The sequence below is a fragment of the Mastacembelus armatus genome, chromosome 3 (assembly GCF_900324485.2).
Source record: "Mastacembelus armatus chromosome 3, fMasArm1.2, whole genome shotgun sequence".
Classification (NCBI taxonomy): Eukaryota; Metazoa; Chordata; class Actinopteri; order Synbranchiformes; family Mastacembelidae; genus Mastacembelus; species Mastacembelus armatus.
In genome coordinates this window covers 2,212,856-2,334,751 of record NC_046635.1, presented here as the reverse complement: position 1 = coordinate 2,334,751, position 121,896 = coordinate 2,212,856, and the positions used below count along the sequence as shown (strand labels likewise).

The window sequence follows — 121,896 nt, the reverse complement described above, 5'->3', positions numbered from 1 at the left end:
CTCTGTCATGTACGTTTGACTATTCATACAGAAACTGATGTTAAAGTTTACCAACAGAGAACCCACCCATCATCTGTACCCCCTTAGTCCTAACCAGGGTCCCAGGGATCAGCTGGAGCCTATCCCAGCTCTCTCTGGGTGAAAGGCAGGGGTCCACCCTGGACAGGTCCCCAGTCCATCACAGGGCCACATAGAGACAAACAACCTCACACACTCACACTCACTCCTATGGGCAATTTAGAGTCACCAATCAACCTGACATACATGTTTTTGGACTGTGGGAGGAAACCAGAGGACCTGGAGAAAACCCACGCAAGCACAGGGAGAACATGCAGACTCCACACAGAAAGGCCCCTGATGGGTTTCAAACCAGGAACATTCTTGCTGTGAGGCAACAGTGCTAACCACTATGTCACCGTACTGCCAGTAGAGAACCATGTGATCCATTTGCACCAGTATGAGACGCTAAAGGCACTTGACAAAGTGTCAATATTTAATGAGAATGGGTGAGAGTCAATAATGAGCATCTAGTTCATGACCCTGCAAAAAAGGATGGACCCACAGCAAACGGTGCAGGGACTGGAATCATTTCCAAGACAGAAACAGGACTTTGAGGGGTCAGCCATAATTGTGGTTTAGTAGAGCAGCATCAAAAGTCTGTAAACAATACAACTGGACAGCACGTCCACATATGTGTAACAGCAGGGACTATGTTAGATCTCAGAACAGCACCAAACTACCCATTCACCAAAGACCAGATACAGACAGCCACTTTGTATCTGTATGTGCAACAAAGCCTGTTGCCCCAGATAGAATTTAATTGGGAGCGAATTTTAGCCTGACTGTGGAATTTACAGTGTAGAGTATCTTTACAGCAGAAATTGGTTGTGTGATTAGACTGATTAGAAAGCCAGTTTTTTTTTTTTTTTTTTAGCCTGAAAGAGACATTTTTATTTCTGAGTAAAATGTGAAAGTGGAACATGGAAACTCTCAAACATATGTGGCTTATGTTCCAGACAAGCAATGTTCATTCAGTAGACTGGGTGCCATTGACTTCCACCGCACATTCTGATTGCATTGGCCAGCGCAGTATTTACCACTCCAAAACTCCCAATGGAGCTGTAGCATTATTACACAGCACCACCTGACCTGACGGTGCAAGCAGCAGGTCACTTTCAAGGACTCAAACCACATTTTCATAACAAACCTGCTGGCTACAGAGGATAGCTGATATTTCTCCCTTTTGTCTGGTCTTGATATGATGCTGCTTTGTTTTTTAATTTAGATACACAGGTAATTAGTTTTTCATCTATTTTTTAGTTCAAGCAGGGTCCTTTAATGAGATCTTTATGAGGTAATGAATACTGTGATCAGTCGTAATGGTCACAATGACTGATGAATGTGTTGATATTTGCTTTGCTGGTGTAGAAGCAACAACGGAGAGCAACAATAGTAGGACTACTGCTATAATTACTTTGGAAAACAGACGCTAAAATATGATCATATTTTAGATACAGAAAAAAACATGAAACAAATTGCATTTTTTTTTTTTTTACATCCCTATTTGTGAATATTTGTTGATCAAAAATACGGTAACTTTTGATATGTGTAAACAAAGCAGAGTACACATTAAAGTAGAGTGAGCACATATTAATCCCACAGGAAGACTCTCCTTGATAAGACATGCTTAATCAAGTAATGCGGTTAGAGAGAGGACAGAGCAAATGAAAATTATAAGCCTTTACTCACATAAATCTGAAAGCAAATTTTAATTTGCATTGACTGACCTTTTCAACTCTAAGAGAAGCCACTTCCAAAAAGAGCAGCGACTAGCTTCCTAAATAATCAGAGGCAGCTGACAAAGGAACACAAATGCCTTTAATCTTCACGAAATCCTGCCGTATGGGTTATGTAAATGCTAACTCATGACCCCTGGACATAATGGCATATTTTAGGCACTACAAGTCTGGGGACATCTTATGTAGTCAGTGCTGCAGAGTAGATTCACTCTGCAGGGTTCGAGCTAAATAAGAGCCAGTAAAACACATAGCATATACTTCTACTGTATTTTATTTTATTGTCCATGTTATCACATGTTATATATGTTCTATGCACCTATAAGGGCATTGTGGGAAAAAAAAAGTCAATTATGACCAAGATGTATTCATTTCTAATGCCGGTTCTGCATAACTTATCACATTTATAGCTTTAGTCTCACGGTTATATTTTTGGCTTTGCATGTTAAATACAAGCTTGTACAATATAATCTTTGAGGTCTCTTTTACAGGTTAACAGACTCTTAATACTCAATACTGAGTTTTTTTAAAAAAACATATATATTTACCATTTTAAGAGGGAGGGAGGCCAAATTAATCAAGGATACAAATTACTAATCCATGCACAACTGTTAGATTGAAAGCTCAAACTGCTAAATTGTGTGTACACATCATTAATTCAGGAGAATATGGTCTTAAGACCATATAATTGCATAAAAGGGAGCAAAGATATATGGTAAAAACTAGGATGTGGTTTTGCAGAGTAGGTGGCACTGGAGATTGAATATGGTCAAGCTGCCACACTCCAAAAAACTGCTCCCTATATGGTTTGAGTTAATGTTCTTATGGTGGCTCTGGACGCCACCTGGAAACTAATCTTCAGAGTCTTCCAAACAAGATTTACATGTTATATCTATCTTTACTGTAGATTATACTGTGCAGGTGTTCGCGTTATTTTGTCCACCCACAGTGTATGCATTCCCAGTTCTGGAGCCTAAGATAACTGTGCTGACTTTAAGCCTAAGTTGAATATTCTCACCAGCGAGTGCCCTCCCCTTATCCTCATTTCCCAAGTGCTCGGCTTCAGTCAGGAAAAGAAACACCATACTACTTTTTAAATATAAAGACAGGGCTTACTTTTCCAACATCCATTAAAACCAAAGCAGCTGATTCAGTCTCATCGCTCTCCACCACCTCAGCTGCTGTTTTTTTAATTATATCTCGTCCTCGGGCTACTTCAAACTCACACTGGGACATTGGTGCCTTTAGGCCTCATCAGTTGGATTTAATTTTCTTTTTAGATGTTTGGTTACATTTATAGGCAATATCAAAACTAAATCGTGTTATGAGGAATAAACGGCTCAGGCACTGAAACTAAAAATTCCCAGAATATTGGAAATATCCGAGACAGTTTCCAGCAGCACTGCAGATTACCAGAGATATCATCAAGGTTTGGATTGTGAGCCATTTGTAGACCTGATCCAATTAGTTTAGCAGTTTGGTTTAAAGGGATCTCAATGAAAACACAGTGAGTCATACAGTCACTTCAGTCAGGACTTTGTTCTATTACTGCAGTTTCTCCCTGTAGCTATTGCATACCAACAATCACCGCTCTCGCCTTCTCCCTGTCTTCACTCCTTAAAATATTCTCGGTTCATTTTTTTGTTCTACTTTACACTATTCATTATACATCACTCTCCCATTTCTTTGTTGTCATCCTGCTTTTCTTTTCTCTGGCTCTCACTTTGCTTCCTGCAATTGCTTATCTCCCACCCTAGACGGGACAGTTCTGGGTAAAGTCAGGATAGGAGGGGACTACTTCTGCTCCATAGCACAAGACAAGGCAGAAACCCACACTATGCTCATCTCTTGAGTGCTGATCATGTTGACTGGGCTTGCACTGGGATAAGGCCTGAGTCTTACAAATTGCTCTGCCAAGAAATTGAGGCATTGTTTGCCTCATTTTGAGTCTTGCACAACAGAATTAACTCAACGTCGCACTGACAGTGGACATGATGCTTGCAAACACATATCAAGAGAATTATATTAATTGTTAATTGCATCTCTTACATTTAGAGAATATTGCTGACCTCAGTCATCTAGGAAAGGAAATTCAATGTCACAAACATGGTAACACTGTGCATCCATGCCAGGAAATTGCATATGATTGCAGGCCAGAAATATACTGTCTTCGTCCTTCTGACCGGTGACAACTGCTGGAAACTAATAATCTTGGCAAAAAGCAAGCTCATCGTAGCCTTCTCATCACTGAACTGAACAGACCACGCTACATTCATTAGACCAAGTCGTTTATTGTGAACACTGACTAAATTTCAGCCTTGACTATACATTGGTGCCCAGGCCTAAGGTTAGTAAGCTAATACAGCAAATACGTTGGTGCGCCCATCTCCATCGCAGTTTGTCAGCCACAGCTGTATTTGCACCTTAAAGAAGTCTGAGTCGTCTGTGCGCGTTTACACTCAATCCCTTCAGGCCCTGTGCTGCTGCAGACTGAAAGTTTGCTGACTAAACTCATAGTCCAGCACTTACTGAAGAAAAAGATTTAAAAGCATAAAAGATGCTTTTCGTCGGAGTTATGCAGATAACGGAGTCGAAGTTGTTACCATGCTGGAGTCTGACAAGCTGAATCAGTGAGATTCTCTTAAAATTGTCACTTTACAGCCTATTTATTATTCATTATTGCAGCAGCATTATACTTTATTTAAGCAACAATGCTATCTAGTCATTTAACTGCAAACCTTTACATTTCTCCCCTGTAGTGCACTTGTCCACGTTTAAGCTAATTCACATCCAGATCATTCTAATGTCCTGGAAACCTGGTAATGATTAGATTAGCTGTGTCTTTTAAAACACAGACTGATGCTTTTATGTCATTTTGATTTGATTAATCTGGACGGTTTCCCAGTAAGTGGGTAATGCAACACTTGTAGTATTACTGGTAATAACTGCTTGTTAGGTTTAGATTTGATTCTAAATATTTGACTGATCCTTCCTAATGCTTGAATAGAAATGGCTCCTATATCTTACATATTTTCTTGTCCTCTTCTGAACATGCAGAACACGAAATTCCCGTGTTCTTTAATTGACTATGAATCATCATGTAGCACATAGTTGATCGGACATAGTGGTAACGTGGTCGTAATGTACTGCATAAATCCCTAAGTTGTTATCTTATAGACACATTAAATATAATGATACACTTGGCACCGGGACAGTCAGGTGGGGAGGGTCCTAGATGTAGCTGATAATAATGAAAATTAGTAACGACTGAAGCCACTTTGTTCCCTTTTGTTAGATGCCTAATAACATAATGTTCTATTGTATATCTATGTGCTGCCACATACCCATTTGTATTTCACCTTCAATGATTTCTTTTGCAAGATTTTTATGGGATTCATATTGCATGAAACTGTACTTGGGAACACATGGTCCAGGCTAAAAATAGAACGTGTCTGGAAAAAAGGCAATGGCGGCTTTCTCTACTGCTGCTGTACATTATCATTATTACCACAGGGTGCCAGTTTGACAATACAGCTGATAAATGACAGTAGGATCTCTATGAGTTATCTGTTCATGTTGTGCTCGAAAGAAACTTCACATATGAAATAGGCCATCATAAATGTGTTTTCAATCACAATTTATTTCACATCTATTCTCAAGCAAAATCCAGTTTTGCAATTTTTTACTAAGTCAAAAGACGTAATGAAAGAATGTGGCTGTTTTGTGAGTGGAAATCTGAAAATCTCAGCACCTGTCAGAGAGACAAAGTCAATTTTAACAGCCGACTGATGGATATTTCATGCGTCATTCAACCAGTGATTAGGATTTACAGTCTGCATTATATATTTTAAAGCCTCCTTCTGAGATTAGGTTTAGAGACTTTAGGTTTTCAGTTTCTACTCTAACTAGTGAATATTGAATTGTTACACACTTTAGGTACAAATATGCTCCACAGAGACAAGAAGTAGAAATATTCTTAAATATATTTTTTTTAAATCATAAAGTCCCATCAGAAGTACTCTGTCTCTGGCATGCTCTTATTCCTACCGCACCAGCATGTTTGCTGTAATAAAGGTGCTGCACTGGTATGGCTCACTGAGATGCTTTCATAGTTTTCACTGAGGAATATGATGCAGAAAATTAAGCTATAAAATACTTTGGTTACATATGAAATACTTGATAGTAAAACCCATTTGTTATTCTTTCTGTTTTGTTTTTTTTTGTTAATCCTTTAAAACTGACCAAAACTGTCATTGCCTGGTGAATACTACAGTACTACACAAAATTCAGCTTTAACAATATGCTTTCACAGCTCCCGTCTCTATCCTGACAATATCATAAAGGCCGATTGCCCTTGCTACCTCTTTACAGGCCACCCAGCATGGGTGGCATGAAGGGGGGGGGGGGCACTACCACCCTGAGGACACAACAGCAGCAATTACACTTAACTCTTGGCATTTGAGCGACAAGGAAGCTGATTCAAAAATAACCTGCAACACAGAGTAGTGTTAAATGCTAAAATCTTTGCCTGAGGGGGGTTATCAGGGAGCTAAGCCAACACAACAGGCAACTTGAGCTATTTAGAAGAGAACCTGCTCTCCTTTGTGCATTTGAGAGGGCTAAACAAATACATTCATTTGCTTTCTGAAACACAGCGTGCTAACTAGGAGAGGCAGCATATCAGCATGAAGCACGGTTTTACCCGTGCTGAATCTCTTAGAAGTCGTTTTTAAAAAAGCATCTGTCATTTTAAAATATTACAACAGTGAAAAGTTCCTGTTAATGTAAAAGCTGCTACTTCGGCAGCCTCATTCTCTGGCTCCATTTGTGTTTGTGTTGCTGTCTCTTCTTCATATGCCGATGCTTTCCACCAGTCACCTTCAGTGTGTTTTCCCTTGTGCCTGATTTTCTTTGCAGCTAGTGCTGCTTATCTGCTGTGGCTCACTCTCATGTCCTGAACTAAATTGTGCATGTGCTTAGACTATGTGGTGATTTTTCAAACAAATTATCTGTCAGCCAATCGGAAACGAGCGTTTTCTGTGACCATGTCAATTAAAGTGATATGATACAAGGTAGAGCAGATGAAAGGCTTTTAAACCATGTTTTGGATGATGTGGGTCATTAAAGGATATTATGTAGTTTCATCCGATTACATAACATAAAGCTGTGGCTCCATCATGTTTGCCAGTACTGAACTGGAATGAGCTGAATTTGAGCTTTGAAACACAGATGACCCAGGTGTGTGTGTGTTGTTTTTACATAGACGAGTAAAGTGACCACAAGGAAAAACCTTGTTTGGACATTTGAAGCAATAATCTAGAAATGAACCTCGACAGCATGAGTCAGTGTTGTTGCTAACTAGGAGCATTGCCCCATGGCTGCAGTTTACTCTTCCTCACAGAAATATTACTTGGAAGAAAATGCAAGGTTTTCTCCAGTGACCTCCGTAGTCACTGGATTTCAGCCCAGCAGAGAATCTCAGGGATGTTACAGTTGAGTGAAACAAACAAAGTAATAATGGGGAGTGATGATGTTTGAGGTTAATGTAATAGGCAATTGACAGAGTGACGGTAAATATTTGATATGGTAAATATTTAGTATGTGTTCACTCATGTATCCTGACGTGTTCATGTTGCTTGAAGGTGTATGTTGTTTTGTTTTACACAATGCAATCAATGTGAGTGATTCAGCTGTTCCAACACAAAGTTGCAATATTTTAAAGTTGTGATATGTGTCACTACAAATAAGAAATACATATTTTAACAAAGACAGAAATGGATAGAGTGGGTACAGCTATCATCCTTTTTCACATTAACTGAAAAAAGTCCTGTTTTGCTTCAGGATGTAAAATGTAAAAAAAAAAAAAATAGGACACTTCTATTTTCCAGCCAACATAAGTCACAGCCAAAGTTGTATACCAAGATTATATTTTTTTATTTCAGATGGGAGTCGGTGGTTGACTGTTCTGCAGAGTGTGGTATGTTTTGGCCTCAAGTGTCTGCATGTAGACTAGGGTTGCAAATGATACACCAATTGTGTCCTTCAAATTCAAGCAAAAGGAGGACACATTTCTCAGGCTGTATTCAGAGAAGCCTTTGGAAGGGGACAGCCTTGTCATTTCTGGTCTAGAAACGCAGACTTCAAAGGATGCAGCCCCTGAACTGGGCCACAGTGAATATGTGTACAACAGCATTGACTCAGTGACGCACATGCTGGGGATTCTTCATCATTATTAATTGGGATATGTCACAAACCGCAAAACCCTAACCCATCTGTACACGTTATATTCTATGCCATGATTAGCCGTGTCTTTACATGAACAGGCTTAGTCAATGATAATTGTTTGTAAGGCCATCGGGGGATAGCGCTTCTTCTATTTATGTGGTTATATTATTCATAAATGTGGAAGACAATACAGTCGGAGATCCTATGACTAATTTCTACTGACTGGCCTGAACGCTTGGACAGAGCCTGTTTGGAAAGCCTCTCTGTGGTATACCCTGCAGGAACATTTCAACCTTATGTAACTACCAATAAGTACAAATCATTTATGACAAATAAAATTAATCCATAAAAAATGATATTGCACTTATCTTCTCTCCTTCTCACCGTTTCCTCTTCTCGCTGCCTGCTATTGTCTTTTCTTTGAGATCATCAATTAATTACAATGGAACGTTATTGTTCGTTCTCAACTAAATTACAAGTCACTGCTGTTTCAGCTGGGGCTTGGAAAAAGAATCCCTTAATCTCATCTGGATCAGCCAAGGTAAATAACAGTTAATAAAAAACTGGCTGCTTTATATGCCCTTGTGGAGAGAGATGAGCTCCTACATTTCTTCACCTTATTGCAGTGAATGACACCGAGCTTCAATAGCTTTTGGATTGTCCTCTGGTGTGAACTTCAGTAGCAGCATTTTCCTTTAGGTAGAGCCATTCTTTCCAATTGCTTTTTGGACATGGGTTAAAATGCAAAATGTTATTCGCTCATGGTAGAATGAGTAAAGGCTGATGCAACATGAATGTTATAGGTGAAATGGCAGTTAGAAGTGTCAAATAGACATATACTATATGGGTTGAGAAATAATAAATACGGATGATACAGCACAGCTTTGATTTGATCGACTTCAGTATATGAATCTGATTCAAACCCCAGTCTACATCTTTTTGGTGCATATGACATAAAAAAAGGCTGTAGCTAAAACCAACTTTCATTATTCATTTGTCTGTTGATTAATTTCTTGATGAATGAATTAACTGGGATATAAAATGTCAGAAAAAGGTGGAAAATACCCATCACAATTCCTCAAGCTTAAAGTCAATCAATGAATTAGATTATTAAGCCAAACTTCCTGAGTTTCTTCAGGTTTTTAAGAACATCCTCCCTAAGCTGAATAAACCATTTAAAAACTCACTGCATGAACTGCGTGGTTGACATGGTTCTTACAGGATAATGACACTATTCAGATTGCTTCTTTTATCTAGTGAAGACTAACAGAAAAGGCTTGCACAAGTGAATTTTTTTAAAGGAAATAAAAGTTTATTTACCTTTATGCTATTTGAATTATCAGTGCATCAACTAATAATTCCACGTGAAGCATAAACAGCCGTAATTAGACATGCCATCAGTGAGTAAATATTTGATTTCCTTTATACAATCAGATATAGGAGCTCAAGTGACCTTCAAGACAACTTCCTTTTCTGTATTAATAACAAAAAGGCAGATGTAGTGGGTGGCATTTAACAGCAAGAGGCAGTGAGCGCTGGGTTTAATATCTTCCTGGCAACAGATCCTGTCATCACGTGGATACCGCTCGGCTCTATTAAAATCTGCTGCAGTGATCTTGCTTCCTTCTCCTTGGATTAGCTTGTCCAAGGTCACTGAAAGAAAGTCCACAGAGCAACCTTGTGAAACTAAGCAACACGTGCCCAGAGAGTCCTTTGATTAACACCTGAGTTGACTTTGTTACCTCCAAACTGTGATAAATTAGTCCGTGCACTGGCACTGGACTTTCTGGGAAGTCCCAAGTCCTAACATGTTGTGTTACACCTGCTCAGGTACATAATTAGAATATAATTTTCTTTGATCATTTATCTGTAGGTGTTTCCTTTTCTTCTCACTGTGAATGGCTCATAGGGTGGAATGTAAGAGACAGCATGTGTTTCTAGGTAAAAAAAAATAAAACAGCAGCAAGATGAAACCTATGTACACACAACTCAGAGCTGCTCACTGAAGAAACTTCTAATAATATTTACCATCTCAGCAGCTGTACATCTGAGGGCTGTTGGTGACAGCTATGCAGAGAAGTGGGTATAACTCCCAAACATGTCAGAGACTTTCATATAATGACTGCTACTTAACTTACTACCGACTGACAGTTTAATGAGGTAAAATGATTCACAGGCTGTAAGACATCTCAAACAATGGGAGGCTGTACACTCCTGCACAAATAAATTCAGCTTTTCCATCTTCCCCAAATAATAAATGATACCTAAAGAACAACATCCAGTGTATACTCTAAAACTGAAAGATATCTCTTGTGTTTTGAATTTTGCCTGTGAAACAGACAGACAGAATTTGATCAACGTCACCAAAAGCTACTTCAGACTAATTATCCACACGATGTCAACCGCCTGATGTTTTGTGTTTTTAAGTTTGGAAAAATATTTTACGTTTAAAATCTGTGACAAGTATTTTGGGGGAAGCGTCGTGTGGTCTGCGTGTTGTTCCTTCCACATAGAAATGACGCTCATCAGGTGTGGCTGCTTTTTGGCAGTTTTGTAAAATAATAAGTGTCTGAACATCTGGCGACTCGCAGCGCACCGCCTGGCGCCCACAGCTCTCCAAGCTGATAAGTGCTGTGGAAGAGGTAGGGGGACACTCATTCAGGGCTGAGACTTACCACATCCTCAACAACCCAGGGACCCGTAAAGTTACATTAAACAAACACCGTCCTTTGTGATCTGGAGCGTTAATAAAGAAGTTTATGTTACAGTTTCATGCGCCGCGGCGCGTCCAAGAGCGCAACAGAAGGTCAGCGCACATGGACGAACATTTGAGTCAGTGACAGAAAAACGCGAATCCACCGGGGGACGTTAAAATGTCTAATTCCGCTTCCAATCAGGGAAACTCGCGGAGGTCTTCTGGTGTGGCACGTGGAAGGAGACCACCGGATTTGGAGCTGTCCGAAACCACGTTTAGCGCGCCTGAACCAGAGACACCTGTGGACACGTTTTCTGAAAGCGGAAAAATGCCAGAAGAGGGTAAAACTCCCGCCGAGGTACCCCCTGTTCACCTCCACCCGTACTTATCTCATCCTCGGATGTCAGTACGAATGTCGGTGTACAGCACCGGTCCAGTCCGCCCTGTCCTCACCCGCGCCTACATCCAAGGACGCGTGTATAACTTTCTGGAAAGGCCGTCTGGCTGGAAATGCTTCGTGTATCACTTCACAGTGTGAGTGTTTTTATTTTCATAATCATCCAGATCCATGGGGTTTTAAGGCCATGATTGTAACTCTAGGATCCTAATTAAACGGGGAGTTAATGGCGCATGTAGAGCCTTGGAGTCCCTCACTACAAAGAACTGTTAATCCCGTGAATTTTAGAAAGATGCTGCACAGATATCACAACACAACTCGAGGTCCCTCTAGGAGTATTATAAGGATATTTTAGTCTTGCCATGGCGGATAAAAAAAAACTATATAATTCATCACAGACAAAAACAATTACACAAAAGACGTCCTCACAGGAGCACTAAGAGAATATTACACAGGGATGTATAATGTTATACGGAGACTATCTTCTTCAGCATCACTGAGCATTTAATTTTCCAGTTTGAGTGCAAAAACACGGAGCAGAGCTGTTTGTGCTCTGCATTTGGTGAGTCTTTAAGATCAGAACTATTAAACTGCTAAAGCTCCAAATCATCACTATGTCACATTATGTTTGGGCACCCGAAACTGATCTGACAGGTTTGTCAGGTGGCTTGAAAATGTTCCTGTTACTCCTGATACACTTCTCCATTACACCACAGTTATAATGCCGAATGATACATTTCACTGTTTTCGTTTTCTTGGTAAAGACCCATTTCTGAAAACAAACAGTCCAGTAGATCCACACTGGAGTGTTCAGGCAGAGTTAGGAATGTGGGATATGATCTTCCACCCCCATGTGTGCTGTGAGTCCGCACTTGGTGGCACTGATAGTAGGCAGCTAAACTTGGCACTATGTGTGTGTGTTTGCTGTGGAGGAGGTAGCAGCCCTGTCTGGCTGTCGCCCTGTGACCCTGCTGTTTCGGAGGGGACACAGGGGAAAGCAGCCTGTCGGAGCAGGTTAGAGTCTCAGGGACTCAATGGGAGCACGAGCCAACAAAGTGCAATTCAAACACATTAGAGCCTCACTGAGGGCAGCTGCATTTTGCACAATAGTATAGGAGCTAGTGGCTGCTATGTTTACAGTAAAATCTTTAAGCATCAGCATTTTGAATAGAACTGTATGTTATTTAACTGTACATCAGGTGCCACCCAACACTTTACTCAGTGCATTAAACATCCTGTAATGGCACTGACCACAAGAAAGCCCGAAATGCACATAACAAGAAATACATCACAAAGTTTTTCTTAAAATACAAAATCAAGTTTTCCATAAGCCACAGCACTGGCAGTAAATGTTGCTTTCTTGGTTATGCATACTGGTGATAATTTGGAAATGAAAGAACTGAATTTATTAAGTGTCTTGTCATTTTCTGGCCCATCCTTCTTGGTATTATAATACACCTTTACATCAAACTCCAGCGACACAGTACTTCCCTTCTTACAAGGAAACAACAGCCCACTGGTCAAACACAAGTTGAATCATGATCATTGCAGAAAAATAAGTAGAGGAAAAAATACATTCGTTAAATAGGTCACAAAACATATAATAATCACACAGAACCATAATTATATGACAGCCCTATCATGATCACCCCACTCTGATACTGTTTTCTCCCTTAGCCTACTGTTTGATGAATTGCCTAAGCTTACCGCCTAAAAAGGATATGACGTCAGCAGCTCCCCTGTTGGTAATAAATACAGACTGTAAACAGACTGTTATGCTATTGACTGACAAACAAACACAACTGATGGCAGGAAGCTGTACAGCCAAATAACAAAAACATTTAGAAACCTATGATACACAGTATTTAAAAACATGCACACATACATTTCTTTGCGGTATCAAACTGTGTATTCAGAGCTGCATTTCTGTTCAGTTTCATCTTACTGTAGGTACACTAGGATCAAATTCTATCATGGTGTATTTTAGACAAAATGTAAAATCTTAGGTGCATAATGTCTCCAGGTGTTTGCTATGAGAGCATGTTGCTGGGCTGTTTAAAAACCCAGGAGGTCTTAGGGTCAGGTCAGTACCTTGTTTTGCAAGTGTGAAAGAGAAGCAGTTAAGAACAAGTGTGGTCTTATCATTGACCTAGAACTTGAACGTCAGCGTGACCTGAGCCCTTATCAGACGTACCCTTGTGTGTGTGTGTGTGTGTGTGTGTTTGCAAATGCATATGTATGTCAGTTTGTGTGTGGTGATACAGTATGCTTACAGAGGCTGGGGCCTCTTGTAATGTGATCAAAATAAAGCAATAGTGCATTCTCTGAATAAAAACATGCTATATATAGTATTTATCTTCATGCAGTAAGAGTAAATCCCATACTTGATAGAGAGCATTTATCTATGTTTTATTTCTTATTTTTTGCTGCGTTAGCCCAGTACTTGCTTGGTGTGTCTCTGCAGTGTGCTAGAGTCTTAACAGTAGGTGCAGTATTTTATTCTGGAGCAGGATGGATCCATTCCCCATGCTGCTCTTAACCAGAAGAGTAAAGAGAAAACCCAAATCATAAATTCAAGTGTTTTTCAGAGCAAATATTCTGTCAGGCAGCATTAAGCTGGGGGAAGTACATACATACACAGTTTTTAAATAATTTAACTAACAAGGTAAGAGTTTGTTCACTCTTCTTTGCAATTTGAGCAACATGTTTGACTTGAGCTGTTTGGATTCTATCATTTATAGTAGTAACAGAGCAAAATAAATCTGTGCTTTTTCCTGCTTTTTTTTTTTTTTTGACTCCTAAACTCAGAACTCGAACATTTTTATTTTGACTGTATTATACGTTTTTAGACAGAAGCTGAAAAGCACAAACAAAACCACTCACTGGTTACTACGGTTTATCTCTGGACATTTCACCACACACTAGTAAAAACCTTTCACTGACACTTTGCCAAATTACAGACAAGAGATGAATACCCTTAAAACCTCACTTTGAAAAATGTTATTCTCATCTTATATTACGGAGGATTCTTCTTAACCACTGCCATGTTGCCATTGCTTGTCGCTTGTGCACTTTTTGTCTTGTATCATTCTAAAGCACTTCATAACAGTGATAAAAATAAACGATCGTTGTTCCGAACAGGAGATTTGATGGTAACAGCCGGTGACATGGTCAGCAGCGTCACCACTAACTCTTATCCTGTCCCCTGCTTTGTCTCGACACTCACTGCACAACAGACTGCAAGTGAATATGTCCATCAATAATAGATAGGAGCAATGCTTTGAGCTTTTGTTTAGAGTTCAGTGGTGCCGATGTAGCTGAGCCAATGTATTATTTTGTCTGTTGCTACGCCGAACCCATGGGTGCCAGACAGTGACACTGAGCCTGTATTATCTATAGGCCTGGAGGTAAAGGAAGTGAAATACGATTTTGCAGTTAGTAGAGACGGACTGACGAGTCAGATAGTCTCACATGGATTAAAAGTGAAGCAGAAGTGTATGCTCAGCATACTGATGTTTACTGGAATTTCAAAAGCTCTGAAATAATTTAAGCAGAGCTACACTGACAAATTGCGAGCATTAGCATACCAGAGTGGTTGGTTTGGAAAGTCTGATGTTAATTTGTATTTCTTTTGATCCTCTTTTAACTTGCCTCTCACATTTGACCATATGAGCTGGTTATATGTATTTTTTCAATGCTGTGAGTATCAAAACCAATTTGTATTCACCTCCAATGTACTGTGATGGAGCCAGAAATCTTAGAGATGATATTGCGCATCTCAAAACTATCTGCATTGCTTGATGCCAGCGGAAGTAAACACCATAACATCACTTATTCACACATCTGGCAGACACAGAGTAACATTAGCAGGATGCCAAGATGCTGGAGGCGTGCAGTGAGGCAGGTGCTGCCACTGCGCAATGACTTAAAAAAATTTACTGAAATCATCAGACTCTTAGAAACAACCTTGTAAATGTAAAGTGTGTAGTTTGGCTTTGGTTGCCTGTTGCACTGTGGCACTTTAAGTAAGGTCAAGTCTACCAATGTGACGCCAAACAAGCAGGAAACCCAGATCTCCCAAATGTGATAAGAGACGTGTTTACCTCTATTCTGCAGTAACGTTTTATTTCATGGATGCCTGACCCAGCCCGATGAGTGTCTCACAGATATGGTGGGGGGTGCAGACATTTCACTTTGTTCCCCTGTCTGCACAGTTGTCAAATTCTCATTTGTTCCATCTGCTGTCTACTCTCTAAGACTATGTGACCATAATTTAACTTTTAGCAATGAAAATCTGAAAGAATATGTTCAAAATTAGCCTTTGATATGTTCATGATGCATAAAAATGAGAATAACAATTTGAGAATAACATTGGAAGAAAATGGAAAGAGCATCTCTCAGGATATGTCATGAGGTGGAGTTCTGGACTCTTATTTTGGTTAGTTCCTGTTTCTTTCTGTATTGGTCTCAGGTACCTTTATGTTAATTAGTTATATTACTTTCCCCTGTGTTTGATTAGTTCTGTTTTCTATATATACACCCTCTTTTCCTTTGTTCTCTCTTGGAGCATTGCGTTGAATATGTACTTTACATTTGTTTTGTTTGATGCATGACCCGCCGAGTGGCGGAGCTATTTTGTATTTTGTACCTGAGCCCTGGACGATCCAGGGAAAAAAATAACTTGTGTCCTGCATTTGGGTCCTACCTCTCCTCCTTCACCACCAACACCACCACATCATAACAGGATAATGTAAAAAATAACATTTGAAACACTCTAAAAGGCTTCATGAAGTGAATAAAAAGGGAATTGAGTCATTCTTGTTCTCTTGCTTGGTTAAACAAGGAATTATGTTCACTTCAAGAAAAAGACAATGCTCCAAAAATTATTTTAAATCTAAAATGGGACATGAAAAAAGAAAATTTTGATTATCACTAATAAAATTTAATCTGTTTTTTGAATTTAGCTTAAGAGGAAAATATATATATATATTAAGGCTCTGAGGAATATTCAACTTAACTTGAAGGGGAATTACAGTCAAGGACATCATGTGATAGCCGTGGCGTTCAATATCCAGTTTGTAAATTCAATAAAAAGTTAGTCACTCAGCTCTGAAGCACAATACTGAGTTGAATGTGACATTGCTTTGCCTATATTTTTTCTTAAAGAGGTGTCTGAACTAGAAGTGAAATCATTAATTTATTGAAGCCGTCTAGTGCAAGTGACATTTATGGAATAGATTCTGCATTTTTAAATAATCTTTAGAGATTTATTTAAAACTAGGCTCCAGCAGATCCCCGTGACCCTGATTCAGGAAGAAAATGGTATAGAATGGTATAGAAAATGGATGGATGGATGGATTTATTTAAAACTGAACTATGGTTATTACCGAAAGACAGAAATCATTACTCTTGTCTACAAGTCATATAGATACTAACAGCTCTAACCCAAAAACAACTTTTCTTTTCTTTCATTTATGTAATAACCCAGTTACACTGAATCCATTGCCATTTGGTTTTGGGAAACATTACTGTACAGTTGGGGTACCACAGGAGTCCACTTTGGGCTCACTGGTGTTTAGTCTAAACATTAATGTGTGTCCCTCCTGCTGTTGTGCACTGTTCATAGATGACACAGTCACACACATATGTACAGTTTGTTTACGACACACTGCATTGCAACAATCAAATGCAATGGTTCAGATCCTCTTTTCAAAAACAAGCAATGAAAAGAGTGAACAAAATAAAATTTAACTTGACCCGGTTTAGATTCATTAGAAATAATTTCACAATAGAAGTTTAAAAGTTGTTTACACTTAGCTAACCATAAACTGTGAAACAAGTTTTTAAGTTGGGATAATTTAGTAGAAATATGCAGATGCTATAGGCTACTAGGTTTTTAAGATACTCAGTGGTGTTGCTTCCACAGTCTTGCCTTAATTTGTGAAGAAAAACACAGTGGACGTGGCACATTATAGCTCCAGATAGAAGGAGACTGAATGGCACCATGCAGGTTAATTAGCTTTTTCTGTTTGGGCATCACGTGGCTGAAACAGGCTCCCAGCTGACTTGAGAGTCATAACCACATATGTAAGACTATGTAAGGGTTTGATCAGGATTGATCTCATTTATGATATCATTTTTCATATACTGTATTCTGCTGCTGTTATTTTTCTTTTTGCATATTTTGTCAGACTCAAAAAACCTACATGGACTACAGATGAAGATTAACAGATAAATAAAACACTGAGAATTTCATAAATTCCACTGGATCATAACGTTTTTGTTTTTTGCCCAGTGTCCCTTGCTCTTGTTCATAGACAAACTGGACCACATTTACACAGGTAGCAGACTAAAGTCATTTGACCTCATACTGCAGAAGAAAAAGGTACCAAACTACAGCTGTGTTTTGTGTTATATGTCCACTTGTTCTTTCAGACTGGACTGTGTGCTGTGTTACAGCTCATCTTCTCTGAGTAGGTATCTTCACTGTCTTTTATCTGTGTTGACGTGTCATGTGCATGTTCAAGCCTTCAAGCCCGCGTGTGTATGTGTTAGTTTAAAGGGGGTGGCGGGTATTTGGATTCCTGACCAGCCTAAACTAAACTCAGTCTGTTCCATGTGATGATAAGGGCTCTAATGGTGCAAACACAGACTGGGAACTATAACTCCCTCCATCTTCATTCTTTGGGGTTGTTTTCTGGACAATAGTTGAAAACAGCATCAACTACATATGGTACTACTGTATTACTTTTATGAGTTCTTGTATATCTATATGGACTCATCCCAGGTGCATAGACTATATTGATATCTGTAAATCATACATTGACAGAGTTATCACTGTACCAAGTTTTAAAGTAAATACAGTCATCACAGTTATCTCTAAACAGGAAACAAACTCATTTGCCCCTTTGATTTGTCAGCAAAGTGTGTGTGTGTGTGTGTGTGTGTGTGTTGGGGGGTGTGGTGGTATTTGATGGCAGAAATAAAAGGCTAATCAGTTTGCCCTTAACTCAGCAAAGTTTCATATGAATGATTTCATTATCTACGATACGCCGGTAACAGAAAAACATTTGAAATCAAGTTAAAGCACGCAGTAACACCAACCTCAAATTTGATAGTGGAGGAAATATTGCAATAAAAATAAAAACAGAAACTTTGACTGTTCCCAGCTTGGTGGCTGAAGCATGTGAGCAGGGTTATGAGTCTGAGAAAGGCACATCACCTCGTGCAGTCAGCCTTGCTTTCCCATCCTCCTCCACTGCCATTAAACTTGATCTCTCTCTCTGATTTTTATGATCAGTTGTGATAAAAGACTAAAATTTATTTGCTGTTACAAGGTAGTATATGCAGACGTGTATTCTTGATATACAAGCTGTTCTCACCAACAACTGAAGAAGGTGACACTGGTATTTTTGGGTTAGGGTCCCAGCAGCTAGAGGCCTTCACTCAAAGAAATGAAGTATTTTTTCTCTTAGGTAGGTGGAGGAGTTAACGAAGACTTATTGTTGAAACTCTTTTGACCTTGAGGGGGAATAAGGAGAATATTGAAGAGCAATTTAGGGTTTGTTGATGCTGTGTGTGTACGTGTGTTTGTGCAGACCTGTGTGCTTATTATATGACAAGTTTATCATGTGCTTTGCATTCATGTGGTGAGGTTCAAACGGTTCACAGTATTTCCTCCAGAGGGCTGTCCTTGAATGTTTGCTCAAATTCAGTCAGACATATTTCATGACAAAAATATAAAGTAATGTTATGCTGTCTTGAAGTATTTTTTGAGAGTTTTTCAAAAGTTCAGACTCAAACCAGACACCAGAGTTTTTCCGTTCAAATCAAAGTGTGAAACGTTGACATAAATATAAGTTGGGATGTTGAAAAAGTGGAGTGTGGGGATTCGGGTTTGCATGACTTGACTGATGAAGTTTTACTTTAAAAAAGGACTGTGCTTATTGAATGGCCATCGACATTCAACCTTTGAGCCTTTATGATGACAATGGAGACTCATTTATAATCTGCTTCATTTCCTCCAGGTTTCTCATAGTTCTGGCCTGTCTGATCCTCAGTGTCCTCTCTACCATTGACCAGTACCAGGCCCTGGCTCACACAACACTGTTCTGGGTGGTGAGTTTAAATCTATTGTTTGATTTCAGCAAATGCTTGAAAACTATATGCTCACAGGTGTTAGATTAAAATATATAAAGATTCTAATAATCCTAATTGGACCATCCTAACCTGTCAGAGCTGTGGGTCAGATGGATGAAGATAATACTCTAATCAAAGCTGTAGGGCTGTGATACTGAGCCTGGTTCTGGTCCACAGATCAGAAAGTTGCCTTGTGAAATTAAGTTTTGGATCATTTTAAAATGAATGATGCTTATGGTTTGGTGATGCTGTAATTACCTTTTCTGATTGCACTTGCTTTGTAAAGTGTCATCAGTGTTGAAGAACCCTACATGATTTCTACCACTCTGCTGAATCTTACTACCCAAAATGAAAGTGGTGAGGAAAGTGCTGACACTTTCCACACACAGCATCTGTATTAACAGTCAGGTGACCAATGTAAATAATGCAGGTTTCAAATCATTAAAAAGTGAGATTTATAGATACTATATATTTATTTCACATAAATTATGTATAAACACGAAATACTGAATGTAAACAAAGACATTATTTATGAGTGTACAGTGTGTCTATGTGATAAGTTTCAAAGATTGAGATTTCAAAGCATTTAAAGCTAAAGCACAAAAGCACATTTATTTATACCAGCATTATTTAGATTAAACATACAGCCTGCAGCCTTTTCTCGCTCAGTCGTCTCCTGACCTGCTCTTTCATTTGACTATCACCATCTGTTAAGCACTTCTGTTTGTCTGTTTTTGTTGGCGAGCATCTGCACACAGGCCTGATTCTAATATACTAAGCAGCTCAGCTAAATAAATTGTAACAATAATAATGCTCTTAAAACAGGTTATTGCGCTGTAAACCTCTTTGATGTTATGCGTATCTGGGATAACCTTGTATAAAATAAATATCGGAGAATAAATGAGGCAGGAGAAAGAATTTTTTACCTCAGTTTTTTTGACTGTATATTTGTGAAGGTGTTGCTGCAACAATCGATACAAAGATTTTGTTTAAACAATAAATATCAAACCTCAGTTTCTGCTCTTTTGAAAGTAATTTCATGGATTGATTGCCCTAACCACAGCCTGACAAAAACAATTCAGGGACACGTTATTTGGCACTACATAGGCTTTTTTTTTTTTTTCGATAGACAATTTCAGGGTGCACCACCGGCCCACGAGGGCGACCGCTCCTCCACTACAGTCGATAGTAAATGGGATAAACTTAACCCTGAGACACCAGCTGCTGAGAGCAGGAACTGTTTGGGCCATGGGTGAGTCACTCAAGCTCAGACAAAAGATTAGCCAAAGAAAGGATGAAAAGGACTTGAGGATTTTCTTTGAGGGGGGCTGAAGCTTGCCACATGTGGCAAGTTCACCTTGGCCTGAGGATAATGGGATGAAACTGTCATGGGTTTCATGAGCTGGCACATCAGAATCTCAAATGCTTCTGACTCATTGTGGAATCCATAGAGATTCAGTCTGCTGCAGAGGCTCCTGTGTATAATTTAGACCTGTAATTTAAACTGTGCAAATTTTCTTAATAAACATCACAATATCATGAAATATACATTTTATGGCAAAATGTTTTTCTGCCTTAAGTTCACCCTCTGGCAATATATAATCTTCTTATTCTTCTATTCAACACAGATAATGAATAATTAATATTTGCTATGCTACTAAACCTATCAACATCTCAAACATTCATCTTTCCCATCCTCCATCCCAGAGGGATGTTTTGTACTTTCTAGTTTAGAGATATTTGCTCTGACCCTGCCAATCTTTCATTCTCTCCTCCTCCACCACAGAAGAAGCTTTTGTGTCTTGTTTCTTTCTTCCTTCACACTCAAGGTTAACATAAGCTACTCTCCTTTTCCGGAGATGCAGTGTTTGCGGTGTTTGCAGTGGTGTGTTCGGCCAGATGCTTGGCAGCTTGCCCAACGGATCCACATTCTCAAAATAATTTCTTGGTCTTTAGGGTCCAGAATGACTATGAACTACATTTTATTTTGTTCTGCAAATAAATCCTGGTAACATAGGATGTTTAGTTTGTGATGCGACTAAGTAATAACATAAATTCACTTATCAATAGCAGATTGTTTTATTAGAAAGGGGGAATGAATGAGGGTTTGGGGATAGAGGGTTGACAGGGGAGAGTGAGGTGCGATGAAATCAGGTTTGAGCATGATGGGATGATCACGACTTGATGATGGGTTTCTTTATAAGTAATTTATCATTTTTAACGAGATGCTCATCACAGCTGGCTTAACACAATTGTTTTTTTTTTTTTTTTGGTTACACCATTTGAAGTAGAAGTCCTCAGTGGGTTAGCAGAAATAAAACATTTTACATATTAGTTTACCATATTATTAATCCAATTTTAGTTGAAGAAGATGTGCTATTTCATACTCATTGATGTTTTAATCTTTGGCTCTGATGAGGCAAAACACTTCCAATAATTCCCAGCTGAAACATCTCCTGCTGTACAACACGGAGCACGTCTTTGCTTGAATTTTCCAGTTTGTTCCTCCCATCAGTCACTGCAAAAGGATCATGACACTATTAAAAATCTATGAAAGGCCATTGATTCACTTTCATACAGCTCCATTTTTAAATGTTTGTCAATAATCAAGTGACGGATGGAGGTAATTGCATTCTCATTCACACTAATTCCTTCATTTGCACATGTTGGTGTAATTTTGTTGTGACAGATTTTTTTTAAATCCATTAAATCCACCAAATGAAGGTTGAGAAATTTTACTTACATGAGCTTCATGTTCATTGGACACTTGCTGCTGTGGCTTGTACTGGTTGAAAAATAAAGTTTGGTGATTTAACACTGGAAATAGCTATCCTGGCTCTGTAACAAAACCAACTTCAGTCATGTAACTGAAATCAGTGAAGGTGAACCACAGATTTAGGCTTTTATCCATTCATTCATTATCTATACCCCTCACACTCACTCCTATGGGCAATTCAGAGTCACCAATCAACCTGGCATACATGTTTTTGGACTGTGCGAGGAAACCAGAGTGTTGCTGGGTTTTAAACCAGGAACCTTCTTGTTGTGAGGCAGCAGTGTTAACCACTATTCCACCATGCTGCCCATCTTAGCCTTTATTTTCTCTAAAATCTTCTCCTTTGTTAAAAATATGGATGTATAATAGAAACTGGTTACTAAAACTCAAAAATGGCAACCCCTCACTTGAATGAGAATTTCTATCTTGGTACATGAGCCAAAAAGGTTTTCTCGCTTGTAGGTTTATTTCAGTGTTCATTAGTGTTTCTCTTCCCACATGTAGAGCTCAAAGACTTTACACTGAGATGACCTCATGAAAACAAGAGTCAATTTTCTAGGTTTTGGGAAAGTTGAACAATTAGAAAACAATAGATTGAAAAATCATGATAGAAAGAATAATTTTTTTTAGGTGGAGTTGTCGACTGTCCTGTCCACAGTCTCTTTTTTCATGATTTTTAGGCTTTTAGGCAAATTGGCAGCAAAACTGAGTAGTGGGGCCATATTCAGCTGTCTTAACACACCCATGGTCAAGACATGGCACTGTTTTTTACCCATAATGCAACTCATCTTCCAACAGTTTGGTATTTAGAGGAGTTATACTAAAGCGATTAATGTTGATTCGACACAGAGATGAGGAGCAGGAGAAGTCTGCTAACCCACACAGCCAGATTTTCTGCAGCCCGACCAATGCTGACTCGTGACATTGCTTGAGGCAGTTAATCAGATCTCATGCAACTCCCTCTGGAGCCACAAAAAGCTTTATGCAACTATTTTCACATATGCAGTAGAGCTTTCCCTGATGTGTTAACAGACTTTGATGTAAAAATACAGTGAAGCTTCCCTTTAAAAGTAATGAAGTATAGATAAATATTATTTAACCGGTTGTTGGGGTAAATAGTCACTTTTTTATTTTCAGGTACATTTGGCATTTAAATTAGGGAATTGATTAATGATGTGGTGCAAATTAAAGTGTGACAAACGGTTTCTCTGCTGAAGGAGAATCAATACTGCTTAATGAATTGCTGTGACATGATCAGTTTGTGTGAGAAGCTGCACTTAAAAAAGAACGAACTTGTTACAACAGCTGTTCAACACTTGCATCTATAATTTAATATCTGTTTTAAAACACAGTTTGCTGAGGTCTGAGCAGGTGTTCACTGTGTTGTTGCACTGAATAACCTGCCTCCACATCTGATGTTTGTTTTTCCCCACCTGTCCTTCTTCCTTATTCGTTTGTTCTGTCTCCCTCATTCCTCTGACAGGAGATCGTCCTTGTGGTGTTCTTCGGCGTGGAATATTTTGTACGCCTCTGGTCAGCAGGCTGCCGCAGTAAATATGTTGGCATCTGGGGCCGACTGCGCTTTGCCAGGAAGCCAATATCTATTATAGGTGGAAAAACAACCCCTATACACACACATATGTAAACACACTCACACAAGCAGAACTATCACTCTCCACCCACACACGATATTTAAACAATATCTGAAATATATCCTGAACTTCATCCGAAAATGAGATATCTCAGACAAATTCAGCATGAAATTAAAACTGTCACTGCAATATTATTTTCCTACATTCAGCTTTTTATTCTTGAAATTGGAACCTCCAGGTGTTTATTTAAATATGCAGCAATGGATATTAGTCATAATATAATTTGTAAACCGTTGCTCCTCAGCTGATTTATAGAATAATTCTGCAATGAAACCCAATGATGATTTCTTAATAAATGACTTTCCCTCTAGCTTATAATATCTGCACTTTCTTTGACTTGTAAAAGCTCAGTTATGCCACACGTCTGCATATAGAACATCTGCATGCTTGTGCCACATCTGTGTTTAAAGCTCCTCGTTCTCGATCAATGCAGATCTGATTGTTGTTGTTGCCTCAATAATTGTGCTGTCAGTGGGCTCCAAAGGTCAGGTCTTTGCCACTTCTGCTGTAAGGTAAGAAACAGTGTATGTACAGATGGAATCTACATGGCAAAAAGTATGTGGACACTTTGCGTATGTTTTTCAAGGTTTGGATTAGGTCCCCTTGACTATAGTGCACTTCTACCTTTTTGGCATCGATGTGGGGAGTGTCCATTTATTTCAACATGTCAGTACGCCCCTGAACAAAATCGGGCCCATTTAGAGATGGGTTTCCAACTTTGGTGTGGATAAATTAAATTGGCCTACACAGAGCCTTGACATCAGTGGTGTGGTTTAAAGCTTTCCCAGATGGGGGAACTCTAAGTTAGTAGATTAATGCCCATCGTTTTGGCATGAGATGTTGAAAAGGTACATATGGTTATAATCCTTCGGTGTCCACGTACTTTAGGTCTTACAGTGTGTGTATATATCCACATGCATTTGTTTTGAATACAACGTCAGCATTTAAACACTTTCTGTTATTTTCCAGAGGGATTCGCTTCCTGCAGATCCTGCGTATGCTCCATGTTGACCGTCAGGGAGGAACCTGGCGTCTCCTGGGCTCTGTTGTTTTCATCCACCGTCAGGTATACAATCACAGCTTTAAAAGAACATTACATTTCAGAACCAAGACCATCAGGGCTTCAGATTATTATTAGTAACCTGCAGGGATTCTGTCCAGGGATTTATAGCCTCTCCCTATCATGCAGGCTGTTATTTTTAATTACCATGCAGTACAGAGAGAGATTTTTCACATGAGAATACATCTTGGAGCTAAAAGAATATTCAGAGCTATTGTACAATAGGTCGGGTTTACAGGGTTATAGACTCTTTTTCCAGAGAGAGCTGTGTGTTCCTCCAGGGTGTCATTCAGCTGAGACAGAGAGGTGGCTGTGATTATCCCCAGCGGCCATGGTGGCTGTCTTTGATGTCTGTGTAAAAAGAGAGTGATGAGCAGCATCAAGGATGTTGATCATTCAGTTCCCCTCTACTGTGTTTCCTTGTTCTGGCCTTGGCTGATGACCATCAGCCTCTTGGCTGAGGCTGGTCATCAACAGTCACTGGCCTCAGCTGTAAAGAAAGTGAGTGTTGGTGCAGGGAGATACTGAGATCCTTTCTAAAACTAGTCCTACTGGATAATCATTCACCGTGGAGTGTCTTCCTGCATGAAAAGTTGCCAGGTTCATGTCATTGAATTTAAACCTTAGCTTAGGAAAAAACTTTTTACTTTAGCCTCTGACTTTTATTTCCAAGTTTGGGAATTTCTGACTCTAGTGGTATCTCCCAGTCAGTGTTGGGCAAGTTACTAACAAAATATTATATATTACTAGTTATTGTCATTTTATAGTAATAGCTTGCATTATAAAGTAATGTGTGGCTTCCCTGGGTGAGCCAGAATAAGCAGTATAAAATGGGAGGATTGAGGTTTGCAACATTGTCCAAAACCTGTGCTGTCCACACCTTCAGAGTAGTGGAAAATGACAAGGCAGCACTGAGAAACTATTTGACCTGTACAGTTCCCCTCCACACTAGCTATTCTGTGACGGGTGGTAATATGATGCAGCATCTTACGAACGAATACACAGTGGAGGCTGAGGGGTGAGGTGAGATTGACTATGGGAGTTGGTTGAATTTGCCTGAGAGACTTATGCATCAGAACTATGCTCTTTAAATGTTCCTTCTTCTCCTTATTCCATTTCTCATTCATTTTTTTCTTGCAGCCTGGCTATAGGGTAATCATATGCTTGGGTAAGGTCCTGCACAGCTCCAGCAGCCCTAAGGCTGAAATACTCAGTACAGCAGAGGTTAAATTGCTGTCAAATGGCTGGAAACTGGTGTAGTGCACCACATACATTTCTTCCTGATGATTTTCTGAAACATTACGTCAGCACACGTCTCAAATGTTTTGTTCAGTCCTTCCTCTACATTAATACATGTGTTAACAGCTGGAGTTTTTAAAGTCAGATTCCAGTCTTTATGTGACAACAGCCTTTAGACACACACTCAGGAATATTCTACAGCCTGTTGCACCGTTGCTTCCTGCTGGATTGCTGGCAGATGGTAGTATACGGCTCCTGAAAGTGTCAGGTCACAGCAACAGCGACACATTTACTAAACCTTTGGTAATGACTCGAGGATGATGCACCTGAACGCTTTAAAAGCTGTTATTTCAAGAATGATGCACTTTTAAGTTGTATTGATGTTAGTTGAAGGTGCTAAAGTCTCTCTCTCTCTCTTTCACTGCCAAAGGTTTTATATCTAGAAATAACCACAGTTAAAATCATATAAAAAAATAATGATGTAAAGAGTGAAAATCCATAGGCAGTAAATACTATTTGTCTTGGGCAATGCAAGGGTACATTTGAATTATTTCAGAGTATGGCAGACAGCCCCATCCTGAATTGTTTTTGCAGTAATCTGCTGCTACTCTTCCATGGTGCCCTAAAAAAATCTGTGAGAGACAGTTTTGGGCCGAGATACAAAGAATTTCACTGATCAGGAATTCAGTCCAATTTAGTGCAGTGAGTGCGCTGGTTGTCTGTGTGGTTAAACAGTTTAAAATCACACAGTAGGTGAGTGCAAAGAAGATTCACATAAAGAGCCCTTTCACAAAGCAGTAGTCCAATAACAGTCAGACAGGATAATCGCTAAGCTCAATTAGACCTCCTGAGTAAATCATAGACATCTCTTTGTTGAATCTGCAATAAGACACTTCATTAGTATTGTATACACCAGGAGAAATCACCTGTCTGGGTTTCAAACCAGTTTCTAATGATTTAATGCCCATCTTAATTTAATCTAATCCCCTACAGTCGTTGATTATTGTGGCTGATAGATTCTTAGTTTAGCCTCATACTTTGCACTGACGTTTCCTGTTATGTGCTGGTGCGGGATGCTGGAGTGAAAAAGGAGGTGTAGGACCCAAATGCGGAATTAAACAGAACTTTATTTCCCCTGGGTTCCCCAGGGCAGGAAAAATACAAAAATATAGAACCAAATAAAATGGGAAACTGAAAATCATAGAATGAGACGGGAGACTAGAGAAGACTGAATGAAACGGTAGCATACAAAAATTCTTGCAATCTGCAATAATCAGTAGTTAATGCTTAAGCACAAACAAAGGGAACAGGGAAGTATTTATAGGGAGAAAACAACACATAATTGCCAACAGGTGGAACAAATTAGGTTAACTGGTGTGAAGCTGTCAGGGACCAGTGCAAGTGAAAGAGGAAGTCCTTTCAGAGTAAAAGGTCCCCGGTAGGAAGCCCCAAAAGGTGAACCATGACATTTCCTTCTTAGAGGCCCAAAACATAATGCTATAATATTAAAGATTGTTATTACTTAATTTGCCCTTTTACATCAGTTGTAAGACAAATTTATAAGTAATGAAACTTAATTTTTCAGATAATTTTAGAGGTAGTTTAATATCAAAAGTGCATGTAGTCGTATTTAATTTCTCTATTCTAATTTTCTGTCAGTTTACACATTTTACTCTAGTATTAGCCAATGAAAACTATATTTTAATCATCGAAAGATGAGAGTCATAAGTTATTTTAACAACCACTGCCACATTCGACTGCAGGTGGTTAATGGTAAACTGATACAAAAACTGATAACATTCTTTATCCGAAGCCCCCTCATCTTTCGCAAAGCAGTCGCTGGTCTTTTTGGGGTCAACACAATCAGAGCGATTCGTATGAGAACAAACACGTCTACAGATATTATATAATGTAATGTCATTGCATTCTTTGAAACAAGCCTCTTCTTGTTTAGTGAGTCTAAAATATGTCTCTACTTTGTATGTATGTATTTCAGGAGCTGATCACAACCTTATACATTGGCTTTCTGAGCCTGATCTTCTCCTCGTACTTTGTCTACCTGGCAGAGAAAGACGCGGTGGACAGCAGTGGAGCCACTGAGTTTGGAAACTACGCTGATGCCCTGTGGTGGGGCGTGGTAAGAATATGTGTGTTCGCATGTGTGTCAAAGACTTGATTGTACAAACTTGTACATATGAAAGTGAATGGGAGGAGGAGAATAAAGGTTGGAAGCAGAGAGGGAAGAGCTAACCTGGTTCTGTCCTGGCATCTCTAAAGCTAAATGTTATATCTTGTTTGTTTAATCTGTGCAAAGAAATGTTGTGTGAAACCAACAGTTTTACGAGATTTGACTGTGTCTGACTATTCTGTCATTTGTGGGTGCCAGAGACAGTACCAGAGACAGTCTCAGAGCAAAATTAATGCTGTCTGTGGAGATATCTGGAGGTTGAGTCATGGCAACTGGACTTCTGGTTTTTAGGTTTAAACGTTTCACTACTCAGCCGAGCAGCTTTGTCAGTCTAAGAGAAAGCTGGTATGGAAACAATTTATCCCTCAGGTTGATTTCACTCTACCCCTAGTCCCATAGGCTCATTAAGTGAACTATGTAACTGGGGTAGAGTCATTATCCCCACACTCCTGAGTTGGTTTCACCTCACACCTGGCCTGAATAGGCTCGTTAGGTGAACAATAGAAGTGAGCTCAGGTGAGGGTCGTTAGGATCTAATGGTCGACTCATGTGACTCATTAACAAACTGAAGTGTCTCCTCCGTTTGCGTCTCGGTTATTTCTTAAGTTCTAGTCATTAATTTATGATTATTTACTGTTTCTTGGAATAATTGGGGATGAGAACATATGATATCTATGGTGGCCCTGACATCTCAGTGTAAAGAAACTTAAATCATGTGCAAACAGAGAAAACATAAATTAAGAAAACAGCTTCACCAATTTGACAACAAGCGCAGCATTAAGGAAAAAATGCTGCAAAAAGAGAAAACAGAGCAGGTGATGTTAGAAGGCAGCACATTATTGTATTTCATTGTGTTTTCTCTTTATGCAGTCGGTTGTGCATTTGGTTGTGCGTCTCTTTTTGCAGCATTTGATTTTATAAATGTTGTGTTGTCAAATTAGTGAAGTTGTTTTCTTAATTTGCTTATGTTTTGTCTTTTTCCAAGTGTTTTCCTAAGTTACAGTGCATTGAGCTTGCAGGTCCATGGTAGATATCACATTATAATACTATATCAAACTGACTATATTACTAACAACATACATTTTATTACGTTTCAAGGAAGATTTAATCTCATCTTCAAAATATTTTTCAGTAACTTTCAAAGTTTGCTGAATGTAAGGCTTTGCAGAAAACACCAACTTATTTTAACAGTCTTTTGGCAAGTGAAAGGTCAAATATAGACTGTGTTTTATCTGTACCGCTGTTGTTTCAGTAGGAGTTATGTCAAAACCCTTGGACACATCCAGTGGGCTGCTAATACAAGGATCAAAACAAATAGTGCAGAGAATATGGGATGAGAATTTATTTTCAGACAGTAAGTCACCATCCACTCTGCCTATTGAAAACTTCAGAGACTCTGATATTAAAAAATCTACACAAACACAGCAAAGTAATAACTTGTCTCATATAAATTGTTTACTTTCAAGAGTTACACATTATTTACCATGTGTTTTATCAGGTTCAATCGAGTTCAGTCACACACAGAAGATATTGGATACTGTCATCCCAGAGTGATGAAAAGTTGAGGGTCTGGGAAACTGTATGGTTGAATGGAGTGTAGGCCTCATGCACAAAGAGCAACATCCATCCATCCATCATCTATACCCCCTTATTCCTAACCAGGGTCACAGGGATCTGCTGGAGCCTATCCCAGCTCTCTTTGGGTGAAAGGCAGGGGTCCACCCTGGACAGAGCAACAGTAAAGTCCAAATGAAGTCACAAATCTTTTGACACTGTCATACATTCAATGAAAAAACAGTATTTGAACAGCTTCCACATGACGCTGTGTTAGTTAAAAAGTCATTTTATTGTTTTTAATAGTCATGCTGGCAGGATTGCAGTATTGGTCCATCATTTGGGTCTAGACTGAAATAAGTGTTTGATGTATTGCCATGACATTTTGTGCAAACAATTCCCCAGAGATAAAACCTGCCTAGCCCCTGATTTTTCCTGTAGTGGCACCATGAAACTCTCGTTTTTGGTTTGGAGTGAAATGTCTCAAAAACTATTGTACGGATTACTCTGAATTTCAGCACAGGCGTTAATGTCCCCCCTGAGAATGAATTGTAATAATTTTGGCAGTCCCATCACCAGGTCAAAAGTTTAATTTGCCAAATGCTTTTATGACTAAAAGGTACATATTACACAGTCATATTCCCATCAGTCTCAGTTGTATGTTGTAGTTTAATATTTATTAGCAAATGATAGCAGGCTAACAGGCCAAACAAAGGTGCTGAACATTATATCTGCTAATCCTCAGCATGTTAGCATTTTACTCTGCTGTGCCTCAGTCTGTAGTCTTTTGGTTTCCAAACTCACCAAGCCATTTGGAAGTCTCATGTTAAGTATATTTTTAAAAATTGCTAAAAATATAATGGCCAATTTGTTACTTTCTACAGTTTTTGTTTTTCTCTCTTCCACCAGCATTTCAGCATTAAACAGTTGTTAACAAGTGATGAAATGTCCCTAACAGCAGCCTTAGCTTTTACAGAATGAACCTGAATATAAATAAACTCAAACATACTGATAGCCTACTGGTGAAATTACCATATGCTGGAGCCATTCATCAAATGCTTTGTGCAAATGCTCAGTGATGTCAACATGTAATTGGCACTTTACAGTAAAATGTGTGATTTTACCGGGTGGCTGATAAATGAAGCTTCCTAAAGGTTCAACTTGTGATATTTACAGTGATCTATTAGCAGAAATAGAATATAGTATTCATAAATATTTTGTCATTGGTGTGTAATCACCAGAAAATACTAATTGCTGCATGTTCTTTATCTTAGAATGAGCCTTTTAAATCTACATAGGGAGCAGGTCTCCTTTCATGGAGGCAGCCATGTTGGACTGTGATGTTTCTACAGTAGCCCAGAATGGACAAACCAAACACTGGCTCGAGACAGGGAATCATGTTTTGTTTTTAAAAGTGATGGCCATTGTACCCTCCATCATACCTGGAACGTGATGGGGGTATATGCCATAAAATCTATCACATTTTACACAATGCACCTTTAAATTTATTCCAATGTTTTTCTCCAAAGGTGACAGTGACTACCATTGGCTATGGAGACAAAGTGCCACAAACCTGGATTGGAAAGACCATTGCATCTTGCTTCTCAGTCTTTGCCATTTCCTTCTTTGCCCTGCCTGCAGTAAGTGTAGAAAGAGAACCCTGTTGAAACTGGGCATCTCTGAGGCAGAGGTTACATGTGCTCACAATGCTATGATCAAATCCTCAGCAATATAAATCTTTACCTTAAAAACTATCAATTAATACAAATCAAAATTTGTAATTAGTGTAATCAGAAACCGGAAGGGCAGGGATAGATGGAAAACCTGCAGGGCAGTATCTCTTGAGGACCAGGGTTGGAGACCCCTGTTTTAGTGGATCTATGATTAATGTATAAACTACAAACTCATAACAAATCTGGCTCTGACATGGCTTAGCATCCAGTGCAAAGAGTTGGAATAATATTTTCACAGTGTTGTGCCCTGAGTACCTTAAATTCTGTAGGGGCCTTGACAAGCATAACTATAATTCATCTGAAGACCAAAACCTAAAATCTTTGCTGAATGTCTGTAAGGTTAAATTTTTACTGTTAATACAGAGTTTGTGCTATTGCCTCAACATCTCAGGGCTTGCACAATGCATTTTAGGATCTTTAAAGCTGACGTTGTTAGGGTTATGGGTTTGAGCTCAGAGAAGAGGCTTGACAGGGAGACTGAGTTTCATCGTGTTTATTAAAGTACAATGAATGGTTGTGATAGAGGGTTCAGGTCAAACAGGAAACAATACAAGATTTGAACAAAATTCTCAAAACGCACCAATGTATAATGTATCACAAATACAAAGTCAAACAATAATACCCTGCACAAGCATGCCAGAACACAAGCTCTCAAGGGTCACAAAACTCATTTTACTTAGTTCAACCAGTCAGAAGAGCAAGTTAGCTTGGCAGCCTCTTACTAAGTCGGAGATTTAAGTGTCAGATGTATCACTTAACTTAAATCCCAAAAACAGAAACAGGGGCAAAGTTCAATCCAGTTTCAATGACATAAGTACATGTAGTTCCGGGGCAGAAAGAAAAACAGGATTAGGAGCCGTCAGGTAATAGGACCGGAAAATTAGAAACCAGGTTCAGGCCAGATAATTGGCAGAAACTTAGTTTGGGTCAGACAAGCAAATAGTATTATCATTTAAAGTCCAGTCCAGGCACTCAGGAATCAGCTTAGGCAGTTGGGAATCCATTTAGGCCAACAGGAATCAGGTGAGACCTTCAGGAGTCTAGTCAGGCATTCAAAGATCAGGTTAGGCTATCAGGAGTCTGGTGATGCCTTCAGGAATCAGGTTTTGATCATCAAGAATCAGGTGACCCTCAGACATCAGGTTAGGTGCTCATGAGTCAGGTCAGGCATTCAGTAATCAGACTTGGCCATCAGGAGTCAAGTTTGGCCTTCAGGAAACAGGTTTTGTCAGGCAGGTGGCTGGATGGTGAGTACCTTAAGGTAACGCTACAATCTGGCAATGGGCATGTGGCTGCAGACCTGCTTATATGCAGTGTGTCACAGGTGAAGCAGATCCTAGTGATTACAGGGCAGAGAGCAGACACAGGTGAAACTAATCAAAACTAATTAAATCAAGTTACAGAAAACTAACTGAGCGGTTACAGCAAGTGAAAATCAAAATAAAAGTCCAGAGCAGGAAGTTCAAAAACCAGGATCCTAGCAGACATACTGTATGCAGCAAAAATTAACAATAACAACGGCTTACAGTCAGGTTTTGTGCATGAAAGAATTCATATTAGGAAAGTAACATTTCTGTCTGTTAGTTATTGGATTACTCTGGTCCAGTAGTCATAGTGGAGTGCATACAATTTCTGTAATAGTTAGAGCTAAACTCATTTTCAATTTGCAGTTATATAAAATTTAGAAAAGCAAAAACCCTCTCAGACTTAAGAAATTGTAAATGTAAGGGATTAAGATTTCAAAAATGAATGAATGTTTCAGCATTTGCCAGCACGTCAGTCGTAACTTTGGGTTTATTTCTGTGTTTTTGGATCATCTAATGCTGACCTTGCTGCTGCTGCCTGTAAATGTGTCATTGAAACCGAAGTAATGAGCAGTAACTCTGCTGGACTGTTGTTCACAGGGAATCTTAGGCTCGGGCTTTGCCCTGAAAGTGCAGCAGAAGCAAAGACAGAAACACTTCAACAGACAGATCCCTGCAGCGGCATGTCTCATTCAGGTATTTGACCAAAAAATACTAAAATAGAACCACAGTATAGCCAAGAGATTGAATGGTCTCTGAGTCCCAATCTTATTATTGAGACCAGCCTTTCATGTAACACCTTCTTTCTTTCTTGCATGACAGATGTTGGCGTGAAATCCTTTGCCGTGCAACCAATATATTACTATTTTGTGCCCTCCAGACATCATGGAGATCTTTTGCAGTAGAGAACTTTGATTCTGCCACATTCAAGATGTTCTTAAGAAAGAAGTCCAACACCACTGCGTCTTCTCTGTCCAGCCCTAAGCCCAAGAAATCGGTTAGTAATAGTTTTATATATTCACTGCTGCCATAGATTACTGTAGGTTGTTGTGGTTTAAATTGCATTTCTCTATACTGAGTGTTGTTCTGTGTAACACAAGTTGCATTTGTTTGAGCTGGATGTACTTGTACAAACTGGAAAACTAATGTAGTTCACTTAGCATTTATGATGATAATGTTCAAAAGGCATTATGACTCCATCACTAACTACTCTGAACATACATTCATTATTGTCTCACAGTTTCAGCACTTGATACTTTTCATTTTTATCCTAATGGTGAAAGGTAAAATGTGTGTGGTGGAAGAAAATGTAGACAGAACAAAAAAATCAGACATGAGAACAGAGAACAGCCAAGAGAACAGCCACCAGCAGTTTAACACTGGTATTGATTAGTCAATGTTACTGCTGCCTGGGTAAAATACTAAGCCTATACACTAATGTATGAATATCAAATTAACAGCTATATCAAGTGTATAAATCACACCATATAAAACAGTTATTCTTTTGGCCTGGCAGTGTAACAATCCAGTAATTGCTGCTCTGCTGTGTTTAGACTCTCGATCAACTCACTACTCAGTTTCCATGCCTTCACCATCAACAAAAATAGAAAACTACATCACTGGTGACTCATATATTGTGATACTGGCTCCATTAATATACAAATTCAGCAGCTACAGACAGTCAGATGCTCAATAATGCCTTCATGAAACAAGCTGAGTGACAAGAGAATAAACGTCTGCATTTTGGAAAACTACAACTACTGAATCTTTTAATTTTACCACAGTTGAGAATGTTTTGCTTCACGGGTGACAAATGGCAGCTGAGCACGGATAGTTAAGTACAAAATGAAGTTGTCAATAGAAATTGAACAAGATTTTGCTGCTGTATCACTTGAATGCCAAAGAAATCTATGTCCCTCCACATGAACACTTTACTGAGCTGGGATGTCTGGATTTCTTGGGCAGGTGAAGATGAGGAGGAAGCTGAAAAGCACCGACAAGGACAACGGTCCAGCTTCTCCCGTGATTCCCAGCATCACCTTCGACTCTGTATTTGACAGCGGGAGGGAACATAGTTCAGATGTTTACAGCACTGTGGGCACAGGTACTACACATGAACAAATGTGTAGAGTGAGCTTATCTCTCATGCAGTAGGTTGGGTTCCAGTTAACTTTCAGATGTTTAACAAGTTAATACGGTTCTGAGTTCAGAATAACCACAAAGTTTAGATACACTTTTCCACTCAGTTGAAAGTGTGTCTGAACTTTTGACTAGTAATGTTACCATAGAGGAGAAATGACTAAGGCTACACCAGCTGCAAACCACACAGTCAATCATGGCACAGTAAAAAGACGACGTTTGATGTGAAGTTCAGTTGTAGGGTGGTAGCCACAGGAGGAGGAAAGGACAAAGTCCAAACATTAAAGATGGATGAGCACATTCCAGGAATAAAAAGTCAGGTTGCATTGATGAGTATGAACTCCTGCAGTGCACTGCCGAACTTACAAAAATCCACACAATATACAGTACTGCTGGATCAATAATAGAGAGCTGAGAGTGATGCACAGAGTAAATTCAGATCATGTACTGCCTTCAGTGCAGGGTGTTACTGCGATTGTGAAATGTCCTGGAATTTAGTGATAATAGTCGCCAAAAGGAACATATCCCAGCCTTAAAAATCAAGATTTCGTGTGGTTTTTATCCACGCCAGCAGATACATGTAGCCTCTGAGGATGGAAATGTCATCCAGTCTGTCAGCCTGTCTACCGCCACGGCGTAGACTGAAATATCTCAACAACTACTGGATGGATTGGCATGAAAGTTTATATAGAAATTCAAAAGAAGAATCTAAAGAACATAGGTTGACTGCCTGGCTTTTCATCTAGTGCCACCAGCAGGTCAAAGCTTTCTCTTATCACAGTTAATCTCTCAGCATCTCTTGATGTTTGTATTGAGACTTGAGCAAACAACAAGTCTTGTGTCTAAAGGGAATAAGTGAATGAGCTTTTTCATAAATATCACCCTTTACATAATGACAGAATTATTACAACCTAAAACCTGTTATGACCCGTGTGTGATTTTAATGCCCCTGAAGGTTTTAACGACTCCACAGAAGTTCAGTGCGTGGGATATACCATGACCTGGAGGAATAAGCATCTCCTCAGACATAGAGCATAAATGACTGATAGCCAGTGACCTTCTGACGGTGCCTTTCACTCAGAACAAAAGCAACTGTGTGTTTTTTTTCTCCCCTTTTTCCATCAAACCTACACTGAAAAACAATTTGCCAGAGTAACAAACACGTACTAATTCAATATCATCTTTGAAATGGCCTCATTCCTTTTTTTTCCAGTCATTTCACTTTCCACATTTATTAATTTCCCTCATTGTGTCCCTTAAGGCTTTATACTCATTTAGCATTTTACATGTATTTGTAAACACTACCTTTTTAAAATATTTATATGAATAAAATTAATCATCATCATTACTATTACCAAGGCTCTGTGGTGGGTATTAATGGATTTTCTGTTCAAGGTAGATGAACAAAATGAGACGCTTTCAAAAGGAGAATAATATGGATACTTTTAGTGGGCCCATAACATGTAAACATGTAATTGGATCACACTCTTTGTTGTGCTCTGTTATATAACCCTTTTCTTTTACACCAGCTGGTAACCTGAAAAGCTGCCTGGATGCGTGACTGCACTGCTGCCACCAACATGTAACTGTGCAAATGGTTTTTCTTTGCACTCCGTTCTCTGCAGAATTTAATTTGCCCGGTGCAGATGTAAGCATGTCTGCTCTCTTCGTCTTCAATAAAAATCAGTGTCTTTGATTTGAAGCAAAATCAATTCTACAGGTTGTACTGCAGATCTAACATCTACAACATGTTAATTTTATCTCTGGAGCATTTACAGTAACTAAATTACCACATTGCCATCTGGTGTGTGGTTGTATTGACTGGATGCACAATGAATGCAGTGCTCAGCTGCCTACAGAGTTGTCAGCAGACATTATTACCCTTGATAGATTATCAGTAATGTAAAGTTATTTAAGTCTTAATTTAGGTTTGTAGTTTTGTTGCTGAGACTGCTGAGCTTTAACAGTTAACAGTTTATTAGGCTAAATATGGATACACTCAGGAATAGGTAATCACTTGCTGATTTTCCCTAGTGATGGAAATTGACTAAATACTATTTCTAAATACACTCAGCTGACAAATTATTCGGTACACTTAGTCAAAACTAATGTAGTCTAATAAAACAGTCAGTAAAGCTTCTTTCAGTGAGGGAGCGAGGGGAGGATACAGGATGTAACTGCAACATGGAACAGTATAACACAATAAAAGAAAAAAGGAAAATACACCTGCACCTCTAAAGTGTTTTTTGATATGTGTTATATAAATATTCTCCATTCTCATGTCTTTCTATACCTCCTTGCATGAATTGCTTCTGTCCATTTTTTTAAACATGCATCTACTGTATAACTCTGCTTCCTCTTTCTGACTCAAGTTCTTATTCTCCTGTTTGGGTCTTTGTTTTTTCCTCTCTCGTTGTTTTGTCCGTGCACCCGGTTTAGAAGGATCCCACATTCTGGAAGGATCTGGTGAGCTGCTGTTAGTGTCCATTTCCTGCACACGTCCGTCCTCAGTTCACTTGCTGCTCTCTCTTACTGTCTAACAGCTTCCTGTACAGTTACTTTGCACCATCTCAAGTACAGTAACAGCATGTTATTTTAACAGTAAATGGTCACGCTAGGAGGCTCTATGTTGTTTTATTTATTATGCCAGATCACTTTCCAAGAACCCCAGGTTTGGACTGATCTCAGTGTTATCGTTTGCACCCTGTGGTAAACATCCATCATGTTTGTGTGTCTCCTAATGTGCTCCAGATTGCCAACAGTCTTGGACATCTCTGTCTTCCCTTCAGTTCATCTCACCTTCTCCAGGTAATAATGTATTGAGACAGCTGTTGTTTCTTTTGAATTACTATCAATTCCTTTTGCTTCAGAAGTAAATTCTAGCATCACGTGAGTGAGGTGCAGAGTTAACATCAGTTTGAAATATTGTTGATTTCTAAGGGGTGAGGACTAAAAGGACTAAAGCATGGATGTGTTTGGTTGACTTTTTGTTAAAAGAAGAGCTAAATAGCAATTTTAGTCTTGGGAAACATATTTAGTTTTGTGAAGTATCTGGAAAATCACCTGAACTTAAACACCTGCTTTTTAAATTGTATTTAATGTTGTTTTTATAAACAACAAATCACTGATATATGTGGTGGAGCATCAGATAAACTCACCCTGTGGCTAAAGCAGTTCTTAGCATTCTGTTAGTGAGAAATATCAGTCACTTGTCAGGGCTTGTTATGTAAGAGATCTGCTGGTAGACAGCACCAATTAAGTCCATTCCCTTAAAAGTCCTTTTGAAGCAGATGCACTTCACACAATGGTTTTAGTTTCACAGGTCCACGTCAAGCCTTAGACACAACTCTAGCTACAGTGCAGTTTCAAAACACTGCCTTTACTAATTTAAATATTTCCACAGTCTTACATAACATTTCTCACAAACCCATGACTTTAAGATTATGGTTAAAAAAAAAGAGAGATGTCCTGGTTTTCTGTCACCCAGATTTAAAATTGGCCTTTACATTTTTAAATTCCTTTTCAATTATGTGATTTTATGTTTTGAAAACCCGCCCAAGCCAGATTTAAGATTTAGATTCAAATTACATGTTAATTTTTTTTCTTCCCTCAAAAAGGATGAGATTTGCTTTGCACACACACTCACGCACGCACGCACACACAACACACACACACAACACACACACACACACCTGTTTGTGTCAAAATGAAGCCGTGGTTTACCTTTTCTCAGTACTGGCTGGATAACCATTGCTGTAAAACTTAGGTCTTTTTTCCCATCTGAAAATGACAGCTCTGTCTCGCAGAGTTATGTAAAGATCACACAAGGTCATAACGTTCCCACAATGACGAGGCCTTCCTCAAATCATTGGGGATTCCATGATGCTGCTTGATTTTCTAGCTTTATTGCGAACATTTACGAGGGCTGTGACTTTAGACTTACTAACCTAATGCAACAAATAGGTTCATGTTTTTCACTTTTCCTTTCAGCCATTGTAGGATAAACACCACTGGTATCACAGGAGACCAAAAGAGTACAATTAAATAAGTCTAGGGCTATATGCTTAACTTATTCAGCCACATCACTGAATGTTCTGGATGCACAGATTAATTAACTGTAACTGTGGTCTAATGTGTGTGTTTGCATGTGTGTCTGTGTATGAATTTGCAGTGAAAAAAAGCGCTGGACTTTTGGAAGTAAACTCTCCCGGACCCCTCCAGAGAAACTGCAGCTTTGCAGATGACCTGGAGCTGGAGTCTGAGCGAGAAAATGAACTTGCTCCTGCAACCTCAGTGTCACAGTGAGTTCAACCAATGTTGCCAATGCACTGAGTTGTGAATGTGCTTTAATGAGCATGTTAGAGAACTTCTGCATGTACTTTATGCCATTTGTAATTAACCTTTATAATGTCACAAACCCCGGAGTGCTCCTGTCTGTGCTGTGTAATGCTTCTCCATTAAGGAAGAGCACTGTGCTTGCTGAGGCACTTGCACATTGTGAGGCTGAGACTCGTATGAGGAAATGAGCGTTAAGTAACTGCAGTTTAAAGTAAGTGTACAGTAAGTGAAACAAATGGAGCGACAGTTTTGACCCGCGAGACTTCCTTCCTGGACAGTGGGGTAATGATGCAGAGTGGGAATTGCATGCAGCAGCGTTGCTGGCAAAGATCAGTCTGTGCTCTGCTGACTCCAAAATACGTAAGCAGCTGTTCTCATACAGCAGTGCCACATAAAATTCCATGCCAAATTGAACCATTATAAAACACTATTGCCTGTTTCAACCATGACACAAAGACACGGAATTAAAAGGCTTGAAAAATGCGATTCTTTTTACCACATATGTCAAGACTGAATTACAAATTGTCCAGGGTCCTTGTTATATAATCCGAGATGCACCATGGAATCTGTAGAGGGAAATATCTCACATATTTCTGCAGCTGCCTTGGTTTTTCTGTCATAGCGCAGTACGGTTTGTTTTCAAGTAACACTGCAGATATTGAAGAGCTGGAGCAGTTAGGTAGGTGCAGTGTAAAAGTTTACAGCTTCCTTCAAAACATTTTAATGTTTCTCAAGTTGTATTGTTTTGTTAATAAACTACCTCATAAAAGATGTGAACCATAACCATAACCAAGAGACTATTATCCGATGTGCTGATGGGGCAACAAGGTAGGATAGAATACCTTGATTTATGCCCATCCCTGATCATAAACATAACTTTCTGAATTATCAGTGAATTGCATGAAATATGCTCATTAGTGATGGATCAGTGTAGCTCTAAGTGCTGTAGCTCTAACCCACGCCGTCCCACAGTCTTGTTTTATTGATTGGATTCCTTGTTTACTAACTCCTGAGTCAAATTAGCTTTTGCTGATGCCATTTGTTTAGTGGTACATATACTTTTTTTATTTACACTGTGAATGCTTGAATGATGTATTCAATTTAGAATAAGAACAATGCAATATGTGTTTTGCAGTTAAAACAGTTTAATTGTTGTAAGCTGGATGATTAGCTGCCCATATTTTAAGACAAACATATACAGTGAAAAGATTATTCCAAAGGATTCGTTTACTTTTTCTTGCCACAGTACAGACAGTACAAGCACTTTTAAAAACAGGTGTATTTGCGGTAAACAAATCTCAGTATGATTTAAACACCTTGAGATGAGGCTTCTGTTGCCTGAGAGGTTATAATCTATACGATTACAGTGATGTTGTTTGGAACACGTTATAACGCAGTAAAAGTGTGGCCATGAATAAGCTTTGGCATCCGCCACACATCGAGTAGATGCACATCAGTTTTTTGTGCACAGGCAATTCCAATTCAGTAATAATGACAACTACTGGCTATTACTAAAAGAAATGCCATGAAACAGGATCAAAACTTGGGTTTGTTGCAGAGATTTACATCAGAAGATTGATACCAATTAGCATGAACTCAACTTAATGGCTTCCCGGGATCTTCTTGCTATCATGCGGTTGCCAAACACACCAGGGAGAAATAATTTGGCATGTCTGATGCATAATCGCAGGTTGTTGTTTTTAATGCTTTACTTTTGTACACTCTTAACAAGTTCAATTAATATACAGTTCTGGAAATACTAGTAGATGTTTTCAGCTTTGGGTGCAGCCACTTACACATTTGTTTGAGGTACGAACAAGAAACTTCCACTATTCAAACTTCACTTTCAGTAGAATTCAGCATCTGTCATATAAGAGATTTTGTCGCCACATGCTGTTTCAGATTATATCATCACCATATAATCCTCCTGTGGCAGAAAATGGATTTTTATAATAACTCACAGAGGGTATTAATGACATTTCATGATACAGTGCTAACTTGACAGAACCTAATGAAAGATGCATTTAAATATTATCCTATCGCAGTACCTATGAAAAGTCCATTGTGAGACACACACAGACTTCTCTTGCATACTGATTCACTGTTTGCCCACTGTAGTGAACCCTGATGATTAATAGATAGCTAATATAGCACTGGCTAAATGCACTGCAATCACTCTATTATTCATGATTTCTTTTCTTTTTAGAAAAACACACAGCCCCAAAAATCACCTATTTTTGTGCTTTCTGTAGTGCACCTTGATCACAGTGAAAGACAAGTGATAAGGGAGAGGCTTTTGATGTAGACGGAACAGTAAATGTGAAGCGGTGCCGCATTGAATAATCCCTTAAACTGATAGAGTGTGGGTATTAAGGCCATGCCAACCATCTTTTCAGTTTCTCAGTGACACCTGTTCCATACAGGAAAAATAAAATTGTTACTCTGTTTTCTTACTTTTGTTTGATGTGTCCGTTTTTAAAAAAATAATAATTTCTGTCACATTTCAGTTTCATTGCATTTACTCAGGGGAAATCAATCAAAGTAACATGGATGCTTTTATGCACAGATTGACAGAGTCACACCGGAAAGCCATCCGGGTTATCCAGAGAATGCGTTATTTTGTGGCCAAGAGAAATTTCCAGGTAAGAATAACAGCATAACTGAAAACAATATGGCAAATAACTTCTACTAAAGAAAGATAAATCGTTTTCGGTGCCAGGCTATCCAAATGATCTAAATCTTTCTGTAAATAACCACTACTACTGCTGCTGCAACATAATTGATTTTGAATGCCTTTATAATAAAAGGAGCACTTAATATTGACCAGCCCATCTACTACTTTAAAGTTTTCTCAGTAGTTTTTTTTTTTTCAGCATTGACATTTCAGCAATAAAAGAACCTGAATTGAACTTATTTTAAAGTCAGCGCACAACATGTACAGATATTTGCTGTCTATGTTCTTGCTCCACACTCTCTACAAGTAAATTCAAAGTTCAGCAGCAGCAACTTGGGACTGATAGTTTATTAGAAAGTAATACACTTTGCTCCAGTTTAACTTTGACCTAAAGTGCAGATGGAAAGAGGCAACAGTGTCAGGAGTTATAACGAGAAGGGTCTGGAGTAGTATTACGAGCAGAGTTAGCAACAGAGCACTTCAGCAGCACCATAATAGAATAAAAGAGTGGGCACAGCTTTAATAGCTTAAATTAATTGTCTTGAGGCAAATGGTTTGTTGCAGAAAGGAGTCTATTAAACCTCCTCACAGGGCGTGGTACATTTTAATCAGTCTCTTAACATGAATTGACATATTATTATGTGACTGGGAATCACAGTATGTACAAATTAATATTCGGTGTCCAAAGCCCACCACTTCTGCAATATAGGGAAAGTTCAGACTGGGGAGTAACAAACATTACAGGGTCAACATTACCTTTAAAAATGTAGCGTTTGACTGACAAAAGTTTAAAAACAACTTTATTCTCAAGACTTACCAAACTTTTTTTTTTTTTTTCATTGTAGCAAGCTCGTAAGCCATACGATGTGCGAGACGTGATTGAACAATACTCCCAGGGTCACCTTAACCTCATGGTGCGAATCAAGGAGCTGCAGAGAAGGTAAATTGCTCAATTAAGATCAGCTTCATATGAACCACAAGTAACAAAAGGACACATGAAGGATGATGACGAAAAACCTAATGAAAGGAGTGAATGAATGATCAAGGAGAGAGACAGTGTAAATGACTATTCCTCTGACTTGAGCTTCCCATTATTTCTCTCAGACTGGACCAATCTTTAGGGAAGATAACTTTGTTCCAGACCGGCTCAGGTAATGAGTCACTCTACTGCTCTCTCCAAGTACATTACAGTGATTATGGATCAAATGGTAGCCCTTATAATCCTGTCTTATTATTTACTTGACTGTTGTCTCTTCATCTGTAGAACGAGCCAAAGGGAACAACTCCATTGGAGCCAGGCTCAATCGGATGGAGGACAAGGTAGGGATTTGAACAACTTCAGAGAGAAACTGAAACATTCCCTTGCACTTTAAAGTTTCAGATCATTTCTTTTGTTTGTTAAAAAGCAAAGTCAAAATGTACCATATTTGACTTTTATGCATCATTTCATTAAAATGTAATGAATAACTCTAAAGAGGGTTTTGACAATACAGTGTCAGTGTCATGTATCAAAATAAGCTCACACTGGGAATAGTGTTGGTTAATGCAACAAAAGTTAACAGGCTTTGAGAGCTGTGCATACACATGTCCCTGTTATTGTTGATTCAGATATAAAACTTTAAAGGCCTGTGCCAGTTCTGCAGTGCAAAAAAAAAAACCTTCTTTTTAAGATGTGTCAAAACAAAGAACAACAAAAATGCTGAACTCTCTCTCCATGTGTGTCTTACATTCCTGCTTTAGAGCCTATGCAAATATCAAACAAAATGCCTTATAGTCCATTTTAATACACTTTGTAAAGTCATTTTCATTTCAGCTTGTGACAAAATGTGTTTTTGAAGGTGCAGCTTTGAAGACTTGTCTTTCTTGAAATAACATTTTCTTTGATCAAACCATAATAGACTTTGCACAATATTATAATACGATATAGAGGAATAAAGATCAACAACAGTTTTGTCTCATACACGACGGACATAAATAACATTTGAGCTGTAACAAGTAAAGTGATTAAAGCCGACACGTCATTCTAAATACTTTAATTTATCAAATGTCTTGACCTTTAATAGATAACCCACATAGACCAGACACTGAACCGCATCGCAGAGTCCCTTGCTGTTCTGCTGGACCAGGGGGATATTGGTGGGAGCGAAGGTGGGGGAAGGCCGAGACCAAGGCTTGGACATACCTCTAATGTCCTCCCCAGCCAGGACAGTCTGCCAAGCTATGACCAGCTGTCTTCATCACCTTCGTCCTTCTCCTGCAACAATGCCAGTGCTGCAGTCTACACCAACCATCCCCATAGCATCACCACCAGTCAGGATGAGAGCTCCTGAAACTGGAAAAAGCCCCAATGTTGTTCTCTTTCTAGTATTAATCAAAAAATGTATTGAGACTAATATAACTAGAACCACTAGCCATCAGAGAGAGTGCAGTCTCACTGATGTGATGCTATGGTATCTATCTATCTATCTATCGATCTATCTATCTATCTATCTATCTATCTATCTATCTATCGATCTATCTATCTATCTGTCGGCTTTAGTTTTATAACCTTGACGTGTGAAGTCTTTTATTTCCCTTTTATTTGCATCTTTAAGGATTATACTTGAAATTTATTCACTGTCATGCCAAAGACACAGCCACTTCGACAGCATCATGTACTGTGATTCAGCATCTTGTACACTTCTGAAATAACACATTTATAATGCTACTCATTTTATGGGAAAGACTTTACATTGAAAAACTTTGCTTGATAATTTTAAGTTTAATAAAATGCTGCTTCCACTCTTTTAATTTTATTTCACCTTTTGTATATTTGTAGATATGTTCTTCTGTAGCAATAAAAGATTGTGGTAATTTAAGTGTTACCTTATAAGAGGAATCTCTTACTGCAACAAATTAAATATTTTATGTTCAGTGCTTTTAAATGTGATGTTTCCACATTTAAAATGTATATTTTTACAGTTTTTAATCAAACGGCTGCTTTATTTTGCGATGGAGTTACTCTTTCCCTTTAAAACAGCTGAATTTCTTTATTGCTAAGTGAAAGGAGGCAGCTTCATTGTGTCCTCACTGACTTATGAAAAGGACCAAAAGCATGGCTAGGATAGCATACTCTTTGGACAGGTGACCTTTGGGCAGCAGATGGTGACCTTTTCCCCTGCTGACTATCCATGGGGTGTCCAGGCATTCCTGACCATCTGCCTCTGGTGTCTACAACAATGGACCACACCCTCCTTAAGTGCTCTGGGGGCTGCTGGCCTTTGTGCTGAGCATGAGATGGGTGAAGGGAGAGTTTCATTAAAGGGATCATGTGGAAGTTTTACAAAGCATTTCCCCCTGGTAATTAGTGTTATTTGGGGTATTGAAGAGGAAATCACTGTTCAGAATAGCAGTCACTCAATTAATGGAGGATTCACTTAATCTGCAAACCTCAAATATAACTTTAGATGAAAAATCCCTGTGGTTAAAGAGTTACGTTAAAAACATAATAATGATAATAGAAATTGCATCTAATGCTGCAGTGTATTGAGACGCTCTATTCTGAGGAACGGCACTGAATCTTCTCAGCTATAAATATACATACGTCTTGAATAACTTTTGACAGATTTCACTTTAATACTTCAAACGCTTCCATTTCTGAATCTAAATACACTGCTAGTTGGATATGAATCAAATTAGGGAAATTTGGCTCAGTCCTAATGTGTTTCTCCCCTGCAGCTTTTTTCATTTAACTTTCTCTAATTTGGACAATTTCATTAAAGCCCAGCCAGAAGTCAATTGTGAAGACGAGTACAGTTTCTCTTCCCGAGTAACAGACCAGCATATCTTTTATTTTAGTGAGATTCATACGAACACATTCAGCAGCATAATTGTATTATTAACTGACGCAGTCAATGCTGTGTTGTTGGTGTAGGCTTTATTTCTTGCTGATATACTGAGCAGCATGTAGTATACATCATTAAGGGAATTTAACTAAGGTAGTGGGTGGGGATGTTGGGAACCCATGGGACCTTTGGACACGTGATAGTGTGAGCATTGATTTCTTGCCCTGTAAGCGAGACATAAATCCACTGGAATACAATGTAAGATCATCTGTTCCTAATTCAGAAATAGTACACTTAACATTGGCTGTCCTTGGCACTGAGGCGCTCAGAAATGTGAAATTGATGTTTGCTCTTTCGCTCCTGCTTGTGTGTAAATATCAATATGCAAACATGAGAAGTGAGGATAAACATTAGTAGCACTGTGTTGGACACATGCCAGTGATAATGGCTGCTTTGACTATGAAAAGGGACAAAGTAAAAGGATTAAAGTTGAGGGGAGACCTGGGGGGTCAAGGAGCTTCAAAGGCTGGTTTGCAGGTGAAATAGATGGCACACTCTGCTTTGTGGCCATTGTCCTCTTTTCCAGGCAGATGGCCTGTTGAGGTTCTTTAGAACTGAAACCTCAACACTGTGGGAGTGAATACGCTTCTGTGGGATTAGACCTTACTAAGGGGCTTATTTGACAGTTACAGCTCATATTAACGGCTGTAATATTAGGCCTGACAACACAGTCCTTATGACTGTGATTATGAAGCATCTCGTAATACACCACAGAAAATGCAATTACTCTAAAACCTTTTTTCTTGTTTCGATTCCCATAGTTGCAGCTAAAATTGATTGTTCTATGACTTCAGAGGGACACTTATTAACTTACTCATCTGTGGCTGCTACAGAGTCAGCAAAAAAAACCCAAAACTGAGCTTTTTCATGAGACAGAAGTCATTGAAAAGACAATAATTTGAAAATCTGTTTACCGGAGGGTACAATTATAAATCTCATATCAGTATTTATGTGAGTATTAGTGACTCTCACCATGAGCGCAGCTTTTTGTTATTTTTAATACATGATATTGTATTAAAAAAATAGAACATTGTAATAAAAAAAAAGACTGTGGCAGTGTTAAGGATATGAAGGCAAGGCTGCCACGATGTTTGGCACAGTGGGATTAGAAAACTTCAATTCTCTGTTCAATGCAAGGCGCTAGCTTCAGGCAAACTGTCACAAAAAGTGAGTTATCACACATAAACATGCATCATTTTGTATATTACAAATCAGTGTTTTTGTATCCAGAACTACAGTTTGTGCTGCAGGGCCAATTTTACTTGGAAGCTCTAGACAAGTCCTGCACTATAGACTTGGTTAGAGAACTAATTTAGTTGTGTTTTTGTAACATTTTACTCCAGATATAGAAAATAAGATCTTTTTAATGCCCTGCATGTTGAATAAAGAAGCCAGTTTGATGTTGTTGTTGTTTATTAGCGTCATCTGTGAATTAATTTGGGCTGTTTTCTCATGCAAATGTGCTATATGCCAACAATAACAATCCCCCAACCACAGAAAACGTAATAATCCCTAAGTCAGAATTTGTTTGATTCAACGATAAAAGTTTATTCAAAATTCAATATTTGCAGGCACTTACAAGCTTTTTGATCTGCACTTCAGTTATTTTAGGCAAACATGGCAATAATAGTGCTTTACTATGCAGCAGCAACTCACAGTACATCACTGAAATTCACCAGCAAAGAGCTGACAGAGTAAAATTTAACAAAATTAACACAATATAATTTAGTGAATGATCTTACAAAAAGGCATTTTGACATGTAAACATGTTTGTGCGATCACCAGTAAAGAAAATGAAAACACAAAGTGTCTATAAATAAAATAAATAATTCTAAATAGTAGAGTTTCATGTCAGGCACATATCTGTGCTCTGCATTTGTTATATATAGCAAAACTTAAAATAAAATAAAATAATTAGTAGGCCTTTGTCCAGTTGACTCTTTCTGTAGAAACTGTCCATTTTCAGCAGCAGGTTCATCTTATTGTTTTGCACAGAGCTGTTTCTGTTTGAAAGGGGTTCAGGATGCTCTTGGTTTCTGTCGTCCTCCTTCTCTTTTCGAAGAAGTCTGCCAGAAAAACACAAAGAAAGAAAATGTTTATTCACAAAACTGGATAAACACAAGAACAGGACGAACTCTCTTTGGGTCTTGATCCTCACCTGTTATTCTGGTGTTGTTACTGGGCTTGGCTGGAGGTTTGGAGAGAGTCCTCTTCCTCCGGACGGGCGTCACTTCAGCGGGACACTTGCGTGTGTTGGAGATGCGGGGGCAGTTCTCCTGGTCGGTCCCTGCTCCTTCTTCACAGCCGCTCAGCCTGGCATCAGCCTCGACGTTTGAAGAACAGGCTGCGACCTCCAGCTGCGTGGACTCCTGGTAGAAAGCAGCAGCGCGGTCTGCGGGTATTTCCTCCCACTGAAACCCGCCGGGCAGCGGCGTGTCAGTCTGGAAGTTGAAGTTCCAGCGGCGCATGTCCTGCTCACTCATCTCCTGCAGCTTCAGCTCCAGGTCTCGGCGCAGCTGCTCGTGGTCCACCGGGCCAAACAGACTCCTGCAAACCGACTCTTTGCGCCTGATTGCATCCATGCTCCTGGTAGTTCTGGTGAAGTCCTCTGGTGTGATGTGGTCAGCTGCGGGGAGATTTAAGGGCAGCAGGGATGTTCTGCTTGTGGACAATGAACAGAGGCCGCTGATTGGCTGCAGCTCTCTGAATTGGCCGAGAAGGGGAGGGGGCGGAATGCATTGATTATGTGATGGAGACCTCTGAGGCCATCCGTGAAACTAAGGGGGTGCATTTGAGATATATTGCGTGATACTGTGGTAAACTCTGCCTGTAACAACACACTCAGATTCAGTTCAATACAAATGACGTCCTTGGAAGTAGCTAACTGTACTTTTCATTTCCATGTCTGCAAACTGTTAGTAACAGTAAGTAAAGTAAGAGATGATGTTTAGTTTAAGCACAGCAAGTTAAAATGTCACTGGAAGAACAGTTTTCCTAACAGGTAAGGACTGTAAGAAATGTTTTAATGTTTACATTTAGAAAACTAACTCAGTTTTATTCATCTGTATTAATGTTAATTTCTACTTAATATTGTTATTATTTGGCTTAGACTGAGAAAATTTAGAAAGGTCTCGTTCCACTGAGCCACTGAGCAGCCTTGCATGTGAACCTTAATAGTAGTGACCATTCACTTTAACCACGGAGCTTTTCCTCATCAGTCTGGTGACCTTCAAACCTCCTTCTCTAACCTTCCTGCAGCACTTTCAGGCTTTAACCATGTGACCATTGTTAGCATATTTAGCCACAGTCTTCATAAACTACTGCATATTTACATGTTCTCTAATGAAACAAAGCAAAGCACAGCAAAGCATAGAGCCATTTAAACCAAGATGCTAATTTGAAACTCATTGTGGAATATATTACACACGTGTCTCAATTTAACTAATTTAAATACAACAAGCTGTCACATCAACAGGGTGTTGATTAGCGCTAAAGCTAAAGGGAACATGTATTACTTTTTACATGAATCATGAAATACATGAATATTTTCCATTCTGCTGTTCTGAAACTTGGATTTTCCTTTGGACTTTGGATATTTCTTTAGCTCTCCAGGAATCAATGTGTCAGACAAGTATATCTTTAGGCAGCAGAGAACTGTATTTGGTCCTGATGAGAGCAACATGACACAGCTGACCAACATGCAAACTAATGGAGAGCAGCGATGTCTGGCATTGGCCAAAAGGAGGACCACACCTTTCTACCGCTTCCTGATGATCCAGGTGATTCAGGGCTGTGAAACAAAAACACTTAGCCTCTACAGGTGTGGTTCAGCAGGTGGAGGAGAGAAGGATTCATTTCAGCCATGCAGGAGAGACAAGACACACCCATGGTGAGTATGTGCAATGTAGCTGCTGTAATGTCTCTGTTTAACACTATAGGGAACTTTAAACAGGTCTATGTAAAAGGGTTTCCCCAGATAAGTTAAAAAAATGTATAGTACATGATAAACGTTTTCATATAAAGCAGTGTGGCTACTAAAACACACAGTTTTGCTGCTGCTCTATATTGTATATCAAGGACGGCTGCACAATATAGGAAAATTGCTCTGTGATTTATGTGTTTATTACTGTAAACTGCTTATGATTTCATGTCTGGAGGATGTAATTACACAGTGGAAGAGTTGCACTGAAAATAATGCAGAACTTGTGGGTTTGTCTTCCCCCATAAAGACACAAAAAGCTGCATGTATCTACATTATTTCTTCACGTGTTGCAAAGGGAGACATATTTTATACATTTAGTCTGTACGCATGTAATAAATACTTAAACTGATCACCTTTTTTATATGTTGCATCTTAGCTGTCATGGTTCATGGTAAAGTGCATTTTTTCCAGCATAAAAAAGAACAGGAAGAAATTAGTTTAGCATAGAATACAGGTTCCTGCCCTGCTGTATGTTGTTCATTTTTTGTAGTGATGCAAAGCAAAGCTTGTAGGATTTCACAGTTCTGACAAAGCTTTCAATCCAAGATCAGATATAGTTTTTATGTTTAAGAACGCTTTTTATTAACTGGAAGAATAGTCTCTAAAGGTGGTTGTCAGGGCCCATAGAACTTAGAGCAAGAAGCAAGGTTGTAAGGCTGTGTTTGTTTTTCCTGGACTGTGGGGACAGAGACCTCTTTACACACTCACTTTGTGGGGACTCCGCTTCCTTGTGGGGACCAAACCCTTGTCCCCACAATGTAAATCATTGAAATTTAAGGCAACAAGCTGGTTTAGGGCTTGGAATAGATTTAAAGTCAAGTAGAGGTCAAGTAATGGTTATGGTTTAAGTTAGCTTTGTAAAGTCCCCACATGAAATGTGTGTTGTAGTCTATGAGACACACACACACACACACACACAGGGCGAGGTGTCCTGTAATCTACCTTTGCATGCAAATCATCTTGTTTGCATGCCCAGAATCTTTTTCCTCCCAGACCGAGAGCTGTAGTCAAATAAAGTCTCCCACAAAAGGCGTCTCACTTAGATCAAACAGCAAACCAAACAACCAATTGACTCTCACTTTGTGTGTAAACCATGTGAGCACAACCCCATTAAACACTTTTCTGAATCCAGGTACACAGGGAGACTACTGCTTTTTTGGCTGACATATACACTTGTGTTTCATTTTTGTTTTAATCATTAATAATCATTCACAGGCAGCTCAAGTGCCCATGCAAATAAGACTGGCTGATAGAAGTCATTGTTTATCCAGGCAAATGGATAGTCTTATCAATAATGGATGCATTTCCTTTCTGACCTCATTGTCATTTGTTTCTTTGAAAATAATCATTCAGAGATAAACAGACAGGGCCTGTTTTCATTAGAAGACAATAACTACACACAAACCAAGTCATACTTTCAGAAACACATCTTTTAAACATTGAACCCTTTTTAATAAACAACACACATTGTTGTCATTTCGCATAAAATCAGAATAGTTTTATGTTTAAAGGTTCTGGGCCAGATTTCTTTTCATGCGCTACATATGAATGACTGTGCATCTCTAGTTAAAATAGGCAGGAATCACTTTGCATATGACTCAAGGATGAAAATTCTGCCAACTTTGCATCGAACACAAGCACTTTCCATCTATGAAAAGTGTGGTCAATGAGTTATCATGGATTCAGAAGAAAATTAACACAATATGTGTGTATTCGTTTGTTCTCAGGGGACACAACAGCAGCAGACAAAATGCCTGCGATGTGGGGACGTGCTGGAGTGGTCAGAGGAGAGGTGAGGCAGATAAGACATCAAGTGATAAGCACATTAAAACTGACTCTTCAATATTCATGATAAAGAAATCACCATCAGATCAAATGAAAATAGATATTTTTAAGCGGTGAGATCAGCTGAGTGATTAGCAAAGCAGAAGTGAAAGAGGCACTTCACAAAGCAAATGTTTGTACAGGACTAACAAGCCTTAACTAATTCCAAGTACAGTTTTGTATTTCAATTATTCATGAGAACTGGTCATAGTTTGTTTGCTGTAGAAAAGAATGATTTCTGTAGCAAAGTGCTAGAATCTGCTCGATAGAGTCTGACAAAGCAGTCACACCAAACATTTCTTATCAGGGCTTCAGCAAGGAAAAATGATCCAAATGAGTTATTTAAAGATGTAAATGATATATAGATTTTTGATCCACCTCTGCATCTGAATCCACTTCAATATTACATGCAGATTGATATGGTAGAAAGCTCTTTGCCCATAAGGATGAAAATGAGAGTTAATTATGTCCCATTAAGTTTTGAACATAAGAAAAATGACATGGCTTATCAAGAAGCCAAACAGTAACAGTAGTAGTTTAGCTTCATTTAAATATGTTAATAACCAGTTGAACACTGGAAAATACTGCATTTAAACAACATAATACATAATATACATAATAACATAATACCATCTATTGTGTGTTTCTCCCAGTGTCCTGCCAAACTGTTCCTGTTGCTCAACAGTGGACGAGACGCTGGAGAATGTGGCCAGAGGGCTGACCAGCAGAATGAAGAAGGAAAAGAGTCACTGGGCAGCTGGACGAGTGGGAGACATCGACTTCACTGGCTCAACAAAGACAAGAGGAAAGGTGAAAGTTGATAACAGCAGCGACACCTTTGTAGAATAAGTGTTTTGAGCAGTATACTGACAAATCAATGCGTGTCTTTACATTCAGTTTGTGAGGGTGCGCAGCAACACAGACCCAGTGCTGATTTACAAGATGCTGACAGAAGAGTGGGGCCTTTCTCCTCCACACCTGGTGGTGGCGCTGGTGGGAGGAGATGAGCTGGCTCAGATGAAGCCCTGGCTCAGGGACACTCTGAGGAAAGGACTTGTGAAGGCTGCACAGAGCACAGGTTATAATCAAGTGCACAAAACTGGCCTTTGCTTTTTGAAATCAACATCCAGGGATTGTGTTCTGTGTTGCCCTCTGTTGACTTCTAGCAGAATTACCAAATACACCACCAAGATGAAAGCTGGCCTTTTATATACATGTGTGAAATCCTGAATAAGAGTCATCAGTTGTTTCTTACATTTTTAGGATTGTTTCATGTGATTTAATGACTTGATCAGTAAAATATCTTCCAATTCCAGTGTATTTAAGAGTAGTAACAGAATATTTTACACTCATTTAAAACAAATTAATCAAATTAGCATCATCAATAGATCAGCTACATAGAATCCAGCACAAAACCCTATATATATCTATGTTATACGTACACACAGTATAAACTAATCTCTAGTTTCCTTTGACCAAGTACACCAACAAACTATATATACAGACCGACAGATACAGCTGCTTTTCTGTTCTCTAGGAGCATGGATTTTGACTAACGGTCTTTGCTTTGGCATCACCAAGCACTTGGGCAAGGCGGTGAGAGATCACTCTTTGGCCAGCACCTCCTCTAAAGTTCGTGTAGTGGCCATTGGCATCGCACCCTGGAACATGATCCACAACCGAGAGGCACTCCTCACTGCCAAGGTTTCAGTACATACAGAAACAATACAGAGCTAATAGAAACAGCGGCAACATCTGTGAGCAAATATTTACATTATCATGTGAATGTGTTCATGCTGTCCTCGGCAAACCTGTATTCATGTTTGCAAGGTGGATGAGCCCGTGGTGTACAAGCCAGAGGACTTGCCCCATGGATCTGTGTATTCCCTGGACAGCCATCACTCTCACTTTGTGCTGGTGGAGGAGGATCCCAACAAACCTGGAGCCACCAGTGAAATGAGAGTGAAACTGCTCAAACACATCTCGCTTCAGCGCACTGGTTATGGAGGTAAAGCCCTTAAAGTCACTACTGGGAATCAGTAATGGAATGAGAATCATTTACTTAAGCACTATAACAATACCACAATTTTAAATCACTTCATTAAATGTTTGTCATTTGCATTTACTTCTGCACAATTTACATGTACATAAACAGTACAATGTACTTAAATATTAAAAGTAGGAGTACTCACAATTGGTCCCTTTGATTGTGTTAAATTATAGATGCACTAAATGTTATTTCACTATTATGCTCACAATACAACTAGTGGCTTCATATACTGATACTTTAAAAAAGCCTTAATTTAGATTTTATGACCCTTCCACGTGGTTTGCTGTAAAACCGTACATTTGCAATCAGATATTCAGCCCCCTCACCTCAAAAGACATTATAGAGACGTGGATGAAAGATAATAAATGACAAAAAAATCTAATTAAAAAATGAAAAATCTTTATTGATACATATTTGAATTATTTTGCAAACAGAAGTTGACAACTTTCAAGTGAAAAAACGTAACTCAACACATGTGCATGTGTAGTATTATTCTTTAGCTTTTATAACTTCTAACAAACGTTTTCAGGTAAGTGCTGACAAGCTTCTTACACCTCTCGACTGGAAGCTTTGCCCATTCTTTATGTGCAAAAGCCTCTAGCTCAGTGATGTTTGATGGTTTCTATGCTGCAACTGCCTTCTTTAAATCCCACCAAAGATTTTTATATCAGGTTTAAATCTGGTGACTGAGAAGACACTCCAGGATGTTCCAGGATCTTTGTCTCAACCAGGCTTTGGTTGACTTGGAGGTGTGCTTGGAATCATTGTCTTTCTGAAAAGTCTAGTGATCACCAAGGTTTAATTTGTCAACAGAAGGCATCACCTTCCTCTTTAAAATGGCCTGTTGTTTCTGGGAATCCATGAAGCCAGGTACAGGATCAAGATTGGCTGTTCCTGCCCTTCCTCCTGGGTTGGTAGTCTACTGGTCATAAGCCTAAGCCTTTCCCACACCAGACATACTGCTGGTCCATATGTCCAAACGTTTCCAGTTGGTTTCATCAGCCCATACAACTGTCTCCCAAAACTCTGTAGTCTCATCCAAATTCCTCTTGGACTGTTTCATTTTTATGGAAATCTTCTTATACCCAAGGTCCTTCAGGTGTGATAAAACCATCTCCTCTCTCAGCTTTTCTGAAAGCTCCTTTGTTTCCCCCATGATTGCAACTCACCTTGAATACCTTCATGGGCGGGGTTTATATATGCATCACAGCTGAAGTAAATGAGGGATCATTAGAGAGTTCCATCCATCCATTATCTCTACCTGCTTATTCCTAACCAGGGTCACAGGGATCTGCTATCCCAGCTCTCTTTTCTGACATGGTTATCTTCACAAAATATACTGTTACACATAAATACTACATCGTGCATTTTCTGTGTTGATTTTATGTATCAAACACACATTTGATGAATATTTCTGATTGGGTGAATATTTCTGATTGTCTTAAAACAATACACAAGTAAACACACATCTGCTCAGAGCTCTGTTTTTCAGTAGGTCCGCAGAAGAATGCCTCTTGTATGTACAAGCTGTTCACAGCCTCTGAAGTAACTGTACAATAGACAGTCAAATTATGAATGCATGTATTTTAAAGACTGAAATGTAAACTGTTTCCTAAAGAGCAGACTCATGAGTGTTAGATACTTTTCCTCTCTAGTCTCTAGTAAGACAGATAACTGGAGCTATTTCACAAAATCAAAATACGCAGTTTGAGGTCCATCAAATATGTTTAGTGCAAATATCTTTAAAAAGTGTTTGTTTTGCATTTGATAGTAGTGGCCAGTGCACTAGTGCTTATTCACCAGAGTGGTATTACTTTGAAACACTTTGAAATTCAAAAGATATTTATGTAGTTGTGTGTTTTTTGTGCTCACAGGCACAGGCAGTTTTGAAATTCCTGTCCTCTGTCTCTTGGTCCATGGAGAACCCAAAATCCTAAAAGTAAGTTTTATTTCATTATGCTATGTTGGTTACTCAAGAACTTTAAAGGCATGACCACAGGGAGACGTTTTGAAAGCCAGATATCTGTTTTGTTGAATGTGCACAGTCTGACTGAATAGTGGCTTAGGCTTGAAAATTAGGCTGTGAATCAAATTGTGGTTGTGCCACCTACTGAAGTAGCAGGCCAAAGTCAGACTGAGAAACATTTCTTTCTGTTTTCACAAAATTAATCTCTTCCACTAAAAATGCTGTCGGAGCCAACAGTTGATTTGCATAAATATAACCATAACTGAGCAGATTATAGACAACATCTTACATCGATCAACATCATTCTTCGTTGATCTTTAGTTTATTTAGTGAAATTCTGTTTTTAAGTGTGAGTTTGTCTACATGTCTGATCACCGTTTGTCTTTCCGCAGAGGATGTATAAAGGCATTGGCAACTCTACACCATGGCTGATCCTGGCAGGCTCCGGAGGTGTGGCTGACATCCTCGTCACACTGATGAATAGAGGCTCATGGGATACGGACAGTGTTCATGAGCTGCTGCTGGACACCTTTCCAAATGCCCACCACAGCGCAGACATCACTAACTGGGTCAAGCTGGTGAGAGCGATGTGCACAGCATGGAAGCAGGCAAATACACAGATAGGCACATCACTAGACTTGAAGTTTGCCAGAAAATTGGGGCACAGTGGGGAATATTGGGAAGGAAGAAAATGTGGGATGTTCATCATTATCTTCCAAGTTTGTATGTGATGACCTAATTATGTATACGAGCAAAGAGGGAAACATACTGTCCATCCATTCTTCCATTATCTATAGCACTTACCCATTGGAAAGGCTCGGGGGGGCTTACATTAGACAAGAGGCAGGATACATCCAATACAGGTCACCAGTCTCTCATGGGGCTGACGCATAGAGACAGACAAACACTCACATTCACATTCAGCTATGGGCAATTTAGAATCAGGGAAAAATACTATTAATATAACATATTTTTTCATCCATATATATACACAGTGAAATGATTGTAATTTTAGAAGGCAATGCGTTAGCAATACAAAATTGCAAAAGTTACTGGTAATAACTGACTGTCAACCTGCCAATCAGATCCAAAGGATACTTGATCATGGGCATCTCCTTACTGTCCACGACCCTGAACAGGAGAGCTCAGAACTGGATACGGTCATCCTCAAAGCTCTAGTCAAGGGTAAAGTACTTCTTGCAGGCTGATATGTTATCAAGAAACTTCCAGTTTTCTAAGGATGTTATAGCATTTGTGACTGAGCAAATCAATGGAGATAGATTCTTGAATCTAGAATCAAAGCACTGGGTATGTTGTCTGTTTATATATATATATATATATCCTCAGCATGCAAGAGCCAAAGTCAGGAAGCTCAAGACTTCTTGGATGAACTGAAACTGGCTGTGGCCTGGAACAGGGTGGACATTGCCAAGAGTGAAATCTTTAATGGAGATGTAGAGTGGAAGGTGAGAGAAATACAGTAATTTGATTGAAGGTTTGTAATTAAATGTTCCATCTTTATCATCCATCCCTAGAGCCATGCAGATAGCAGGGCTAAAATTTATTATGAGTTTCTTTCATTCTTAATCTTTATTCATGAACATTTGCATTCAATCAATTAGAAGTGACATTGATTAGTGACTCATTAAATAGCAGAAAAATAAGTGGCAGGCCAGTGCATACTGTGAAAAAACAGCATGTCACTTACAAGAACTTTTTCCTGGGAAGAAGAGAGGAAATCTGCTTTTTTAGTGAATGTAACAAACAACACATGATTTTGTTTCACGATTTTCAGGCGTGCGACCTTGAAGAGGTGATGATGGACGCACTGATCAATGACAAACCTGACTTTGTGCGCCTCTTTGTGGACAACGGCGTGAACCTGGGCGAATTCCTTACCTATGGTCGTCTACAGGAGCTATACTGGTCTGTGTCAGAGAAGAGCCTCCTTCACAACCTGCTTCTCAAAAAGTATGAGGAGAAGCAGATTCTGCTCGGAGCTGCCAGAACACACGGTCCACCTGGGCACCATCCACCTGAGCAAGGAAAACCTCGCTTCACTCTCTACGAAGTTGCCAAAGTGCTGAAAGACTTTCTTCATGACTCCTGCAAAGGTTTTTACCAGAAGATTCCCACAGTGAGTGATACTCTAATCTGCATCCAAAGTTCCAATATGGGCTTCCACACTGAATAAGAAATGTTTTGAACTAGGTTCCACCTTGCACTGCTCCTTCAAGTGCTTCTAATCCTTTTGGGTTTGAGATCTTACGATGATGCAATGTCTGTGGCCCCCTGTCACAGTTTGCATTGTCTCCGAGCTTTGAGCGCAGAGTGACTTCCCCTTCTAATTTATGGACATATGCAAATTGTGTGTGCACGTCCCTGTCTGCAACCCAATGAATAATAAAAGGAAAGAGTGCACCCAAAAATAACTTTAAATAGGCTAAAAAAAGAAAAGTCCTGACCCTTAACTGGGCAGGGACATTCAATATTACCATAAATGCAAAAAAGGAAGAGATGGATTATCATCAAAAACCATATTTGCTGTTACACCTTTGTTCTAATAAACCCTCAGGACCTGCAGTTAATTACCCTTGTTGTGTAATGTGTGTTTGCGTCATGTTGTACAGCTAAAAAGGTGATAGTCTCAAGGTTGAAATTGTAGCTCTGATCTGTTGGTTGAGGTTGTGTCATTTCATTGTGTTTTCTAGAAATCACATTATGTATTTGAAAACGATCGCACACACTGTTGAAAGGGAGACAAGCTTTGAGGCAAAAATAACTTCATTGGAAGAAGAAGAAATTGGTTTTTCAGTAATGTCTGCCATACATTGTATGACTCATATCATATTTGCATGTTGTGTAAAATGTGCGCAGCTACCCTCCTTACAAAACATATTTAATGCATGTCTGTGTCTGTGTGTGCTCCAGGAGAAGCCAGCAAAAGGTCGACTGTTCCACAGCCAGAAAAACCTGGCTGAGTTAGAAGAGCGCTGCGAACATCCTTGGAGAGATCTTTTCCTCTGGGCCGTCCTTCAGAACCGACAGCAGATGGCTAACTACTTTTGGGCCATGGTCAGTCTTGTTAGCTTCTTTAGTCAGTTCAGCTCCAGCTCAGTTCTCTCTCAGCGCTGTGTCGTTCAATCAATAAAAGTCTAAATGTGCCCGGCATTGGCAAAAACTTCTCAAACCAAACTGAAGTGAGCTAAATTATACTGTGCTAGTTTGTATTCTAGATTCAGTGTGAACAGGAGTGATGTAGGCCAGCACAGTGCAGGTGCAGGTCAGTCCTGCCATATGAAAATGTCACTCTAGATAAAAGAGCCCAGCAAGCTGCATATTTATCAAGAACTGAGGTGAACTAAAAAGCTATCTTATCTCCAAGAACATTATTCAAATGAAGGTCATGCTGCTTGCTGGGGCAGTATATTCAACCTGCAGTGAGGTTGGGCAGGTGCATCCAAGTCCTGATGAAGTTAATGAGAAGTGCATCCTGACATGGGATTGATGCTCTGTGAACAGTTTTAATGACACAAGTCAAAAAGTAATTGCTCTTTGTTTCCAGCATTTTTTTTCAAACCACCTTTAATTCCTTTACTACCCTTCACTGACCTAAGAGAACCAATTATTGCAATCTCACAAACGGTCACCCCGATTTGTTCCTTTCCTGCATCTTATTTCAAACATTATCTAAAATTATGGTAATTGCGTTTAGTGTGTGTACATCCTCCACTGCAAATCGTTTTACTGCTCAGGCTCTGGCCGGGATATCTGCATTCATAATTTGATTGTTTGAAGTTTCTCTCATGTTGAAAGCCTCATTACAATTATCCTTGCAGCCTAGCTTATGCCAGCAAAATATCTCGCATTTAATATGTACATATCTATGAACCCAGGAGTAACATTGTACAGTAGGCTATATAAAACACGTTTATCATTTAAATAAAGTTTTAGATCCACACCACTAAAAGTAACTTTAACTGGAGAGCCCTTTGTTCCAGTACATTTACACAGTTGTCATTTTGGTGCTATAAATATTTCTTCTATAAACGTCACTATTACCTGTTGATTACATAAAATGATGCAACAGAGAAAACATTATGTACTTTTATGGACACTTCCAGTCAGGACTGGCTAATTTTTTTCTTTGGTGGAAAAAATGTATTGGCTTCTGTTTGTCTTAACATGCACTACTGCATGTACTGACAAGAGACCGGTCTAGTGTTAAAACATCAGTTCAACACTTTTGGAAATAAGATCATTTTTTATCCTGCAGAGATTGAGGAGAAGATTGGTCCCACAGTCATATCTACCCATTTATATCAAGGCTGACCTAGGTGACAACTTGCGTTAGCATAAAGACTGGAAACACCCCTATTGCTCACAAATTGCATGATTAAAATTTGGAATATGAGGCTGCTATCTACATCACATTAAAACTGCTTGAAGATGTTTTAATTGGCAGGCTATGACAACAACAATCCTATTGATATTTTTATTATAAATCTTTATTCATATCAGTATCATGGATACGCAGAGAGTAATTTAAACAGTCAAATTAATGGGTCTTTCGAAACAGAAGGTGGACTCACAGCTAGAAATGGATCTGTTGCGGCCCAGGAAACACATTATACCCATTTAGATGCAAAAGACACAGCTCGCTAAAACGCTAAACTAGATTTCTCAGATCCCTCTCTCAGACCCATTTCTTGGATCTGGCTTTCTTTTAATTCTTTAGGGCCCTGAGGCAGTTGCGGCAGCGCTGGCAGGTTGTAAGATTCTCAAAGAGATGGCTCGACTGGAATCTGAGGCAGAGTCTGCACGTAGCATGAAGGAGGCCAAGTATGAGCAGTTTGCCCTTGGTGAGTACATAAACCATTCAATGATAACAGCTGACAGTATGATCTGAAAAAGTAAAGGTCAACTGTAGCAAGAGAAACATGCACTGACCTCAAAACAACATTGTCTCTGACAAGTACAAACAGATACAACTGCATGGGAATAAAATCTCAATGTGAATATGTGAATTCTTCAGCGATAGCTGAGCGGTTGACACTGTTTACTGTGCAGTTGCTCTTGTTGCAGATGTCTTTGGAGAGTGCTATTCCAACAGTGAAGACAGGGCTTATGCTTTGTTAGTAAGGAGAACACACTGCTGGAGCAAATCTACAGTCCTTAACCTGGCAACTGAGGCAGATGCTAAAAGCTTCTTTGCCCACGATGGAGTTCAGGTAATGAGGAGACAGGTTCATATTTCCTTTTGACTCCAGTTTAAATGCTTCTTTCAACTATTTTAAAACATACACCTTTCACCCAGCAGTTCTACGTATTTGATTATGTAGTTGCCACATTGCCATGTTATACTAGATATTTCTATGTCATCTATGGCTCAGTGGACTACATTCCTTGCACAGGTTTGCCTAAATATACCTCCAACTCAGTCATCACTGAGAGGTAATTGGTATTCAGTGTCAGAGTTTCAGTTAGCAGAGAAAGCTCTTTTTTAAGTGCTATTTGCTTTAAAGCAAAAAGCTGGGAGAATATAACCTTAAATAAGGTTAAGCTATCAATTTTAATTCAGTGAATGGCTAATGTTTAAATAGAATAAGGGTTTTTCCTGTTTGTTACAAAGGCTGGATAGTCCCATGATAAGGCATCATCCTTACGTGTCCTTTGATTTAAGTGACCTCATCTCCAAACTGATGTTAGACAGCTGTGGATAAAGAAACGCTTCACACATTGTGCTAAACTGTTTGGTGAGGAGGGACTTTTTTATTTTAACCAACAGGGGTAACTCCCAGTGTGATGCTTCCATGGAAATTTTCATAAGACTATGAGGAAGAATTCAATCCTAAGCCTGTGTTGCCCTCTTGTGGTATATGCTGTCCAGATGTTGAGTTGGTTTGTTCCTGTCTGACCAAAACCTAAATGATACAAAACTAAACTTTCACTGCAGGCTCTCCTCACAAAGATTTGGTGGGGGGCAATGACAACAGACACAGCCATTTCCAAACTGGTGGTGTCTTTCTTCTGTCCACCTCTCATCTGGACGAACCTCATAAAGTTCAGGTGATCACTCTTATGGTGCCCCACCATTTGTCGTAGCCATGTGCATGTACTGTATGTCTTCTACTGACACATCCATATGTGTTTTTCAGTGACGAAGAGCTTGATAACCGTAATGGCAATGAGCAGTTTGTGGAGCTGGACAGTCTGGACACAGAAAAGGCTTTACTCTTAACAGACGATGATGACCCTTTGTGAGTTTCCACTTAAATTACTCTTGAATTTTCCAAAAAGTATATTCTGTACCTAAACATAAGAATAATTTTAATCACACTGATAAATTTCTTCCTCAAAAACAGAATAGTACAAACAAATATGTCAATATGTCAGTGACAGCAAAGCCTAATATCTGGAATACATCCAGTTTGTATCAACGCCACGCTTCCAGTTTAAGAAGCAAGGATGTAACTGGCATTTCGATCACTATATTCTTGTTAGTCATGTAAAAGGAGCTCACAAAGCACTTAAGTGTTCTTTCTGCTTTTTGTTTCACAGGGACTCTTCACCCGGAGGTCAAGCATCTCAGAGCTGTGCCTCTGTCTGGTGGCGTTTCTTACTCCGCCGCTGGCGTCGCTTCTGGAGCGCTCCTGTCACTGTGTTCCTTGGTAATGTCATCATGTACTTCGCCTTCCTCTGCCTCTTCACCTATGTGCTTCTGCTAGACTTCCGCCCACCACCACCCTTTGGTCCTGGAGGCCCAGAGATAATGCTCTACTTCTGGGTCTTCACCTTGGTGCTGGAGGAACTTCGACAGGTGACCATCAAAACATCCAATCTCAGTGGTTCCTTTATTGTCTTGTTAGGGCTCCACAATTATTCTGAAGCGGATGTATTTTTATGACAGCGTTCAGGCCTGAAGTCAGACATATCTGAATAGGAAGTAATGTGAATCGCTACAATGATTTCATTCTCTCTGGGGTTTGAAGGATGCAGGAGACTTTCACCTCTTTGCCTGGCTCCCTCCTAGTATGTCAGGTCAGACAAGCATGATCCCTTATTGCACTGATCCCACAGAGCCATCCTCCCATGGGCATTAAAAGACCCAGATGAGACAGGCCTTCACCATTTCAGAAAATCCCTGAGCTGAACAGAACTATGACACAGGTTTCCAAAAAAAGAACCACAGTGCCACAGACAGCTCTGGCATGACACCAAGCCTAGTGGGAACCCCTGTGCTTTCAAAGGAATGACTCTGGGGTACATGCCTTTCCCTAAAGGGAGCTACAGGGGCCTCTGTTCTTACTGTATTGGTTATAGAACAGCGTTAGAGACTTTATATTCACCTGCTTTTAAAATCTGATTAACAGATGGTGCAAAGTTGCGAGTTCTGATGACCAATATGTTGTTGCATGAATTGGTATTGGTTATTAGCAAAACAAATATGCAACACAGTTGCAATCAGATATTCAACCCACTCACCTCAAAAGACATTATAGAGATTTGGTTGAAATAATAAATTATATATATACTTATGAGTTATTTTGACAAAAAGAAGTTGACTTAAATGAAACATGTGACTCCTAACACTTGTGCAGTATTACTTAACAACCAGCTGCATACTTTGTGCAGCATCCTTTAGATTTAGCATCTAACAAATATTTTCAGGTAAGTGCTGACAAGCTTCTTACACCTCTTGACTGGAAGCTTTGCCCATTCTTTATGTGCAAAAGCCTCTAGCTCAGTGATGTTTGATGGTTTCTATGCTGCAACTGCCTTCTTTAAATCCCACCAAAGATTTTTATATCAGGTTTAAATCTGGTGACTGAGAAGACACTCCAGGATGTTCCAGGATCTTTGTCTCAACCAGGCTTTGGTTGACTTGGAGGTGTGCTTGGAATCATTGTCTTTCTGAAAAGTCTAGTGATCACCAAGGTTTAATTTGTCAACAGAAGGCATCACCTTCCTCTTTAAAATGGCCTGTTGTTTCTGGGAATTAATGAAGCCAGGTACAGGATCAAGATTGGCTGTTCCTGCCCTTCCTCCTGGGTTGGTAGTCTACTGGTCATAAGCCTAAGCCTTTCCCACACCAGACATACTGCTGGTCCATATGTCCAAACGTTTCCAGTTGGTTTCATCAGCCCATACAACTGTCTCCCAAAACTCTGTAGTCTCATCCAAATTCCTCTTGGACTGTTTCATTTTTATGGAAATCTTCTTATACCCAAGGTCCTTCAGGTGTGATAAAACCATCTCCTCTCTCAGCTTTTCTGAAAGCTCCTTTGTTTCCCCCATGATTGCAACTCACCTTGAATACCTTCATGGGCGGGGTTTATATATGCATCACAGCTGAAGTAAATGAGGGATCATTAGAGAGTTCCCAAAGGCTTAATTATGTTTCATCTCCACTTTAGGCCATAAAAACTGTCTTTAAGCTTCATAAACAACAATGTTATATAGCGGTTGAATAATTGTGACATGGCACAAAATATACTGTTACACACAAATACTACATCATTTTCTGTGTTGATCACTCAACTCATAAAGGAGTCATCTAAAGCTTTAATTGATAAATCTTTAAACTTTTTGGGGGGGGTTGAATATTTCTGATTGTAACTGAACACTAAAACTGTGTTATTCGTATAATGCCAGTCATGTAGAGATTTTAGATAATCAAGGCTATTTTATTGATATTTATGCAGAATCATTGCAGAATTCGTTGTTTAGATTTAGTGAGCACGAGGCACACTTAATTACTAATAGTAATAGTAAGTGTGAAGTATATGATTTCTCTTCAGTCTCAAACTCAACACTGTAAAACCCAGTTTACAGAAACTTTCAGCTCTACTTATAAATAATTTAGGCCATCAGAAGGTCAGGCGTCCTCGATAGAGGAGCAAAAAAATCACCACAGAGGAAAAGACTCCCACTTTCTTTCTTGAGTAATTATGCTTCTTAATTACACTGAAACTGAATAGCACAAAATATGTGATTTGGCATCTTATCAGTCCACTATACTGGCTGGTTGTTTAGTTAGTTAATTAGTTAGTTATCATAGTACCTCCCTCAGTTTGTTCTTGTGTTGTTCCATCAAGGGACCAATCACTTGTTCCTGATGCACTTACTGGTGCTGTTTTTAAAGCACAGGACACATTAATCCTTAGACTTCAGGTGTAGGAGCCATCTCACAGGAATGAGAATTTGGGACACTGCAGGTGCTTCTAAAGCAGCAGGGCCCTGCAGGTGTATCTGGACAGAGTTCCAGAGAGTGACAAAAATAACATGACAAAAGTACTAATCTCTAACAGAGCTAATGGTTGAAAAAAGCTGCAAGTGATTATTAAAGCCTAATTTACCTATCAAAGACTCAAAGACCTTGTACTGCTCACAGTTGGAATAGATTGACATAATAAATGGAAACTTTACAATAGTACAAAAACTAAATTTGAAACTGATTTAATATGTTTATTATGCAAATTATGGCCCCATTCTTTGAGTCAATACTACAGAAAAGTTAAAATACTGTCAAAAAATGTGTGGTGCTGTTGTAGTGCATAAATATACATACATACACACATATATATATATATATATATATAGAGAGAGAGAGAGAGAGAGAGAGAGAAAGAGAGAGAGAGAGAGAGAGATACACAAGGATATGTATTTTATAAAGTATATTTTAATTTCTGTCATAACAAAACAAACAGTTAACACAAATCATATTCTATCAAATGAAATATGATATGAAAGCCCACAAGGCATATAGGCCTGCACATGCAGTATATTGGCATTAGAAATCAAATCAATGCTTAGGCTTGCGACAGAAATTAAGTCATGTCATGTCATAACTGCTAGAAAATCACCACCTATGATTTTTTTTAGGGATTGTTTTGTTTTTATTATTTAAATGCAAATTCTGAGGTTGCATATTGATTGTCTGTCTTTTATGACACAGAGCTTCTTCACAGATGAGGAGATGAACATCTTGAAAAAGTTCAAACTCTACGTAGAGGACAACTGGAACAAGTGTGACATGGTTGCAATCTCACTCTTTGTTGTTGGGGTTTCATGCAGGTAACTATCATTAGCATCCTACGTCTTACCAACAGTATTTGTTACCAAAGGAGTGAGCCTGGGTTTGAATTACTGGAATTAAAGAAAGAATAGAAATGAATTAGCCACGTGTGTTTTCTTTGATTTTGCAGGATGGCTAATAACACCTATGAGGCCGGTAGGACTGTTCTGGCAATAGACTTCATGGTATTCACTCTACGTCTGATCCACATCTTTGCCATTCATAAGCAGCTGGGCCCCAAGATCATCATTGTGGAAAGAATGGTGAGCAAAACAAAACACTACTATCTACACATTTTTCAATTCTGAAGTTCACACAGAAGAATACATCTAGACAGTGTAGACCTTGTGTAACCCATCAAGAGAAAATAACCATTGATGCTCCTTTACAGATGAAGGACGTTTTCTTCTTCCTCTTTTTCCTGAGTGTGTGGCTCATTGCGTACGGCGTTGCCACCCAGGCTCTCCTCCACCCCAATGACCCTAGGATTGATTGGGTGTTTCGCAGAGCCTTGTATCGCCCCTACCTGCATATTTTTGGACAGATCCCCTTGGAGGAAATAGATGGTAAATTACTCCCGATGCAAATGTCTGTATTTATTCAGTATCACAGTTTATTGTCATCTTTAATGTTATATTTTGATCATTCATGCATAACTTTCTGTTGGCTTGAATGTTATCTCTTCTGATCCAATGTGATTTTATTGTTCTTGTATTAAATGGAACACAGCTGCTCGCTTCCCTGAAAGTAACTGCACCAATGATTCAGAGGAGATTATCGCAGGCCTCCGGCCGCCATGCCCCAACGTCTATGCCAACTGGCTGGTCATCCTGTTGCTGGTTATCTTCCTTCTTGTCACCAATGTTCTGCTGCTCAATCTGCTTATTGCCATGTTCAGGTCAGGGGCTGGGAATCCAAAAAAAAAGTGTCCATATTGAATGAATTGTACTTTGTACTTTGTACACTATATAATCAAAAAATACAAGCTGGCCATATTAGCTTTTTATTCTTTTTTTCCCCTATTTACAGCTACACATTTCAGGTAGTGCAGGGTAACACCGACATCTTCTGGAAGTTCCAGAGGTACAACCTGATTGTGGAGTATCACAGCCGCCCAGCACTGGCCCCACCCTTCATCATCATCAGCCACCTGTCTCAACTCTTTCTCAGCCTCTTCAAACAGCCTGAGTCCAAGCAGGAGCATCTTGGTACGAAGGATCTAGTTACGTATTTCAGCTTTTTTCCATCAGGGACTATTAGGCGCCTCTAATTTATTTCAGGCAGATACCAAAATTGGTTCTTGTGGTTTATCTGGATACACTTAAATTAAGCACACAAGGTGCTTATCTCTGTCCTTACTGCCCCATGCAAAGAACTCGCTTGTTGGTTAATTAGTTACTGACCCACCTCCTTGTTGTGTGTGTGTGTGTGTGTGTGTGTGCTTTGCCAGAGAGGGAGCTGCCAGTAGGCCTAGACCAGAGGCTGATAACATGGGAGACAGTGCAGAAAGAGAACTACCTGGCCAAACTCGAGCACCAGCATGGGGAGAGCAGTGAGGAAAGACTCAAGAACACCGCCTCAAAGTAATTGTCTCTTTTAATGAGGAGATGTGATGAATTTAGGAAACAAGCTCTAATAAACCCACCTGCCCACCACCAAACTGTAGCTTTTGCAGCTTTTCTGCCCCCTTGTGGTAGAAATGTATTATTTCTATATGGAATATGGTTTTAACTGATTTTTGTTTGTGATCAAGGGTTCAGAGCTTGCTGAGGATCGTAAATGGGTTAAAGGACCAAGAGAAACGAATTACATCCATGGAGGCTCAGGTAAAGCCTGGAAAAATGACCTCAACACAAATACCTATTGCTACTGTTAAGCCTATTTTACGTAAAAACCTACATTGATCAGCTACAATATTGAAGCCGCTAGCAGGTGAAGTTACAATGGCACTTGTCCAGCAGTGGGATACATTAGTCAGCAACTCAACAGTCAGTTCTTGAAGTTGATGTGTTGGACGGAGGACGAACCAGTAAGTGTAAGGATCTGAGCAGCCTCGGGGCCAAATTGTATTAAATGGAACACATCCCTAGTCAACTGGATCAGAGCAACACGAAAATGGCAGATCTTGTGTGGTTTTCTGGTATGCAGCAGTCAATACCTATAAAAAGTAGCCCAAGGAGGGACGACCAGTGAGCTACTGACAGGGTCATGGGTGGTCAAGGCTCAGTGACGTACGTGGGGAGCAAAGGCGAGCTTGTCCGAACTGATTCTACGTCACGTTGGCTGTGATGACAGACAGATGTCAGAACTCACAGTGCGTCGTGGCTTGCTGCAGGTGTGTCGTTCAGCACCTGGAAGCAGTGGGGGACAAAATACAGGCAGTAGAGACACTGTGATGCTCTGAGCAGTGTATGTGGATGTTACTTTGACACATACACATCTTTCATCAGGATAATGCAGCCTGCCACAGTGCAATTGTTCAGGAAAGGCTTGACGCACATAAAGAGTTCCTTTGAACTTATAAGACTTAATGAGGGGTACCTACACAATATTAGGGCGGGTGGTTTTAATGCTGCGGCTGATCAGTGCAGCTTGTAAGTAATGTCACACATCTGACATGAATCTAACTCTTTTCTGGCTGACCTGCCTTTAGGTCAGATATTGTGGAGAGGTGCTGTCCTGGATGGCAGAGTGCTTTGCTCAAAGCACGCTCAAGTGCGGCAAAGAAGCGCCAAGAGCTCCAAGTAAGTCAAAACTCAATCACAAAACAGATTATATTATTTAGATAAATAAGTTTAAATATTAACAATTAACATAGTATAAGATTTCAGTGTCTCTAACAGGCTGTAAGGCAAGCAGCACTACAGACACAACTCCAAGTCAACCAGAGAAGGAAGCCAAAAAAGGGGAAGCCACACGAAGTCATCCAGGATATGGAGCTAACAAAGAATTTCCTTATATTGATGAATTAAAGTGATAATGGTAATCAGTAGCACTGAGACAGCTAATTATGAATTCTGATATTTTGGTAGAATTTTGATTTTGACAATTAAAATAATGTTGGATGTATTCTCAGATGTCAGACTGGTTTGAGTGTCTTTGTAAATATTGCTTTTGGGTTTTATGACACAAATCGGTTTTTCTATCATAACATGTCAATGTATGGTCAAAGTCAGTAGAAGACATTAAGTGCCGGTAAGCTCAGCTTTAATTTGAGGCTTTTTTTTTCATTGGTATGGAATCATACGCTGAAATTTATACCAAACACCACCCCACTCAGATATGAACATTACAGCAATTGTTTATACAAATAAATCACCTTGATTGTCTTTGATTCAATGAAAACACTAAAAAAATATCAATTTTCTACATGTGAAAAGGCTAGCATGATGTTTTAGAGTAAACACTGACCCATGATGCTGGATTTACAGGTCCCAAAGGCACAATAAATTATGTCAACAATTACTATCAGCAACTTTGTGACAACTGCATAACTACATTATATTCAGCAGATAAACATACAATGGTAATGAAATGTGGTAAACAGAAAATATTTATGCAGGGGTGCTGTCACTTGTTATGTCACAGTGCAGTCGATTTATAAAGTGAGTTTTGAGCAATGATGTTACTCAACAAAAGGTACCCTGTGGAGTTTTGTGGAAAGAGTAAAGCTTACAGTTGGTGATTCTTAGCAAAAATACACTGCTTGCATTCTTGGGATGCAACAAGTTTGCTGAACACATTCTTGTCCTCTTAATTTTGCAGAGCAGACTTTTGAATATTTGTGAAACAGGCATCAGTTCTAAATATCCAGACATTCACCAATGAGTTTACCTGCAATTCACTTTTTGCTGTAGTATAGTTGCTTGTTTTGTTACTGTCACATACCCAATGTCATACATGATGCCCCAGGATTTATAAAACGATAAACAACCATGTTTATTTGGTTTGTTTTGACGGTCACTTAATTTTGTCTCACCCAAAGCATCACAGTAATCCCAATAAAAGGGATACACGGGTAAAAGTTCCTGCTTCTATGTTTCTATCTATTGCAAAAGTAAATGAAAATTCTTGTTTTCCTCAGGTATTTTCAATGTTTGTGTCATTTCATTGTTTAAAGTCCATTTATTTACATACTTTGTTATGGAAATATTTCTTTTTGGACTCACAATTTCATGTGCAGCCAATACAAAAAAAATTAGCACACAGCTCAAGTGGCATTACTCGAGGGGTATTTTCACCTTTCTTTTTCTTAAATTTTTAGGGATTGAATACAATTTTGATTTTGATTATTGCCTTGAGCTGCCTCTGTGTGCCATCAGAGGATAAGATAGGAACCTGCTCATCAACACATTGTTTCATGGGACCATTACTGGTTCCACACAGGGAAAAAAGCTCCACAGGCAATCTTGCATGTTTCAGTGATGCTGACCTGATTTAACACTGACTATTTACAGTATTTGAACTTACGAGGCTTGATGAATATTGGTACCAAAATGGTTCAAAATGAATTCAAAGACTACTGCATAGGTACTAAAACAAAAATTACATTGAGATTTTAAAATTAAATAAATACCAGCATACTTTACACTTTCCAAATTTTAAATGATTGTCAACAGTTTCCCACCTCTTTATGTCCATCAGTTACAATAAATGAGTAATACTGAAATACTGGAAAGTCTGACATCTTAACATAATGATGATCCCACACAAATGAGTTTGACTTTAGTCTTTCAAAACTGATGCCTCGGGTCCTCTAGGCTGAACTGTTGGTCCCTCACGGTGAACCATGTCAAAACGTGGCGTCACCTCACAGCGGATAAGTAGAGTGTCATCTTTAACAAATGCTCTCTGATTTAGCTGATGCAGGTGGAGAAAGGTAACGTAACCAAACCCTTTGGGGTTACGTTGGATGGTGGGCTTCTGAAAGGCTTGCAGGTCTGGCTTAGTCTCCATCACCTCCGTGTAGTGCTGACCCTCTGGGCCTTGGTCTAAGATAGCAAGCCGGATGGTGCCTTGAAATGGCCAGGACAGGTGCCCGTCAAAAGCTCCTTGCATTGTGTGGACAAAGAGCGAGATGTAGTTGGAGCAGCGTGGAGCAGTGGGGGTCTGCAGGTGTAAACGCAGGCACAGCCTATAGCCTGGACGACCTGTATAAAAGCCAGGGCTGTGCTCAACCACTGCCTGGCCCGCTTCTTGGTTCCGCAGCAAGGCAGAAAAACCTTTAAGACGCCAGATGAAGATACCATGGCACTGCTGGGCCTCCAGCTCCTTCACCGTCTCCTCCAACATTGACACCCTACGCCTGAGCTCGGCAAGCTGACCTGCCTGTGAACGAGACAGGACAACAGTTTCAAAGGACTGAGGGTTAAAGACAATCATTGTGAAATCTCAGAAGTCTCCAACAGAGAGACAAGATAAGTAAAAAAAGAAAAAAGAAGAGACACTCTTTAGAAAAGTATTTGACTTCATGTGTGCCCATGATGGCTGAAGCATCATACTTGAACCTCTTCAAGCAACACTAAGTAGTTCTTCGACCTTAAAATAATGTCTCTAAAATTATTTCAGTGGTAGAACAACTCTTAACTGGATGAGTTTTACCGCCGCTGCAGCCTGAGCAGGCTCACGTCAGCTAAAACAGCACTATGCAACGCTTCTCAACCAGATGGGGGAAATCGTGAGTAAAACTTACATAGTGTTGCTTTAAAGTAGTTGTTAATAGTGAATTTCTTACAAGCCAAATTTGACATCTCCCCTATTTAGCTCCTTGAAATTCCAATTCCATCCATAAATTACCTAGTAGAGGCTAAAGGTTACAACAGCGGTAGAACAGTCCTGATAGCAAATTGACACAAAGCATGAGATTGTACATATTAGTACTTGGAGGCACACAGGCAAATCTCATACCTGGGTTTCTTTTAAGATGATGAGCTCACGCAGCTGGTGGTCCTGCTTCACTAATCTTCCATCCATCTCTCTGAGCATCTGCATCTCTTCACTAGGCTGACATGGAGCACAGTTGACGCAGCAGCTTACAGTCCCTCTGAGCCCACTGGAGGCCGATACTGATGCTGCAGCTCCTGCAGCTCCTGCATCATCAGAGGAAAGAGAAAGTCCATGCATCCACAAGGATTTGGCCGTGGTGCCATTGAGGCTAATGCCACGCAGGAACTCAGCCATGTAGCGCATATGCATCTGTGTGAACTCCTGCATGTGCTGAGCTAGGTCGTGGCGCTGCATCTACGGAGGCAAGCAAAATTTCTTTGTGACAAATGGTCACAGTGTGTAGAAGATTTGGAACATGGAAAACTGTAAATGCAACCACCTACCCTTTCCTTACATCCAAACATGTTAAAGGTACAGGCAATAGGTGCTTTGGGGCAATCTGTATCACAGTGAGATTCCATCTGAAACAAAGACTTCATTAGCTTAGCTTCATTCCTATTTTTTATTCAAATCATATTTTGTCAAACAATTCATAAATTAATGTATAATTGTGGACAAATGTAATTAGGGAACCCTCTTCTATAGAAGTCATTTCCTGTTTTATACAGAAAACTATTTCAACATCATTGTTTAAACTACACACACTGACACTAGGTGTAGAATGGTTCCCCATTGTTGAAGAAAAAGAGAAGTTCTTATTGACAGAAGCTGATTCAGTATCATAAAACATTATAATTTACTATTGCACACACTGTGCAACTCACCTGGTCTCTGATAAGATCCATCTCACAGTATTGGCATTTCACACTGGCAAAGGGACACTGCTGCCCATGAAGCTGAAGGAGCAACCCACAACAGACCGTAAGGAGCCTAATCCTCAATGACACACAATGCTACACAAACTATTCTTGAAAAAAAAAAAACAGAGGAGCAATCACAAAAGAAAGTCAACAATACCTCTCTGTCTTCATATTTAAAAGATGCCACACAGTCTGGACATGACAAAAGCCTCCTTTGGCACTCAAGAGTTGTGTGCTCTTCTAGGTGGCTCTTTCGCACAGACTGTTGGCATAGTGGGCAAGGCACAGTGGCAAACTGACAGTTTGCCACATGATTCTGGAAGGAAAACAACATATCAAAACAATGCATATTACAAAGCGATTCATAACATATACACTCTGCCAACCTGAATCTCAGTGTGTATAGAAATGGCTGACGACCTCCTCCCAATTAACAGTAGCAGATAGATCAACCATGATGATCTCAGTTACTTAGTAAAGATCACAGAATGTTATTTATTTTATTATGATACAGTATAATACAGACATCAGTGTGATCATAATTATCCAAATATTATTTAACGCTTTTAAGTTTCCTCTTTGCATTGTTCTTGGTTGAGTGACATCCAAAATCAGACATGTCCGTGACTCTCACCTCTAAATGTCTGAGTTCCATTTTCTCTGAACATCCAGAGTTAGGACAGCGAACAGTTAGTGAGAGAATCTCCCGTTTGGCAAAGTTATCAGGAAAAAGCTGGTCTTCTGACAGCATTTCATTGTCCACAGGACACCGCTGTCCAGTATCACTGTTGTGCAACAGGAGAAACAGCAATAATTTAGGATAAGCTTTAATGTTATCATTGCCTGCATGGTGCTTCATATTTGAGCAAAGAAGTTAGTGTGAGTGAAAATCATTCACTGACACGAACATCATCAAAAGCATCATTTAGACATACAGACAGAAAACTTTTATTTTGAAATTACTGTGTTATGTGCCATTAGGCTGGTGTTAAAAAACGTATTATAAAGCTGAGTTAGCGTTCAGTGTTATCTGGAGAGTTGCTATGTGCACAGCAGCATACCGAATGGACTTCTCAATGCAGTTCTTGCAGAAACGGTGACCACAGGGTGTTTGAATGGCATTCCTCAAAGCCATGAGGCAGATAGGACATTCATATTTGCTCTCTAGGGGTGGATCAAATTCCACATCGTAGCCCTGGAGGGGTGCAGCTGCATGAAGGCTATTGGAGGTACTGCTGATTAAGATGCCAGAGTTCTCTGAAGGGCTGAGGAGGGCTTCTCTTTCCTTTTCCAGCATTGCCATGGCACAGCTGGACAGTTCTCCACCAACAGCTCCCTCATAACTGTCCTCCTCCAAACCCCCCTTATTGCTGTCATAGCAAGCCATCTGTGAAGTGTGGGACAGAAATGTGCAATCTAAGTGAAAGTGGAAAAAATGCATTAAATGATCAGCTCAGATAATTACAGCTCAGCAAAGAGATTTCATTTTAAGCGAGCTAAAAAGGTTTTCCACGTTTTGGGATGATACGATGCATTTATCATACTGGTATAGAGAGCATCCTCATGGCATAGCAACTCTCCTAAGTCCAAGGAAACAGCTGGACAAAGTGGTGTGAGCTGCATGGAAAATGACAGGCTAGATTTTGTGTTGAAGTACATGTTCTGTCCATGGTTCAAGTTTATGTAAAACCTGCATATAAAACTAGGATAGTCCCCCAATCAGACTGCCATGTGCTTGTGACTTTAGTTCACGCCTTTTATCAGAAACTTACTACAAATGTGAGAAATACATTATTGGCCGCGCCTGCTCGGTTTGTGTCACCTCACCACCTCACCACCGCCACACACACACACACACACACACACACACACACACACACACGGCACAGCCCAGAGTGGTTCCCACACTCAAAGAGCCCTGAAAGCGGGTCCTGATCACAGCTCAGTTGGAAAGTCCTAGCGTTACGCGGATAGTGTGTCCTGTCCAAAGAGCAGCGTGTTAGTCCTGTGGTTAGTTAGGTAATTTTGAAAAACACCCGGCTTGGGTAGTTTACCGCCCGCCACTGCCCCATCTACGGCAACGTAACATTAGCTTAAAAAAAGTGCAGTAGGTTATTACTAAAGTGGGACTCGACTTGTTTACTTCAATCATCGATATTTACGTGTCCGATAGTTGAAACTATACGACTGGAGTCTTGGTAGATGGTTCATCTATGGTCTCTTTTACAAGCTAACATTTTCCACTGGCGCCCTAACGTTAAAGCCTAACTACGTCAGCTGACGTTACGTCTGAAAATGTTGTCACCCACAGTTAGCATGACTGAACACGACCCTAACTAACACCGAGACGTCGTCTGAAGTGGTTTTATCACACACATGTTATAACTAATACCCTGAACACAATAAACTGTGGGTACTGGCACTTGACAAACCAGCAATGCCCCTGGATGCGGAACTGCACCTTGGAGCCCGATTGTGCTTCAATGCCATATATAAAAAAAATACTCACCAAAACGTCAAATACATTAAAGCGCTGGGGATAAATACATATAACTCCTATAATATCCTAACCTCTGACTTAAAAGCGTCGCTGACTTTTCGTTTCTAGAGAATTTCCTGTTTTTTTCTTTTCAAGCGTCATCGAAGTGAACCTGTTTGCCCTGCGCAGACGTGAGTAGCGCCGCCGCCTGGCCGGAGGTCGTTACCGCCGCCACAGAGCAAAAGGAGACAAAAATGGCGGACATAAGGAAAATCTGTCCTGAGCCTTTGCCCTGTCGTGTCAGCGATTCACGAAAAACGGCATTTCAAGGGAAGCTTTTCGCTCTTTTTTGCATCCTTATAGTGGACTCCGGAGGAGCTACCACCCACTGGGTTGTCACAGAGGATGGAAAAATTCAACAACAGGTATGACAGTCAACTAGCTAACTCATTGCCCTGCTAACGCTTACGTTAGCTGGTGATGATGAAAATATTTTCGTTAGCATTAACGTTAATTTTAACGTTTTGTTTCGTGGCTTATTTAGTCTCGTTTATTTTATTAGTTAATACGAGCTCAACATGACCCGTTTGCCAGCTTTGGTGTCGTTACGAAATGTAATAACGAGTAAATAACATTAACTACATTTCTTTTTGTTTTGGCTAAGTCGGTTAGCTTAAACCAGCTATCTTAAAACTGATTATCGTTAACGTTGAGATGTTTAAGGTCAGGTTGATCAGTGTATTTCAGTCCCATCTCAAAGTTTCAAGCTTATTATACTTATAAGTATGTAATCTCATAAACCTGTAAGTGTGACAGCGTTAATGTTTGGTGTCAACTGCCATGACAGAGTAGATTACCTCTGTAATAACGTGTTTATGTCTCTGTGATAACTACCAACGTTATAACAATGACTATTTTACTAAAATCACAATTGAATAACTTACACGGTTTGTAACAAGAGCCAAGAGAACGTGAACGTACCATTTCTTTAGTTGAATCCGCTGGTGGAGTCTGTTCCCTACTTGTAATGTGATTGTCATAAGATTACAATAAGTTAGCCTTAACTGCACAGTTTCTTTTTGTTTGTTTTTTTTAAAGGTCGATTCACCTTTGAACCTGAAGCATCCACATGATGTCGTGATCTTCATGAGACAAGAGAATCGTGTTAACTACCTCAAGAAGCTGGAGGTGAGTGGGTTTTCACATTGTGAGTGTCACATGTGAAAGTGTTGTCAAAGTGGGATTGGTTTCTCATTCTGGTTAAGATCACTAACTGTATACTTTCTGAATTTAGATTTAGGGTGTTCTTTTCTTTTAACATAAATACCTTCCAAAAATACTGTTATTTTATATTGACAGTCATGTTCTCGTTCACATACAACTTCACTTTTATTTGGTTATTGTTGAACAGAAGCAGCTAGTGGCACAGAAGATTCACATTGAGGAAAATGAGGATAGAGACACAGGGCTAGAGCAGAGACACTACAAAGAAGATGCAGATTGTGTCTTGGCTAAAGTACCGCTAGGAGACCTGGACCTATATGATGGCACTTATATATCCTTGGAAAGCAAAGACATCAGGTAAGCTGTCGTCAGTAAAACAAATGATGTGAACGTTATTATTCCTGTCTCTTCAGTCTTTTTGTAAAGTGGTTTGAGTACCATTTTAAATCTTGCATACCAAATGCACAGATGTATTGCTTTACAAATATCTGTCTAGTGCATCTTTATGATTTTGATGACATTGTCTTAAATTAGTTATTACTCTCTCCTCCCTGTAGCCCGGAAGACTATGTGGATTCCCGGTCAGCACTGCCCCCAGATCTAGAAAAGCCTGACTGTGCAAAAGTGTTTGAGCTACCCTATAGTATCCATGCTTTCCAGCATCTCAGGGTGAGTAGGGATCCAACTCGTCAATAGTTTGTTCCCAAAGAATAAGGAATTGTCACCACTAGCACTTTTGGATATACCATGACCATAAGCCTAGAATGGAGGCAGCTGCATATCAGTAAATAACGTCTCAAAAATGCAGAACCAAAAACAGTTTTGTCAGTCCTCCTTTTAAAGCTGAGATACCCCTCTCAGTTGTAACAGTACATTATTTTTATTTGTATATAGTTGCACAGATATTTTAATTGCATTCTTCTGAAGTTGGTATATTGTTTTTGTAGTTGTAAAATTGCACAAAACAGATATTTAACAGTATGACAGTATGTAATGTGTCTGAGATCACATTATAAAATTGCAAGTACTTGACTTGTCCCATCTGTCCATTTCAGGGCGTTCAAGAGAGAGCGAACTTGACCTCTCCACTTCTTTCTAAGGAAGATCCCATTTTTAATTCACTGTCTCATACATTGGGCCGCAGTGTTGATGAGGTGGGCCATCGCATCTATCAAGGTTTACTGAGGGTAAGGTCTGCTGACATTTTCAACGTTGCCCCTTTGCAGCTATTAGACAAAAGTATGGAATACTGTGGAAACGCACATGATGTATTCTGAAGACGCCTTTTTTATGGAAATGGTAAAATACTGAAAATGTAATCAGCAAGTGAACTCCAAACAGTCACTTGACTTGGACTACATCTACATTAAAATTTTAAAAACTCTAAAATTTCATCTTGTTTATGCGTTTACGTCCATCATTTTAAAAAAACAAAATTTGTAATTCTCCTACAATTTCAGTTTCTGCTCTGGATTTTGTTTATAACAAGCAGGCTGCAGTAATTCTCACTGAGCTAACACCAAAAGTAAAAGAAATTGAATTTCAACTAAAGTTTGGAATTACAGACCAGAACCAGTAAATTAGAACCAGTAGAGAAAGCAAAGTAAGGGGCCATTCATGTCACGTATATTGCATGCTGAAATTTGTTATTTTACATACAGACGTGCAACAAGCACTCAGAGAAGGAAGTGCAGCACGTGTCATGTGGCAAAAACCAAATAGTCAGCTTCACCCGTTCCATAACAACCTCCAGCTCAAAGCTCAGTGGGGATGGAGGGACGGTTAATAATTCTAGTACAGGGATACCCAGAGCTTTCTGATTTGTCAAGCTCATTTGCTCAACTTGTGATAGCGGGTGAGCATGATGATACATTATTTTTATGTTAATGGAAACTATTAACTGCTGCTGATTTTAACCAATTAGCCACCGACATTAACATTTCATTGCTAAACAAAATTTTCAGTGCTGGAAATTCATTTTGATTTATCCTGCAACTTCCTCATCGTCAAGCAGCACACAGCTTGTGGTTGTTTAGCAACGGCAGACACCAGGAGAGCACAAGTTGCCAAGCTCTTGCTTGAAAGGAGGAGGCGCAACGCGGGTGGAGTTTCCCATGTTTCTAGATGCGACATATCAATGGCTTCTTATTGTGTTTCTTCTTTCTCTTCAGGATAAAGATAAAGAAAACAATGAAGTGACAGCTACTGTTAATATCTGTGGTCATTGATGTAGCAGTGTTTCTGCAAAGCCCCATTTTCACAGTTTTTACTACAAGGACAAGCTGGCTGTTTCTGATTAATGCAGTTTGGAAGCCATTTTCAAAAAGCACAGTTTCAGGGGAGGAAAAATTCTGTTTCAGTCTGAATGGACAGCCAAAACTGAAAGAAATATGCATTTACAGATATTCCTAGCTTAATGTGGATGTGGTCTGACATTCTGTCCAATGCACCAGAACTATGTTGGTGGAAAAACTGAGTCCATAAATGCATAACAGCAGTTCAGTTCAGTTTAGTCGTAAGTGTATGTGTGCATGTCTTAATAACTGTCCATTTTCCAGAATTCCTCATCCTGGGTGCTGTACAACATGGCATCATTTTACTGGCGTATGAAGAATGAGCCTCAGAGGGCAATGGACTGTGTGGTGCGTGCTCTGCATTTCTCACCAAGGTACTGTCAGGTTAATCTGAAAACCTCCGCACTAGTACATGTGTGGCTAAAAGTGTTGGTAGCCTCTCACCTCTTTGAAACAATGCTCTGTTGAAAATAAAAGCTTTTTTGTTGCTTACCTGTTGTTTGCCATAAACTAAAAGAAAAAACTGATAACAGCTGATTGCTGATTTTACCACTAAAACTCTTTCTCAGTGGTCTTTAATCTTTAACTGGGAAAACAGTAGCCATTGTGATATTTGGTATGACTGTGTGCTCTACACTGAGCATGCAAAGTAAAGGAAAGGAAGAGAGTTGTCTGAGGAGTTAAGGAAGAAGATCAAGTTGCAGGCTACAAGGCCATCTCTAAGTATCTCTTTGATGTTCCTGTCAGCTCAGTTGCTTTATTGTTATTAAGAAGTTTAAGGTCCATGGGACCATAGCTAACCCATCTGAAAGTGGCTTCGAGAGGAAAACCGACCCCGGATTGAACAGAAGAATCATTTGATTGAAAAACTTCAAAGCGTTTGCAGCCTCTGACCTCCCGGATCAAGGAACGGCAGTTTGCAGTTGCACCATGCTTTGCTTTCAGAATGAAGTGGGATCAGTAAAGAAGATGGGGAACACCCCACATATGAAATAGGGTCATAAAGAAACTTAACTGGAGTTTGCCAGAATGCCTCTATGCCACTGGGAGAGCATCCTTTGGGCAGATGAAACAAAATGACATCATTCTGGGACATCACATAAGCGCAGTGTTTATGGAAGAGAAAGAAAGCTGTCAAAGAAAAGAACATCATCCCCACTCAGTTGTATTATGATGGTGATTTGGTGTGTCTGGTATATAGTGCCGTGAATCTGTGTAGAGCAAGACGAAATCTGTGGGTTATCAAGGTACGTATTCTGCAGAGAAACATACTGACCAATATTAGAGAGCTCGGTCAGTCACAGGTCCTGCCTCCTCCAAGTGGATAATTAAAAGGTGCTTTGAATTGTCCTAATATTTTTTGCCAGTGAAATATTTTTTCACTTCTTAAAAATAATTATAAATTACATTACATATATTTTGCATATTACATACAAATGTAAGGTAGCATGTGTATTTTATCAATTTATAAAATAAAGTACCGGTACTGTATAGTGAATGCCAAATGCTTTTCTCAGGTTGAACTTATTCAGTGAAAATATGTTTTGTTTTTTTTTTTTTGATTGGAAGGGTTCCAGTATCATTAGCCATGTCTGTATAATATTTATTGCATGGCTGATCACAGGTGTCTGTATTCTCATGCTGTGCAATGTTTTACTTGTAGGCAGCACAAGGATGTAGCCTTGGTCAACATGGCCAATATCCTGCACCGCGCCCATTTCTCAGCTGATGCTGCTATTCTCGCTCATGCTGCCCTGGACCTTACCTCAGATCTCTTCACCAGTCACTACACCTTAGGCAACATTTATGCTGTAAGTCAAAGAGAAACCATTCGGTTAACAAGTTAGTATAGTGGTAGCCATACAGTTAAAAGCATACACATAAAACTTTATACCAATATATAATGCGTTCCACCTGTTTTTATTCTTGTCATATTTTTAGTTGAGTTTAGTTGTTTCATTTTTTGTCCCAGTGTAATTTCTACATAAAAACAAATCAGAGTTTGACCTCCTTTCTAGCCATTGAATGAATGTGTCCTCTTCTATTGTTGCCTGACCAGATGCTTGGGGAATACAATCACTCAGTGCTGTGTTATGAGCAGGCACTGCAGGCTCAGCCAGGGTTTGAGCAAGCCCTGAGGAGGAAACATGCTGTGCTCTGTCAGCAGAAGCTGGAGCAGCGTCTCGAAGCCCAGCACAGGTAGGCAAAACACATTATCTAGGTACATTGTTTGTTTCTACTGACTTATTACATCAAAATCAAAATATTACTTAGAGGTATGATGTTGACTGTTGACATTAATGTGTTTTTAAACATGGCTCTTTGCAGGAATTGAGAGACATAATCAGTAAACTGTTAACATGCCCGCATACTATTGGACCTTGGGTTAGTTTATCTGACAAGGCACTCGAATCATTTTTTCTCCAAATTTTTTTCCTGTTCACCATTTGAAATGCTTATGGTTATAACCAGCTTGTAAGCTGGCAACCAGTAACCTACATTGACCTACAAGGAAATATAAGTATATGTGTACATACTTGTATACTCCTTTTTTGCAGATACCTTGCTATGTATTTCTACCAACTGTTCTGTATTTTCTACCCTATCTTTATATCTGCAGATCCCTGCAACGGACACTGAATGAGCTGAAGGAGTACCAAAAGCAGCATGACCACTACCTTCGACAGCAGGAGGCACTGGACAAGCACAAGCTGCTACAGGAAGAGCAGATCCTGCACAACATTATCCATGAGACCCAGATGGCCAAGGAAGCCCAACTAGGTAAAATGGCATGCACAGTAACCAGACCAGGGCATGACAGAACTGAGAAGACTTAAAACCATCTTGAAGTTTGCTAGCAATGTAAATTAACAATCCTATGTGTCAAGATGAATGCGATTAGATGAAATTTATAAAAGGTATAAGTTAGCCAGATTACTTTGTAAGATGAGAACACAAGATGTGTTGCTACCTTAATCTAGCAGTAGATTACAAACACAAACACACACACAGACCTGAGTATTGTGTCTCATATGTGCTCCAGGGAACCATCAGATGTGTCGACTGGGTCAGCAGCAGCACAGTCTTTACTGCCCCTTTGACCTGCCTGTCCGCTATCACCGGGGAGATCTGTTTGAACATGTCCACTATGTCCAAGTGAGTCTTTGAGATATTACCCTTAAAGATGACTATAGATAGTACATGTTTATTAGCCGGGGCTCTTTTTCACATCTCACTCAGTATCAAACAATGGGAAGCACGTTCAGGCACTAAAGCTCCACTACTACCACATTTCACAGGGGGACGCACAAGTCAGGTGAGTTGTATGAACCAGCCCACACCCCCTTTGTAATGACTGGTGAGCACACATATGGCATTCTTCCTTGAGATCCTGAGCTGTCTTGAACACTGGATTTTCCAGTCAACTATTCTCTGTGATTGCTCCAGACTGCCAGATCAGAATATATGGATAAGTCAGACCAGGATAAGCAGGTCATCACAGATTTCCATTTTAATGTAGCATAGTCTAAAGGCTTGTTTGGTGAGGCTCACCTCTATGCAGCAGACTCCACCAAAGTACAAGTGGAAAAATACTCATGCACAATATCTGCTTTCACTTGATTCATCCTGTTTTCCTGTCTTCATGAGTGCGGAAACATGGAAGAAGTATGCTTGACAATGTCATATGCTGCCTGCAAAAGATTTTGAGAGGCTGGTCCATACAACTCATCTCAGTCACCAGAGGGTGCTTCCTATAGTGAGATACACCTCTCAGTTTTCAGAGAATCACAGTTACCATGGTAGCCAAACAGTTTTTCATGCAGAGAGAATTGAAATCACACTGCACTGTTGTTTTCACCATAAAGAGAGCATGTTGTGTGGTTAATCTTTATCAAAAAATAATAAAATCATTTCTTTTTTGACACATTATTGTTGAAAATCTCTTTTCATAGTTTGGAGAGGAGGTGTCAGTGGCAACCAGCGTGGCACTTGTGTCAGAACGCAGCTCAAACCAGACAGTAGCCAACCCACAGCTCCATCCCTCTGTATCTGGAGACCAAGACCCTGCTGCTGCCCTCTGGGGCAGCCATCAGGATTATACACAGGCAAGATAAGCAAACTGCATGCAAATTTTTTTTTGGAGGTCAGCTTTAACACTGCATGGTACGCAATCAAAATGATAACAAAAGGAAAAGTTAAATCTCTGAGGCACTGTTGCGTTGTAAACTATATACAATCTCTGAGAGTCACACAATGGTCCTTTCAAACAATGTTGAAAAACTACTGGCTTACATTTGGTTTTGCTTATCAATCCAAAAAACTAAGGAAAAGTTACATGGGCTATTCAAACATTGTTAGACATTGAGTATGGTTTTCTTTAGGACATACAGAGAATGTTATGGCCCCAGAGGCCTGACTGTTCCCAAGAGTACCCAAGTGTTCCCCCTGCTCACCTGCTGCCAACCTACTATCTTCTGCCTGAAACACAGGGCCTCAGGTCGGTACACTTTAATGAATGGGGGTATTTTTTGAGTATATAGCAACAGTATAACTGCAGTACACTTGAATTTTTAAGACTTATACATGCAAATTTTACACATAAAAAAAAGACTTGAGTAAAATATGACTGATGTGTATATTCAGCCCAGTGGCAACTGTCCTCTATGGGAAGAGCAGTCCTCCTCAGACAGTAGCTCTGCCAGACTGTGGTCCAGTCCCCCAACCATATCCTGCCCTACTACCTGCCTCACTAGACTGGCCACTGGAAGAAAAGGAGCTTCCAGATCCCTCTTCTTCTCAGGTATCTATCTGTCTATTTATTTTTCTATGTCTGTGTGGATATATGTCTTTCTATGGTTATACAGACCATAGTGACTTTGGTTCAGTGCTACCATTGTGAGGTCACTTCTACATTGTGAGGACATTTTGGCAGGTACTCACACATTCAAAGGCTGTTTGCGGGTTAAGACCAAGGGTAAGGATTGGAATTTGGTTTAGGATAAAGGGTTGGGGTTAGCCATTTAGTTGTGGTGTTTTGTTTGTAGGGTAAGGTGTTAGCAAATTGTGTCAGTGAGTGTCCTAACAAAGATGTAGTGTGATTTGAATAGGAAAATGATTAAGATACGTAACATGTGCATCATGTTTACATAATGTGTCTGCCTTTATTCTATACGTCTGTGTTAGTCCTTTCTACAGTTACACATACAACAGGAAACACTCACTATCCAGCCGTCAGTATTACTGTGTATGATTTCAGATACTGCAGGTACGCAGTGGAGGATGGACGCTGGAGCAGATTGGCTCCAGAATAGCTCAAGCTATCAAAGAAGTAAGAGAATTATAATATCTAAATTTGTAGAGTGGCTTATTTCATGTTATTTTGTATTTATTCATTAACTTGTCAAACTGATTAAAAACGCTCCATCACAATTCAGATTGTTGAATTTGATCATGAATGAGTCTAGCCATTCTGACATGCTCCCAGCTAAGCCCAAAGTAAGACTTTTTTTTTTTTTTGTATATGTAGGCCACTATTCCCCACTGGCAGATCTACAATGAAGCAGCACTATTTTGGCAGGCCAAAGGCAATGGTAGCCGTGCCCTGCAGTGCCTACGCCAAGTGTTGAGCTCAGCTCCGCCCTCCCACCGCCATTTGCCCCTTACCAACGCTGCTAACCTGCTGCTACACCACAGCTTGACCACTCATGCACAAACACTGCTGGAGCAAGCATTGGCCCTTAATGCATCAGAGGTAAAGGCACATGGTTAATAGCCTGCTGGATTTTACCAGTAGGTTAAAGCTGAAATTTCGTGTCAGTTACCCTCTTACCCATCAGCTAATGCTCCCCTGTTTTGATTTGTTCTGTCCCCTTAGCCCCACACTCTGCTCAGCCTGGTGAGTGTGCAGTTGGCCCAGGGTAATGTGACAGGTGCTCTGGCCTTGTTCCGCCACATTCTGGTTATGGCCCTTTCCTCTTCATCTTCCTTCACATCCTTTGCTGGCTGTGAACAGTGTCGCACCACACTACCTCTGCTCCGTTGTCTGCAGTTCTACCCCTTTCTTTACAACCTTTCTCACCGACAGCCCTGCTCACGTGAGTAACTTCAACACATATAGACTTATTTCACTATATTGATCAAATACAGTGGGCTGAAGGATTTACTAATTTTTAAAAACTAAACACTGTTGGTAAAGAAAATATGAAGATCTGAACCCTATAAATCTGTAACACCCATTTCTATCATATGACTATAGTGGATTGAAAATTAGCCACAGACTCAAAATGGACACAATGTGTTTCCCTTGAAGCTTCGATGATGGTTTTGAGAAAGTAGTATGTGTGAACAGAGACTGCACCTTCTTCTTTATTCATTTCAGTGGGAGTGAAGAGAAAAGTGCTTTGAAGGGGAGAAATTTTATCACTCAATAATTTAAACTGCAGAAAATAGCCAATGCCAAATTTAGAAGGGTCTATATTTTACTCTCCAACACTAAATATTACTCCCATAAAGCACACCGAGTACATGAGGTCAAACAAGCACTGATAAAGCACACTCCCACATTAAGTTAAGACTAAGGTTGAAATATACACAGAAAAAAACATGAACTTCTCTCATTTTCAATTCTCTGGTGGTTGCAGTTCTTCCCACGTTTGACCTATTTTTTAGAAGCATTTCTCTCAAACCGATGACAATAATGTGGGTCTTCTGTCATGTTGTGTGAAAACAGCATATTATAATAAATTGTTTCAGAGTTGTGATTAGTCATGAACAGCTGCAGCCTTGTGTTATAGCCTTGAGAAGAGCTTGTTTGCTCACATCATCTGACACATTAAACAAACTTTTACATCAGCAAAGGACAAACCAAAATTATTGAAAGTGCTAGTCCTACATACTGATAATGGCAATCATCAGACAGCAAAACCTACCAGTGCAACAAAGAGAGCTGTACAGGGCTGCAAATATAACAGCATTTTTGCTGTACGTTGGTGCTGGGAATTGTAATCCATGCCAAAGCACATTACCACCATCATCATTGAGTCAGCAATTGCTCATTGGAAAATCTGTGTTCATCCTGAAACACATACTTCTGGGGTAAATGTTGTAGTGTAAGAAAATGAAAGAAATATTTGCTTGACATGAACTAGCGATCCGTGGTGTCATTTGCACTTATTGAAACGTTCTTATGGGTCTCCCCTGGCTCCTTTTGATATTGTGACTTGCAGAGATTTACTGATGTCCAGATAATACAAGGAGTTTCCAAGTTTAAAAAGAAATATAAAACAGTGCTCTGCCAGAGTAAATTAAGACAGTGAGTGGTGTCAGCAAAATGTAGAGGTACAGAAACTGAAAGGTCTCATTTGCTTGTTCCTGTAAAAAAACACTGATGCTGTTCTCAAAATAAATAATGCATCGCTTTCTGTTCCCAAAGAGCTTGATCTGGATTCAGTTTGGGCCACTGTATCACGCTGTGACTGAGTAGTCATAGGAACCGTATTTATAGAGAAAAGATTTATTGCTTAAATTCAAAGTAAATATTGAAAACTGCATTACTTGTGACTTGTCTGTAATAACATTACATAACATTAGTTCTGCTCACAGGGGAATCATCATTAAAATCTCAGAATATAAATTTGATTCAAAATGTAGGTTACTAAAATATCCGACCACATAATAGTATTTGAGAACACATGTACTATTGGTAGGTGGTAGTATTCACATTCAGATTAATACAATACGTGTATGTCAACACCAACACCAACACCAAGTGTCTGCTGCTCCTGTTCTACTGTCATGGGAAGGTTTGGAGTAATAATTCTCTCTTCGTTTGTGTTGAACCAGAGGGTGCTGACTGCATGGTCGAGGAGGACCTTGGTCTGCAGCTGGAAGAATGGGAGGGCAGTGAAGAGAAGCAGGATGCACCAGTCATTTCTGCCTTGGAGGACTCCTTGCTCTTTGAGAGTAAGTAAAATGATTTAAGGATACCTCCTGTGGCAATAATAAACAGCCACAGGTCAGATGGCTTATTTACCTCCTGAAAAGATATTTACAAGACTCCAAATAGTTTTTCTCTCCTGCTCCTGTAGTCCAGCACCATTCTTAAACTGTCATTCCTCATGTCCCCCCCCCCCCACTCTTCAGAGGATATTCTAGACAGTAATGGGTCAGGTGAGGCAGCTGGACACCAGCAGGTGTCTTCCTCTGGCTCTGGAGAGGCTACAATGGCCACCCTGTTTGAAGGTGGGAGCGTAGAAGGGGAGGAGGAGTGGCAGCTGAAGGAGGACCTAATGGGAGCTTTTGAGGGAGCACTGGATGTTGGAGGCAAACGAGGAGACTTGCGAGGTATCCGGGTGCTAAAGAATGACCGTGTCATGGGTGCCCGCGCTGGAGGTGGGCCCTGCTTTGGAAACTGTGAGGATGATGAGGGAGCAGAGTGGGTGAGTCTGCAAGCACAGCCTTTTTCCAATTAGCAAAGTCTGTCAGACGGGTTGAACTGATGTAGCTGAGTTGTGTGTAAACAAACTAAATGTGTGAGCGCTCTCTTGTTCATCAGATCACCTTCCAGGTAAAGCGAGTCAGAAAGACGAAGGTGGATGGGACAGAGAGTGTTGCCCCCTCTGATGACAGCCAGAACGGGGAGTCACTGCCTGGAGGACACTCTGTCTTGGAGATCAGTGGACCAACTATTCCATCACCTGGCCCTTCAGGTGCCACATACAACTGCACAGAAAAAGCACCGAGGTGTTGGACTTCACCCAACTGAGAGAGATGTCTTTGTGGTTTTTGTGTTCATTGGCAGGTTGCTGGAGGGACTACACAAGTCTTGGCTGGCCAGGCCCAGAGGAATGCCAGCGGACACGAAGGGTGGACCTCACTACTGTAGCTAGCACATGGTTGGCCGTCTCTGCCAAGAACATTGAGTAAGGCTCACTGTCCTTATCATAGTATGTTTTCATCTTGTATTATAGCCAGGCAGCTCCAGAGAGTTACATATTATGATTAGATCGCTGTGTACACTCTGAAATAATAACCACAAATCTGTGTCTTTAGAAATAGGAAACAGGAACGGGAAAATGAAATAAAAAAGAAAAACTATATGAACAACTAACATTTAGTAAATACAGTTTTTAATCTTTCATGATTTCATTTTATGTTTTCCCTTCTGTCTCCCTTTCCAGCATCACAGAACATATAGACTTTGCCACTCCACTCCAGGAGCCAGCAGCTGAACCTTTATGCAGTGCCAACCTAGCTGCCAGTATGCACACCCTCGACCACCTGGCAGGAGTGGCCAATCGTGCTGCCATCCACTACACTGGAGAGAGCCAGCTGCGTGAGGTACAAAGATGTTATCTCCATCAAAATAAGAACAGACAGAACGTCACATTATGGCTAAACTACTGTGAAAACCAGTGAACACATTATTCTCATCCAAATGAGTTTCATAGATTTACTTCCATAAAGCATGTATTATGTGAATGTGCTAACTGATATGAAGAATTTCTGAATCGTCTCTTTTTGTCCTAACCTGCAGGTCTTGCAGAACCTTGGTAAAGATAAGTTCCCCCCACAGTCCTTTGAGCAGGTGGGCACACGCATTGCTAAAGTGCTGGAGAAGGTAAGTCGGGATGGGGTGGGGCATGAGTAGTAATAGAAACATTAGTATTAAAATAACTGAACCCTCAAGAACCTGTAATATCACCTGACTGTGCATCAGCAACATATTTTTATATATGCTTTCATATATTAGAGTCAAGATCATTGGTTTGTTTTACTACTGCAGGTAACTGCTATTAGAATAATATAATCATCTTTATATGCAATAAGAGCAACAGTCACATGACACAGTAGGTTGTACACTACATAAAAATTCTTTCTGCTGTATTACATTTGCTTAATAACCATCTGTTTAAGGCTCCGTCACGACTATTCAGAATATTTACTTTCTCCAAAGCTGAACATGACAAAAAATAAAGCTTGACATTTTACACTCAGTTGGTTTAATTTGTCTTGTCTTGGCTGTATGATACTTTAATGCTGTAATTGTGATCTGGAATACTTTTAGAGATAATATAAAGTTATGTTTTTGTGGTATTTTATTCTAAGTAGTAGCAGTAGTAGTTTAAAAATACATGTCTGCATGAAAACAATAATTGTATGTTTTCCCCTTTCCTTACTTCCTGAAACTGCAGAATCAGACATCATGGGTATTATCCAGCATGGCTGCACTGTACTGGAGAGTAAAAGGTCAAGGCAAGAGAGCCATTGACTGTCTCAGACAGGCCCTTAACTACGCCCCCCATCACATGAAGGCAAGTGAAGCATCAGCTGTTTCTAGAACCTAACATACGTGGCACTTTAAAGGATTGTTGTAAATATTCTTTCTTTCCTCCTGAACCAGGATGTTCCCCTCATCAGCTTGGCCAACATCTTCCAGAATGCTCGCCTATGGGAGGACGCCCTCACAGTTGCCCGTATGGCAGTAGAAATTGCCCCACACTTCGTTGTCAACCACTTCACCCTCGCCAACGTTTATATAGCAATGGTAACGGCTAAAATGAAATTTTCTATTACTGTTCGGTCATTATTTGTTGTCTTTGTAGTTTTACCGCTGAGGTTTTCAAGCTTAAACAGGGCCGCAATAGAAAATCAAGGCATTTAACAAACAGCGGTGGATGTTTTGTGTCTTTACGGTGACGTTGGTGTTGTTTCCTGGCGACAGGAGGAGTTTGAGAAAGCCATGCACTGGTACGAGTCTACTCTGAAGCTGCAGCCCGAGTTCGCCCCTGCCAAAGATCGACTGAGGACCATTCAGTGTTACTTGCTCACCAAAAGGGAACGCCGTCAGCCCTGAACCACTCCATCATGCACACACCGGATAATCACATAACTCATCTGAAGACCACAAGTAAAATAAAAGCGTAAGAAACCTGTGGTTAAGTTAAGGTATGAAGATTCATATCCAGTCAAATCTTTCTTTGAGTTCTAACTCCCCATTGAATTAGGTTTGAAACAGAAAAGTACATTTGTAGATGATTTTGTCCCATGAATTCTGTGTCTCATGCAGGACCTGTTGTATTCTATCAAAAACCTCTTTTAGGTTTACTTGACTTTCAAAAATGGAAGGGGGTTAAAAACTGAATAAGGCTCCTAAGATCTAGTTAATTTTGCAACATATTGAGGTTAGGTTAAAAGCCTTGAGGTTAAATTGGAAAAAAAATACTTGCCCTCACTATTTGTGTTTCATAAAGTGGATGGGAATTCTCAGTTTTTGCACTTTTTTCTTTATCATTCCTATTTATATGGGACCTACAGACTTCAGTTTTCCTTAAAGCTAATTTAAATGCGAGAGAGAGAAATTGCATTTGCTTCCTAACTTATGGAAATCATCAGGCAGAAAAAAGGATTTACTATTGACCATCTATTAAAAGAAACCTAAGTGGAATCTGTATTACATGTACAGTATTAAAGGCAACGTGGATTTCATCAGTTCATTTCTCTGCCTCAGTTCTTTGCTTTTTCAAAATCAAAAATAGTGTTTGAACCCTTTCAAATCAACATTGAAAGATTTTACTATTATCCCTTAACAAGCTCTATATGTGAATCCCTGATTGAACACTGTTAAGAACATGGAGTAAAGATTTTAAAACCAGCCTAATGGTGGCACTGTCCAACCTTTTTACCAACTCCTACAGTTCCTCACTCCACGTATGATAGTCCACAATGTTTTCTGTAGCCAGTTTAAAGTACTTTTGAGGTCAGAAACAATTTGTAATATATTTTTTGCACAACCAGAAATTCGTGTCAATATATCATCAGTGATTCAAACATCCAAAACTGAAGCTCGTTTCTTTGAAATTCAATTTACTTCAGATTTAATCAGAGGATAAACCCTTTGAGATGCATAATCTCATTTTCAAGGGGGTCATCAAAAAAAAAAAAACCCAACATTTATTTATCATATATTTATTAAACATACCCAAATTTATATTTTTTCAGTGCAGCTTATTTCTGTAATAGATTGGAGAGTACACAGTTTATAACCAGGAGGTGTGTAAATATAATAACGTGGAATAGTTTGGGTTATTGAATAATCTGTACATCCACAAATCAGATAATTTCTGTGAATATAGCCTTAACGTATGCATATTGACTCAGAAATTTAATTACAAGGTTCTTTCATTGCAGCTTTTTCCAACTATTAATAACCCAGTTAGGAGAGGCTATGATGAAAGAGCCTTGTAATTGAGACTATTAAGATTTAGCATCATTAAAATTGCCACAATATCTTTATTTGACACTGATGTTCTTGATTAAATGGCATCAGAAACTGTTCAGTAGTCAATGAGAAATGTTCTTACTATCTATATGTTTGGGCTAATCCTGGTGTAATTGGAGATTCTTCATTCTTGCATAAATTGGTCATGAAATAAAATAGAAACAGTCATGATCTTTCATGGCTTCATTAAACAAAACACCTAAACATACAAAGCGATGGTGGAAAAAGTAAAGTTTGGCAGCCATAACCCTGGAAGTGATGATAACCCATTAGTTTTATATTGCACAAAAATGTTTCATATGTGTGGAGTAATATACACAGGAAACATGAATGAAAGCTGAGTAGTTCAAAGCCATGTCCATTTACACAAAGAAGTGTAACAAACATGTGAAACAGCACTTTCCTTCTGCAGCTTTTGTTGCCCTTCTTTTCAATTTCAGGACCAAAAAATGCACGATGTCAGTGCAGCCTGCTATAATTAGAATCCTGTAAAGGCACAAGACGGTTGCAGACAAGCTGTGCATGCACACCTTGGTAAGAGTATGAGCAAAAACACTTGAGAGGGCAAATTTGCAGCTCCTGCCCCTTCGCCCCCACATTTGCTACTACTGAGGGCCGCTGCGTTGACAATTCACATTATTTATTGTGAACGCCTTGTTCTATTCCTGTGCAGCTGAACCCACTCCCAGCTCTGTTTTGGAATATTTCTCAATGAATAATTGAATGGAGTGGTATTTGTGAGCAGCCCCGTCTTGGGCGCAGTGTATAAATAGCTCATGTGCAGCAAAGCGTGTATGGATTTGTCAGGGGCGTTAGGCCTGGGAGTAGGAGCCCTGTTATGTAATAGGCATGTGAGTTGGCACACCACAGAGACACTGCATTGAATGGGTGTGTGGTGCTCTGTGCCCATTGAGTCTTTTCTGAGTGATAGTATCCTCACTGTCAGACCTTTTCTAAGTCTGTTGCAGCTGAGGCAGCTAATTTTGTTATTGCATTAGAGAAACATGCACCTTTTCAAATGAGGCACTTTAATGCCTATAGTATTTAGTCATATGTGCATTTATGTTAAATATTGATTGAATGAGCCGTCTCATCTTGACAAACTAGTCTTATCAACATTCAAGTTGAACTTAATATCTATGTATCTCACTATTATAGTTAAACTACATGAACCTCGTACAGCGAATATCAATAAAGCTGCATAATAAAGTGTGGCACTGTGGGAGGCTTATATTTATGAGTTGCATGTTAATAACAGGCTAATGCTTGACAAGGACCTGAGCTGCTAAAATCGATGATCAGTCTTTAATTATAAGTTGTAGTTGTTTTTGCAATTGCTGTGATGTATTCAAGTCATTTTTTGCAAATCTATTTTCTAGTGCTATTCATCGTCACTGGCAAATAAATGCTGTGAAGTTTAGCTTGCATTGCACAACACTTGAAAAACTTCCGATGTACATCTCGATGTTGAAATTTGCTATCACTCCTCACGGTATGTAGATATATTTGGCTCACCACTGCTGAATATAGTAGCACTGAATGGATGTTCCTGCAAGATATTACATAATAGTAAATTTCCTACATGGACATGAAAGGAGATGGTTATTTTAAAAACACAGTGACGTAAGAATGAATCAAGACTCCAGCACACAAGGAAAGAATGTCAGGTTTATCTGAATGAGGATTCATAACAGGCTTACAAACCTTTGCGTGTATTGTTGTGTTTTCATTGGATGTTAGTGACAAAACAGCCTAATTTGAGACAAGATACGGGGAATTTTCTATACACCAGAAAAACATCACATTTGACACATTTTATTGCTTCAATAAATAAAAATGTATACGCACATAAGTGAAAACAATATAAATACAAATTCTAAGATTGTTAAAATATAATAAAAACACAAAGGTCAGTGAAACATATTTTGCTTATTGGTAAATATGCATGTACAGCTGTTTTGTTTCCAATATTTCAAATAGGCACAACCAATATTTTGTTACATTAATCTCTTATTTTACAGGTAGACATTCATTCATTCAGCTGTGATGGACTGGTGACCTGTCCAGGGTGGACCCCTGCCTTTCACCCAAAGAGAGCTGGGATAGGCTCCAGCAGGTCCCTGGGACCCTGGTTAGGAATAAGGGGGTATAGATGATGGATGGACGGATGGACATTCATTCAGTCTGCTTATACACACAGCCTAGTCAAATAGCAACACCTTTCAAGTAGGGAATAAATGGTAAGTCTCTGAGCAGTTGTGATCTGAAATGAAGTAGATGTAGCAGCAAAAACCAATTTACTCCAATATTGGCCTTTATTTGCTTCAGCACATATTTTCATATTCTTCAAAAACAGCACTAAAGTTTCAGCAGTTAACTAAATATATTCATAACACGTCTCGTACCCATTAAGGGTAAGAATCCTAATATTTTTAAAGCTGCTTAAAAAATGACTAAAGCAGTTGATCATTAATCAAAACCGATGCCAATTACTTTTCTTTAGATTGACTAATCACTGCAGCTCTCGTGTACTCCAGACATTTTCTGCAGCTTTAACAGTTGTCTTCATAATGACAAGCTATGATGGGAACTCCTCACTCCTGGATGTGCTAATTGCAGCACGGTGTCTTTAGTACCACGGACAGCTCCAAAGTAACGCCATCACACTCTCATTAACAAGCTGCTGAGGCACTGAAGCACCCATTCATACACACTGGTGACAAAAGGGAAAATCAACAGATGTTGTCTCAGGAAGGAATCCACAACAGCTTCAATCCACTTTTATGTTCACGTCTCTGGCGTTCTGCCGAAGACGTGGATGACGCTGGTCCATAAGCACAAGGCCTGAGGAGGGGGAACGTTGTTAACATGGAGCAGACCACTCCCATCAGTTATTTAGCTTTTTAATAAAACAAAAACAGTTCTGTTCTTACACTCTTCCTTCCTTCTTGGGATTTGCAAACCGTTCTTTAGAAATTGTGGACATTGTCATGTCAACTCTGGAACAGAGTCATGTTTTGAGTCCACAGATCAAGTCTAGCATTTGTGCGTTGTCTGTTTATTCCTCTCGCTGCACTGAAATCCTTTGGTTAGAGTCTCCCTTTGGACACTCCCACACTGCTTTGATTAACCACGTGAACTTTGAAAAACACTGTTTATCAATCATGTGCTGGACCTGGAAGGTACCCTACAGCCAACAGATACTGAAGACCTCATACTCACACTGTAATGTGCCTGCCATCCCTTTATAACCACACTGGGCTGTAGTTAGTCCATGGGAGCCCCACAGTGCAGCAGGTCCTGCTTGTTAATCTTCATTAGCTCTTCCTTGCTCTTCCTTCAGAGATAATAAACCAAACATTTCCTGAGCATGTGCAGTCTGACCTTTTTTCTCCCCACCAGGAAATATCCCCCCACCATTTTATATTCACACTATGTAGCTGATGATCTATTTTAAAGGCAAATCATATTTACAGCCATAAATATTATATATAATATGATTCCATTCATGTTGGCATGCATTCACTGGTATTACAAGACAAAACACAAACAGAAGTCAATGAACACCCTACAGGTTGCAGATGTGATGAATGAGCCAAAGAAAAAGGTTTGGCCTAATGTTCTTAGACTTGTGTTCTATGGGACGCACATGCAGCCCAGCCCAGTCCTGTGTTTATGTTGTGCCTGTCGTACAGTAGTGGGCTACCTTGAGCAGAGCAACCCGCAGCGCCAGCCTTGTCGAGTATGAGAGTTAAAAATAGCATCATCTCTCGGCCGAGCGCCGCTCCGTTACTACGCGTTTCAGCATTTCTGCCCTGTGCAGGGGGGGGGGGGGGCCTGCAGGACCGACACCGCGGCAGCCTGAGATGATTCTTCCACCCTTGTGTAGATGAGCATCATCACACCCAGGGCCACTGCAGGGTGGACCCAGCCTGGGGTCATTCTAACCACCTCCACACGAACTTTGGGATCTGAGATAAAAGCGGAAAACCACCGACGTCTCCTGAACACTGGGTCTCACACTTTACCCCCTCGCCGCTGAAATGAGGAGTCCTCATTTCACTGTTTATCTCCTCATTTCACCCGAGAGGAGGCTCAGTGTTCTTTTATCCTATTGTTCTTTCTCATTTCCACTAGATGTTCCACGGACCCCCGGTTGGTGTTTTTAGCCACAGTGTAGGCAAAAGGAGGCTCCTGCTCTCCACCTTCAAAGTGGGAGATTCTCCACCTGACGTCAGTGACGCAGCCCCCAAAAGGAGGGAGTGTGTTTTATTTTTGGTGTTAAATATAAAACAGCACATGAAAATATCAAGCAGCCGCTAAATGAGCTGCGGAATTCTACAGAACCACATGTCATATCTGAGCGGATGTGTCGGGCTCATCCTGAACTGACAAACAGCCGCTTTTCTTTTTACCTTTCACCATTTTTAAATCCGCGCGTGCTTTTTTTTTTTTTTTTCCTTCATTATTACCGGGGAGATGCTACCTTGCACGCGCGTTTTACGGTGCAGGGGAGGGCGAGAAGCGGGAGCTCGCGCCAGTTCTCAAACGTTGCACGCTCGAAATTCCTCCAAGGAACCTCTGCGAGCTTTTCTTTTTTCATCACGCGAGAGCTAAAAATAGAAACGGGGTTGGATCGTGATCCAGAAATAGATAGGGGGCATCACTCCTATAAAAAGGCGCACCGTGCAGGAGTACAGTGTGTGCACGGGTCCAACAAGAGGAAAGCAAGAGCAGCTTTTATATGTGGAGACGGTTTTTGTGTCCTGGTGTCTTTTGAAGGAGGCTCCGCTGCTCCAGTGGGTGAGTTGTGTAAACCTTTTTCTTTGGCTGCACCTGTTTCTTGTCTTTCACCTCAAGGCTTCGCTGTAAATGTGTGATCTTGATTTAATGCAACAAAATGTGCATGTGCGGCTGAAACGATCGAGCGCGTTTTGTGCGGATTTGTGCCGTTTCTTTGCATCAGCGTGTCTTTGCAGCTACAGGGGAATCACCCTCAGTTATGCTCGAGCAGGGTGGACGTGTCTTCTGTCGGTGGATGGAGCTGATATCACCCTGGTTGCTCTTACTGCTCGTTAATCCATGACATCAGAGCCATGAAAGAGAGACATGAGGCGGATTCTTCCGGACGTGGGGCTGGTTTTGCAGGGCGCAGGGAGCTGTCCTCTTGTTGCGGTGCTGAATGTTTGAGGACGGGGTTTGCTGGTGTACACGGAGCTCCTCGCTGTGACCGTGGGCTTCTCCGATAACTCACATGAATAAAAAAGAAAAACCTTTGGGATTGTGTGTGTGTTGATGGGCGAGCAGCTCTACCAGCTCTCCGCCTCCGGTGCAGCGTTAGCTTTACAATTTCATCGTTGTTTGCAGATCACACACACACACACACACACACACACACACACACACACGCACACATACACACCACCTTTTTTTTTTTTTTTTTTTTTTTTTTTTGCACGACGGGTCTCGAGTCGTGACTGCTAAAAGTGAGTAAGGCGCGTGCTGCGTCAGTGGCGTCTGGCTCCGTTGCGCTCGAGACAGATGGGGGGAATCGTGACAGGCTGAGACGCGTCCACGAACGAAAAAGCTGGACGGCCCAATGAAAACGGAGCGAGGGTGGGGCCCCTGCTCCGGCAGCTGGAGGTCTGGAGCCAAATTAACCCTTTGGAAATGTATTTTCTATTTTAAACAGAGAAAACTTTCCTATTAATGAAACTAGAGGCGCGAACCTTTCTCAGTTGGTTTGAGTGTAAAAGAAAAGGACCCACACAGGAAACCACACATCAGACCGTGATGTTGGCTCGTGTATTGGCATAAGCTGTCCACTGTGGTAGCCCACAGTCACACCACAGTGTCCACAGTGAAGGCTGAGGGCAGTAGTGAAACCGTCAGGTGCCTTGGCCTCCTGCTTAGGTGCTCTTCTTCTTCGCGTTGCTATTGGTCGATCACGGGTCGTTCTGTCCAATGAAACCGCGTCCATCCCTCTGCTGCGCGTTAAAGTCTATAATGGCAATGAGATGCCGCCTCTCCTCATCGCCGCTCTTTTTAATAACAAGCCTGCGTGTTGCTGCAAAGCGATGCCAGTGAACCAAACAACAGGCCGTTTGTGCGTCAAAACCGTCAGTGTGTATTTATTTGAAAACACTTGGAAAATGAAGACACCCGAGGAGTCTTGGACTGGAGTGGATGTGGGTCTTGGGAGCTGTAGTTGTCCGTCACGAATCTTTTTGCGGTCTGGGCTTGCTGTGCATACATGAATCTGGGAAGCCCTTACCCCAAAAAGCATTTGTGGAGGATGTGAACGTCGTTCAGGTTGTTGGGAGAATCAGGCTCAGTGGTGTGTTGTAACACCGAGATCTGGACTCACCTATGCCTATGCCTGACCTATGCCTTCAGCGCACACACACACACACACACACACACACAGAGTGCTCAGTTATAATAACATGATAGTACAGATTAAAAATTACTTAAATATTAATGACTTGTCTCTCCAGCTGTGGTACATCATGAAATGAGTGAAGCCACAGGTCAAAAAAGACAATACAAATATAAGCCCCAGGGTTGTTTAGTGTTTTATATATATATATATATATATATATAAAACACACACACACACACACACACACACACACATCATAAACTACAAAAATAGTTGTTATTGTTTCATTATTCTGCATCACTAAGTCACCATGATAACATCTTCTGTGGACGTGTCAGTGTAGCTGATCTACAGGATATTTAAGTGCAGCAGTTTTGTTGTTTAAGGGAGCAGATGCAGATGCAGATGCAGACACGCTCTTTAATAGAAGCTTTGATTTAGTAACATGTTTTAATTGTTATAGTTCTGCAGACTGAACATTTGGATATCACAGAACAAGATGAATCAGCAGTGGGGATTTGATTTTGGCATTAGAGCATTTGTTCAAGGCAGTTCTTCAACAGTGCAGTTTACACTTACTTTAATGCACTGCCTTACAGCTGGTGAGTTTTCTATACATGCTAGAAATCATTCTCAACCACTGGTAAAAACCTAAAGTGCATTTAATTTCTGGTTTTCCTTCAGTTTCAATAGCTTGTATTTTCAGATACGCCTTTTCTTTATTTCTTGGTTAAGCATTTGTGAAGTGAATCAAGACTCAAAATACTATTTCTAAGAATTCCTGTTTTACATGTTGACAGCCAACAATGCATAGATTTTTTTTTCATGTTTTCAGTGTTGTCTCTTGTATTTGGTTTAATTTTTACATGTTGCCAACATGTTCCATATGTTACCTATCAGTTTTCAATCCGAGGCAGGAGCTAAGCAGCAACACTTCTCTGTTTCAGGAATATAAGTTTACAAGTTTCTCATGCTATTTCAACTTTTTTATACTTTTTGAACTCGCAGGTTTTCTACACCACACACACTGTGCTCAGAGATGGCAGCAGTGGCCATGCTACACGGTGCAGTCAGCAGCTGGAGTCAGCAGAGTGAATGGGAGAAAAAAAAAACTCTAAAAGGGAAGTAAATAATAGTTTTTCATTATTTAATAACAAAAGAGTTGTTAACATGCCTGTGTGGAGTCAATTTATGTCACACCTGGTGTTCTTGTGTCGTATTTTTAATGTTCATATCATTACCGATCACCCCATACTATAAGAATTGAAATTTATTTTGTCTGCTCAACCTTTTCCTCTTTTATAAAAGATCAGGTTATAGCAGGCATCTGCAATAAAAACAAATACAAACTGAGGATGAGCCCAAATCACAACACTTACCATCTGTTTAATCAATCTCTCAAACTCAGCATTGAAACGAGGAGAAAGCGTCACAACATGACATTGTGTTGATCAATCAGACGTAATATTTCACTGTGCCTGTGAAAATCAGCTGTTTGATCAAATCTCCACACAGATGTAGCGTCTTCAGATCACCGCACAGTGTTGACATAGATCATTAGTCCAGAGCATCCTTAAGAAACCTGAGGTGATAAACGATAGTTTCTTAATTTTGAAATCTTCAAAACAAATGATTTAATTTTCATTAATCTGTTGGTGACATGAATGACAGACACCTACATTAAATCTTAAAATCATATGAAATCTTTTAATGCCATAGGAGTCAGCTCATGCAGAAGATGTGATTTAAGGGCCCCTAACCTTTGTGGAGCAGTGCAGCAGCTTATAGAGCAGAGGGCCCCTGGTTTGGAAGAGTGAAAATATGTCTAAGTCTGCTTCTCTTTAATCAGTTTACTGGCTTAAGTGATGGGACATTAACAATTAAAAGTCAGAATAAGCCCACTGGTCAGAAGACATTCTGTTTCTGCTAAGATTTCAAAATTGTGACAAAACATAGAAAAAGTAAAAACAGTACGTGAGATGTCCAGTGAGGGGCCACTAATCTAAAAGAGGCACATAATTCCTGTCTAAAGAATATTTAATGTACTTACTGAAAAATACAGTTCACACGTTTTTAAATCCAGGGAATAAATAAGTTTTGAGTGTAGTGTCTCTTTTGTTCTATCGGGTCACTCATTACACACACACATTTGTCCTTGTTTAGTAAACCAGAAAGGGATTTGCGGTTTTTAAATCAGGTTTTGAATTTTTCATTTGTGCGTGAGAAAGAACCTACAGGTTGTGATGTGCTGTGAGCCTTTGTGATGCCGCTTTGCTGAGCTCTGCGTAAAAGTCCCACAGAAATAATGTTTCTATATCAGGAGGAGCCATCTTCTAGATTTTCTTGACTTTGTCTTGCATTTTTTTTAATGCCGTGACAACAGTATCATTGAATGTGTGTGTGTGTGTGTGTGTGTGTGTGTGTGTGTGTGTCTGTATGTGAAAGAAGACGCAGGAGAGAAAGAAAGTCTTTTTTTTTTTTTTTTTTTTTACAGTTTTTATCCAAGAGTAATTGTAAAAAATAACTGAAATGAAAATCTATATTTGCATGCATGTCCTCCATTAGGTGATTCACAGCAGCCAGCATGTGTGACTGTTCAGATTTGTTGAGGTCTTACAGACACTGATGCCCAAATATCCTCGTGCTGTGCTCCTGCAGTTTTGTTAAGCAGAGACGTTTGCAATAAAATCATCAGACGTTACATAGACACCTGATGATTACAGATTCTAGGTGTACGCTGAGTAACGGGACACACAACACATCTCCTCTCATGTAACTTGAAAAACAAGATGAACATTATCTGTTAAGGCTGCAAATGCAAACTTATTAAAATGTGAAACCCCCTTGAACAGTTTGATAGTAAGCTCAACTCCCCATTTCCCATCACTAAATGATTTGCAGTGTTTTTTCTTAATTTCACAACAAATGACAGACACAAGACACAGAACAGTTACGTTTACAGGTAATGTGCATCCTTATTATTTTATCATAAGTGTGTGTATATGTTTTATTTCCTCTCTTTTATTTGTGTGACATTTTTATTTCAATTTTACAATTTTTATTTTGTAACATCTTTTTTGTTCAAATGTGTGATGATGTCTAAGGACTACATAAAAATCAGAAATTGAAAATAAGGATTAAAAAACAGAAATCTCTGAATCATTTCCCCAGCAATGTGTTATTTGCTATGATTATAAATGACTATTCAATTTAACCCGTGTGGTTTCTTTCCCCAGAAGGTTCTCTATGCTTCACTATTGAGGATGTTATATAGTCAGCAGCTCTGACTTATAATAAAAGCAGTGAAAGCTTTTGCAATGTGTTCTTATGATTGTGTTCATGTTCACCTTTTGTTTTAGCCTGCAATTGTTAGTTGCACCTCTCTCTGTTTTGGACACACACGGTGTGTATGTGTATGACATCATATATGTGGAAAAAAAAACAACAATAAAAGCTGAAGTTGAATGTGTGGAAAATGAAATTTGACATTAAATAAGATGCAGAATAAAAGTATGTGGTGTCATGTGGTAAAAGCCACAGAGGACATAGTTAAATAAGTATTGTGTTTGTAACCTTTGTTTTATTGCCTGATAAGACACATCTTGGTCGGCGTATATTGGTGTAAACCTCTGTCAGCAAACCCCATTGTCAATAATGATAAAATGGCATCATTATAAGGATATGTGGTGAATTACTGCCTGTAGTGGACAATAATGTGTGAATTAAAGACATCGATGTACTTTTAATGCAGATACATCAACCGACTCTTTGTGTGTTTGTTCTTTATAATTTATCAGTGCAACAATATTAAGTCGCCTCGTTCACACTCACTCTAAAAATGGACACCAGGCATGCCGTACTTGCCTGCAGACTTTGTGGCCATGATCAGCAGCTGGTCCATTTATGTACGAGATGGTGCTTTAATCTAAATTTCATTCAGGTTCCTTTGAAAGCTTAGAGCCAACAGTTTACAGTCCTGTTTACCATTGCTGCATTTCTATTTTTAGATGCAATGCTCTTATGTAACACTCACTCTCACATTATGGACCACTGCTGTCTGCTCCACTTGGCTAAACTGTGTACTCCATATGTGTGTGTGTGTGTGTCTATATACTAAGTTGGATTCAATTATCTTGGGACTTCTATGACGTGAATAGCAGCTATTTTAAAGGCTGTGCATCTATAATACATGTAGTTAGGGAGAGCTAACAAAACAAACACATTATAACAACCATTAAGTTTCTAATTTGAGAATAATCCACCATGTGGCTCTTTCAAAGACACTTAGTATTAGGCTCCAATTTGGGACCCTAAAACAATTCTTACAAATTTCTATGGTGATTATAGGTGTCCATGGTTAATTATTTTTATTTCTTTATTTCAAATACTGAATATAGTATAAGGAAAATGAGACAAAATTAAAGAAAAGATCACTAAGGTGACCCTGGTTCTTTGAAAAGTGAGTGAAACACCTTTTGGCATGACCAATCACAGAAGCTCAATTACAACCATGTATGTCAGGGGACAGACCAATCAGCTGAGTCCTATGGACCCACCCGTCTCCCTTTATAACCATCTGTGGGCCCATAAATGGCGTATTTCTTCCACATGACCTGCACATGCAAGCAGGGTAGTGCTGTGAGATACCTCACTCAGTGTTCAGAGAACCTGGTGTTCCTTTGTAACGAGATGTTCTCTTTCAAACCTAGGGATGATATGACCCACTCCTAAACTGCATGCTCCTAAGCCCATATCACTGTGACCCACCAAAGCTGACGCCAATAGCACACAACTAATTCGATGTAGATTAGACACTAAGGACTCAATGATGGTAAAACCCAATAAAATGTGTTTGGGGATGTCCAACTAGCAGCAGCACAGGTATGACTTAAACTCACCATGAACAAGGCCCATGAAGTGGCCACCCCCCTGGCAGAATAAGCCTGCAGGTCTGCTGGAGTCTTTAAACCATGACACTCAGAAAGCCAATGATTCCCTCCACTCTCCAGTGGGACAGACATTGCTGAAACTTCTTCCCTCTGTGTGAAGGGGCACACGATACAAAGAGCTGGGTACTTCTCCTCAAAGTCTTAGTTTGAAGAATAGGTGTGTGTTGCCCGGACAGGACAAAGTGCATCAATCTGCCTCTGGCTTTTGCTGTGAAATGGTGGAAAGTGAAAAGCAAGCAGCTCTATAGTGTTGCAGCTAAAACAGGGCTCACTAACCTTAGGGACAAAAGCTAAGTTAGGATACAATAGGACTTTCCCAGAGTCAGGAGAAAACTGTAACCAGCATGCGTGCACAGACAAAGTGTATAATTCATATATTCATTTGGCTGATGTCAAAGCCAGAAAGAGGGACAGTCCCTTTAACTAGTGTCTTAAAAGGCAAACATGAGAGGGGCCTCTAAAACCATAGGCACATCCCAAGAAGGGACTAACTGCTCACACGGGCTGCAGCCGGTGGGCTCCCTTTATAAACTTCCTCATGAAAACCAAAAAGGCAGGCTGAGATTGTGGCCAAAAAGACTTTATTGTGGAAAATGCCTGTGCAGCAGGGACCATGATGAAATAAATGGTACCTAGCTAACCACCCACAAGGACACTTGACTGTGTTTGCATGTAAGTTAAGACAGAACAATGTCAGAAAACCAACAAAAGATAAGAGCTGCAGAACTTTCTCAATGAAAAGCTTCAAGTAAAACTGATGCAATAATCTAAACACCAGAGTGGCCACATTGAAAATCCAGTAGGAATAGGAGAATGCTGTGTACAGGCCTGCACATGGTTATAACGAGGGACGGCACTTCACATAGTGATAGATGGAGTGAAGTTTGAATGAAGACATTATGCATCATCTAGACCCACTTAGTCCTAACCAGGGTCACAGGGACCTGCTGGAGCCTATCCCAGCTCTCTTTGGGTGAAAGGCAGGGGTCCACCCTGGACAGGTCCCCAGTCCATCACAGGGCCACATAGAGACAAACAACCTCACACACTCACACTCACTCCTATGGGCAATTTAGAGTCACCAATCAACCTGACATACATGTTTTTGGACTGTGGGAGGAAACCAGAGTACCTGGAGAAAACCCACACAAGCACAGGGAGAACATGCAGACTCCACACAGAAAGGCCCCTGATGGGTTTCAGACCAGGAACCTTCTTGCTGTGAGGCAACAGTGCTAACCACTAAACCACCATACTGCCCTGAAAGAGAACATTGATTCAAACACTATATATACAGGCAGCATTTCATAAAAACTAAAACAGTAACAAAGTCTAAGCATATTGTTATACAAATATTCCCAAAAGAGTAATTTTCCCCAGTAGGTTCTGGTTGCAGGCTTGACATATGATATTAATAATAATAACAATATTAATAATAATAATGATGATGATAATAATACTAATACTATTGTTGTGCATGTACATAATACAAGCCCAGTGGCAGACAGACCAGGTATAGAAGAGGTGATTAGTTTGATGGTAGTGCTCAGTGTCAATAATCAATAAATATAAATATAGACAGAATCAGCGTTAGAACAAACATAAATCCATAGAATATATAAAGAGATGACATTTTAAGGCAAAATAACTATTTCAAAACCAACACTATGATGAAATAGAGACAGAATAAAATATAAACAGTAGGTGGCAGTAAAGCTCTGATTCTTGGCGATTTGCGCTTAAAACTTAAAAGGAAGAAGAAAATAGATCAATCACAGACACTCGAGCGCTGATGCGGATTTCCTGAATCCTTCGACGCGTGAATTTGCACTTTGAGCACTTATTACTAATCTATTACTTCCTGGTTGATAGAGCTCTTAAGTCCACGCGTCGGTGTCGTCAGGTACCACGGACGGAGAGGCCAGCCCAGCAGGCATGTCTTTCAGCGGAGAAGTCGTGTTTCGGGCCGTGGAGACGCCGCTGTTCTGGCTCGGCGCTCTGACCGCGGCCTGGCTGTCTGTGCGCTCCGTGTACCGGCTGCTGTCCGCGATCCGGGTGTGGGTGCTGGGCAATGGACGGCTCGTATCGCCCGCCAACCTGGGGAAATGGGCAGGTGAGAAAATGACGCTTTGCTGGCGCCCTAATTCATTCAGGTGATGGAAGCAGTGGGTTTTAAATGTTATAATAAAAACACCAGTCACTTATAAACAACAAATGATTATTAAATCCTTCATAATATCCCATCAAGTGTGTAGTTGTAATTATTATGGTGCAGAATATTAATAAGCTTTGGCCCTGATATCCTCCTACAACATGAAACCTGATATTATCAATGACTTATAATCTGTGTCAGTAAATAGAGCCATTAGTTACAGTTTATAGATTCGAGTTGGCTCAAATGTGCATCAACTAAAATCTGAACCTGAAGGAAACGAAGCGTCTCTTGAGCACTAGACCAGTTGAGACGTGAAATCAGACTGACAGCATTAAGGACAAATATCAAAGTGTCTCTAATCCACAGAATCAAACCTCAAACTGCTTCGATCAGCCCATATATTGATTAGTGATCAAAAGAAAGTTGATCAGTGACAGTTTTGTTAATTGATGAATCATTTGAGGCATTTGTGAAGCAATAATGTAAAAATACATGCTGATTCCAGCTTCTCTCATGTGATTATCTGCATGTTTGTATCATATCTGATCGATAAAACAGTACGAGCAGTGTGATTATTCTTTTTAGGCTTTTAATCATAAATAAGTAATTTTGACATTAAGAGCTAGTTAGACATAAAAGCTTTTAAATGCTTAAAATCTCTGACTCTCCTGGTTGGTGTTTCCAGCAGCTCTGCTTTTTTTTGTAACAACCCTCCACTGGTCTAATTACAATCAGAAATATTTCTTTTACAAAGTCGTTTTTATTTTCCTGAGCACATCATCAACCACATGGACCGTGCTGTGCCGCCGCACCTTGTCACACCTATGTTGCAACAACAGGTTTAATAATCTGGCAGTCACATACTGGTTACACAGTCACATACTGGTTACACAGTTACATACTGGTTACACAGTGTGTCTTTGCTCAAGGCAAAGGCAAATTTATTTGTATAGCACCTTTCATACACTACGCAATTCAAAGTGCTTTACAAGGCATATAATTACATTAAAAGCATTGAAAAGAGCATTTAAAAATAAAGACATTCAACATAAAATAAATTTAAATCAAGTAAAGTAAATTAAAATAAAACATAAAAGCACATTAAGAAAACAAGGATGAACAATTATTCGAAGGCAGCAGTAAACAACAGAGTTTTCAGTCCTGATATGAATGAGCTGACAGTTTGAGCAGACCTCAGGTGTTCAGGAAGTTTGTTCCACAAGTGAGGAGCATAGTGACTGAATGCTGCTTCACTTTGTTTGGTTCTGGTTCTGGGAACACACAGTAGACCTGTCCCAGATGACCTGAGGGGTCTGGAAACCTCATAGGGAACTGAATATATTTTGGTCCACAACCATTTAGTGCTTTATAAACTAGCAATAAGATTTTAAAATCTATCCTTTGACTAACGGGAAGCCAGTGTAGTGGTCTGAGAACTGGTGTGATATGGTCCAGTCTCCTGGTGTTTGTAAGGACAAGCATCAGCCGTGTTAGTTTGGAAAAGAAAACTGAGCAGGGGCAGGCAGCGATCAGCACGACGTCATCGGGTGTAGTAAAGCTTGTGACTGGATTGTGGTTCGAGGGGATTATCAAATCAGACTGAACGCTCTCCATCTGGCCACCCTGCTCACCGGCTGAACCTTGAAGTTTGAACAGACAGCTGGGGTTGCTTGAATGTTGGCGAGTCTGGTGTTCAGGGTTCACTCACATCATGACACCAATAACCAGGTAGACCACTGGTATTAGATGTTTTTTTCTGACTAATGATAAACATACTTGAATGTACTTGGTCCTGTGTGTTTCACAGTAAATGAGGTTTATTCCAACAATCAAAATTCTTTTTTATGTGTGTGTTTATCTTTTTACTTGGACAACTGACCACTCACTATTTTAACATTTTAATCAAAGTCTTGAATCACAGTAAATGAGAGGATCATAATTGAATTGTAGGTTCTCTGCAGTGTGTTTCAGCCTGTGTAGTCGCAGTCACATCAGGCTGCTGGAGAAACCCAAATGTTTTGAGGATACGGACTGAAGTTGCCTTTGATCTTTTTGGGTGCAGCTAAAATTGGAAATGCATCAGATGGGCTTTTATTTTTGGATTACACATGCAAAATGATTCAGAATATGCAACGAGGCAGTGCAGGCTGTTAACCTCAGCTGCTTCTTTCATTCACAAGCTTTGTCTCCCTGAAGTGGACTTGATTGAGAGCGTGGCCTGATTATGTAACAGGACTAGAGCCATTCATAAATGAGTCTCACATGGGATGTAGGATCTTTGGGATTTTGGCTCACATCTCACTTGTGCGTGAGAGAGGAAGAGCATTACATAAAGCCATTGTTGTGGTATCCTAAACCCACTGCATCTTGTTGAGATCATAGTTCAATTATTAATAATGTACTGGTGTTATAATATTGCATCTTGTTCATTGTGTGCATTTTCATGATCCTGCTTTGTTTGTTTAATGACCAACACCTGTCAACCTGTTAATATGCAGGTTTGCAACTAACAGTTCTTTTCATTTTTAATCAGCCTGAGCAGAGTTGCTCTACCAACAATCATTTATTCTTAGTTTAAAGCTTTCAGTATCAGCCCTTAATGTCTGTTCTATGTTGCACAGGGTCTATGAAGAATAGGACCATCAGTTTCCCTGTATGTTTTAAAGGAGCAGTGTGTAAAATGTGAACGATTAGAGGCATCTAGTGTCGACACTGTAGAATACAACCTTCTGAGTGCAGAAATGTCTCAGCTGGGCCTCATTCATCATGCACCAGGGTAGACTTTGTTTATATGCTTCAAATTCAGTTTCTGGACTGGTGCGATCATTTTTAATTTTCCCATATGTGTGTGTCATTGCATGTGTGACAATTACAAACCTGAACCCGACTTGAAGCCAAAGCACTGAATTAAGGGTCTTAATGCAGGTAGATATAGTTTTGGATCTTTACAATAATTACAGAAGAAAGAAATCTAAAAGCATGTTTTTACTTTATCTCGATAGTTCATGTGTGTAAATGTGGACAGAATATAGTTTTATCCATTAAAGATTAAACCTGCAGTACAAAATGCTAAAAGTAAATGGGCCCGAACAAGGATTATTACATTTTTGCTTGTCCAGAGAAGCAGCTGCATCTTGGTAGAGCCACTGATGATCTGAGCCTGATATGCAAGAAATGGAATAGGCATACTGTGTTTTGTTCAGATATATTGGAAAACAGGTTCTACCATGTGGGTGCAGACAACGTTAAAACTAATGTAGTACTGGTCCTTCAATCTTGTTCAAAATAAATTGATGTGGGCTGTCAAAGCCTGCACCCAAATGGCAGCACATAGTAGCGCTATCATCAGAACACCGAGCCAGTCTGACCTACATTCGCCAAAGACAGCAGTTCCTAAAATAGAGCTTGTTTTATTTGAGTGAATGGAACATGCATTCAGCTGTAAAAGCTTTTTTTTCTGACTGCAAAACAGTTCATTCTTAAAATAACTAAAAATAATCCAGCATATGTTTCCCTCATCATTTAGCCCGCAGACTCTCTCTCACTGGCTCCTCCTCTTCTCTGTGCTATTTTTTTAGCTGGCCCCAGGACCCCCCATGTTCGTGTTTGTCATTTTCTTTCCTCTTTCCACCCCCGCTCCCTTCTGTTTGGCTCTGCTGCAGCCCTAGAGGATGCTCAGCACCTTAGCATCATCTGTACTCAGAAAGCTCGTACAAAGGGGAGATGGGTACAGAGAGGGACCTAAACTCATTGATGCAGGGATATTTGTAGTAGATGTTGCAGCACAAGCAGTACACTTCATGAAAAACAAAGATCAGGTGTGTAGTGTATTGTCATAATCATAATATACCGCATCCGTCTGAAATCTCAAACAGAAATACACCATGTAAAGAAAACATTTGATTTCATCATGAAAGCACTAAGTCAACATACCAGATTTGGCATCAGTTAAAGAGTTAGGAGAGAAAGTTTGATTGGTGCATCCCTAACTTAAATTATATGGCATGTGTGACTAAAAATACCAACCAGTTCTGTGTGTGATAAGGCTGTATTCACATCATCATGACGACTGTCCCTGTAGTCATTTCCGTGAGACCACGGCAATGAACCTTCTGGAAAAAGGTTCATGGCTCAACTTGTCTTGCAACACGCTTCATTGGCCAATCACCTGCAGACACACCTTCCTGCTGGATTACATTGTATTGCCATTAGTGTCATTGTAATGTTAACTTTGGGTATGACTGGTCCCAGGTACTAAAGTTTGTTTTGAGTAGGAGTTGCACTTATGCTGGAGCACTGTGCATGTAGTATTTAATAACCCTAACAGTCTAAAAGCCCCGCTAGCAGACCCTAGAGCCTGTGCTGCTCAGTGCACCCAGCCGGACTGATGTAGTTTGACCTAACCAGTGTATAGTTCTCTACTTCCATCTTATGTGTACTTCACTTTCACCAGTACTTCTCAAAAACAGACGCAACAATAGGATGAATATTGTTCTTTAAGCCAGGCTTTTACAGGTTACACAGGGACATATTATAACACTCTGTTCTCCATCCCACTCCCATCTACTTTGTTATATTTAGCTAGAGGTGTGATGAATAGTTTCTTCTAAAATATGGGAGTTGCTAAAAATAGGCCACTGCTACTGCTGCTGTTGCTGTTTGTGCCAGGCAGTTCCAGGGCATCCGTTCGCCTGACTGCCACTGATAGAGAGGACCTCACTCTCACTCTCCCTCTCTCTCTCTTTGTCCTTATTCACCTCAGCTGCTCCCTTCATGTACCTTGTCCTGCAGTTCATCTCTCTACACTGACATTCAGCCCTTTACTTTGGAAAGTCAATTTACTTTATTTTTCTAAAGCTTTTTCTGTCTATCACTCAAGTCAGTCTACAACTCTGACACCCTTATCGCTTGATTCCTGCCCTCATACATTTCCCTTAGGTGGTGCTTTTTGTCTGTTCAGCGATAGTGGCTAGTGCTGCTTAGTTTTCCTTATGTTGGTGCTGAAATGGTGGGCTGTCTGAATCAGAGCAAATCCTGCAGGCAGGTTCTGATTTTTTTTTTTTTTTTTGAAGAGGCTGTTGCAGCAGCAGATTAATGCTGCAGGTTTGGTCATAATTAAATTTCCAGGTCTCACGTGTGTGTGTGTGTGTGATGTTTGCCCATAGAGGATTTTTCCCCACAATCAGACACAGCATTGAGTGATGCTGGCATATTCTCTATATATTAATACCATTGTCCTGTGATTTTCCAGTGATTATTGAGAAGCACAACCTGCTTTATCAAATTCTTTGTTTTCATCATTTAATTTAGAACATGCTGTGTTGTTTCTGTGTTTCTGTATACCTTTATATACCTTTTCCTGCTAATTCCTTCTATATTTGTCCTTTTTTCCCCTTCTAGTTGTGACAGGAGCTACAGATGGAATCGGGAAAGCTTATGCAGAGGAGGTAACATTCCTTGGAAATTGATAGACTCTTGGCTGAGAACAGTGGGTCACACTGAAACTAGGAGGAGTTGGGCCAATTTTCAAACTCTCCGTTGCTGTCAGACACTTTTTATTTAATGCACTGAATCTTCTGCATCTCCATATCTGTAAAGCAGGCGTGATTAAGCAGAACTGCTTAAGTGATCTTACGAATCTTAAAGTAATTTATACAGGAAGACAATTACGACCCTCTAAAGTAATGACTTGTATCACCTGTGTGTTTGCAATGTGTTGAAGTGCACATGCTGCCTTGTTTTCTGTGTGTTTACAGCTTGCCCGCAGAGGCTTTGCCATTGTGTTGATCAGCCGTTCTCAGGAGAGACTGGATGATGTGTCCAAGGCAATTTGTGAGTTTTATGAGTGTTTAATGTCTGTGTGTGTCTGTTTTTTTTTTTTCCTTTCTTGTTACTTTTTGTGCAAATGCATGTAACATGTTGCCAGATGTGGAAAATGAATGCAGTTGTTACATTCCCTGTCTTGTGCAGGTGAGGACAGGGAGGCAACAATGAACGTAAATTGCAGGTCAGAAACAGTTAAGAGACAGGTTGAATAGTAAACTAGGCAACTACAACAACAACAAAAAAAACAAACCATCAGCCACATGCTGGGTGTACCACCACTAAATCAGAAAAAGTTCAAAATGTTCAGCAACCAACACTGACGTCACACTGTTAGCTTGGCCTACTCTCAACTTGGAAAAACAAAAACCAAAAAGCTTGTTCAAACTTCGCCCTGCAGCATTTATACCTTGGCTCCTGATTGCCAACAAGGTGCAGCTGCTCAGGATACCTGCTGGAGGAAGGAGAGGGAGAGAGCAAAGAGGGTGTGGCTACACACACGCACACATGCACGCGCACACACACGCACACACAGCCACAAGGCAGGTACAAGCTGTACTTTGGTCCGAATGACTTTATGTAATCCACCCTACATCTTGTAGTCAAGGGAAATCAGCACTTCCTGTGGTGTGAAGGCAGAAGATTGATAGAGTCCATGTGTTAAGTACGACAACTGTTATACTGGAGTTTAATCTTAATGATCCATGCAGCTGTACGTTCTCATTTTACGTGAACCTGAAGTGCTGTATCCATATTGCACAGTGTGATAGTCCAGTAGGGCTAAATGACTAAATGATAATGCTTTGAATTGCATGTTTTACACAAGGGAGCCTTTTCTGAATGGAGATCCAGCAGGACCCTTGTGCTTTTGGTTATGAGGCAGAAAAGCCTCCTGCTGTAAGTGAACGTGTGCAATGAAATGAAAGTCTTCTCTTAAGGGAAAGATATCTTTAGTGATGATGAAAGGTTATTTCAGGTTTTAATAACTTTTTTTTTTTCCCCTCTGCACAACTATACCTGCTCTATTTGTAAAAAAAAAAAAAAAAAAAAAAAAGCTGGTAATGCTTTAAACATGTCAACAGTGGATTCTGGTTTATATACTTGTACCATCAGCAAGCAAATGTGGTGTGGAGACCAAAACGATCGCAGCAGACTTCAGTGCTCTGGATATCTACTCCAGGATTGAAGATGGACTTGCAGGCCTGGAGATTGGAGTGTTGGGTAAGGCTGTAGTCAGCGCTTAGGCCACCTCACTTTTCATGACATTTAATTAGCCTGGTCATTTGAAATGGCAAATTCAGTCTGAATCAAGGCTGACGGACATCAGGAATGCTATATAAAACATCATGATAAATGTGTGTTTTCTTCATAGAGGCTAATATGTCCTGATTTCTTCAGCCCTTTGCTGCCCTCCTAAGACAGGACAGAGGAATTACCATTGAATTCCATGTTTATCCTTTATTTTTCCCTTAACAGTTAACAATGTTGGAATGTCTTACGCCTACCCTGAATTCTTCCTCAGCATCCCCAATCTTGACACTGTAAGTCAAAGCTTCATTGTTATTTCTTTTGCTATGAAAGTACAGATTGATTAAACCATACCAGAGTAAAATATCTGTAAAACCGTTTACAAGCCTGTGAGGAAGAAAGCAATAAAAAGAATAGAAAGTTAATATCATTTTATGTCTTTCATTCAGGTTTGATCAATCTAGCTCTGCTACAGACTGGATACATTCCAATTAGACTAATGGATCGTTTTACCGTCTGATTAGATGGTTGATCAGTTTTCTGTAACACCATGAATAGACAAAAGAGCCCTTGTGTCAACGAACCAAGCTTCAGACAAAAAACTGCACAAAAGTAGTAGTAAGACCTTATCAAATATTTGATATTGATAATATTAATTATTATTTATTTTACCTGTGTCATTTTTGTTGAATAGTGGCCACAAGGGGCACAAATTGGACATAAACTGGACAATGTAAAAACATTGTGTAACAAGAGTCATAAAGTCAGCAAACTGCACCAGTGATGCTTGAGACACAGCCACATCTACCAAACTGAACTTTTTTCTTATAAGAGAAGACATGTATTATTTCCTTTTCCAGAAGTTACAGAGTCTCAGTTTAAGGTGAAAAGCCTTTGCCAAATGATTTTATCCCAGTTGTAGTAATTGTCCTGTTCTCCTTTCAGTTCATCGACACTTTGGTCAATATTAACATAACCTCCGTGTGCCAGGTGAGTGTAACTCCTTAAAATAGTGACGCAGTGAGACACCGGTCACCAGAAAAGGACCTTTTAATGTGAAAAACAGAACACAACAAACTTTATAACTAAGTGTTTTCCATTCAAGTTGATGTTTAGCAGATTCACCTTTGCCAGTGATTATTTCTTTGTGTCTGGATGGGTAGAAAGATTTTGCTTTGCGCACGTGGGTGCTGCAAAAATAAAATAAAAGTGTAAGGAGTGTGAAAATGTTGTCACAAACTGTTGCATAGTCAACCTGGAGAACCTTAGCAGAAATATATAGTCTTAAATATATGGTTGTGTCCCAGTCTGCACAAGACTCTGTAGACCTGGACTAAATGTCTCCATGTGACGTCTGAGTAATTATGTTTGTGCAATTGGAATCAAATGCCTGGCATTGTTTGAGATCCAGCATTGTTGTCCCACAGACCAATAAAACACACACACAATACAACACAACACAATACAACACAACACAGTGTGAAATAAAGCATAGCAAGTCACTTCCGTCCCTGTTCTCCATGTTTGGTAGTTCCCAGAGCAGCAGCTAAAGTCCACCCACTCTCTTAACACTTAATTTATGTCATTCAATATTTTTTTCAAAGTGTTCCCTTCGCTATCGTTATCATTTCCTTTCTCTCTTTGTCTGTCCTCCCTGAACACACATAACACCCCCCAACACACACACTTACAAACGTGGACTCACACTTCTACGTACTTGTCGACAACCCAACAGCATTAATAGATTTTTTTTATTTTTTTTTCCTTTTCTGTCTGCGTAATGCTTTTAGTCTGTTTATACCACTTGTCACCTTCTCTCCCTGTTTCCCTTTCCACTGTTTTTCTAGATGACACGTCTTGTTTTACCTCGAATGCTGGAGAGGTGAGTCTGTCTGACTTCAGGAGTAAGTGATTTGTTTGTACAGTACGTACAGTACCATCTGTAATTTTGATAATCATGCTGCGATAGATCATAAAGTCTGCATTACAACCAGTTTATTCAGTTTGAATATCTAAGCTACTTGTAGCTTGGACTGAATATTGTATGAAAACATCACAGACTGGAGCAAAAATGTCATCAGACTGTAAATATTTAGCCATTGATGTTACTGTGTCTTTCATCTTATCAAATATGTGCCGGCTCTTTTTTGAAATGTAACAAGCACTGTTTTTGGCTCCGCTTGCTACACACAGTACCATGGTGTCCCATCGTTATCCTGGGATTGATCTCACAGTGAAATATTTCCTTTCCCTTTCCTTTCACATCTTAGGTTTATTTTGAGAGTAAAATATCATGTGCTTCTCTTCCTGTGTTTCCAGGAAGAAGGGGGCCATCCTCAACATCTCCTCAGGCAGTGGGATGTACCCTGTTCCTCTCCTTACTATCTACTCAGCCTCCAAGGTAGCTGCAATACCTGTGACCTTTTCTTTAAGTGTCAGCTGGTGTGTTCTCTACAGATGCATCAATAACGGTTTACATCTTCACCATAAACACTGGTCCGTGAGTGGACATCCATCTTTGTTCTCATGTTCTGGATCATGTTTTTCTAATCTATTCATCTTAAACCGAGCATGACCCTGTCTACCAGTAATGACAGATGTTGGTTCAGCATGTAGTATATAGATGTGGTGATAAAGGGAGGGCTCATCTTTGTTCATATTTGCTGTTTTAATTGTTGCATATAAATAAGTCAGTGACTAACTGGTGTCCCGAGGTAGTGCACCAATTAAAAATGTTTATAGGAGCATGTGGTGTCATAATGTTTTATTACTGTCTCATGTGTGTTTATTAGTTTAAAACCAGCCTGCTGTTCTCAGTTTCAGCTGATTAATTTAATGGTGTCTTAATACTGGGTCATGTTTATCTACTAAATCCCAGTTTCTGCAGTGCAACTTTAAAAGTGCACCTACAACCCATCAAATCTGAATCTTTAGTTTAATGCTCAATTTATTGGTCGTCTAAGTTGATCTCAACTGCTGTTATTTTGAAAATCTATTACACAAGAGCCATTTTTGCGTGAATATCCACTTTGCAGGTTTTTGCACTGCAGTTTTCGTGTTCTTTGAGAATGGAAATCCCTTGGCTGCTGGTGTTTGGTGGCACTATCTTCTTACTGGCCTTATTGACCTTCCCTTGTCTCTTACAGGCATTTGTGGACTTCTTTTCACGAGGACTACAAGCTGAATACAAGAGCAAAGGCATCATCATCCAGGTAAATCAAGAACCAGTCTTAGTGCCTTGGTTTTAAGTAAATAGTTCATGACCAAAGTTAAAAATGCAGTTTGAAGCAAAATAGTTTTGTAAGCTTAAGCTATGAAACTAGACATGTGACCACTGTGGTTTCTTCTTTTTTCCCCCCCAGAGTGTTTTGCCATTTTTTGTAGCAACCAAGCTGAGTAAAATCCGGCGGCCTACGTTGGACAAGCCCAGTCCAGAGCGCTACGTTGCAGCTGAGCTCAACACTGTAGGGCTGCAGACCCAGACCAACGGCTACCTTCCCCATGCCATTATGGTAGGTCTGGGTATGTAATGAGAGCAGCAGAGAGTACAGTTTAAATAGATACCATGTATTATTTTTCAAATCTTATGAGATTTGGGCTTCTGCTTTATTCAGTAGTCAAACTGCACCTCTGTATAACTAGGTCAAACTGGAAAAAGTGCAGGATGTATGCAGTCTTCTCTAGATAAACAGTTAAAGGTAATTTATATGAGAACAAACCTGAGTGTATTAAATGTAGTTCGGTTTTTTCAGCAAGGTGTCTTCATTTTAATGGAGGTCACCGAGACGCTCATTTTCTCTTTGCAGTTCCTCCATGTTGTGTAAGATTCTGTTGAACTGTGTAACCTGAATATCAATGATCATCTTTATTGATATACTTATAAATAACAGCACCATCTGTTATAGCGTACAGATGGTCAATAAATAATTTTCAGCATAAACGTGCCATTGTTGTTGCATTAATGCTCTAATCTGCCACTTTGTCTATGTTCACAAACTCTGACATATGTTCAGTCAGATTTTATGTTGTTTTTTAACTGTACAATCAAAAGACCTTTAATAATCAACATGAATCAATCGACCTTTTTAACTTGAAGGAATACAAATAACTGGGAATCTATTAATAATGAATTGAATATGGGAATAATATTTATGATGCTTCAAAAAACCAAAAATCAAAATGTGATTTTTAGAAATCACTCGTTCAACTTGCAGCTCTTTTCTTTTTTTCCTCAAAAGACGTTAAAACTGCAAATATTTTATTGCTGTTATTTGAACTATGTATGTATGTGTAGTTGTTACACACAAAATGTTAAATTGTTGTAGTTTGTGTTAAAATTAGTGTGAGTTTTATGGTCTCCAGTCTGTGTGCAACATATGCCACTGCTGCAGAGACTTGTACCAAAATAACTTTTAACTTGGGCATAATTTGAGAAGAGTACGGGCATAAAAGCAGCAAAACTGCCTAAATTTTCTCTTGCACAGACTTGCTTGTAACAGTTGTTCCTCCTGTGGGATGGACATTAATAATGAATGCTAATCTGTTATTTGTAAATGCCAGCAGCTGACCATGTAATTTCCCTCTGTAGGGCTGGGTGACTACAGTTCTGCTCCCTACCAAGATCCTCAACAACTACATCATGGGGATGGGTTTGTCCCAGCGTGCCCATTACCTCAAGAAGCAGAAGCAGGGATAGATAGATGGGCAGCAACAGACAGAGGGGAGCAGCTGTGTTAACGTTTGACTTCCATCATCATCATCATCATGGACCAAGAAGAGCAAACGTGACAGTATCTGAGTAACATCTCCCCTCTGGTACCCGTCGTCATCCATGATTTGAGGCACTATCTGGCCACAGTTGCCGTTGCATGTATTCAGTCCAAACAGCTGTGTGAAAATACTGGTGGTGCCTCTTACTGAGTGATCAGCTTTCATGAATAAACACTAACATGGAAACTAAAACCCAACCCCCATCTTCAACAATAATTCAAATTCAAGCCAACATGAAAAGGGACAGACATAAAATTAAAATTTAGAGTTTGGATCTGAGGTTGGAGGTTTGTGTGTTTGAACCTCCTGTAAACATGTGGAAACACAGCTGTTTAACAGACCACTTGTGGTTGTACTTACATCCAGTTAACACTTTTTGATGCACTTCATATGTTGTTAAGGTTTATAAGACAGAAAGGCTTTTTCTCAGCTATTTCTATCGTGATATTAATAACATCCTTAATTCATCTGAATTGTTGTTTCACTTCATATCAGAATTTTCAAAGCATATAACATTTGTACCTTTATTTTGAATACCAGCAGTGGCAGTAGTGATATGTTAAAAAAGCAACATAAAATTGAACCGAGTTGCACGTCATTTGTTTAAAAAAAGGTGAATCCCCAGCATGAAGCGAGAAGCTGTGGCAGAAAATTAAAATATTTTTTTTGTTTACATACGAAATTTATTTTTGAAATCATAACTTTCCATCTGGCCACACTTTCTATCCTGAAATTCTTTAAATTTCAATGAAACAAACAAACAAACAAAAAAATTGTGTGTATATTACAATGTGTGTATCCATTTACCTGTGTTGATGCGTTTACTAAAATATAAGCCCAAACCAAATGTACAGACCAATGCAAAGCTGTAGAACTGCATTAATTTCTTTGACTTTCTCTGTTGAAAACTCCATGTATGAGTGTTCAGACAGTATGTGAGTAGTAGTTTATATTGGCACAGATAAGAGATTTAAGTTATACTGTGTTAATCCCCATGGAAAAGTTGTACCTTCACTCATAATAACTGTTTAGCACAGCAGCTGGGGACCAATGTCAGTTTTAATGCTAGAGCTTTTCCCAAGAGCAATAAGCATCAGGTAAGAGGTATACTCTGGATATCTGGGATGTGAGTATTATGCACTAACTATAGAAAAGAAACTGTGTCACACTTGTGTTTTCAGCCATCAATAAATAATGCTTCATAAAATAACTTCACCTGTCTGTTCTGCCTTCTTAAGCTCAGTGTCACCTGTTATTTCCCCACTGTGGGACTAATCAGGGTAAATAACTTAAGACTTGGGGAATGGAGTTGAGAAATTTTATACTATATTATCCTAAATTCGTGGACAGGTCTGGAAAGAACATTTTTAGATAACATAGGAGTGACCTGAAGTCAGATATCACATGTAAAAGTATATAATGTGTTTCCTCTGCGTGTCACACCAAAACAACCAGGATTTACATACCCATATTTTATGTTAAATCCTTACATAATCTATAATCAGTTGGCTCCCATAATAACTTTACTGTCACTTGTCATTTTTACAGTCCATACTAATGTGTTGCTGTTTCACTTTCTGCCTCTTTCCTCCCAAACATCACTGTCCCGTTCCCATGCCAACAGTTTCTGGGAGATTATTCCGGTGCACCGGTATGGAAGCTGCGGAAATGTGTCATCACGGAGATGTAGGAGGGGAGCGGAGCTGTGTGAGTGGAGGGATGCCCAAAGGAAGAAATGAGTGGGCTGCAGAGATGTATATAAAGGAGAGTTCAGTGGCGCTCAGAGTCCACGGCTTGCTCTGACTCGCACACAGCAAATTTCACAGCAGACTGGAAAAAGAGCAAAAGACGATCTCTCAAACCATCTCTCATCTAACAGAACCCTCGGGACTGAATATTAAACAGCTCTCAGAGATTGAGCATTGTGTTTCATATTTAAATTTTTTTGTCCTTTCTTTGCATCATCTGTCACAAAGCAGGAAAGACAGCTGATCAGATACACCTGAGTTTTTAACAAAAGGCTCTAAATCCTACAACACGGCTACTACAGAGCTTGACTGTCTCCAGCTCATTATCCTCCCATTTGGGCCACTGTTCACCATGGCGACCAGTATGGACACCCTCCCTGCCCATCTGCTGCCTTTGGTGATGGAGGAGTTCCCCCAGTCGCTGGCCACAGCTTGTGTCTGCAGGGCCGGACAACGTGAGCCCCGCCTCCGCTGCGTGCAGTGTGGCATCATCGAGGAGGAGGAGGAGGACTGCTCCACCCTGGAGGAGGACCAGGCCCAACGATCTTTCCTGCAGACCGTGGAGAGCCTGAGGAGAAGCACCAGATGAGCTCCTTCAGAGGAAGTTCTAGCGTGACTGTGTCATGTTTGACCTATTTGGCGTCGCTGCAGTCAGCTTGGAGACCAGCAGATGTCTGCAGTATTGTGAATGCAGACTGTACTGACTTAAAACCTCTGTGGGTGGTGTTATTTTGGTGAAGCTGTCATCACTGGTGGGCACCATATATGGCAACGGAGGAGAATGCACTGACACTAATAACCACTCTGTAGCAGGATGAAGAGCTAGTCGGGATGCTGGGAGCCAACCACTATTTTGCATATTTCATTGATATTTTCCAAGTGAATTTGTTATGTTGTGTAGTGATTTTCTGCAAATTATTAATTAAGTTATTTCTGTTATTATTTACACTACTGCCTGTCTTAGTATTCATATTGCCTGCTGCTGTTATTGAGGAATTCACCTATAAAGCTGATGCACTTGCATCTTTTTCGTGATCTGTTCTTTACAAGAAAGAGCTTTCTATCTATTCTATTAATAGTATTTCAAATCCAACACTAGATGCTGTGTTTTAAAGTGCCACTGGAATTTTTCAGGCCTTTCCATGAGGTGGCACTGTTGCTACACTTTTTTGGGGCTAAATAGCACAAACAATAGTGTAATCTCTTCTCCTACAGCATCTTAACACCTGCGATCTGTAAAGCACTCATGCTGTTTCTGATATTATTCCCATATAAATTCATTCTTCCTTTGACTGTTCCCATGTAACAAACAAAAGACACAGTCATGGATCATGTTACTCGTGCAGTGTCGTCCATAGACCTCAAAATAAAAACAAAATTTCACCTTTTACATGTATGTATTTTTTCCCCTTCCTATTTTTTCAGTAAGTCAGTTCTCCTGTGACCAAATCATCCTTCTGTCCTTGCTATCATGAAGTTAAGTTCTGTCTGCATCATCTTTGCACACTCAAGAATATGAAGCTCTCTTGTTTAAAAGGCAAGACCGGTTATGAAGCAGCTACCACAACATCAATAAGAAATTGTTTGTCTCTTCAATACACTGAATTGCACTTTCTCAATTTCTTGATTTTCAGAAAACAGCAAAAAAAAGTGTATTTTTGAAAAATATGCTCTGCAGATGTCTGCTGTATAATTGATTTCAATTAGGGAGACTGTATGCCAGCTGTAGCCTGTTCAGTTTTTGGTTGTTATGTAAATATCTCTTTTTTTTTTTGCAAGAGAGCATTTGGAGAAAACAAAGAACAAATCTTTCATTCTATTCTCTCCATCAGTTAAATCAGTGATCACTGCAGTGGTCAAAGTCCGATGCAATTTTTCTCCTGTCAAAGTTTTCCATGGTTCAGCAGACTTCAGTCTACCACTATTGTGTTTAATCATTTATAAAACCTTTTACAATTTGTATTAACTAATGAATAAATCATTTTTTCTAAATCATATTTTCTGAAGAAGATTATCTCATTTTTTTAAACTAATCAGTCAAAACAGTTTTGCTTTACTGAAACTTGAAGCCTGTATATTTCCACTCCCATTGCTGATGCTAGATGTTAAACCATTGATGCACAGGAAAAGGTTATTCGAAGGAATCCCTTCAACTCTCAGGTTTTTATTTTACATTGACATAAGATTTGCTTTGCCATGATATTTTTCATGGTAATTCTAAACCGCCATCTCTGTACACATATATTTCTGTGTCTGTGGTTGTTGGAGTCTGTCCAGTCTGTTACAAAGCTAACACAGATGGACGGCCACATTTACGATGACATCTACCTGGCCTGTGGGAAAAGGAAGTACAAGCAAGTACAAGGACAACGGACAGACTTTCTGTCTAATTAAACAACTTATAGAGAGCTGATATATGTAATGACTTAATTCACAAAGATAACTTCATTGTCCTGCTGTCCCCAGTCTTCTTCACCTGTAGGACTAGAAGCACGTCGCACACACCAAAGCTGCAAATACACTAACCTCCACCACAGACTGGGGGGTTTCTTGAACTCCGTCTTGGTGGAATTTCAAAGACTTGGATACTGTAGAAAAACTGCTAAGACCTCATTCTTACTTTATTTAAAACAGTTTCAGATCAGCTATTCCTTACACATAGAAATAGACTGAATGTAGTATTCTGTATATTTCACAGCTATAGTACTCTACTTTCCAGATAAACTGGTCCCCCATGTAAAGCTTTACTACACTTGAAAATAGGGCATTTGAGAAAAAAGAATCATAAAATGAAATGGACCCTATTTTGTGTTTCATATCCCGGCTGCAGAAAAAGGTCATATGGTAGATTTGAAAAATTTGTATCACTTTTTGTGTAGAAACAGGGGAGGACAGACATTTTTGAAGTGCATATTACTGAGCACCATAGGCCAGGTCATGTGGGATGGAGCTTTTCATAACTCAGTGGCATGAGATGTATAAAATGTCATTAGAAAATAAATAAATAAATTCATTCATTCATTTAAAGCTACACTCACCTACACTCACTCAAACAGCATCACAGCCCATAGACCACTGTGTTTCATGGAATATGGATTATTACTTTTTGAAAGCTCCACACTTTGAAGTTTCTGTCAAACTATTTCCAAGGTCAGGTTTAAAGCTGGAACAAGTCAGTTATTTAATTGATCATCATTAGTAAATTATCACAATCTGCAACTATGATAAACAACTAAGTATTTTTTAAGGAAACATTTCAAGGCTTCCAGTGTATTTCTTTCTAAAATGGCCAAACTAAGACCAACTAAACTAAAACATAATCTAAAGTAACATGAAAATAAAACACCTGTACGCTCTTTATGAATAAAGTTATTATTATTATTATTATTATTATTATTATTAAAGCGTCTACGACAGGGAAGCAGCTCAAACTCAGTAAATAAAATATATATCAAAACATCACACTGGGTTGTGGAAATTGATTATAGCTAATTCTCATTACTTTCTGGTGGTTTACAGAGCAAACAACTAATTGATTAATCAAAAATTACTAATTAATATTGATCAATTACTTGATAATGTAAATAAGTGATCCTTGTAGTCCATGTCAGGACTGAACTTAAGGGAAGCAGCCCTAAATCAAACGCACCCAATGCACACACTGCTGTTGTACATGTTCTGATCCATAGTTAGTTTTGTTCTCATCTTCTGTTGGCGGATATGTCTACCTGTGTCCAGTGTTCTCATTGGTTTCAATTGTGGATTTTCTTGTGTTAATTTTTTAACATTATTGATCCAAATATGGATCGCTCAAGGATTGCTCATTTTGGTATAACTTTGGATAAGAAGTTTGAAGAGAGGTGGGACTTGTTGTGTTGGATTTAGGGTGAAGAGTAGATGTCAGTTTATGTGTCACATGTTGGGGTCACATTGAGAGGTGACAGTGGGCTCTCTTCCCACTATATCAGGGATGGGCTTTCCATTGGTGGCACAGCCATCCTTGCAGGACCTTCTGTTCTTTAGATACACCATATTTTTAAAATATTTTTTGCAGTATCTTGGGAAGGGAAGGTTGTCGAGAGATGTGCTTGTCCCCAATATAGGC

The 121,896-nt window shown here is 39.7% G+C and overlaps 6 protein-coding genes across 8 annotated transcripts; 4 read left to right on the top strand and 2 right to left on the bottom strand.

Moving 5' to 3' along the window:
• Positions 1-10,710: 10,710 nt before the first annotated feature.
• Positions 10,711-44,432, top strand: kcnq1.1 (potassium voltage-gated channel, KQT-like subfamily, member 1.1). Its single transcript, XM_026320168.1, has 17 exons — positions 10,711-11,250; positions 19,141-19,231; positions 23,512-23,638; positions 24,114-24,192; positions 24,650-24,746; positions 27,976-28,116; positions 31,251-31,361; positions 33,359-33,454; positions 33,639-33,755; positions 34,724-34,862; positions 37,649-37,705; positions 39,069-39,198; positions 41,802-41,877; positions 42,755-42,849; positions 43,014-43,060; positions 43,174-43,229; positions 43,973-44,432. Exons 1-17 carry the CDS (start codon positions 10,895-10,897, stop codon positions 44,237-44,239), a joined length of 2,082 nt encoding a protein of 693 aa, XP_026175953.1. The 5' UTR covers positions 10,711-10,894; the 3' UTR covers positions 44,240-44,432.
• A 3,335-nt stretch (positions 44,433-47,767) lies between these two features.
• Positions 47,768-48,375, bottom strand: cdkn1ca (cyclin dependent kinase inhibitor 1Ca). The gene is made up of 2 exons (XM_026320511.1): positions 47,952-48,375; positions 47,768-47,859 (listed from the first exon to the last, which is right to left on the bottom strand). Exons 1-2 carry the CDS (start codon positions 48,373-48,375, stop codon positions 47,768-47,770), a joined length of 516 nt encoding a protein of 171 aa, XP_026176296.1.
• Positions 48,376-49,619: 1,244 nt separating this feature from the next.
• Positions 49,620-68,759, top strand: trpm5 (transient receptor potential cation channel, subfamily M, member 5). Its single transcript, XM_026320171.2, has 26 exons — positions 49,620-49,682; positions 51,503-51,567; positions 52,253-52,409; positions 52,497-52,677; positions 53,137-53,303; positions 53,430-53,607; positions 55,524-55,588; positions 56,008-56,193; positions 56,701-56,800; positions 56,963-57,081; positions 57,411-57,752; positions 58,547-58,690; positions 60,354-60,477; positions 60,701-60,846; positions 61,572-61,684; positions 61,774-61,875; positions 62,177-62,435; positions 65,574-65,692; positions 65,824-65,956; positions 66,085-66,259; positions 66,423-66,591; positions 66,723-66,901; positions 67,144-67,276; positions 67,447-67,519; positions 68,347-68,437; positions 68,525-68,759. Exons 1-26 carry the CDS (start codon positions 49,656-49,658, stop codon positions 68,668-68,670), a joined length of 3,693 nt encoding a protein of 1,230 aa, XP_026175956.1. The 5' UTR covers positions 49,620-49,655; the 3' UTR covers positions 68,671-68,759.
• A 174-nt stretch (positions 68,760-68,933) lies between these two features.
• Positions 68,934-75,084, bottom strand: traf6 (TNF receptor-associated factor 6). Of its 3 annotated transcripts, none has more exons than XM_026320173.2 (8): positions 74,949-75,084; positions 73,501-73,826; positions 73,074-73,224; positions 72,597-72,755; positions 72,404-72,475; positions 72,023-72,100; positions 71,601-71,933; positions 68,934-71,021 (listed from the first exon to the last, which is right to left on the bottom strand). In XM_026320173.2, the coding sequence occupies exons 2-8, from the start codon at positions 73,824-73,826 to the stop codon at positions 70,419-70,421; spliced, it is 1,722 nt and encodes a 573-aa protein (XP_026175958.1). In that variant the 5' UTR covers positions 74,949-75,084; the 3' UTR covers positions 68,934-70,418. The 3 variants fall into 3 exon arrangements, with proteins under 3 accessions (XP_026175958.1, XP_026175959.1, XP_026175957.1); XM_026320174.2 differs by having other exon boundaries at positions 73,501-73,855; positions 74,949-75,055; XM_026320172.2 differs by lacking the exon at positions 74,949-75,084 and having other exon boundaries at positions 73,501-74,282.
• A 49-nt stretch (positions 75,085-75,133) lies between these two features.
• ttc17 (tetratricopeptide repeat domain 17) lies at positions 75,134-89,639 on the top strand. The gene is made up of 25 exons (XM_026320395.2): positions 75,134-75,343; positions 76,017-76,106; positions 76,330-76,499; positions 76,700-76,811; positions 77,198-77,329; positions 78,701-78,810; positions 80,100-80,247; positions 80,496-80,635; positions 81,057-81,217; positions 81,480-81,592; positions 82,390-82,542; positions 82,819-82,934; positions 83,081-83,237; positions 83,694-83,765; positions 83,964-84,188; positions 84,312-84,531; positions 86,279-86,398; positions 86,579-86,874; positions 86,991-87,144; positions 87,237-87,357; positions 87,616-87,775; positions 87,972-88,055; positions 88,630-88,749; positions 88,839-88,982; positions 89,160-89,639. The coding sequence occupies exons 1-25, from the start codon at positions 75,173-75,175 to the stop codon at positions 89,289-89,291; spliced, it is 3,621 nt and encodes a 1,206-aa protein (XP_026176180.1). The 5' UTR covers positions 75,134-75,172; the 3' UTR covers positions 89,292-89,639.
• A 14,185-nt stretch (positions 89,640-103,824) lies between these two features.
• Positions 103,825-117,253, top strand: hsd17b12b (hydroxysteroid (17-beta) dehydrogenase 12b). Its single transcript, XM_026319917.2, has 11 exons — positions 103,825-104,160; positions 109,603-109,649; positions 109,959-110,034; positions 111,139-111,246; positions 111,502-111,566; positions 112,219-112,263; positions 113,121-113,155; positions 113,593-113,674; positions 114,420-114,485; positions 114,636-114,785; positions 115,862-117,253. The coding sequence occupies exons 1-11, from the start codon at positions 103,983-103,985 to the stop codon at positions 115,967-115,969; spliced, it is 960 nt and encodes a 319-aa protein (XP_026175702.1). The 5' UTR covers positions 103,825-103,982; the 3' UTR covers positions 115,970-117,253.
• Positions 117,254-121,896: the final 4,643 nt, after the last annotated feature.

Bases quoted from the DNA above. Each gene is read 5' to 3' on its own strand.
- kcnq1.1 (XM_026320168.1), top strand. From the start codon at position 10,895: ATGTCTAATTCCGCTTCCAATCAGGGAAACTCGCGGAGGTCTTCTGGT. The intron at 24,747-27,975 runs GTATACAATCAC...TATGTATTTCAG, and splicing joins TTGTTTTCATCCACCGTCAG to GAGCTGATCACAACCTTATA. The intron at 41,878-42,754 runs GTAAGAATAACA...TTTTCATTGTAG, and splicing joins TGGCCAAGAGAAATTTCCAG to CAAGCTCGTAAGCCATACGA.
- cdkn1ca (XM_026320511.1), bottom strand. From the start codon at position 48,375: ATGGATGCAATCAGGCGCAAAGAGTCGGTTTGCAGGAGTCTGTTTGGC. The intron at 47,860-47,951 runs GTGAGGATCAAG...TTTTTCTGGCAG, and splicing joins TAACAACACCAGAATAACAG to ACTTCTTCGAAAAGAGAAGG.
- trpm5 (XM_026320171.2), top strand. From the start codon at position 49,656: ATGCAGGAGAGACAAGACACACCCATG. The intron at 49,683-51,502 runs GTGAGTATGTGC...GTTTGTTCTCAG, and splicing joins AGAGACAAGACACACCCATG to GGGACACAACAGCAGCAGAC. The intron at 66,902-67,143 runs GTACGAAGGATC...GTGCTTTGCCAG, and splicing joins GTCCAAGCAGGAGCATCTTG to AGAGGGAGCTGCCAGTAGGC.
- traf6 (XM_026320172.2), bottom strand. From the start codon at position 73,880: ATGCATTTTTTCCACTTTCACTTAGATTGCACATTTCTGTCCCACACT. The intron at 72,756-73,073 runs GTGAGAGTCACG...TTTTCCTTCCAG, and splicing joins TGGAACTCAGACATTTAGAG to AATCATGTGGCAAACTGTCA. The intron at 71,934-72,022 runs GTAGGTGGTTGC...TTGCCTCCGTAG, and splicing joins TGTTTGGATGTAAGGAAAGG to ATGCAGCGCCACGACCTAGC.
- ttc17 (XM_026320395.2), top strand. From the start codon at position 75,173: ATGGCGGACATAAGGAAAATCTGTCCTGAGCCTTTGCCCTGTCGTGTC. The intron at 75,344-76,016 runs GTATGACAGTCA...TTTTTTTTAAAG, and splicing joins ATGGAAAAATTCAACAACAG to GTCGATTCACCTTTGAACCT. The intron at 82,935-83,080 runs GTCGGTACACTT...GTGTATATTCAG, and splicing joins CCTGAAACACAGGGCCTCAG to CCCAGTGGCAACTGTCCTCT.
- hsd17b12b (XM_026319917.2), top strand. From the start codon at position 103,983: ATGTCTTTCAGCGGAGAAGTCGTGTTTCGGGCCGTGGAGACGCCGCTG. The intron at 109,650-109,958 runs GTAACATTCCTT...GTGTGTTTACAG, and splicing joins GGAAAGCTTATGCAGAGGAG to CTTGCCCGCAGAGGCTTTGC. The intron at 111,567-112,218 runs GTAAGTCAAAGC...TTCTCCTTTCAG, and splicing joins GCATCCCCAATCTTGACACT to TTCATCGACACTTTGGTCAA.